Source organism: Carcharodon carcharias, chromosome 4 (genome assembly GCF_017639515.1).
Source record: "Carcharodon carcharias isolate sCarCar2 chromosome 4, sCarCar2.pri, whole genome shotgun sequence".
Taxonomy (NCBI): Eukaryota; Metazoa; Chordata; class Chondrichthyes; order Lamniformes; family Lamnidae; genus Carcharodon; species Carcharodon carcharias.
This window is the reverse complement of record NC_054470.1, coordinates 6,517,236-6,661,414: the sequence shown is the minus strand read 5'-3', so window position 1 is coordinate 6,661,414 and position 144,179 is coordinate 6,517,236. Positions and strand designations below refer to the sequence as shown.

Sequence of the window (144,179 nt, the reverse complement as noted above, 5' to 3'; positions counted from 1 at the left end):
TGGTCAATGGTAACCCCCAAGATGTTGATTTTAGAGAACTCAAAGCTAGCAATGCCATTGAATTTCAAGACAAGGTGGTTAGATTCTCTCTTGTTGGAGATAGTCATGGCCTGGCACTTGTGTGGCATTTATGTTACTTGTCACTTATCAGCCCAACACTAAATGTTGTTCAAGTCTTGCTGTATGCAGGCATGGACTACTTCAGTATCTGAGGGGTTGCAAATGGTCCTGAATACTATTCGTTTATCAGCAAAATAACTTACTTCTGACCTTATTATGAAGGGAATGTCATTGATAAAGCAGCTGAAGATGGTTGGGCCAAGGACACTACCCTAAGGAACTCCTACAGATGCCCAGGAGCTGCGATGATTGTCCTCCAATAACCACAACCATCTTCCTTTGTGTTCGGTATGACTCCAATCAGAGGAGTGTTTTCCTCATAATTCTCATTGACTTCATTTTTGTTAGGGCTCCTTGATGCTACACTCAGTCAAATGCTGCCTTGATGTCAAAGGCAGTCACTCTCACCTCACATCTTGAGTTTAACTCTTGTCCATGGTTGAACCAAAGCTGAAATGAAGTCAGGAATGGAGTGAATGTCAAATTGAGCATCATTTAACAGATTTTTGCTCAGTAACTGCTGCTTGATAGCACTGTCGATGATACCATTCCTCACTGCGCTGATAATTGAGAGCAGGCTGGTGGGGTGGTAACTGGCCGGATTAGATTTGGGTCCTGTTTTTGGTGAATAGGACATACCTGGGCAATTTTCCACATCGCTGAACAGATGCCGTGTTGTAGCTGTACGGAAACAGCTTGGCTAAGAGCATATTCTGGAGTACAAGTCTTCAATGCTACAGCCAAGAGTTTGTTACAGCCCAAAGCCTTTTCTGTATCCAGTGTCTTCACAAGAACATAGGAACATAAGGAATAGGAGCAGGAGCTGGCTATTTTGCCCCTTGAACATGCTCCACCATTTAATAAGATCATGGCTGATCTGATTGTGGCATTTACTCCACTCTCCACTTTTTCCTGCCTGTGCACCCCACCCTCACCCCCAAACCCTGACCCCTTTGCAGATCAAAAATCTGACTCTCTCAGCCTTTAATATATTCAATGAACAAGTCTCCACTCCTCTCTGGAATGGAGAATTCCAAAGATTATCAACCCTCTAAGAAAATAAATTCCCCCCATGTCCATCTAAAATGGAAGGCCCCTTATGTTGAAACTGTGCACCCCACCCCTAGTTCTAGATACCTCCACAAGGGGGAATATTGTCCCAACATCTACCCTATCAAGTCCCCCTCAGAAGCTTATATGTTTTCTTAAAATTAACACCTCTCATTCCTCTAAACTCATGAGTATATATCCAACTTGTTCAACCTTTCCTAATGAGACAACTCTTTCATCCCAGGAATCAAGCCAATGAACTTTCTCTAACAGCCTTCAATGTAAGTACATTTTCTTTAAATAGGAGACCAAAATTGTCTGCAGTACTCTAGAAACAATCTTACCAATGCCCTGTACAATTGTAGCGAAACTTCCCTACTTTTATAGTCCATCTCCATTGCAATGAAGGCAAACATTCCATTTGCCTTCTTAATTACCTGCTGTACCTGCATGCTAACCTTTTGTAATTCATGTATGAGGACCCCCAGGTCTCTCTGTACTGCAGCATTCCGCAGTCTCCCTCCATTGAAATAATATTCTGATTTTCTATTTTTCCCACTAATGTGGACAGCCACACATTTTCTCCAAGTTGAGACGTGGAGTGAATCAGATTGTCACCTACAATCCTTGTCCTGGCTTTGGGCAGACACAGAGTGCTTTCTTCCAGTCTGCTCCCACAGCTGCTTTCCAGCTCCTGATAGACTCCCACTCTTTCTCTGCACAGTGATATACTCTGGCACAGTAGGATACAGTCTGGCACAGTGGTATACAGTAGAGAGGGAGTATCACTCCAGCACAGTGATATACAGTCAGCAGCGAATTGCCCTGGGAGTCCTCAACATTGACTCTGGATCCCATGAAGTCTCATGGCATCAGGTCAAATATGGACAAGGAAACCTCCTGCTTGTTGCCACTTAATGTGCAAGGTTGGAGTGTGATGGAATATTCCCCATTTGACTGGATGTGCAGTTCCAACAACTCAAGAAGCTCGAAACCATCCAAGGCAAAGCATCCCACTTGACTGGCACTACATCCACTACCTTCAACATGCACTGCCTCCACCACCAAAACACAGTGGCAGCAGTGTATATCATGTACAAGATGCATTGCAGCAACTCACCAAGGCTCCTTCGACAGCATCTCCCAAACCTCGAAGCTGTACCACCCATAAGGACAAGTGCAACAGATGCATGGGAACACCACCACCTGCAAATTCCCCTCCAAGTCACACACCATTCTAGCTTGGAACAATATCACTGTTCCTTCACTGTCGGGTCAAAATCCAGAAACTCTCTTCTTAAGAGCACTCTGGGTGTTCCTGCAACACGTGGACTCCAGCAGTTCAAGCAGGCAGCACGCCACCACCTTCTCAAGGGCAATTTTGGATGGACAATAAATGCTGACCTAGCCAACAACGCCCACATCCCATGAACGAATAAAAAGAAAACCTCCCTGTATAGTTTAGCTCCATAGAAATATTGATTGCAGATGGTCTGTCTGGTTTTATTCTTATTTGACTTGGCTGTAGTGGTTTGATAAAACTGAATGGTGTGCTGGGCCATTTTAGAGGACAGTTCTATGTCAACCACCTTATTGTGGGTTTGGAGTCTTGTGTAGGCCATGTCAGGTAAGGATGGCTGATTTCCTCCCCTGAAGGACATTAATGAGCCAGAAGCGTTTTTATGACAATCTGGTAGTTTCATGATCATCATGGCCGAGGCCAGCTTTATTAATTACTTGAATTTAAATTGCCATGGTGGGGTTTGAACTCAAGTCTCCAAAGCACTAATCCTGCCCTATGGATTATGAGTGCAGTAATAAGAATCAGAGGCAACATAAAGAAACTTTTTTTTAAAACAATGAGGGTGATCTGGAATGCATAGGCTGAAAAGCTGATGAAAGCAGAAACAATAATAACTTACAAAAGGGAAAGAGCAATGGAGTGGGATTAATTAGATACCTCTACCAAACCAACCTTCTGCATAGAACGATACAGCATAAAAGAAGGTCAATCGGCCCAACATAATTTTATGATTCTATATCCATTTAAACAAACAACCCCAAAGCTTTCATTTGAAAAGAGGGAAACTTGGCCCTTATTTTATTAACCTCTCAGAAATATTTAATTTAATCAGAAAGTTTAAGGAAGGTCGATTTGATATTGAGTTGAAACATTATTTTTAATGAAAGGAAATGTAATTAATCTTGTATATCTCAGTTGAGGAGTCTTACGTCCAAAGAAAATATAAATACCAACTCCAAGATGTGGTTCAGAGTTGTTTTTGATTAACACAATGACCTCAAAGAAATAGAAGATAGCAGCAGTTTATTTATAGTTCTCAAATACCAGGATTAAAAGCTACTTCAAACATGTGAAAGTTGACCTCTACAACAAAACATGTAAAATAACAGTGCCCAAATTGTGAACATTAGAAACTTGCAAACTAAGTTTGAATGTTGGGCGTTTTTGTTGACAGCTTTTTGTTAGCTTTCTCCAGTCAACAGATTGCAAGTCAGAGCTTCACAATCACTGCTTGTTCTCCGCATTGCTAAGATAAATTGTACAGCCCAAAAATATTTTAATATCACATGTTGTCCTTCTCAGGCACCGAATTACTAACATAACACACTTAGAAACATAAGCCTGAAGTTTCAGCCCAGCGGGCGGGCGCAATTGGCAGGCTCTGGACCTGTCGGGAAACGGACCACTGACTGAGATCGGCCCCCCTAACCGAGATTTCAAGCTGGCTGGCCAATTAACGGCCAGACAGCACAGAGCGCGGACTGAAAGGATCAGAGCTGCCAGAGTTTGGGGGGGTGGGGGGGTGGTGGGGGTAGGAGGAGGGCGGGCAATGTCATTGACTCGGGGGGGGGGGCGCGGGCAAACGCTGACAGAAAGCTCCCTGAAAAGCTGAAACCCAGGAAATTAAATTTTTAAAATCAGGGCCAGGACTTTTACCACGTCGGGCGGGCACGCGCCCCCCAACCCGAAGGAGGGTAAAACGATGTGTGATGATGTCAGGCGAGCGTCCCGACATCATAGCGCACACGCACTATATGTTAGTGGGCTGGCGCAGGCATTGGCAGCGTGCCCGCCAACTTAGATATCAGAGTCACCTGAGGGGACATGTTTTTTTAGCACCTGAAAATTCATTGCTTTTATTTTTTTACATCTTCCTCTCCCTGAGGCAGCTCTGCCTGCTCGTCCTCCACCCACCCCCCCCTCCCACCGACACAGGCACCGCCAAGCGCTGAATTGCATGTTTCACGCTGGGCGGGCCTTAATTGGCCGGCCAGTGTGAAATCGCAGTTGGGTCCCACTCGAGGGCGGGGGTCAGCTTCCCGACCACTCCCACTCACCCCCGCCAAGCCCACCCAATGAGGGCAAAATTCTGCCCCAGGATAAAATGTCCAAGCGTCACAATCAGGCACCTGAACATATAGATTATAAAAATACTGCCCACAGCTTCCTATTTTCACTTTGTTTAATAATGGAAACCTCATCCCGTACTTGGATGAGGTTTGTTGAAAAGTGTAAAGGCCACCTGGCCAATGTGCCCATCAGCCAACGGGCTAGGTAAAATGACAGATAATTGCCCCATTAATGGGCTTAATTGCCCTCTTAATTGTCGGCGGGCAGACTTTTGCACGCACCCACCAGATGAAATATCGCGCGAGCGAGGTATGATGTCGGGACGCTCACCCAATGAAATCTCACGCGATTTCACGCCCAGTCGGTTGGGTGCGCGCCCACTCGATCAGCATAAAATTGAGCTCGTAAACATTTTTATGAACTGACTGATTCAAGTCTTCAATCATATTATTCCATTTCTAAAGCATCATTTGTCCATTATGTAGATATTAGGCTAGTGTATTGATGTTCTTTGGTTAACATTCCTGAAACTGTTCCAAAATGGAATTAACGGGGCATGAGAACTAACTAATCTTGTACCAGAAAAGGGTTACTGTGATTTCTGATTTTCTGTAATACCAATTAAATTTTCCTTAAAGAAGTTCAGCATTGTAAAGGTAGAGCAAAATGCAGTAAAATATGTTTTAATCCGAGGCAGAGCGAAACTCGTGGCGAGATCTGAAAAATTTGGAATTTTGGCTTTTCAAAAAACTTGCAGCGAAATAACTGAGGACACCAGGGCCAGAAATGGAGTTGAGCAGTGTCCATGCTTCAGGTGAGCAGAAGGAGACATGTTGGCTCATTGTGTCTGCACCAACTCCCCGAATGAGCAATTCGCTTGGTGCCATTCTCCTGCCTTCCCCCCATAATCCTGCACATTCTTCCTTTTCAGATCACTGTTTAATTCCGTTTTGAGTGCTTCTGTTGAACCTGCCTCCACCACACTCTCAGGCAGTGCATTCCAGATCCTAACCACTCGCTGCGTGAAAAAGTCTTTTCTCATATCGCTTTTGCTTCTTTTGCCAGTTACTTTAAACCTGCACCCTCTCATTCTTGATCCTTTCACAAGTGGGAACAATTTCTCCGCATCTACTCTGTCCTGACCCCTCATGATTTTGAATACCTCTATTAATTCTTCTCTCCACCTTCTTTTCTCCAGGGAAACAGTCCTAATTTCTCCAATTTATCTTCACAACTGAAGTTCCTCATCCTTGGAACCATCTTCATGAATCTTTTTTGCACTTTCTCCAATACTTTCACATCCTTCCTGAAGTGTGGCACTCGGAACTGGATGCAATGTTCCATTTGAGGTCAAGGCATTGAGGGATTCAGTGTGGTGTACGCTGCTTGCAGTTCACATAGAAGCCTCATGAACACTTTCTCAAGAGCAACTAGAAATGGCAATAAATGTCTGCCTTGCCAGTGACACTTACACCTGAGAATGAATTAACAATTTTGAATGTCGAGACTGAGCCAGTGAATGTAGTCGCTGTACTGGGCATAAGAAGATGGGAACAAGAAAAGGCCATGCAGTCTCTTAAGATTGTTTTTTATTTTTATTCATTCATGGGATATGGGTGCCATGGCAAGGCCAACATTTATTGCTCATCCTTAATTTCCCTTGAGAAGGGAATGGTAAGCTGCAGTCCTTCTGCCATTCGATTAAATCATGGATGATCTGTATAGTAACTCCATCTCCTTTCCTTGGTTCCATAACCTTTAATGTCCTTGCCTAACAAAAAACTTTAAATCTCAGTTTTTGTGATTGGCCCAGCCCCAACAGCTTTTTGTTAGAAGGGAAGTATGATAGGAAATGATATGTTTCGCTGAGCTGAACAAAAACTTGTGATTCCAGAAAACTAGGCATTAACTTTGATGATAATTTTCTGTGGTCTGATAACACCTGCACATTAATGAATTAGAAGACTGATTCATGAAAGCTATTTCCTAACACTTGTCGCAGTCTTTCTCCAGCACTGAGTTGCTACTCTTACTTGTTCAGGTTTCTTGTTCAATTCCGTGGCAACTTCAGAATGTTGCCATACTGTCTTCCAAGTGTCTCATGTACAATTCTCTGCACTCTTGTGAACTTTGTCACCCGATAGACGTTCTGTATCCTATCAAGATGGCATCAGTTGTTCTCTCAGGAAAAGAATGATGGCATTTTGCCTCTTAGAAACATGTCGAGATGCATCTATGGCAGATGTCCTCCACAGTGCTTTGTATGAATTCAAAACTAATTGGAATTGGAAAAGTACAGGCTAATAAATGAAGGTCAGCATGGATTTCTTCAAAGCAAATAATGTTGACTAACTTGATTGAATTCTTTGATAAAGTAATTGAGAGGATTGTCAAGCTTGGTTAGGCTTTCAAAAGGCAGTTGACAAATAATATACTTGTTAGCAAAATTAAAGCCCGCAGGAGTAAAGAGACAATGACAGAATCGATACAAAACTACCATCCTATTACTCTTACATTTGCACTTTCTAAAGTTTGGAAGCTGCTAATAACTCTGAAATTGTCCATCATCTTGAAAACCCTGACCTAATCTATGACCATTGGTGGCGTATCCTGCATCTGTTATTGCCTGTACTGTGCACCTCTGCAACTTTGCTCTTGCACACTTTGGTGAATCATCTGTGAACGTTCTGCCAATTTCAAAACATTTGACACTGCTTTTGAACAAATTATCATCATATGGCTTGCCACCAAAGTTACGTTAATGACTAACTAGTTACTTTTTTAATCTGAATTAGAGCGGAGAATATTCCCTGGCTGGTGGAGCCAAGTGTTTGGACTAGTGCCCTTGTGCAATGTGGCCATAGGCTTACCTTGGCCATGTGAGCCCTAATGTCATTCTTGGTCTATAAAGGCTTGAGAGCAGAAGCTTATTTTACCAACCACTTGAAAGATGGTGTTAGGAGTGTGCAGCTGAAATTGAGTGGCTTTTGATAGCTGTAAGAAACAGCAGAGAGCAATTAAAATTTCAGTCTGCAATTCTCTACAGGACATTGATCACTGGGTAAATCAGTATGGCTTTAAATATTCAGTATTTGCTCCAATGAAGATGAAGGCAGATTTGAAACTAAATTAGAAATACTTCCAGTCTCAATGGCAACATTCTGAAATTGCCACAGAATTGAACAAGAATCCTGAACAAGCAAGAGTAGCAACTCAGTGCTGGAGAAAGACTGTGACAAGTGTTAGGAAATAGAGATAGTTGAAGTAAGTTCTTTTGGTATTCGTGGGTGTTAGGAATAAATTTTAGCTTTAAGGTTTAAGTTTGATTTGTATTTCTGTATCTGTGTGTTAAGGAAGGCCAAATGTTAGTTTTACTTTTAAAAGGTACCTGCCTTTCTAATGAGCTTTTTTATGACTGTTGCAGCTAGGTTAAACAAATAAGAGAAGAAGAATTGCGCTGTTGCCAAGCAACAGGGGTTCAGAGAGGCATGTCCCTCCCACAGACACATACAGAAAAACTAAAGAAAAGCAGTTCTAAGTTTCAGTTTGAAGATAAGACCTCAGAGAGACTGGACACTGGGAGAGGGAGCTGCAGATTTTCCAAAAGAACCAAAAGGGCCCAAGGCTAAAGGAGTAAGACAGAAACAGGGGAAAGTCTCAAGCAGACCTTCTAGTCAAAGGAAGGACCTCGAGAAGTTCCTGTTAATGAAGTTAAGTGTGAGGGGCAGAGAGAGGGGCCAAGCTTCAGATTTAAAGATACAAAAGCTGCAGAAAGCGGATTTAAAGCGAGAAAAGCTTGCAAGAGGCAAGAAGGTCCAAAGAGACAACTGAAGATCTTTTCAATGGGCGTGTGAAGCAGTGGTACTGTTGATGGCTGAGTTGGTGAGAAAGAGTGAGTGGAAAACAGCTTGAATGCATGTGGTGACCTGGGGAGAGGAACATCAGAAGAAGAGTTCGAAACCCTGGAGGTAAACCCTTGCGGAAGGCATCTGAAAGAAGGCATCGGAAGGAGAAGATTCCAAGGTGATGTCTTGGAGAGTTGAGATTGGAAACCTTCATGTGAAAGACGGAGTGCAGTGAGACCAGTCAGCTCACAGCGTGACAAGTGTCTGGTCGGGGGAAAGTTGAGGAGAGATCCATAGCATCTGGTTGAGGTGGCATCTGTCACTTTGGTTTCAGAGTGTGGTGTGTCTGACCACAAGTTGCCTATTGGTTTAGATGGACTGTACTTACTGTGAACATTGAAGTATAAGATATCTTTTGTAGCGTGTGTTTTCCTTACAAATCTGTAAAGGTGTAGTTGTGAGTGAAGGAGTATTGTAATATAGTTCATCTTTTCTTGTTTAATAAATGTTTTATTCTTTTGTTAAAAGTTCATCATCTGACTCCTCTGACTCTGTTCAGTAGCTACTCTCCATCCATTTAAACAAACAAGTAAAAGTTAGGGTTCCACCCTGGGATCAGGCTTGTCTAGGGGGAACCTCAGCTGGGATCGTAACACAAGCTATATTGCAACAGGCCTCAGTGAGGATCAGAAAAGCTAGACTTGTGAAATTTTGGAGGCATTAAGGATCCACTTTGAGCCAGAGTGCTGGATGTAAATATTGCAGAGGTGTCACACAAGAAAAGGAAGCATGCCCGGTGTGAGGAAAAAGTGCTGTAACTGTGAGAAGCCAAATCACTTCACATGCAAGTGCTTTGCTGGAACGAAGAAAAGCAGGCCTCTGGAGGTTGCTGGAGAGATGTCAAATGATGAGCCTAATGAAACATGAAACACTCTAGAACAGGTTGGCACCCTCAAATCTTGAGGAAAATTTGGTTTGTGACTATTGGAATGATGACTGCAGAAGGAGAGCATCAAGTTAATATGAAGTATCAGTTAGACACTGGTGTTACACGCAATATCATTAGCTTCTCAGACCTGTGTCAAGTTGCTCTAGATAGTGACCTGAAAATGAAGCCATCAAAGATAAAGTTGGGGGCATGTGAAGGAACAATGCTCACCCCAAGAGGGAAATCTAAGCTGAGAGCCCAATGTCATGGGAAGGAAGAACGTTTGTAGTTCCAAATAGTAGTCACTAAGCTGAGTTGAGTGAATTTTGCTGAAACAGGTCAAGCAAGTGGACAGGTAACACTCCATGTACCAGAAGAGGTTTGCAGAGTTTTGCATGACACAAAATCATTGACTGCTGAACAAATCCTGTAAAATTACAAAGATGTTTTCTTGGATATCTTCCTTGTGAATATCATGTTGAAGTAGATGAGAGTGTAAGACCAATTCAGCTCCTTCTGAGGAGAGTTACAACTGCCCTCAAATCCAGCCTGAAAGATGAGATAGAGGGTCTTAAAGATGGGAGCAATCAAGAAAGTGACTATTGCTACAGACTGGATTAGCAGCATAGTAGCAGAGAGACAACCTGGAAAGCTGAGAGTATGCATAGATCCTAAGGATCTGAATAAAGCTTCGAAGATATCTCACTACCCCATGCCAACCATTGAAGAAATGTTGCCACAATTTTCCAAGGCAAAGTTCTTTACTACCCTAGACAGGAAGGATGGATACTGGCAAGTGAAGTTGGATGAAAGCAGCAGTTCCCTGATTATGTTCTGGAAACCGTTTGGGAGGTGCTGATGGTTGCACATACTGTTTGGCATTCCTACCGCTCTGGAAGAGTGTCAACACCGACAGTGTGAGCTAGTCAGTGATCTTCCAGGAGTGGAAGAGACCGTGGATGGCCCACTAGTCTATGAATGTGGAGATACAATGGGAGAAGCCATTACAGACCACGATCAGAATCTAGTGAGACTGCTGGAGAGAGCTCGCTAGATGAATTGGAAGCTAAACAAGAAGAAACTGCAAAACAAAAACAGAATTACCTGGAAAAACTCAGCAGGTCTGGCAGCATTGGCGGAGAAGAAAAGAGTTGACGTTTCGAGTCCTCATGACCCTTTGACAGAACTTGAGTTCGAGTCCAAGAAAGAGTTGAAATATAAGCTGGTTTAAGGTGTGTGTGTGGGGGGCAGAGAGATAGAGAGAGAGAGAGGTGGGGGGGCGGGTGTGGTTGTAGGGACAAACAAGCAGTGATAGAAGCAGATCATCAAAAGATGTCAACGACAGTAGTACAATAGAACACATAGGTGTTAAAGTTAAAGTTGGTGATATTATCTAAACGAATGTGCTAATTAAGAATGGATGGTAGGGCACTCAAGGTATAGCTCTAGTGGGGTTTTTTTTTAAATAATGGAAATAGGTGGGAAAAGGAAAATCTTTATAATTTATTGGAAAAAAAAGGAAGGGGGAAACAGAAAGGGGGTGGGAATGGGGGAGGGAGCTCACGACCTAAAGTTGTTGAATTTAATATTCAGTCCGGAAGGCTGTAAAGTGCCTAGTTGGAAGATGAGGTGTTGTTCCTCCAGTTTGCGTTGGGCTTCACTGGAACAATGCAGCAAGCCAAGGACAGACATGTGGGCAAGAGAGCAGGGTGGAGTGTTAAAATGGCAAGCGACAGGGAGGTTTGGGTCATTCTTGCGGACAGACCGCAGGTGTTCTGCAAAGCGGTCGCCCAGTTTACATTTGGTCTCTCCAATGTAGAGGAGACCGCATTGGGAGCAACAAATGCAGTAGACTAAGTTGGGGGAAATGCAAGTGAAATGCTGCTTCACTTGAAAGGAGTGTTTGGGTCCTTGGACGGTGAGGAGAGAGGAAGTGAAGGGGCAGGTGTTGCATCTTTTGCGTGGGCATGGGGTGGTGCCATAGGAGGGGGTTGAGGAGTAGGGGGTGATGGAGAAGAAGAAACTGCAACTGAAGATGACAATGAAAGGAGTTTGCTCTGATCCTGATAAGATAAGAACTGTAGCAGACATTCAGCAACCAACATATAAAGGCAGTGCAATGATTTGTTTGAGTTATTTTTTTATTCATTCACAGGATGTGGGTTCGTTGGCTGGGCCAGCATTTATTGCCCATCCCTAATTGCCTTTGAGAAGGTGGTGGTGAGCTGCCTTCTTGAATCGCTGTAGTCCATGTGGTGTAGGTACACCCACAGTGCTGTTAGGAAGGGAGTTCCAGGATTCTTACCCAGCAACAATGAAGGTACAGTGATATATTTCCAAGTCAGGATGGTGAGTTACCTGGAGGGGAACTTCCAGGTGGTGGTGTTGTCAGCTACTTAGCAAAGTTCTTGCTCAATTTGGCATTGGTGTGTGAACCTCTACACAAGCTCACTGCAAAACTTGTACAATGGTATTGGGACACAGGATAAGAAGTAGCTTTTACTACATCAAACAACTAGTGACTACAATGCCAGTGCTGAAATACTATGATGTCAACAACAAAACCACCCTGCAGTGCGATGCCAGGAAAACAATAACAAGTCTTGGAGCAATCCTCACACAGCAAGGAGAACCAGTTGTGTTTGCATCCAGAACGCTAATGCAAATTAAACAATACTATGCACAGATTGAAAAAGAATACCTGGCTATTGTCTTTCCTTGTGAGCATTTTAATCAGCATCTGTTTGGGAGAGACAGAGTGATGGGAGAGACAGAGTGATGGGAGGGACAGAGTGATGGTAGCGTCTGTCCACAAGTCACTTATAAACACCTTTCTCAAATTTCTATCTGCTCCAAATCATTTCAAAGGATGTTACCTCGTTTGCAGGGATGTCATTTGGATGAAGTACACTGAGGGAAAGCACATGTACATCACTGATATGCTATCAAACATAGAAATATGAAAAATAGAAGCAGGAGTTTGGCCCTTCGAGCCTGTTCCATTCAATATGATCATGGCTGATCCTCTATCTCAACGCCATACTCCTGCTCTCTCCCCATACTCCCTGGTGCCTTTAGAGTCCGGAAATCTATTTCCTTCTCAACTATATTCAGTGACTTGACCTCCACATCCTTCTGTGGTAGAGAATTCCATAGGTTCACCATCCTCTGTGTGAAGAAATTTCTCCTCATCTCAGTCCTAAATGGTCTACCCAGTTTCCTGAGACTGTGACCCTTTGTTCTAGACCTCCCAGCAAGAGGAAATATCATCCCTGCATCCAGTTTGTCCATCCCTGTCAGAATTTTATACGTTTCAATGAGATCCCCTCTCATTCTTCTAAACTCCAGTGAATACAGGCCTAGTCGACCCAATCTCTCCTCAATGCAACAATCCTGCCATCCCAGGAATCAGTCTGGTGAACCTTCGTTGCACTCCCTCTATAGCAAGTATATCCTTTCTTAGATGGGGGGGCCAAAACTGCACACAATACTCCAGATGTGGTTTCACCAAGGCTCTGTACAGCTGCAGTAAGACATCCTTGCTCCTGTTCTCAAGTCATTTCACAATGAAGGCCAACATACCATTTGCCTTCTTAACTGCTTGCTGCACCTGCATGCTTGCTTTCAGTGATTGGTATAAAAGGACACCCAGGTCCCTTTGTACATCGACATTTCCCAATCTATTACCATTTAAACAATACTCTGCCATTCTGTTTTTCCTACCCAAGTGGATAACTTCACACTTATCCATGTTATTCTGCATCTGCCATGTGTTTGCCCACTCACTCAACCTGTCTAAATTGCCTTGAAGCCTCTTAACACCCTCCTCACCGCTCACATTCCCACCAGTGTCATCAGCAAACTTAGAAATATTACATTTGGTTCCCTCATCCAAATCATTGATAGCGATTCACAATTGTTGATTATGAATAGCTGGGGCCCATGCACTGATCCCTGCAGTACTTTGCTAGTCACCGCCTGGCACTCTGAAAAAGACCCATTTATTCCTACTCTGTTTCCTGTCTGATAACCAATTCTTAATCCATGCCAATATAGTACCCCCAATCCCATGTACTTTAATTTTACATACCAAACTCTTCTGTGGGGCTTTATCAAAAGCCTTATGAAAATCCAAACACAGCACATCCAATGGTTCTCCCTTATCTAGTTACCATTACCTGCTTGTTACGTCCTCAAAAAACTCCAGCAGATTTGTCAAAGATGAGTTCCCTTTCATAAATCCATGTTGACTTTGCCTAATCCCATTGATTTTTTCTAAGTGTCCTGTTATCATATCTTTTATAATAGACTCCAGCATTTTCCCTACTACTGATGTTAGGCTAACCAGTCTGTAATTCCCTGTTTTCTCCCTCCATCTTTTTTAAAATAATGGGGTTACATTTGCCACCCTCCAAACTGCTGGGGCTGTTCCAGAATCTACAGAATTTTGGAAGATGACAACCAACACGTCCATTATTCCCATGGCCACCTCCTTTAGTACCCTGAGATGTAGATTATCAGGGCCTGGGGATTTATTGGCTTTCAGTCCTGTTAGTTTCTCCAGCACAATACTGTTTTAGTAATACTACTTTTCTTCAATTCCTCTTCAGTAGACGCTTGGTTCCTTCTGGGAAGTTATTTTTGTCTTCCTCTGTGAAGACAGAACTAAAGTAATTGTTTAATTGCTCTGCCATTTTCTTGTTCTCTATTACAAATTCTCCTGTTTCAGTCTGTAAGGGCCCTACATTTATCTTCACTAATCTTTTTCTTTTTATACTTATAGAAACTTTTACAGTCCGCTTTTATGGTCCTTGGCCTCCCTCTGAAGAAAGTTACTGATGCCAGTACAGTGTGTGAAATCTTCCATATTTAATTAGAAGCAGCAGCACGATATGTCTGGAAGTCACTAACCCAGCAGAGACAATGAATCTAACAGACAAACGGGAAGGGGGTGGTGGAGTTGTATTGTCACTGGACTAGTAATCCAGAGACCCAGGATAATGCTTTGGGGACCTGGGTTAGATACCCGCCACTGCAGCTGGATTCAATAAAAATCTGGAATTAGAAGTCCAATGATGGCAATGAAACCATTGTTGTAAAAATCCATCTGGTTCACTTCAGGAAAGGAAATCTGCCATCCTTACTTGGTCTGGCCTACATGTGATTTCAGACCCATAGCAATGTACTTGACTCTTAAGTGCCCTCTGAAATGGTCTAGCCAGCCACTCAGTTGTATCAAACTGCTTGAAAACCAATAAGGAATGAAACCAGACAGACCACCAGCATCGGCCTAGGTGCTGGAAATGACAATGGCAAACTCAGCCCTGTCAACCTTGCCAAGTCTTCCTTACTAACATCTAGGGGTTTGTGCCAAAATTGGGAGAGCTGTCTCACACACGAGTCAAGCAGCAGTCTGACATAATCACTCATGGAATCATATCTTACAGGTAATGTCCCAGACACCACCATCACCATTCCTGGGTTTGTCCTGTCCCACCAGCAGGACAGACCCAGCAGATGTGTGGCACAGGGGTATATAGTTGGGAGGAAGTTGTTCTCAGAGTCCTCAGCATTGACTCTGGACCCCATGACGTCATGACATCAGGTCAAACATGGCCAAGGAAAGCTCCTGCTGATTACAAGGTGCTGCCTTTAACCACCCCCACCACCCCCCACAACCTCCCCCAGGGCTGCACAAATTCCCCTACACTCAGCTGATGAATCAGTGCTCCTCCATGTTGAACACCACTTGGAGGAAGCACTAAGGGTAGCAAGGGTGCAGAATGTACTCTGGGTGGGGGACTTCAATGTCTATCACCAAGAGCGGCTCGGTATCACAACTACAGACAGGACTGTCCAAGTCCTAAAGGATATAGCTGCTAGACTGGGTCTGCGGCAGGTGGTGAGGGAACCAACAAGAGGGAAAAACATACTTGACCTCATCCTTACCAACCTGCCTGCTGCAGATGCATCTGTCCATGATAGTATCAGTAAGAGTGACCATCGCACAGTTGTTATGGAGATGAAGTCCCGTCATCACATTAAGAATATCCTCTATCATGCTCTGTGGCACTACTACCATGCTAAATGGGATAGATTTCGAACAGATTTAGTAACCCAAGACTGGTTAACCATGAGGTGCTGTAGGCCATCAGCAGCAGCAGAACTGTACTCAACCATAATCTATAACCTCATGGCCCGGCATATCTACTCTACCATTACAATCAAGCAACTAGGCATCCTTACAGCTTGCAGGTAAAGTCTTCTCTCTCTATTTCTGGCTGGAGGTAAGTCAGCAGAGCCACAAACAAAAAGGAAACAGAGCACTCCTTCAGCTAACCTGCAGAACCAAGTGTCTCCAAACCAACTGCTCAACTACCAAAGTCAGCTCTACTGGCACAACCCACATGCTAAATGGGATAGATTTCAAACAGATCCAGAAACTCAAAACTGGGCATCCATGCTGTGGACCATCAGCAGCAGCAAAATTGTATACAACTAAAATCTGTAATCTCATGTCCCAGCAGATTCCTTACTCTACCATTACCATCAAGCCAGGGGATTAACCCTGGTTCAATGAAGAGTGCAGGAGGGCATGCCAGGAGCAGCACCAGGCATACCTAAAAATGAGGTGTCAACCTGGTGAAGCTACAACACAGGACTACTTGCATACCAAACAGTGGAAGCATGTGACAGACGGAGCTAAGCGATCGACAACCAATGGATGAGATATAAGCTTTGCTGCAGTCCTGTCACATTCAGTTCTCAATAGTGGTGGACAATTAAACATCTAACTCGAGGAGGAGGCTCCACAAATATCCCCATCCTCAATGATGAGGAGCCCAGCACATCAGTGCAAAAGACAAGGCTGAAGCATTTGATTCAGCTTAGCCTTCTCCGGAGATTCCCAGCATCACAGATGTCAATTTTCAGCCACTTCTGTTCACTCCATGTGATATCAAGAAACAGCTGGAAGCAATGGATATTGCAGAGGCCATGGGCCCTGACAATATTCCAGCAATAATACTGAAGACTTGTGCTCCAGATCTTTCTGCACTCCTAGGCAAGTTGTTCCAGTACAGCTACAACACTGGCATCTATCCAGCTACGTGGAAAATTGCCCAGGTATGTCCTGTCCACGAAAAACGGGATAAATCCAACCTGGCCAATTACCACCCCATCAGTCTACTCTCGATCATCAGCAAAATGATGATAAGTGTTATCGACAGTGCTATCAAGCAGCACTTTCTTAGCAATAACCTGCTCACTGCCGCTCAGTTTGGATTCTGCCAGGGCCACTCAGCTCCTGGCCTTATTACAGCCTTGATCCAAACATGGACAAAAATGCTGAACTCAAGAGGTGAGGTGAGAGTGACTGCCCTTGACATCGAGGCAGCATTTGCCCTAACATGGCATCAAGGAGCCCTAGCAAAACTGGAGACAATGGGAATCAGGGGGAAAACTCTCCGCCAGTTGGAGTCATACCTAGTAAAAGGAAGCTGGTTGTGGTTGTTGGAGGTCAGTCATCTCAGTTCCAGGACATCACTGCAGGAGTTCCTCAGGGTAGTGTCCTCGACGCAGCCATCTTCAGCTGCTTTATCAATGACCTGTCCTCCATCATAAGGTCAGAAGTGGGGATGTTCCCTAATGATTGCACAATGTTCAGCACCATTCATGACTCCTTAGTTACTGAAGCGGTCCATGTCCAAATGCAACAAGACTGTGACAATATTCAGACTTGGGCTGATAGGTGGCAAATAATATTTGCAAGTGGCAGGCAATGACCATCTGCAACAAGAGAGAAATTGACCATCTCCCCTTAACATTCAATGGCATTACCATCGCTGAATTCCTCACTATCAACATCGGGGTTACCATTGACCAGAAACTGAACTGGACTAGCCATATAAATACTGTGACTACAAGAGCAGGTCAGAGGTTGGGAATTCTGTGGAGAGAATAACTCACCTCCTGACTCCCTAAAGCCTGTCTACCATCTACAAAGCACAACTCAGGAGTGTGATGGAATACTCTGCGCTTGCCTGGATGAGTGCAGCTCCCACAACACTCCAGAAGCTTGACACCATCCAAGATAAAGCAGCCCACTTGATTCGCACCATCTCCATCACAATAAACATTCCCTCCCTCCACTACTGATACACAGTAGCAGTGGTGTATACAAGATGCACTGCAGCAACTCACCAAGGTCCTTTGACAGCACCTCCCAAATCCGCGAACTCTACCACCTAGAAGGACAAGGCAGCAGGTATATGGGAACAGCACCACTTGCAGGTTCCCCTCCAAGCCACAAACCATCCTGACTTGGAAATATATCGTCGTTCCTTCACTGTCGCTGGGTCAAAATCCTGGAAATTCGTCCCTAACAGCACTGTGGGTGTACCTACACCACATGGACTGCAGTGGTTCAAGAAGACAGCTTACCATTACCTGAAGGGCAACTAGGGATCGACAAAATGTTGGCCTTGCCTGCGATGCCCACATCTCATGTATAAATATTTTTTAAAAGATTGGTGTATAATGAATATTATCAAAAGGATGAAGACGTCCATACATTGTACAAATACTTTCAGACATTCTTCCATCACTGTGGCAGTCCTTCCAAAGTAGTACAAATTTAAAGGGACAATCTTCAGGTAGGAAGTTTTTATGGTTTAGCAACATCTGCGGAGAGAGAAACAGTTGATGTTTCGAGTCTGTAAAGCCCTTCTTCAGCTCTGAAGAAGTTGAAGGATCATACGGATTTGAAATGTCAACTCTGTTTCTCTCTCCTCAGATGCTGTTAGACCTTCTGAGTTCTTCCAGCATTTTCTGGTTTTGTTTCAGATTTCCAGCATCCCCAGTATTATGCATTTATATAAGAAGTTTTTATTTCTGTTGTCAAATTGGTTCCACTAAAAATATTTGCATTAGCCAAATTTAAATAATAATGTTCTATAAATGTATGTTCAGTCCCCCACATGAAGACAATATAAAAATTGTAATTTAAAGGATGCTCAGGAATTGACCTTGTAATGAGTGAAATGCTCTAATATTAGTTCCTGGGATCTTTTCGGATGGATGATAGCAGTGTAGAATGAATTCCAGCAGTCAATATGCTATCTGTTGATTGGCCTCAAATTACCTGGGGCCATCTAGTCATAGGGCGGAAACAACTACCTAGATTGTCTCAGCCCCTGAAATCATTAAACATGCAAACAGAGTTCAAAAAGCATTCAACACAATAGAATCTAGAGTCCATGTCTGATCAAGGTAGTAAATAAAATGAGGGAACAATTACCTAATTGAAATATAATTGAAACAAAACAATGGAAGATCCCTCAAAGATTCCTAAGAATTACTCTGCATTCTTGCCAAATTAAATAAATGCAACCAAGTGTTGAAATACATTAACTCTGAGCCAAGTGTTATGCTAACATTATGCTAATTTTCCATATGAGGAGGAAAGCATATTAACTGGTGAACAATTGCATAGAGGCCTTGGATGAATACAAAGGTGTATCTTTATGTAGCCTGCATGAAGGAAGGCAGAAAGAATTTCACGATAATCTCACATTGTGCAGAGGGAAGCAAAGGTCTTTGTAGTCCTCAGTGAGCTGCAAATGAATTTGCCTGTGACACCTGATCTTTCCTGCGGTGTGGATAATAAATCCCTAAGTGCCAGTATTCCATTGGAATAAATGGATTTGTGCCCACAAAACTATCAGGTTCTGGGTGGGATTTAGTCAAAAATTCTCAAAATTGACTATAAAGTGAAACTGCTGGAAGGTGCTAAACATTTGTTCAACCATTTATCTGCAAGGACTCTTCTGACAGCCACGCAAATTAAGCAGTCACACAAATGTTGGTCAGGAAGCACTGAATCTGAAAATACTCATGAATCACTGGAAACAATTTCATAAACACCATGTTCTAAGGCTTGAATATTAAGTGTTCTGTCACGAAAGTCTCTGAAAATGAACTAATTGAAGCATCCCAGGGAGCTGTTATAAAAACAAAAAACTGCGGATGCTGGAAATCCAAAACAAAAACAGAATTACCTGGAAAAACTCAGCAGGTCTGGCAGCATCGGCGAAGAAGAAAAGAGTTGACGTTTCGAGTCCTCATGACCCTTCAGCTCATGACATCAACTTTTTTCTTCTCCACCGATGCTGCCAGAGCTGCTGAGTTTTTCCAGGTAATTCTGCTTTTGTCCAGGGAGCTGTGTGTTCTATCTTCTGAAGCAAGAAGTGTGTCTAAGTCTCTAACACCCATGGAAGAAAAGTGCAAATGTCCAGAAAAGCTGTGCTGGAGGCTCATCTACAATTTATCCCTCAGAGTGAAGTTCCTATTCTACCATGGGGCAGGACACTTGAAACACAGCGGTGTCATGAATGGGTTTTGTTTCAAGAAAACATATGAACACACAAACATAGGAAATAGGAGAAGTAGGCCTTAAGCCTGCTCCACCATTCAATAAATCATGGCTGATCTGTTTGTGTTTAGAATTCCCTATCCTATCCACCCCCAATAACCTATGATTTCCTTGCCTAACAAGAATCAATCTACCCCCACCCTAAAGATATTCAGTGATCCCCACCTTCACTGCCTTCTGAGACAGAGTTCCAAAGGTTGCCCAACAGTCACCTAAAGTCTAGTGACAAGTGCCATTTATATCCTCTACTTATTATTGATTTGTTCAACCGGGCCTCATAAATTCTCTCCCTGGGTTTGTTAAAAAGCCTTTGCTATAAAGGCTCAATGGAGAACTGTTGCTGCAGCTGTCAGAACTGTGAGATATAGCTGAGAATGTCGAGGAGCTTGATCTTAGCCGCCGACTTTAAGGTGTGTATCCCACTCTGGGTGCAATGCTGTAGCCTGTATCAAGGGAAATGTTTTCAGTCAGTCTACAACTACTGTCTGTAATGGGATAGCTCCAAGGTAGACAGACCCTAACCAGCATTCATGGTGACAATGCTCCTGGATTGAAGTCAATAAAACTGAATCTTTTGTGGGATGTAAAACTGATGGCAATGCAAAACCACCTATTTTGCATTACCATCCAAGCTATATTTCTACCCCAACGTGTTTAGCTAGAATCAAAATCGAGTTCAATGCGCTGAGCTTACATGAAAATGATTTTGTTTCATTGCTCTCACATTTTCTGCTGTGTCTACCTGAACTACAGCGTGTTTTGATTCTTCCCATTCCAGCAAAAGTTTAGTGGCTAATTGGCAATGAAACAGAAGTCTGACCACAGTATTTAATTACAGTGAATCTGATACTGGAACAGGTCAATGAGTCTGATGATTTTTTTCTGCTTTAACTTCACTATATCAAACGTGTTGAGGGTGGGGGGGGGGGGGCGCGCACATACAAATTCCGTTCATTATAATGAAGGGTTTGATGAATAACACAAATTCAGCTACGACATAATTCAATCACAAATGAGGCGGTAATGTTTTCCAAAATAACTTTATTATAGCAATCAATCATTGTTAAATAATTATTAAATATTGTCAAATAATGTTGAGCAGTTGTTCCATAAATCATCGTTTACTTTTAAAAAAAAATTAGACCAGGATTTTTAGGATGATGGGGTTTCCCTTCTCAACATCTGAGGAGTCAGCTGTGAACACATCCTTGCCAATACTGCCTGCCATGCTGTCATTTAACACTCCAAGAAATGTTAATTGGCTGGAGATGGGACTTCTGCTCCTCACTTGGAAGGAGGTCCTGTCTTAGAGAACTGCTGGCCAATCTGATTGGTTGGCAGCTCCCTAGTCCCTGCAGTGCCAGAATCCACAGTGGACAGGACTGGGACTGCAAGAGATCCCCAGGGTCTTAAGTCCCAGAGTACAGGGCCAGGTATGTGTGGGATTCTCAGGACAGAGAGGCGAGGTGAGGCCCGGGGATGGGCAGAGGGGGAAGAGGGGTAAGGGGGGGAAGCACCGCAGGGGCCAGACCATTTTGGGTCTGCCCAATGTTGAAAGGAGGATGCTGATGGAAGCACTCACCCCCACCACCACCCACCCTGCCCCCAGCCCCCCCAGCCCCCCCACCCCCGACCAGCCCAAGGCTTGAACAGGCTTACTTTCTAGTTCTGTCGAAGGGTCATGAGGACTCGAAACGTCAACTCTTTTCTTCTCCGCCGATGCTGCCAGACCTGCTGAGTTTTTCCAGGTAATTCTGTTTTTGTTTTACTTTCTGGGATTCAGCCCTGCCCCTGGACTAGTCCCACCAGCCTGAAAATTGAGGCTAGGCAGGAAACTGCCCTTAAGTGGGCAATAATTGGCTACATTAATGGACTTGCCCATCCAACCATAGGGTTGGTGGGCAGGCCGGGAGCTCTGGTGGGCTTCAGAAAAAGCATCAAACCTCATCCACGGGCGGGATGAGTTTTCATGAGGGTTTTTAAAAATTTAATAAATGTTTGATTAAAAGTGATGGACATGTCCCAACACATGTGACAGTGTCACATGTCAGGGAATTTTTATTTTTATCCCTTCACCACCGATCTCCGCTGTGGCAGCATTTAGCCTCAGGGGGGTGAGTGCGCTCTTCCGTGCACGTGCGCAAAATAGCGCACTCCCGGCTGAGGGAAACCGCCCCCCCCCGCCCGCATAGGGAGTGCATAGCGCTTCCTGGCAGACGTCACGCTGGGCGGGCCTTAATTGGCCCGCCCACATAAAATGGCAGCGCGGCCCGATTGGCTGTGCCAATCAGAGGTGCACCCACACACGCCCGCTCCTGCACTTCCCACCCCCACCCCCACCCCCACCGCGCCCCCCCCCGCCACCCAACCTCCGGCAACGAGGGGAGAATTCTTCCTCTGATATCAGAGCATTATCACAGTCTTTAGTTCTAACGTTGATCAGTGAAAATGGTTACCCCTTATCCACCAATTAAACAACTCACCAAGGCTTCATCAGCAGCTCCTCCCAAACCCAGGCTTCAGGCACCTGAAAGAATAAGGACAGCAGCAGCATGTGACCAGCAACACCTCCCAGTTGCACATCATCCTGACTTGGACATATATTGTTGGTCCTTCACCATTGCTGGGTTAAAACCCTGGAACTCTCCACATAGCAGCACCATAGGTTGCAACGGTTCAAAGAAGAGAGCTCACCATCAGTTTCTCAAGGGTAACTCGGGATGCGCAACAGCCACTTCCTAAGAATTATTTTTTTTAAAAGCATACGTACTTCCTCAAAGAATTGTGTTCTTTAATCAAATATTGACAGTAAGATGTTGTTGACAATAAGGTATTGTTGAACAACTTCCACTCCTTTTTTCTCCAACTGACCAGTGTGATTGTGAATCCTGGGCTCAAAACTAATTAGATTCTCAGATACGATGCTATCAATGTGCAACCATGGACTTTGAAGCAACAAATAGCCTCATGAATCCACTGGCATTCTCTGAGAAAATAACGACATTTCAGTGAAACGAGCTAACCTATATTTTCAGAAGATATTTGATGAGATTTTAACAGTTAACATCCTTGGAAATAGTTGACGTTTCGAGTCCTCATGACCCTTCAACAGAACTGGTACCAGTTCCGTTGAAGGGTCATGAGGACTCGAAACGTCAACTCTTTTCTTCTCCGCCGATGCTGCCAGACCTGCTGAGTTTTTCCAGGTAATTCTGTTTTTGTTTTGGATTTCCAGCATCTGCAGTTTATTGCTTTTGTTTTTATCTCCTTGGAAATAGAGTTGGATGGACTGAAGACTGTGGATTTGTATTTGGGGATTAGGGTCAGTGATTAGCGGAATTCTATACTTCCCAGGGACTGGATTTTCCAAACAGCTGCTTCGACTGTGCTGCCGGGACTTCACTATTAGGAAACCTTGTTTTTCTTGCCTACACAGGGGGCAGGAATTTCCCCTCAGCAGGCAGGCGTGGTGGGCGTGCCTGGGATTGGCCGCAAGACGAACCATCACCCGTGATTGGGCTCTGACCACGATTTCACGCTTGCTGGCCAATTAACGGCCAGGCAGTGTGAGACGCGTGCTAAAAGCCTTGGTGCTGCCAGGGTGGAGGGGGGGCAGGAGGAGCGCGAGTGCTGAAGTCACACGGGCACCGGTGGGGGGGGTTGGTGGTGCTGAAGCCACCTCAGGGAGGTGAAGAATTTTAAAATTAAAATTAAACATTTTAGAAATGATATAAACATATCCCCCGCAATGTGACTTAGTCACATGAAGAGGGACATGTCAAAAAGAGGATGTTAAAAAAATTTTATTGATTTTTTTTTTAGTAACCGTTGGAACCCTCATCCTGCCCGTGGATGAGATTTCGTCAAAAAACGCAAAGGCCGTCTGGCCTATTTGCCCGCCGGCCCGGCCTGCCAAACAAACGATTGAGCGGGCAGCGAAAAATACAAATTAATGACTTGTTTAAGGGCCTCAATAGGCCTCTCAGTTGTTGGTGGGTGCGCGGCCAACTCTCACACCTGCCTGCCAACCGAAAGGTCGTGAGAGTGCGCGATGACTTCAGGACACTCGCCCCCGACATCATCGTGCACTAGTTCACTCCTGTTCTGGTCAGGCGCTCGCCCCCGCTGCAGGACAAAAAATTCTGCCCCTGGTTTCGGCCTCTAACAAAGTTAGGTTGACAGAGCAGGAGAAGGTCAGAGGTAATTCCTATCCAAGCCTCACATTTTGACTACATGAGATCACTATTCTTTAAAGTAATTTATTAGTTCAAGTGTATCAACATAATAATAATGTGCTATAGCAATACAGCTAATACTATATTCATGAATAATATGAAGGTACATCATATTACTTTATAAAATTAGTAGATGTCACAAAGCTATGTAACTTGGTTATAAGGAGCGCAGAGTTTGGTAATATCAAAACGTTCTGGAAAAATTAAACAGAAAGGCCAAGGGATAGCAGACGGATTTTGATTTTGATAAGTGTGATGTACAATGAAACATAGAAGTTGCTTCTTGTGGAGAGAAATACCAGCATAGACTTCATGGGCCAAATGGCTTCTTACTATGCAGAGGCGCTAGAGGATTACAAAGATGCAAATATGACACCTTTGTTCAAGGACATTCCTAGTAACGACAGGCCAATCAATTAACCTTCGGTGGTGGCTAGAGATCTTGGCCTCATGGAACAAAGACTCAGGTGTCACAGCACAGCCAGAACTACATTGCCTGTGACAGTCAAGGTCACAGTCCTACTTAACCTTTATGTTAGTGGAATCTTTCAGGCTGCCACAGGTGATAGAAGTCACTTCTTACTGTATATTTCTGCATAAGGGAGGTCTCTGAGGCTCTGGATGCTCTGAGACTATTAATCATTTCTCATTGCCAAAGAAGACTGAATACAGAGAGCACTAGGATCCACCAGGAGTGCAGCAATTCCTATGGTCCATTGTCTGGAGCCATTTGAATCCCTCATTTAAATTGAGAGGTGTCCTGGAACAGGAAAGTGTTTCATTTGCTCAATGTGCAGCTCGTATGTGACTACCAGTGGTGCATCATGCAGCCAAATGCCTGGTATCAGGGTACTGCTACAATGCTTTTATAATGAATCATTCATCTCCCCATAGATCTTTAAGACCCAATGCAGTGTGCATGGCTGATTACTAGGTGACAAGGGATACCTTCTGATGCCATAGCTGATGACTCAGTTAGGAAGCACCATCTGAGCACACACACAATGAGAGCCATTCTGATACCAGGAATATCACTGAGCAGACCAATGGAGTCCTCAGGCAAAGATTTAGACATGTTGTTCGGAGATGCCCTCAAGTACTTGGTAAGAAGGTCTCCAGATTTGAGTTGAATTTCTATTACCACAAACAATTGTACCAGAGGATTAAGGTCAAGACCCACAAAAGGGGGAGGAGGAGGAAGAGGAGGGAGGCAAGGATGTGCTGTAGAGGGTTCCAGGTAGATGGGCCACATCTGGGAGGGACACTCGCCGCCATCTTAATTGTAGGTTGCTTTTAAGGGACGTTCTCAAACAACTCACTTTGATGCTCTGTTGTCACATGCCTTACCTTTCATAACCGAGGATCCATCGGGGAGTCAATCACCTTCACAATCATTTCAACTCTTTCCCTGTGAAGAACACAATAAAAAGACCTCCAATCCATCACTATTCAATTAACATCATTATTCTTTACACACATCAAAAACAATGTAAACATTTCAAGAACCGACAGTACTCTCAAATATTAAACTATTTTCTCTGGTGCTTAACCCTAGTGGCAATCCTATAAAGTGCTCTTGTCTCCTATGGTACTTTTCTGAAGTGCATTCAAGAGCGGCAGCAGCAGGCTGCTGAAGGTCTGAAGTGGGTAGTTCAGATATCCAACTGGGATGTCCTCAAGGATCTCTGGGTTGTGATGGCCACACCTCATTATACACCATTTCAGAATCACCTTGAGCAGTCTGGGCCACCTGACAGACTTGGCCAAAGCCAATGCCGGCAGAGTGGCATTCTGAGAGAGGCAAATAGGTTCCTGCCACTAGCCCAGGGCATCTGCTCAGTCTGCCTGCTGACCCTTAGGAGGACAGATCCCTGGGAAATTGAACCAAGCTGCCAACCCTTTTCAACCAAGAAGTTCAGAGCCACCGTAGCAGCACTTTGCCATTCTACGGTTGTAGTTTCTTCTCTGATTGTTCTATGGTGGAATTAGTGTGGAACCTTACTTCATGGCAAAATGGCACCTGTGTTTTCTTTTCTACCTGTTATGGTTACTACTCTGAGCATCCTTGTTCTACCACAGCTTCCAAGCTTCATGTGATGCCAGTATCTGAGCGGGTGCCTGTAAAAGTGGTAGTGATTAACACAGTGATTTCTTCATCATTCTCTTCCTCCTCTGCCTCTGGGGGAAAGGGTGTGTAGAATAGAGACGTAACTCTTCCTCCTCCAGTTTATCTCTAGGGGAGAGGTGAATCTTGTCTCTGGGAGTTTGCAGTGATGAAGTTAGCAGCATTAGGGTGAAGTGCATCCGGCCTCTATAGGGGGATGTGAGTGATATGACCATACTGAGCTGGTGACTGAGGATAGGTTTGGAAGATGAGGGGTCAGAATTAGTTGTGCATATGTAAGGAAGCTGGAGTGGCCACATACCTCTAGGCACTATTCCCCCGCTCTGCCTATGGTTATGGCATCTGCTGCTCCCATCCCAACAACCACCAGGACTGCCTCATGGGGAATAAATCTCATGGAGTTATGCTTCCCCTCCCCTAGTCAGGTCCTGCTTCTTCCTGTTTTTGTGCTACCTTGTCGCGGAAGAGAGCAAGTGGTGACTGTGAATGAGTGCATTGGTGGTGTGTTTTTGCTTGAAGAGCTGTGAAGTGTGGCTGAAGTGTAAGTAGTGATTGTGGAGGATGCAATAATGGATTCGGTGTGTTAAGGTTGTGGTACCTGTTTTGGTGCACTTCCTGGGAAGTGCGTTCGAGAGATGGGTTCTTACCTTCACCACTGGTGTCAAATCGTTACTTTTTTTGTAGCACTGTAACCATGTCCTGGGGTGATTGCTCCTGGATGTGACCTCCTTGGTGATCTCCTCCTATGCCCACCACATTAGTTGCCTCTGTGATCTTGCTTCGCCTTATGGGTACACGACATTCCTCCCCCCGCTGAACCTTCTGCATCAGGACACTCAGTAGAATCTCTGTGAAGCTGTGAGCCCTCTCCCTCAGTCCCTGGGCCACCCTGAGAAACGCCATTGGACCTGCTCCTTCAGTTTCACTGTCAGCCACTACATTTCAGACCTTCAATGTGTGTGGAGGCCGTAAATGCCATTCCAGGAAAATTGAGTGCTAAACCTGCAGACACCCCATTTAGCAACTCCAGGTATGTTTAAATCATTATAGTAATCAGCAATTAGGCCTAAGATTATGAGCTAAATCCAGACTTTTAAATAGGCTTATTTTATTAGCACAGTACCCAGTTAGCACCTGTTTTCACTCTTTGCCTGAAATAACCCTTTGAAGAAACGATTAACATGTCAGGATAAGGAAAGTGTTCATACGTTAATGGAATATGGAACAAACTCCCAGCAAAAGCCAATAATTCTTTTTTAAAAAGAAATTGAGATGGAAATTAGTATGGGTTGGCACAAAGCATACCAATTTAGTAGGTTAATAGTATGAGCAGCATTAATTGGCATTCTGGAATTTCACTTGGTTACTGGCAGCAGGTTTCACATGGTTTTTGGTTTCTTGGAGGTTTTGCCTGTGATTGGCTCCCCAAGTTAGAAGGTTGGATAGGACAGATTGTACGTGAACTGAACCATGTGATTTGTGACACCGCATAAACAGCGATAAGGCGGAGACAATGAGTATTTCTAAATATTTCACGCACTCTCATTGATATCTCCCAATGAATTTTTGCCAGAGGTTCCTGAGTCTAAGTCATTACAGACCTCTTGAATGTAAGGCTAAAATTTAGGAATGAATGATGCTTGCACTCAGTTTGGCATTGCAATATTGATAGCCTGAATTATATATAGCTACATAAACTGGGAGGCTGGTTAGCTCAACTGGCAAGACGGCTAGCACGTGGATAAGGTTAATGCCAGCAGTATGGGGGTCCTATTCCTGTTCTGGCTGAGGTAGATTTGGGACCTGCCTCCTTACTCCACCTGCAGTAAATATCACAGGACTCTGTGCAATTCAACAAATAATCACCAAGGACCTGCTTTCTTGTGTGGAAGGTCAATAAATTTAGATGTTTTTATCTGTGTCGTTTAATCTGCAGTTACAGAAATTGAATGTTCAGCAATGCGTTTCCTACCACACTCTGCTTTCTGAGTTGCCACCTGCAATAGCTGCGGTTTAAATATATATATACTAAAGTTTTATATGAAAGGGAGGGCTAAGGAATAAAGGGCTGTTCAGTTACAGCTCATTAAACAACAACAACTTATATTTATATAGCACCTTTAACATAATGAAACATCCCTACTCGCTTCGCAGCAGCATTATAAAACAAAGTAAGGCTCCTTCGACAGCGCCTTCCAACCCACGACCACTACCATCTAGAAGGACAAAGGCAGCAAATAGATGGGAACACCACTACCTGGAAGTTCCCCTTCAAGTCACTCACCATCGTGACTCGAAAGTAAATCGCCGTTCCTTCACTATCACTGGGTCAAAATCCTGGAACCTCGTTCCTAACAGCACTGCGGGTTTACCTACACCACTTGGACTGCAGCGGTTCACCACCACCACCACCACCTTCTCAAGGGCAATTAGGGATGGGCAAAAAATGTTGGCCCAGCCAGCGAAGCCCACATCCCATTGAATGAATTTTTTTAAAATGACGCCGAGCCACATAAGGAAATATTAAGTCAAACAGTCAAAAGCTTGGTCAAAGAGGTAGGTTTTAAAGAATCGCTTAAAAGATGAAAGCAAGTAGAGAGGTGGAGAGGTGTAGAGAGAGCATTCCAGAGCTTGGGACCAAGGCACAGTCACCAACAGAGGAGCAAATAAAATTCGGGATGCATAAAATGCCAGGATTAGTGAAGCACAGGTATCTTTGAGGGTTATGGGTTGGAGGAGATTACAAAGGTAGGGAAGGGTAAGGCCATGGAGGGATTTGAAAACAAGGATGAGAATTTTTAAAACAAGGTGTTGCTTGACCAGGAGCCAATGTGGGTCAGCGAGATAGCGGAACGAAGCTTACTGTGAGTTAAGACACAGGTAGCAGAGTTTTTGATGGCCTCAAGTTTATAGAGGGTAGGATGTTGGGTCTAGAGGTAACAAAGGCATGAATGAGGGTTTCAGCAGCAGATGAGCTGAGACAAGGGAGAAGTCGGGTGATATTATGGATGTGGAAATAGGCAGCAATAGTGATGGTATGAATGTGAGGTTGGAAGTTTATCTCTGGATCAAAAGTTGCAAACAGACTGGCTTAATCTCAGACTGTTGCCAGTGTTATGATCAGGTGGGAAAGGGTGAACTGGCTTCACTCTAATCAACCTCCTCTGTTGGTCACGACAAAGGTTTAAATTTCATTTTTTTTACAAGATATGCCTTTTCCAAATGAGAATGTATTTAACTATTTAAACAATGAACAATAAGGAGCCAATCAATCAAGGTTTTCTTGAGTCAAAGAAAGAGCAAATTTATTAACAACTAAACCTGAGAAAAATAATAAAAACACAACATCAAGCATTCGGCCCTCATGCAATCATTCAGGCCAACATGGACACACACACACACACACACACACACACAGACACACATACACACACAGACACACACACAGACACACACACACACACACACACACAGACACACAGACACATACACATACACACACACACACACAGACACACACACAGACACACATACACACACAGACACACACACAGACACACAGACACATACACACACAGACACAGACACACATACACACAAACACACACAGGTATCAGAAGTAAGGGCAGTTAGAGTCCTATAAAAAAAGTGAAAGAATATACAGTTAAGTATCCTTTGATTGTCCTTGAGGCGTTAATTTTAAATGTTGTAGCTGATTTAGTTTAGCTGGTTTCTTGGATGTGGTCAGATGTAAGAGATGCTGCATTTGTTACAAGGTCTCTGTTCACTGGTAGGTGTCTGATAGAGTTCACTTCTCGATCCAGGTTACATTCTTATTTCAAAAGAGAGAGAGAGAGCAGCCCTCAGCTTGCTTCCTCTGTTGAAGACTTTCTTGACACTGCCTGAGTCACTTGAAATCTCTCTCTAGTGGCTGGCAGCTTTGCCTTAAAATCCTTCAACTATTTTGTAAGAGGTTTTGGTTGTGTCGATCTGTGGCAACCATTTTTCAATATCCAGTGAGCAAAAATTTGGCAGAGTATAATGTGGCAAAATGTGAACTTGTTCTCTTTGGCAGGAAGAATAGAAAAGCAGCATATTATTTAAATGGTGAGAGATTGTAGGGCCCTGAGGTACAGAGGGATCAGGGTGAACTGGTTATTGAATCAGGAAAAGTTAGTTTGCAGGTACAGCAAGTGATTAGGAAGGCAAATGGAATGTTGTCATTTATTGCTAGGGGAATGAATATAAAAGCAGCGATTCAAAACAAAAACAGAATTACCTGGAAAAACCCAGCAGGTCTGGCAGCATCGGCGGAGAAGAAAAGAGTTGACGTTTCGAGTCCTCATGACCCTTCGACAGAACTGATTGAATGTTAGAAGAGGGGTGAAATATAAGCTGGTTTAAGATGGGGGGGTGGGGAGGGGGGAAGAGAAGTGGGGGGGTGTGAGTATGGTGTGGTTGTAGGGACAAGCAAGCAGTGATAGGACCAGATAATCAAAAGATGTCACAGACAATGGAACAAAGAAGTGTTGAAGTTGGTGATATTATCTAAACGAATGTGCTAATTAAGAATGGATGGCAGGGCACTCAAGGTATAGCTCTAGTGGGGGTGGGGTGGAAAGACTAGTCCGGCATACAAGATTTAAAAATAATGGAAATAGATGGGAAAAGAAAAATCTATATAAATTATTGGAAAAAACAAAAGGAAAGGGGAAGAAATGGAAAGGGTGTGGGGATGGAGGAGGGAGTTCAAGATCTAAAGTTGTTGAATTCAATATTCAGTCCGGAAGGCTGTAAAGTGCCTAGTCGGAAGATGAGGTGCTGTTCCTCCAATATAAAAGTAGTGATGTTTTGCTGCAGTTGTGATCACATCTGGAGTACTGTGTACAATTTTGGTCTCCTTATTTAAGGAAGCATATAAGTGCATAACAAACAGTTCAGAGAAGGTTCACTCGGCTGATACCTGGGATAGGGCGTTATCTTATGAGGAAAGGTCGGACAGCCTTGGCCTGTATACACTGGAGTTCAGAAGAACTGGGGACTTCACAGGGTGGATGCTGAAAGAATGTTTCCCCATGTAGGAGAGACTAGAACCACAGGAAATAGTTTAAAAATAAGGGGTCTCCCACTTAAGGTGGAGATGAGGAGAATTTTTTTCACTCAGAGGGTTGTGTGTCTATGGACATCTCTTCCCCAGGAGCAGTGAAGGCAGGGTTGTTAGATGTTTTTAAAGCAGAAGTTGATCGATTCTTGACTAACAAGGGAGTCAAAGGTTACTGGGGGTAAGGAGAATGTGAAGTTGAAGCCACAGATCAGCTATGATCTTATTGAAAGGTGGAGCAGTCTCAAGGGGCTGAATGGCCTGCTCCTCCTCCTAATTTGTATGTTCATATGTTCGTGTGAGTTTTGGGAAAGATGAGAACAATTTGGGATCTGGTGTTTTGTGATTGTCCATCCCAAATCCACACAATTTACGATTTGATGAAGAGGAGCAAGGATCTGCATCTGCAGAATCTGGGAGAATGTCATTTGTATTGATGTTTGACTGGTGCAAACATCAGCTCAATACCACATTGAGGAGGGAAACAGATGGTGAAGGAGGAGGATGGGGACAAGGGTGAGTCAGGGCTGGAGGCCATGTGAGTGTGGCTGAGAAGGTCAGCTAAACATGATACACTTTAATTCTAGCATGGAGACAGCAGATGAGGTTAAACTCTGAGGATCTGATTATCAGTGTCCTGGGCTTGGAGCCTGCCACTCAAGAAAAGACAAGAATATATTAGTAATAATATCCTGACCTCATCATATCAAAAAGGCTGGAACATTCGGGGAATGAGCCTTGTTTTCTTTGGCTCCAAAACTGCTTTGGCATCAAGTTGCTCTCACAGTGTTGGAAACGTTCCTCCATCTGCCTGACATCAGTAGCTGTGAGGCTTGTGTTCTATATCCAGTACATGTGCTGCAACTCAATGGCCTCTGAAAAGATGTGACATTGAAGCCCCTCCACCTCAGGTGGGGCCATGATCTTTCCCACTTAAGAACATAAGGACATAAGAAATCAGAACTTGTGACCTCATGGTCCAACACATCCTCCACTCCAGCAAGGAACCAAGCCTGGTTCAATGAAGAGTGCTAGAGGCCTTGCCAGGAGAAGCATGAGGCCTACCTAAAAATGAGGTGTCTACATGATGAAGCTATGACACACAACCAGGGCCCGCCAGGGCCACTAGGCTTCTGACCTTATACAGCCTTGTTCCAAACATGTACAAAGGAGCTGAACTCAAGAGGAGAGGTGTGAGTGACTGCCCTTGACAGCAAGGCATCATTTTTTTTATTCATTCATGGGATGTGGGCTTTGCAGGCTGGCCCGGTATTTATTGCCCATCTCTAGTTGCCCTTGAGAAGGTGGTGGTGAGCTGTCTTCTTGAACCGCTCCAGTCCATGTGGTGTAGGTACACCCAGATTGCTGTTAGGAAGGAGTTCCAGGATTTTGACCCAGCGACAGTGAAGGAACGGCATTTGACTAAATGTGGCATAAAGGAGCCCAAGTAAAATTGAAATCTATGGGAATCAAGGGGAAAACTCTCCACTGGTTGGAGTCATTCCAGCACAAAGGAAGGTGGTTGTGGTCTCAGCATCTGGACATCACTGCAGGAGTTCCTCAGGATAGTGTCTTAGGCCCAGCCATCTTCAATTGCTTCATTGCTGATCTTCCCACCACCACAAGGGTGTTTGATGATGATTTCACAATGTTTAGCACCATTCACAACTCCTTGGATACGGAAGCCATCCATGTCCATATGGAGCAAGACCTGGACAATATTCAGGCTTGGGCTGATAAGTGGCAGTGACATTGCGCAAAGGAAGATGGTTGTTGTGGTTGTTGGTGGTCTATCATCTCAGTCCTAGGTGAGATGACATCACGGCTGCATTTGACCAAGTGTGGCATCAAGGAGCCCTAGCAATACTGGAGTCAATGGGAATCAAGGGGAAAACTTTCCACTTGTTGGAGTCATACCTAGCACAAAGGAGGGTGGTTGTTGGAGGTCAATCATCTCTGTTCCAGGGCATCACTGCAGGAGTTCCTCAGAATAGTGTCCTCAGCCCAACCATCTTCAGCTGCTTCATCAATGACCTTCCTTCCACCATAAGGTCAGAAGTGGGGATGTTTGATGATGATTGCACAATGTTCAGCATCATTCACGACTCCTCAGATACTGAAGCAGTCCATGTCCAAATGCAGCAAAACCTGGACAATATCCAGGCTTGGGCTGACAAGTGGCAAGTAACATTCACACCACAAAAGTGCCGGGTAATGATCATCTCCAACAAGAGAGAATCTAACCATAGCCCCTTGACATTCAATGGCACTACCATCACTGAATCTTCCACAATCAACATCCTGGGGGTCACCATTGAGCAGAAACTGAACTGGACTAGCCATATAAATACTATGGCTACAAGAGCAGGTCAGAGGCTAGGAATCATATGACGAGTAACTCACCTCCTGACTCCCTAAAGCCTGTCCACCATCTACAAGGCACAAGTCAGGAGTGTGATGGAATACTCTTCACTTGCCTGGATGAGTGCAGCTCCCACAACACTCAAGAAGCTCAACACCGTCCAGGACAAAGCAGCCCGCTTGATTGGCACCACATCCACAAACATTCAGTCCCTCCATCACTGACACACAGTAGCAGCAGTGTGTACCATCTACAAGATGCACTGCAGGAACTCACCAAGGTTCTTTAGACAGCACCTTCCAAACCCACAACCATTACCATCTAGAAGGACAAGGACAGCAGATAGATGGGAACACCATCACCTGGAAGTTCCCCTCCAAGTCACTCACCATCCTGACTTGGAAATAAAACGCCATTCCTTCACTGTCGCTGGGTCAAAGTCCTGGAACACCCTCCCTAACTGCACTGTGGGTGTACATACAGCACATGGATTGCAGTGGTTCAAGAAGGCAGAACACCATCACCTTCTCAGGGCAATTAGGGATGGGCAATAAATGCTGGCCTAGCCAGTTATGAGCACATCCCATGAATGAATAAAAGAAAACTTTGCTGCAAGAGTTCTTTAGGGCAGTGTCCTTGGCTCAACCATTTTCAGCTGATTCATCACTTCCCTCTATCGTAAGATCAGAAGTGGGGATGAATGCACAATGTTAGGTCCATTTGTAAGTCCTCAGATATTGAAGCAGTCCGTGCCTGCACGCAGCAAGATCTGGACAACATTCGGGTTCAGCTGATAAGTGGGAAGTAACATTCATGCCACACAAGGGCTGGGTAATGACCATCTCCAACAAGAGAGAATCCAATCATCTCTCTTGCCATTCAATGGCAATATAATCGCTTAATTCTCCACCATCAACATCCTGGGGATTACAATTGACCAGGAACTTAATTGGACATAGAAATGAATAGCGTGGTTACAGGTCAGAGGCTGGGAATCCTGCGGCGAGTAACTCACCTCCTGACTCCCCAAAGCCTGTCCACCATCTAGAAGGCACAAGTCAGGATTGTGATGGAATTCTCCCCAGTTGCCTGGGTGAGTGCAGCTCCCACAACACTCAAGAAGCTCATCACCATCCAGGACAAAGCAACTCACTCAATTGGCACCTTACCTACCACCTTAAACATAACTCTCTCCATCACTACCACATAGTGACGGCAGCATGTACCATCTTTAAGATGCACTGAACCAACTTGCTATGTCTCTTTTGACAGCACCTTCCAAACCAATGATTACCAACACCTAGAAGAATAAGGGTATGAGAAATGATTGCCTCATGACCTTATAAAATCTTAAGAAATTAATTGAATATTATAGGAATAAGTCTCTCTCTCTCTCTCTCTTTCTTCCTTATGAAAAAAAGATTCTATCGCTGGCAGCCAGAGCTGACAAAGACACAGGAGAGCATGGGACTGTTTTCTTTTCCAAGCACATAACTAGGCACAAACCTCAGTGTGGGCATTCCTGGAGCGGATAAGCTGGGAATTCATGTCCACATATCTAAAACAAACTGTCTGGAAGAAGATAGCAAGAGGTCCATACAAGGAATCAACAAAGGGCTGACTTCACTGCCAAGGGGCTGGAATGGGAGCAGTTTACTTGTGTCCCTGTATATTGATAATTGAACAATTGAATGGGAAAATGTAATTGTATGAGAGATTGACATGAGATATCCATCAACCCTCAGAGATAAGGTATATAAACAGGCAGCCGGGAAGGGAAAATCACATATGACAGGGGCAAGGGCCTAATGAGAAGAGATCATTATCATGATCTATAGAAATCAAACCATTTCGCCTCTTCCATTTGTGCCTCCGATCTGGTTTGGTAAACTGTCCTCACCTATTATGGGTCATATGTCTATTTATTCTGATTAGAAGTTGTATTTGAACTTTTGCTGTCGTTTCCCAATAAACTGCTAGAAAGTTCTCTACTCTCTAAAGTAATCTGTGACTCTTAATTACAAGGTGAATTGGAACACCACCACCTGCAAGCTCTTCTCCAAGCCACTCACCATCTTGACTTTGAACTGTATCACCATTCCTTCACTGTCACTGGGTCAAAATTCTGGAACTCCTTCTCTAACAAGACTGTGGGTGTACATACAGCACGTTAACAGCAGCATTTCAAGAAAGCGGCTCACCACCAACTTCTCAAGGGCAATAAGGGATTGGCAAATGACAGCCAATCTTGTGAACAAATTAAAAGATCATCAAAACAGGTTAACACAAAATTGCCATCAGTGACTCGAAGAGAAACTTTGGCCAGAATTTAATGTGGGTGATGGAGGTTTCATCCACCTGCTGGAGTACTAGTGGGAGCCGCGATGCTATTACATTCCAATCAGGCACTTCTCTGGGCATCATTGAGCCTCCTATCTGATTAGACCCTGAGCAAGGTGAAAGTCCCATTCCCGAGAGCTGGTGGACAATCAGAGGCCGGCAGCTCTCCAGTACCGGCAACACCACCGGGAGCAGTGGCCACTGCCAGTATTACAGTGGGACCTTCACCAAGGATCACCAATGGATCCCTGGAGAAAGATAAGGCAGGGACAGAATGGGGGTTGCATGGAGGGGTTTGTTGGTGCTGAGGGAGCGAGGTCAGAAGTAAAGACGTGGAGGTGGCTTCTTGCTGGGCTCCCCCTTCCTGATGCTGGGATCACTTGATCGGGAACAGACTGCCTGTAGTCGAGGGACCCACACTGATAGGCCACAGGAAAGCATGACAGGGTATGCTGAGCAGCCTCCCTGGATGGTGAGACCCCACCCACCACTGGTTAAGTATCAGCTTAAGGGCCTCAGCTGGTCTCCATGTGGGAGGGCCGCAGGCAAGCCTTCACACCCTGGACTTGAAGGGACGTGAGAGGACAGCAGGATCTCCAGGTTGTACCCTCCTGCATGATCACATGCCCCCCCTCCCCAGCTCCAGCTCCAGATTCACCCGGGGTGGGGCTGGGGGACATTCAATTCTGCTCATTGTGTTTGTTTATTTTCATTTCAATGGGGAGAGATTAACCTTAAAATTGGTACTAATTGAAGCTCTTATCTTATTTCTATTTTAACTCCAATTATAGCAAGGTCAATTTTAATTCGCTGAAATTGGTCAGCCATTGAAATTGGCTGTGTGGGAGAAGACAGAGAGTGGTAGTGGATGATTGCTTCTCAGACTGGAGGCCTGTGACTAGTGGTGTGCCTCAGGGATCTGTGCTGGGACCATTGTTGTTTGTTGTCTATATCAATGATTTGGATGATAATGTGGTGACTTGGATCAGCAAGTTTGCTGATGACACTAAGATTGGAGGCGTTGTGGACAGCGAGGAAGGCTTTCAAAGCTTGCAGACAGATCTGGACCAACTGGAAAAATGGACCAGAAAATGGCAGATGGAATTTAATGCGGAAAAGTGTGAGGTGTTACATTTTGGAAGGTCAAACCAAGGTAGGACATACACAGTAAATGGTAGGGCACTGAGGAGTGCGGAGGAACAAAGGGATCTGGGAGTTCAGATACATAGTTCCCTGAAAGTGGCATCACAGGTAGACAAGGTTGTAAAGAAAGCTTTTGGCATACCGGCCTTCATAAATCAAAGTATTGAGTATAGGAGTTGGGATGTTATGGTGAGATTGTATCAGACATTGGTGAGGCCAACTTTGGAGTATTGTGTGTAGTTCTGGTTGCCTAACTACAGGAAAGATATCAGCAAGATTGAGAGAGTGCAGAGAAAATTTACTAGGATGTTGCCGGGTCTTAAGGAGTTGAGGGAAAGATTAAACAGGTTAGGACTTTATTCCTTGGAGCGTAGAAGAATAAGGGGAGATATGATAGAAGTTTACAAAATTATGAGGGGTATAGACAGAGTAAATGCGAGTAGGCTCTTTCCACTTAGATTCGGAGAAATATACACGAGAGGACATGGCTTTAGGGTGAAAGGGGAAAGGTTTAGGGGGAACATTAGGGGAACTTCTTCACTCAGAGAGTGGTGAGAGTGTGGAACGAGCTACCATCTGACGTGGTAAATGCGGGCTCACTCTTAAGTTTTAAGAATAAATTAGATAGATACATGGATGGGAGAGGTCTGGAGGGTTATGGACTAGGTGCAGGTCAATGGGACTAGCAGAAAATATTTTGACACAGACTAGAAGGGCCGAATGGCCTGTTTTCTGTGCTGTAGTGTTCTATGGTTCTATGGTTCTATCTGTATTTTCAAAGGCTTACATCATTGGCTGAAGTGCCTGTTTCAGGCAACAGACTCCTTTGCAAGTATTGCAAAATGAATTCTAATGACGCAGCCATAACAACTCCTACAATTTTATCATAAGACATGCAACTTCAAGGTAAAATTAAGCCCCACCCGTGATCTTGTGAGGGGGCCCTATGTCTCGGGATTTTTTGTAGGCGTTCAAAAATGCGACCTTCTTTGGCGCTGCTCCACCACGGGTGGAACATTGTGGGCTGAATTTTGTGGAAGACAGTGAGCTACCATCATTGGGGCTGAAAGTTGGAACCAGCCCTGCTCTGGCTGGCATTGGGACACAAGGTGGTATATTGCTGGTGATGGCCAATCACAAGGTCAGTGCCTGAGCAACCTCGGCAGCACCACAACTAACAGCAGCCGTTGTAGAGGCTGCAACACGAGAGAGAGGGTACCTCAGTGGCCAAGCATCCTCGAAGAGGGGTAATTATGGTTAAGGGAGACTGAGGCCTGGCAGGCAGTGTCCAGCGATCAGGATAGGTGGTCATTGAACACCAGCGCCACTGTTGCCTGCATGAGCCATGGGGCACCCGTAAAGGAGGGCAATCCCCAGAACGCAAAATGTCAAGCCACCAACTTCCTACTGCCGGCACCATGGCATGGGGGAGCTATTGGGCTCTCCTCCCAATGCCCCGTCTCACCATTTTGTCAACCCTCCCACCTCCCAACCCATCGCCAAATCAACACCAAGAAGAATGTGTGATGGTACTGAGGAAGGATCCTTTTAGGGTGCACTCTGTTAAAATGAGAACATAAAAGGCTCAACTTTTAATCCAAGGTTGTTTTTATGCTGGATGAAACCTATCACTTTATAGTGATACCCACATTGTAAACTGAGATTAATCTTGCTGAGTTTTACTTCATTTTTAAAACAGGTCTTCCAGCACAATCCTTAGTAAACCCAGGAAAGTTTACTTTCAGTCATAGCCAGATATTTGGACCTCAAGATGAGAGTCATGCAAGAAAACTGGCATGTGGGTGTCACCGGCAAGGCCAGCATTTGTTGCCCATCTCTAATTATACTAAGTGACTTGCTAGGCCATTATAGTAGGTAGTTAAGAATCAACCACATTACTGCAGATCTGGAGTCACATGTAGGCCCAACCAGGTAAGGACAACAGATTTTCTTCTCCAGAGGACATTAGTGAAAGAGATGGGTTTATGCAATAATCCATGGTAGTGTCAAGGTCACCATTATTGAGATTACCTTTCGGTTCCAAACTTTATAAATTGAATTTAAATATTCAAACAGGTGACATATGGGGATTTCAATCCATGCCCAGTGCCTCTGAGCTACTTGTCCAATGACATTCCTGCCACCACCTCTCTGAATTTACTTCTGGTGCCTAGTTTTGATCATTTTCATTACCATATTTTTTCTGGTGGTCTGTATTTGGACTAACTAATGTTTAGAAATGTAGTAAGATATAGGGCTACAAAAGTTGGGGAGGTAATGGTGTAGTGGTATTCTCACTGGACTAGTAATCCAGAAACCCAGGGTAATGCTCCAGGAACTGGGGTTCAAATCCCACCACAGCAAATAGTGGAATTTGAATTCAATAAGAATCTGGAATTTAAAGTCTAATGATAATTATTGTTTTAAAGACCCATTTGGTTCACCAATGCCCTTAAGGAAAGGAGTATAATAAATAAGATTGGGGAGTTACAAGTGCAGATTGCCATGTTGAAATATGATGTTGTGGTGATAACAGAGACCTGGCTCAAGGAAGGGCAGAACGGGGTGTTAAATATTCCCGGGTAAAAGGCGTTCTGAAGAGATATGATAGGGAGGAAAGGAGGAGGGTGGCGGTATTGGCTAAGGAGAGCATTGCAGTGCTGGAGAAAGAGGATGTCCCAGAGGATTCAAGGACAGAATCAATTTGGTTACAGCTAAGGAACAAAAAGGGTGGAATTACATTGCTCGGTGTAGTCTATAGATCACCAACTAGTGAGAAGGACGTAGAAGAACAAATCTGCAAGGAAATTACAGAGAGATGCAGGCATTATAGAGTAGTTATAATGGGGTCTTTAATTACCTGAATGGGTAATTAGACTGGGGCAGTGGTAGTGTAAAGGGTGGAGAGGGGCAAAAGTTCCTAGACTGTGTTCAGGAGAATTTTCTACAGCAATATGTGTCCAATCCAGCAAGAAAAGATGCACTGTTGGACCTGGTTCTTAGAAATGAGATGGGCCAAGTAGATCAAGTGTCAGTGGGGGAACATTTAGAAGTCAGTGATCATTATATTGTATGTTTTAGGATGATGATAGAAAAGGACAATAGGCAATCCAGAGTAAGAATAATTAACTGGACAAGAGCCGACTTTGATGGGGCAAGAACAGAGCTGGTCCAGATAGACTGGAATGAAAGACTGACAGAGAAAACTGTAGTTCAACAACAGGCTACCCTCAAAAAAGAATTGGTTCAGGCAGTCAAGGTATATTCCATTGAAAGGGAAAGGTAGGGCATCAAATCCAGAGCTCCCTGAATGAAAAAGGAGATTGAAATTAAGATAAAGAAGAAAAAGTGCACTTATGACGGTGTCAAGTAGAAAATACAATTGAGACCCAAGAGGAATACAGAAGGTTCAGAAGGGAGGTGAAAAAGCATATTAGAGAAGTGAAGAGGAATTATGAGAAAAGACTGGCAGCCAACATAAAGGGGAATCCTAAAGTCTTCTATAGGCATATAAATAGTAAAACGGTGGTAAAAGGAGGAATAGGGCCAATTAGGGATCTAAGAGGGAATTTACACATGGACGAAAGGGCCACGGCTGAGGTGTTAAATTAATACTTCGTACCCATCTTTACCCAGGAGATAGTTGCTACCCAGCCATGGTGACAGACTCAGTCACTAAAAGGGTTCAAAATTGATAAGGAGGAAGTGTTGAATAGTTTGTTGGTACTTGAAGTTGACAAGGCATTGGGACCAAATGAGATGTATCCAAGGATATTGAAGGAAGTGAGAGTAGAAATTGCAGGGGCACTGGCCATAATCTTTCAGTCTTCCCTAGGCTCAGGGGTGGTGCCAGGGGGTTGGAGGATTGCAAACATTACGCCCTTGTTCAAAAAGGGTTGCAAGGTTAAGCCCAGCAATTACAGACTAATCAATTTAATTTCAGTGGTGAGCAAGATTCTAGGAACAATTATTTGGGATAGAATTAGTAGTTACATGGAAAAACATGAGTTGATAAGGAAGACCCAGCATGGATTTCTAAAGGGGAAATCATGTTTAATTAACTTGCTGGAGTTTTCTGAAGAGGTAACAAAAAAGGTTGATGAGGGTAATGCTGTTGATGTGGTTTACATGGACTTTGAAAAGGCATTTGACACAGTACCACACAACCGACTTGTGAGAAAATTTATTGCTCATGGAATAAAAGGGACAGTAGCAACATGGATACAAAACTGGCTGAAAAATAGGAAGCAGAGAGTAATGGTCAATGGATATTTTTCGGGCTGGAGGAAGGTTTGTAGTGGAGTTGGTTTTGGGACCCTTGCTTTTCCTGAAATATATTGATGATCTAGATCTTGGTGTGCAGGGGACAATTTCAAAGTTGTGGAGAATATAAAGCTTGGGAGTGTTGTGAACTGCAAGGAGGACAGTGTGGAACTTCAAGAGGACATAGACAAGTTAGTGGGGTGGACAGATAGGTGGCAGATGAAGTTCAATGCAGAGAAGTGTTAGGTGATGCATTTTGGTAGGAAGAACATGGACAGACAATATAAAATATAGGGTGAAAATTTTGAAAGGGGTGCAGGAGCAGAAAGACTTGGGTGTATCTGTGCATAGATCATCAAAGGTGGCAGGACAGATGGAGAGAGCAGTTAATAAAGCACATAGTATCCTGGGCTTTATTAGTAGGGGCATAGAATACAAGAGCAGGGAGGTTATGCTGAATTTATAAGATCTTTGTTAGACCTCAGCTGGAATATTGTGTACAGTTCTGGGCACCACATTATAGGAAGGATGTGAACACATTGGGAAGAGTGCAGAAGAGGTTTACAAGAATGGCTCCAGGGATGAGAAACTTCAGCTATGATAATAGGTTGGAGAAGTTGGGACTGTTTTCCTTGGAGAGGAGAAGGCTGAGAGGAGACGTGATAGAAGTTTTCAAAATCATGAGGGGTCTGGACAGGGTGGATAGGAAGAAACTGTTCCCATTCGTAAAAGGATCAAGAACGAGATAGCACAGATTTAAAGTGACTTGCAAAAGAATTAAATGTGACGTGAGAAAAAACTTTTTCACACAACGAGTGGTTCGGGTCTGGAATGTGCTGCCTGGAAGTGTGGTGGAGGCAGGTTCAATCAAGACATTCAAGATTATTTGAATAGAAACAATGTGCAGGGGTATGGGGAAAAGGCAGGGTAAAAGCACTAGGTCATAATGCTCATTTGGAGAGCTGGTGCAGACACAATGGGCCGAATGGCCTCCTTCTGTGCCTTTAAGATTCTGTGATTGTGTGAAATCTGCTATCCTTATCTGGTCTGGTCTACATATGACTCCAGACCCACAGCAATGTGGTTGACCCTTAAGTGCCCTCTGAAATGGCCTAGCAAGCCACTCAGTTGTATCAAACTGCTACAAGGACACAAAAAAGGAATGAAACCGGATGGACCACCCGGCATCGACCGAGGCACCCTTTGCACCCTGCAAAGTCCTCCTTACTAACATATGGGGGCTGGTGCCAGAAGTGGGAGAGCCGTCTCATAGACTAATCAAGCAACAGCCTGACATAGTCATCCTCACGGAATCATATCTTACAGATAATGTCCCAGGCACCACCATTGCCATCCCTGGGTATGTCCTGTCCGACTGGCAGGGCAGACCCAGCAGAGCAGTAGCACAGTGCTATACAGTCAGGAAGGAGTTGCTCTGGGAGTCCTCAACATTGAACATGGGCAGAGGCCTCCTGCTGATTACTACATAACCACCCTCCTTCAGCTGATGAATCAGTGCTCCTCCATGCTGAACACAACTTGGAGGAAGCACTGAGGGTGGCAAGGGCGCAGAAGGACCTCAATGTCCATCACCAAGAGTGGCTCAGTAGCATCACTATTGACTGAACTGGCTGAGTCCTAAAGGACATAGCTGATAGACTGGGTCTGCGGCAGGTGCTGAGGGAACCAACAAGAGGGAAAAACATACTTGACCTCAACCTCACCAACCTGCCTGCCGCAGATGCATCTGTCCATGACAGTGTCGGTAGGAATGATCACCGCACAGTTGCTGTGGAGATGAAGTCCCTTCTTCACACTGAGGATACCCTCCATCGTGTTGTGTGACACTACCACCGTACTAAATGGGATAGATTTCGAACAGATCTAGCAGCTCAAGATTGGGCATCCATGAGGTGCTGTGGGCCATCAGCAGCAGCGTTGTACTTTAACACAACCTGTAACCTCATGGCCCAGCATATCGGCCATTCTACCATTGCCATCAAGCCAGGGGATCAACCCTGGTTCAATGAAGAGTGCAGGAGGGCATGCCAGGAGCAGCACCAGGCATACCTAAAAGTGAGGGGTCAACCTGGTGAAGCTACAACACAGGACTACCTGCATGCCAAATAGCATAAGCAGCAAGTGATGGACAGAGCTAAGCAACTCCACAACCAACGGAGCAGATCTAAGCTCTGCAGTCCTGCCATATCCAGTCATGAATGGTGGTGGACAATTAAAGAACTCAATGGAGGAGGAGGCTCCACAAATAACCCCATCCTCAGTGGTGGGGGAGCCCAGCACATCAGTGCAAAAGATAAGGCTGAAGCGTTTGCAACAATCTTCAGCCAGAAGTGCCAAGTGGATGATCCATCTTGGCCTCCTCTGGAAGTCTTCAGCATCACAGATGCCAGTCTCCAGCCAATTGATTCACTCCACGTGATATCGAGAAATGGCTGAAGGCACTGGATGCTGAAAAGGCTGTGGGCCCTGACAATATTCTGGCAATAGTACTGAAGACTTGTGCTCCAGAACTTGCCACACCCCTAGCCAAGATGTTCCAGTACAGCTACAACACTGGCATTTATCAGGCTATGTGGAAAATTGTCCAGGTATGTCCTGTACACAAAAAGCAGGACAATCTATCCCGGCCAATTACTGCCCCATCAGTCTACTCTCAATCATCAGTAAGTTAATGGAAGGGGTCATCGACAGTGCTATCAAGCGGCACTTACTTAGCAGTAACCTACTCACTGACATCCAGTTTGGGTTCTGCCAGGGCCACTCAGCTTCTGACCTCATTACAGCTTTGGTTCAAATATGGACAAAAGAGCTGAACTCCCAAGGTGAGGTGAGAGTGATCAAGGCTACATTTGACCATGTGGGGCATCAAGGAGCCCTAACAAAACTGGAGTTAATGGGAATCAGGGGGAAAACTCTCCACTGGTTGGAGTCATACTAGCACAAAGGAAGCTGATTGTGGTTGTTGAAGGTCAGTCATCTCAGCTCCAGGACATCACTGCAGGTGTTCCTCAGGGTAGTGTCCTCAGCCTATTCATCTTCAGCTGCTTCATCAATGACCTTCCTTCCATCATAAGTTCAGAAGTAGGGATGTTTGCTGATGATTGTACAATGTTCAGCACCGCTCATGACTCCACAGATGCTGAAGCAGTCCATGACCAAATGCAGCAAGACCTGGACAATACCCAGGCTTGGGCTGAAAGCGGCAAGTAACATTCACACCACACAAGTGCCAGGCAATGACCATCTCCAACAAGAGAGAATCTAACCATCGCCCCACAACACTCAAGAAGCTTGACACCGTCCAGGACAAAGCAGCCCACTTGATTGACACCACATCCACAAACATTCACTCCCTCCACCACCGACGCACAGTAGCAGCAGCATGTACCATCTACAAGATGCACTATAGGAATTCACCAAGGTTCCTTAGACAGCACCTTCCAAATCCATAACCAATACCAGCTAGAAGGACAAGCAGATGGATGGAAGTTCCCCTCCAAGTCACTCACCATCCTGACTTGGAAATATATCGCCGTTCCTTCACTGTCACTGGATTAAAATCCTGGAATTGCCTCCCTAACAGCACTGTGGGTGTACCTACACCACATGGACTGCAGCAGTTCAAGAAAGCAGCTCACCAACACCTTCTCAAAAGCAACTAGAGACGGGCAATAAATGCTTGCCCAGCCAGCGACGCCCACATCCCGTGAATACATTTTTAAAAATGACTTTGGTCCATCTGGCTGTTATGCTTCTGTTGCACAAGTTTAAGATATTTTAGTGTGATATTTTGCTGTTAATATCTTGATTTTTGTGTTTTTGAACTGAGAGCAAGAACTGAACAAAGATTTTTCAACTGCCAGAGAGATTCTTTATTTGTAGATTCAGAATATTACAGTATAGAAACATGTAACTTGGCCTCCCCATTGTTACAGACTTTTAAAAAAAGTTTGCCCTCCTGTGTGACATTCAAAGTTAAATATAGAAAGCTTATGTTTTGGAAAATAATTGCTCAAGTGATATTAAGAAGCTATAATTGGAAAGTACAAATTGGATTCCATTGCTCTGAGTTGTAATTCTTACATTACATGACCTTCCTCCCATCTTATTCTATCTAATTCTATCTGCATGTCCTTCTATTCATTTCTCCACCTTGACTTATAATTATGACCTGGAATGTGTTGCCTGAAAGTGTGATAGAAAGCAGAATCAACGGTAACTTTCAAAACACAATTGAATAAATACTTGAAGGGAAAAAAAACTGCAGAGCTCTGGGGAAAGAGAAGCCGAGTGTGACTAAGTGAGTGGCTTTTACTAAGAGCTGGCAGAGGCATGATAGGCAAGTGGCCTCCTCCTGTGCTGTGTGGTGCTGTGGTGATGGGTGGAGAGGGTCTGTGAGCACATGTGGTAATAACAGGTAGATCCTTTTACAAGTTGTTGTAAAGCATTTTACAGATGCAGTAATAAAGTTTTCATAAAGAGTTTCGACCTGTTAGAGATTAAACAAGCCTCTAATGAGGTGTGTACACCAACTGTTAATCTATGTTGGTTGATGTATGAAAAAAAACTTATAATTCTTCTACTAAATCTGATTTCTAAGAATTTGTGTCATGATTTATGAGGCATGTCTGATGTATATAGAACTTAAAACAGGGCAATTCGATAGCAAGTCATCATCTGACAATAAACCCAATTAAACTTGATTAAGTGCATCAAGAGCTAATGGGCAGAGTTTTACATCTGGCGGGTGGGCTGGTGTGCGCAGGTCCCGATGGGGCGTAAAATAGTGTGAGAAGACATCGGGCGAGCGTCCTGATTTCATCCCACCGCGTGCAATCTTCAGGTTGGCGGGGTGCACGCCGGTTTTGGAACCACGCCCTCTATCAAATAAGAGGCCACTTAAGGCCATTAAAAACCCAGATGAACGCAAGTTTGTGCTGCCTGTGCGATTTCGCACTTGACGCACAGACAGGTGGGCTACCCACGTAGGCAGCCTTCTGTTACCCTGGTAATGGGGATTGTGGTCTCTGCTGGAGGCATCTCCTCTGAGGAGGAAGAGAGGGGAAGAAGGGAGAGGAGGCCAGGTGTCCCAATGCAGCTTCCACGGGAGCGACCTGTGGGAGGAGAGACGCAGGCACAAGGGGCACAGGACCAGCAGGTAGTCCAAAGCAGGAGGGGCTGCAGAAGATGCCACTATCCGGCTGCCAGGGTTTACAGGCAGCGACGCAGCTACCTCAATATGTCCAAGTTGCAATGGCGAAGGAGGCTCTGCCTCTCAATGGAGACTGTGACCTCCATTTGTCAGATGCTTAGGCCTGAGATCATCTCCAACTGTGTGGGTGGTCAGCCCATGCCAGTGGCTCTGAAGGTCACAGTGGCCCTCAACTTCTACGCCTCCGCCTCTTTCCAGGTGTCAGTGGAGGATCTTTGTGCAGTGTCCCAATTTGCTGTCCACAGTTGCATCAAACTGGTGGCAGAAGCTCTGTTCATTTCCGTACAGAAGAGGCCAGCCAGGCTGAGCGAGCCAGAGGCTGTGCGGCCATTGCTGGCTTCCCCCGTGTCCAGGGTGCTATAGACTGTACACATGTGGCCATCAAGGCGCCAGCAGGTCAGTCCGGTGCCTTCGTCAACAGGAAGGGCTTCCACTCCATGAACGTGCAGATAGTGTGTGACCACAGAATGTAGATATTGCAAGTCTGTGCATAATACCCTGGCAGCTCCCATGGTGCTTATATCCTCAGACATTCCCAGGTGCTGAGGCTATTCAGTGCTCCAGCCCGACTAGACGGATGGCTGCTGGGTGACAAGGGCTATCCTTGAAAAGGTGGCTTATGACCCCTCTCCACCTCCCAAGAACAGAGGCAAAGCAATGTTACAATAGGAGTCATGTCACCACAAGGGCAGTGATAGAGAGGACCATAGGTCTTCTGAAGATGTGCTTCCGATGCCGGGACCGTTCAGGAGCAGCACTACAACACCCCACCGAGCGGGTGTCGCTGATAGTGGTTGCATGCTGTGCTCTCCACAATCTGGCACTGGTAAGGGGGGACCCACTGGAGGAAGAGGATCTTGATGCAGCTACACAGACCATAGAGGATGAACCCAGTAGTGAGGCAGAAGAGGAGCATGGTGAGGAGAATGATGAGGGCATGGAGGCGGACCTCGGTAACCTCCAGGGAGGCAGGGACACCTTGATCCAACGCTCCTTCAGCTCAGCTGCCAAAGATCTGTTTCCACCTCATGCCAGGGGCGCCATCTCCATCCTGGATGATTGAAATGACCCTTTCATTTGAACACAAAGTCCACTCAGTGCCTATGCAATAAAGCATTGAGCCACTCATGTCCAGCAATACATACTGGCACACCCTGCACCAAAAAATAAAAAAGATGAAGCACACTCAGGCCATTATGGCAAAAACATGGGTTCTCAATGAGTACTTTGTCTCTGTCTTCACTAAGGAGGGGAATGACGCAGACATTCTAGTTAAAGAGGAAGAGTATAAAATATTAGATACAATAAGCATAGTGAGAAAGGAAGCACTGAAGAGACTGGCATCCTTGAATGTGCAGAAATCATCAGAGCCGGATGGATTGTGCCCCAGGTTGTTAAAGGAAGCCAAGGAGGAAATAACGGCTATTCTGAGGATAATTTTTCAATCCTCACTAGATACAGGTGAGGTACCAGAGGATTGGAGGTCTGCAAACATTGTACCAATATTTAAAAATTGTATGAGGGATGGGCCAGGAAATTATAGGCTGGTCAGTCTGACTTTGGTGGTGGGCAAATTATCGGAATCAATTCTGAGAGACAAGATAACCTGTCACTTAGAAATGCACGGATTGATCAGGGATAGTCAGCATGGTTTGGCAAGGGGGAGATCCTGTCTTACTAACTTAACAGAGATTTTGGAGGAAATAACAAGGAGGATTGATGAGGGTAGTGCAGTGGATGTTGTCTACATGGATCTTAGTAAGGCATTTGACAAAGTCCCACCTGGCAGACTGGTCAGAAAAATGAGATTCCAGGGATACCAGATAATGTGGCGAGTTGGATCCAAAATTGGTTCAGGCGACAGGAAGCAAAGGGTAATTGTCAATGAATGTTTTTTGAATGGAAAGCGGTTTCCAGTGGTGTTCCACAGGGCTCAGTGTTGGGGCCCTTGCTGTTTGTTTTATATATGAATGATTTGGACTTAAATGTGGGAGGCATGGTTGGGAAACTTGCAGAAGACACAAAAAATTGATAGTGAAGAGGATAGCTGTTATCAATGCTATCAATAGTTTGGTTGAGCGGGCGAGAAGTGGCAAATGGAAATCCAGAAAAGTGTGAGGTAATGCATTTGGGGAGAGCAAACAAAACAAGGAAATACTCAATAAACAGGAGGATAGTACGAGGGGTTGAGGAAGTGAGAGACCTTGGAGTGCATGTCCACAGGTTCCTGAGTGTGGCAGGACAGGTAGTAAAGCAAGCATATGGAATGTTTTCCTTTATTGGATGAGGTATTGAATACAAAAACAGGGATGTGACGGTGGAACTGTATAAAGTGCTGGTTAGGCTATAGCTGGGATTTTATACACAGTTCTAGTCAGCATATTACAGGAAGGACATATTTGCTCTGGGGAGAGTACAGAGGAGATTTACAAGAATGTTGCCAGGACTAAAAAATTGCAGCTATGAGGAAAGATTGGATTTCCTTAGAACAGAATAGGCTGAAGGGTGATGTAATTGAGGTGCACAAAATTATGAGGGGCCTAGATAGGGTAGACAGGAAAGGCTTATTTCCCTGAGCTGAGGGGTCAATTACCAGGGGGCCCAGATTTAAGGTGATTGGTAGAAGGATTAGAGGGGACACAAGGAAAAACCTTTTCACCTGGAGGGTGGTGGGCAGCTGGAACTCACTGCCTGAATTGGTGGTTGAGGCTGAAGTACTCAACTCATTTAAGAAGGACCTGGATCTGCACCTGAAGTGCTGTAACCTGCGAGGCTATGGACCAGGTGCTGGAAAGTGGGATTAAAAATGAGCAGCTAGTTTCTTTTTCTTCGCAGACAGAATGGGCTGAATGGCCTTTTTCTGTGCTGTAATTTTTCAGTGGTTCTATTCTCACAATCTTACTTGCCCTTCACCCCACACCCCTTTCTGATTTAGGAGCCACAGATGATGTAAGCATGCGCCTGTTACTTTTCCCCTCCCTCCGCTCACCTTACCCTTTTGCCTTTTTCCTTTCAGGTATCAAAGGGATGCAAGCTGGCCAGGCAGTGGAGGAACACCAAGAAAAGAGTGATGATTGAGACATAGTATTCTCACTTGGTTTCACACGTGCAGCCGCCAGTTCAGACACTGAGATTGCATGCATCTTAGAGGGCAGGTTAGAGGTGAGATCTGCATGTGTTGAGACAGCTGAAGCCAGGGTAAGGGACAAGAGTAGCACAGGGACTAGTTCTCCAGAATTCAAAAAACATTAGATAAGATGCCACACAAGAGGCATTTAGACAAAGTTAGAGCTCATGAGCTTGGGGTTAATATATTAGAATGGATTGACAATTAGTTAATGTTAGGAAATCTCAAACTCAATTAAATGATTCTTTGTGATTCAAACTTGAGTGTATTGTCCAAATACAATGTTATTACTCAGACACCAATAGGATAATAACGACAATAGTTACACAATAGACTTAAAGGCCTGAATTTTCAGGATGGCGGGAGTTTGGTCCTGTCGACTCCGGGCCTTAAGGGGAGGGTGCCCCCAGTCAGGAGGGGGCTTCTGATGGAGGCATCTTCCACCCTGACCCCACTGCCCCCCTCCGCCCCCCCCCACCCCCCAACCCCCAACTTCCCACCCAACTCTTGTTCATTTTTGGGTGTGCTCCCCCCCACCGATCAGCAGCCTAAAAGTTAAGGCTGGGTGGGCACAGGCCTTTGTGGCCACTTAAGGGCCTTAACTGGGGCAAGGGAGGGTTTCCCCACCAAGAGCCTGCCTGCCCCACCATAAAATCGCAACCAGGCTGGGGAGAGTTGGGGGGGGATCCCAGAGGGAATCCAGTCCATACAATTTCACACTCTTCCCCCTCCCCTGCCTCAGAACCTGCCCGGGGGTGGGGGGTGCCAGTGAGAGGGGTGGGGGGGGGTGGGGGGTGCCAGTGAGAGGGGTGGGGTGGGGGCAGGGTGGCGGGGAGGGGCACATTTCCATTTTTTTTCTCACTCAAGGGGCCGATGAACAGATTTCAGACAGATGTGTGAATCTGAAACAACAGCTGTGTGAGAAGAAACAACCTGCTGAGCAAAAATAAAGCAGCCAAAGCAATAAATTGATCATTTTAAAAAAGAGTAACCAATAAAAATGACCACTAGAGTGTAAAAGAGTGAACGTGTGTGTGGCTGGCTCACTGCTAGAGATGAATTTTCCATTCGTCGGGCGTGCCCGGAGCCGATCGCCGCCAGCGATCAGGGCCCCGCCGCCATTTTACATGGGAGGGCCAATTAACGCCCGCCCAGCGTGATGTCCGCCGGGAAGCGCTATGTGCTCCCTGTGCGGGCAGGGGGGATTCCCTAAAATCAAGAGTGCCCTCTTTCACGCACGAAAGAGTGTAATTGGCTCCCTGAGGCTAAGTGCAGCCTCAGGGGGATCGCCTTGACTTTTAAAAATATTAAAAATAGAGAAAAGAAAAATCCATTACATGTCCCCTCACGTGACAATGGGTGAGGTTTCATTTTTTTTTTCTAGTTGCCGTCGGGGCTCCTGGCTGAACTACCAGCCTTAAGGTTGGACGAGCAGGGCCTTTAATTGCTTCATTGATCCTGTCAATGGCCTCAAGTGGCCATTGACAGGTCGGCGGACCCACAGCTGATTTTGCTGCACCCCCGCCTTCCTGAAAATTTAAATGGGGTGGGGTGACATCAGGGGTTCCGCCCAATGTCATCCCGCGTCATTATTACGCGTCGGCGAGCGGGCCCCGCCCCCTGCTTGCTGACGGTAAAATTCTGCTTCTAGTCTCAGGGTGCTTACTCACTCACCCTCACCCGCTGTGTGAGTGGGTGAGAATATGTTGGTGAGTGGGGATGAGGGTGACTAAGAACCCTGAGCCTGGGAGTGAGTCACACAGGCACTCTCTCATATACACATGCTCTCTCTATCCCTCCTTTCTCACAGACACATGCACACTCCCTCCTCTCTCTCACACACACACACAATCCCTCTCTCACACAATCACACTCTCTCTCCTCTCTCACAAACACACGTGCACTCTCTCTCCCTCCTCTCTCTCACATACATACACATACACTCACACGCACTCTCTCTCTGTCCTCTCTCACACACACACACTCCCTCTCTCCCTCTCACACGCACACATACACACGTGCACTCGCTCTCTCCCTCCTCTCTCACACACACTCTCTCTCCCTCGCATACTCCCTCTCCCAATTCCTCTCCTTTGCACACATACTCTCCCTCTCCCCCTCTCGTACATGCACAATCCCACTACCCCTCTCTCGCGCATGCACACTCACTCTCCCTCACACGTGCACTCGCTCTCCCCCTCTATTGCACACGCACACTCCCTCTTCCCCTCTATCGCACACGCACACTCCCTCTCCCCCTCTCTTGCACATGCACACTCCCTCTCCCACTCTCGCACATGCACACACCCTCTCCCCCACTCTCGCACACACCCTCTCCCCCTCTCGTACATGCAAACTCCCTCTCCCCCACTCTCGCACACACCCTCTCCCCCACTCGCACACTCCCTCTCCCCTATCGCTCACGCACACTCTCCCTCCTCCTCTCTTGCACACGCACTCATTTTCCCTCTCTCGCACACGCACTCCCTCGTACTCACTCCTTCTCCCTCGCACAGTCCCTCTCCCCCTCCCTTACACACGCACACTCACTCCTGCTCTTTCTCACACACACACACACACTCACTCCCGCTCTTTCTCTCTCACACACACACGCACACTCACTCCCGCTCTTTCTCTCTCTCACACACACACACACACTCACTCCTGCTCTCTCACTCTCTCCCTGTTTCTCCCCTCAGGCCCGCAGCCCCTTTCTCATTTTGGACCCCACAGCTCCTTTCTCTCTTCTTCACCCCCCCCCCCCCTCAAATCCTCTCTCCCACCCCAGGACGCTTACCGCTGCCGGTGATCGCTGCTCGTCCAGAGACTCTTTCTCTCCCACAATTGCTGTCAATGGGCCTATTGAGCCTATCAGCAGGAAGCGCAGCAGAGTAATGGCCTCTGATTGGAGGAGCAGCCCCTTGCAGAATGTTCAACTTCACTTAGCTGTATGACTGGTATTTTGAACAGTGGCTTTGGGGGCCATAATCTAGACCACGGGCCATGTGTTGGACGAAACTGATCCACAAAATTCCAGATAGTTAACTTGATGCTGCTTGGGTGCTTCCATTGTTCTAGCCAATACCAGATAGTTGCACCTGGCATGGGATGTAACCAACATGCCTGCTAGCCATTCATTCCATTTCGTGACTAATCAGAAATCCTTATCTGATAATAACATTGAGATGGGACTCAAGCAATTCTAACAGAGCGATTTACTTTGATTTCTTTCAAGTTAGTACAGGGTGTTGCTGCTCATGATGCCAAAGAGGCCAACGACAGATTGAGAGACTGCTTTGTTCAACAGGTAAGCATGGCCAAGAGTTTCCTGTCATTTTAATTCTCTGCCCCTCTCTTACTCTGCCCTTAGCATTATTATAATGAAGTTCAACATAAGCTCAAGAAACAACTCTTCATAATATTAATGATAGTTTATTCAGAAATTACGTGCGCAGCCCCAAGACTGAAATGCAGCGTGACTTGCATCAAAAGAACTTTGTATCTAGACCAATTAATCAGGTTAAAATCATGCAAACATATAACAGTCAAGTAGTAACAAAAATAGAAAACAAATTCAGCAGGTGGTGGAAGTGGTGGACGGGATAATAAAGGAAGAATAATGTTGATTTAAAATTATATTAAAATTACAAACCAATGCACCATTCCTACATTACAGCCACTGAAGGACATATAAATTTTATCACTTAAGTGTTTCAATGAGGACCCAGACCATCTAAGGAATATGACTACATCAGTAGCTTTCCATCTTGCATCTTACAGGGCTGAATTTAGTTGAAATTCTTTGAGTTGTCTTGTTTGCTCTAGGGTCTGAATCTGGGTAGATTGCATAAGGGATTTTCAAAACTTGGTACAAATGTTAATTTGTCTCGTTTCTAGGGTTTCGAGCTTTGCAACATGAATGGCCTTGTTGTACAACTGGTACTGAGGGCCTAAGATCAATCTCAGCACATACTTCTGCATTCTTTTGATGTGTGAGACCAGGAGGCAGAGCGCTCTCAGCCAAGGGATGGACGTAGCCAGTGTAGATCAACAACAGGCCATAGATAGGGAGCCTGAAAGGGATGAGAGGGGTCTGAGGAAGAATATGTTTCTGTTTTCTTTAAGCATACTGTCCACTTGGCCACCCCATTTCAAGTTGGCATGAACGGATGTACATAGGATTTAAGGCTTTCATCTGTCAAGGTTCATTTTTGATTAGGCACTTCAGTTTTACAGACTCACCACTGGATTTTAACAATTTTAGATCATTATGAGCACTGCTGTCCAAAAAAAAAACGGGCCAATGGTTATAATTCAGCTTTTCTCATTTACTCTTCCCCTAGACCCATTCGTTTTCTTCTTACTTTTCCAATTACTACCCCTTTTGCCTTTTCCTGCCTCACACCCTAATCACAGACTTTCCCTCCTTCCACTGTTTCTGTACTTGCTTAAAACCTGTTACCTCTCTCACTTTTTCCAATTCTGATGATATCTTGTGGTTCCTAGTTGTTCCCAGAAGTTTCAATTAATCACACTTTTAAACTCAAATGCTGGAGCTTCAACTGAATGTTTTTCTCAGATCACAACATGCGCTGCAGATCGATGCACTGTTAATTAGATATCCAGACTGTAATGCAGCAGTGGGTGATACAACACTCTGAATACTTATATATATGTGAACATAATTCCTCAATCATATTGGAATAGTATAACATCCCTTTCTTTAAAAAAATGCTTCTATATTAATATAACTGTTCCAATAAATTAACATTACATTAAAAATTAAAAGATTAGCAACAGACCTTTATAATTAAATTGAACACCTTAAGAGTATTTTATATAGCTTGTTTTCTTTTTTCTCAAAATGTTATTCACAGTATTGCTTAGGTGGTAGAATTTTGTACCAAGGTAGTCATCACTCAGTGATGATTTGGCACGCTATACTGACCATGTTGGATGGTAGTCATGATCTGTTCCATCTACAACATAGATCTGGATATCACCAGCTATGCCGACTGCAGTTTTGCATCTTGTCTTTCTGCCAGAACACATCCTGGGTCACTAAGGCCTAAAGGCGGATGCAAGAATTTGTACTGTCCGAAAGGATGTGACGAACATCATCAATAGTGCAGTTTCCCCATCAAGCTTCAACGTTCCAGTATCTGTTTTTGGCATCACGTTTGCTGAAAACATTTGCCCCTGCCAGAGCTGGTATGATCTTTTCCAGTGTTAGAACAGGATTACTCGATTAAGATCTTTGGGGAGCCAGGCAAATTTATGGCCGTCCATTTGTCTTCCCTCTCACAATGATGGAATGTACCCAATCTGAAGGTTCTATGACTGGCAATCACTTTCTTTTCTTCCATCTCTTGGAGCTCTCAAGCTTTTTCTTTTAGCTCTGCTGGTAATTTTACTTTGGGGATAAATCACTGGTTTCTTCTATGGATCAATAGTCATGTGGTACTCAAAATCTTCAAAGCATCCAACTGTTTCATCAAAACAATCTGGATACATTTGGACCAGATCGTCATTGCCTCCCCCTCTGATTTGCATTGTTCCTAGTTATCAAATCTCAGTTCCCCACGAGCCATTAGCATGACGTTGCTTGGCTTCAGAGCATCTTTCCTTGGGGAACTAGTATCTTTCAAATTTCCAGGAACATCTTCTGGTGTAGTCTGGGTGGGATGATGTTACTGTGTGCCCTGCTATCAAGCTTCAGATTTATGATTGTGGGCTTATTTCTCACCTCCTTCCTTATCCAAATCGTTCTGTGAATTTCATTTCTCTGAGAACTGTTGCACCCAGACATTTCATGCCATTTTATTGTTTCCATGACTATTGTATCCTCACGTTTGCCATCTTCCAAGGTATGCATGTTTTGGTTTATTTTCTCTCTTATTCATTCTGTTGCTTTGCCTCTGTCAACTCTTTTACAATCTCCTTTCTTTGCCCTGCACATTTTTTCCTCAGTATTTGGCATTCCACCAGCTCAGCAGTTTGATCTGTATGAGAGACATTACCTTTGGTCTGTGAACTCATATGGTCGTCCACAGCTTTGGTACATCTTCCTTTGCCTGGTGTGCATTTTTTTTTGTGTGTTGCTATTTCACTGCATCTAATCTGCTGCCTTTCCCTTGACTCAGCTGAAAGCTATCTGTTTGGGTAGTCAGGATCTTCATTTGTCTACTTGTCACTTCATGTACTTTGGCAGTGTCAAAAGCCTGCGATATTGAGCTTGTCCTTTCCAATCAAAACTTTTTGTACATCAGGGTGTGCAGAGCCCCAAGTGAGCGGATCTATCAGTCTTTCAGTGGTTTTTCTTTGAATTTACAGCTGTTTTCTTCATTTCTCAATTTCATTAAGAAATTGTCAACAGGCACACCTGGTTCTTGCCTCAGGCTTCAAAATTCATATCAGTCGATCTGATGGTTTGACTTTGGCTGGAGATGTGTGAATTTTTCAAAAACTTTAGGCTTTTACTGCCACCCTATTAAATAAATCTAAATCTTTCTCTTCTGCCACAAAAAACGTAGCTAACCCTTTCCTCTTCACCAATACCCTTTAGAAAACTACTGAATGTCAATCTTCACATGTTTAGACTTAAAATGCCTCTATGACATCATTAACCTCTCAATTCAATAGGGAGTGGAGCTATGCACTCATTGTTGCAGTGGCAACCATTTTATTTTTGTGTAATTCACTCAGTTTCTCTCTCTCTGGCATTAATTCAGGCTAATTTCTCTCTATTTAGTTCAACACATCAGTTTAAAATAGGAACATAGGACTTAGGAGGAGGAGTAGGCCATTCAGCCCTTCAAGCCTGTTTGGGTTTTATTTACAGACACCTGCTGCCACCATGTTATGACTTTGTAGCGTCCAGAGGTTGAAAAAAAAAAATCTCACTTTGAAATGCTGAAGCTTCATCAAATGCATTTCTTGGATTGCACCATGTATTGCTTTCTGATACATTGTTAGTTTGATATGCAGGCTGTAGCGCAGTAGTGAGTGATGTGACATTCTGAATATTTGTATATAATACACATGAAGACATAGTTCCTAAATCATATTGGAATAATAATATAATAGTCACTAAGCTGAAATGCTAACAGTTCAATATTTCTGTTTCTATTTCAGACTTTCAGCATCAGCAGTTATTTGCTTCTGTAATTCCAGGGATATTGTAATTCCAGAGATGCATGCAAAGGTGGATGCTAGTAACTTCAGACTGCAAACCATCAAGGCAAAAATAACTACAACTTTATTAATCATGTAACAAAAATTGAGATAGTTACAGCTGCTTGTTTTGCTGCACAATATCAATGTATTCACTACTTAGCATATATTCTACTGTGATGAAATTTAAAACTAAATGAATTGTTCTTTCTAGATTGTAAATATGCTGATCTGCAAATCATTTCAAGCTGTGGTATTTAGCCCCATAACTAGACACTGCAAATTACACTTATAGAAATATCCTTCAAATCACCCCATTTCAGCTATGTGTTTAAGTCTTTCTTTCTTTCTCACCTGATAAGTAATTTGTGAATGCTTTGCCATTAACTTCAAGTAATCTTCCAATCATAAATATGTTATACTTCTAAACAGTGAATATATTACAATTGTTCGATGTTTGTACAAGTAATGCATAGGGTTAACATTGTGCTCAATGGACTAGTATTTCCATTATAAAAATTAAACAACTCAGCCTACAGGTCAAACCTACAACATCAAACGTGCATGCATTGGTCGTAAACCAGTGTTTATTAGTACTTAAGATGGTTTTTATCCTTTCCATCCCCGGTATGCCAAAATATTACTTTAAAAAATAGACTTGTTCTGATCACATTGTGATTTAAAATCTAATGCCAAACTTCACAATGGTGTCTGCTTTAACCTTGTTCAAGACTGTTGACATTAACTATAAACACACACAAATGTTATCATGAATACACAGTCAGCAAAATAGTGTAACTGTCTCGCTGAAGCTGGATTCTACAACAAGTCCAGGACTGGAAAGGATGACATAACTTGCACATTTTAAGTTCTGATAAAACTTATTTATTTTTAAGCTGTCATAACACTGCAACTGAAAACTTGTCATCATACAAGCTTCTTTGGCTCCCTATACAACAGACTTCTGAATAAATACAAATATCCCAAAAAAATAGAGTGTTTGCTTTACTCTTTATATGGGACCCATCAGATATATAAAGAACCGTTTAACAGCATAGAATGTACAAAGTCACTATCATCTTAAATAAATTATCTTAAATAGCAGCCAGTACACAATAAAAGTCACTTCATAGAGTGCCGGAATGTAATGTAAATGTGACATTAGAAAGGAAACTGATCAGATTTAAAACAAATCAAGCACAAACGATTTATTTTTTGTTCCATTGGTGCAATTCAGAATAAAATTTCCCAACATACTTTTCAATACTAATTATATACTTTATTTGGTAGACAGTTGCATGGTAAACCTTTTCTGAAACTTTCCCAAACTGGAAGTTGAGTATATTTTTTATTTAAACGAGGGCAGGTTTGGCACTTTTATGCTGATATCTCCGATGTTAATATTTCGAGGCATTTCAGGCAGATTCATATTCTTTACTGCTGACACAGCTCTGGCTGGAGCTCCTGCTAGACCAGCCTATATTAAAGTGTGTAAATTTGAAAAGAAAAGTAATTAGTGGTTGAGTACTCAAACACACAGAATTAAAATTCAAAAATCGATTCTACTGATGAAAAAACTTGAAAGTTTTCCATTGTTCGTTATTTGCAGAATTGCAAATGTGTCCTTTATACATACTTTTAGTATCAAGGGCAAAAAGTGGAAGTGTTTCCTCCCCCAGGTTCTGAAATGATCTTCAATATTTTTAAAGAATTAAATTCATAATTTCTTTTTAGACAGACTGGAAACCATGCCTCAGGCATCTGAACTACCCAAAGTGTGATAAATTAATTCAGTTATTGCAGCAAACACAACATTTAAATATGTCATTCAATCAGTAGCCCAAGAATATTTCCATGACAAGGAAGTTTTGGATTTTGCATCGTTTTAAGTGGAACACAATATTTTTGGCCATTTCCACAAAATAGTAGCTGTTACTTTATTTGTAGCAGTTTCAATATTGACAAAGGTGATTACATAGGATTACTGACTTAAAAGAGCTGCAACATTTTATTATAAACCTCTTTTGATCTGTATGATGAAACTAGTATGATTGTGTCTATTTGCAAATAAAAAAATTCCTTAATGTTTAAATTATAATTTGGAATGCATTGCTTGAAAGGCTGGCAGGAGCAAATTCAATAGTAGCTAACAAAAGGGAGTTGAACCTCTATCTAAAAAAGGAAATGCTGCCGGGCTGTGTGGAAAGAAGAGGGAGTAGGAGTAACTGGTAGTTCTTTTGGAGAGCTGGTTGGTATGATGAGCAAAATGGATTCCTGTGCTGTATTAATCTATAACTTATAAATTAATTCACCATTAATGACTATTCTGGAAACGGAAAAAAACACAGTATTTTAATCATAGTATACTAAAGCAAAAAAAACCTGCATTTATATAGCATCTTTCATGACCTCAAGACATCCCAAAGCACCTTACAGACAACTTTTTAAAAAAAACCTGATGTAATATAGGGAAACAGAGCAGCCAATTTGCACACAGCAAGGTCCTTCAAAGAATAATGAGATAAGTGATCATATAATCTGTTTTAGTGATGTTGGTTGAGAGATAAATATTGACCAGAACTCTGGGGAAAACACCCTGCTCTTCTTCAGAATAGCGTTGTGGGATCTTTTACTTGGATACAGGTTAGATGGGACCTCAGTTTAATATCTCATCTGAAAGACAGCACCTCAGACTGTTGCACTGCTTTGGTGCTACACTGAAGTGTCAGCCTAGATTAAGGGCCAAGTCCTGAAGTGGGCCTTATGCCCCAGGGAGTAAGTTCTACCACTGATCTAAAGCTTACCTATCATTACAAAAATGAATTCTACTTGATCCAAGTTTTCTCCACTAGGAAAGTGTTACTGGTATTAGATGTTTACAGTGTTTTTTGGCAGAGGTCAGTGTCACCTTTAGACATCCTCGGCAGCAATTACCACAAGGGCCCTTCCAATCTTTCACTAACTTTGATTCATGATTTGTAGAAATACTGGAGAAATGGTTTAAATAAGTACTTATATTATTTCTCCAGAGTTTTCATTATCTTTCAGTGGGATATCATGGAACTCCCCCCATAAATATTCCACCTGTCTGTACTGCTCCAACAATAACCAAGTGAGTAGTTTATTTTGTACAAATCAGTCCTACCGTAGGCTTATTGGAAAGAAAAGTAAATTTACTATATCTGAAGCAGCAGTTTAAACTCTACAGGAGACCAACTAGAAATAGTCAAAACTCGCTTAGCTAGTAAATATCTAAGGCATCACCACGTGCAAAAGGAAATATTCTTGGGCTATTCATTATTTTGTGCAAATGAAGGCAGGATTTCACAATGCTGTCGTCAACCACAGCCCAGTGAAGACCATTTTCATTGTGCTTTCTTATAACCATTTCAAGTGAAATTTCCACTTTACTCCTACTTTTATACAATAGAAAAAGACTCTAACCTAACCATCTTTAGACAGGACTTCAAAAGGCAACATTTTGCCCACTGGTGGAATAAATTAAGTTATTCTGATTAAAAATAAGGTAAGGTACTGACTTTAAATCAGCGAGTTCTTTAAGATGTAACCAAACACTTAGGATCAGTTCATGTCTGTCAGAAATCGCTTGGAAAAATATGGCTACCAGGTACAAGCATCACCTTTAGGGATGCATTAACTCATCTGATAAAATTTCATGACAAAAGGCATAATTCAGATGCTGATAAGACTTTTGTATGTTTCCAACACCTTCAGCTTTTCCCACAGGACACTTTTCTAGGTTAGAGTGTTCGAAGTCCACCTTGGAAGAAGTCCTGCCATTTGACCAATAATTCTAAGAAAGTAAAACAAAATAACCTAGGTCCCCAGTTGAAAGCAATTTTTAAAAGACACATTCGAGCAATTTTGCACAATATATAAAAAGAACCATAAAAGGTTTTCCCACAAAATACCCTGCTTCACGTATTCATTCATTCTAACATTTTTTTTTAAAAGTCATGCACTGCAAGTTAAATAGACAAAGAATTACTACTGGGCAAGCTCATGCAGTGTTCAAGCAACGGAGTCACCAACAGCTTTAAGACATTCTAAAACTTCATCTGTAATAAGAGTTCATCCAACAGCATAACAAGTGATGCACAGAGCTAATGCTTTACTCACAGTAAATAAAAATACACAGAAATATCATTTAAAAAAATGTCAGGCTCAAAGTTAAAGACACCAGATATGTGAGTAATATGCAGAGTTGATGGAATTACTTTACTATGATTATCAAATGGTCTATGGAAATTAACAGCATGTCACAAATTAAAACTAGATCAATGCATTAAACTGATTGCACAGAACACATCACAAAAGGGTGACATTATGAAATGCATGAGGGGATTAAACAAAAAATAGAATTAAATAATTGAATATGGTTACTCTAGTAAAAATTCAGATGACATAGTTGAAGAAAAACTGTAAAAATATCATGTATTCAAAGGGAGTTTCATAGTTTGAAAGAAAATAAAATTAAGAGGAAGAAATCTCATTATTCAGAAAAGATGATGAGCAGGCTTTAGACAAACAGCCTTTTATCAGAATTTATGATGCAGCATTTTGCCATCTCAATTACTTTTAGTTAAAATTACAGATGGGTGAGAAAGCATTGTTAATGAGGACTACAAGTTATTCCAATCCCTTCTAATTTTCTTAGGAGACAACTATTAGGTAATGAATGGATGAAACTCATGACAGCTGAGAAAGATTCATGTTGCTAGTTTGATTATGTATGCTACAGGTTATATTGCATGCATGCAATTACTAGAAAGAGAAAACAAAATGAAGTCTGCAAGTAGGAGAACAAAATGAGGAGAAACCTATAGGAAGAATTAAGGTCATCTTGAGAATTTAGCATCTGAACCTCATAACATCCCTACCAAGAGGCATAAGATAAGAAGCTGTCTTCCCATGGTTCCCCCACAAGTGGCCCATTACTCTGATGACATCATTTTGCTTTCTAGCTGTGAACAACAAGAAAAGGAATTATGGTGGGCCATTTAAAGGCTGCTGTACCTGAGAGATTACAGTAACAGTATCTATCTGTCCTGTCTGGGAGACTGAAAGATAAAGGTCTGTAAGAGAGAAGAATGGAAATAGCTAGAAAGGTCATAAGTTTTGGAAAGTGAAGATTTCAAGACGACTGACGGGGATAAAATGCATCTTTTGTTATGAACAAATTGTGGAGAATGAATTGCTCTACCACAACCTGAGACTTGGTTTTCTCGAAGAAGGCATTAACCAATGCTGGGCTATGGCATCAGCTGCCCCAGTACCTCATCCAAGAAGCAAAGCTTTTTTTTTGAATGTGATCCAACAAGTGCCAGTTGACCATTCACTCAGAATAAATTTAACATCCTGCCTGATGTCCGTGTGAACATTTTCCAATCAAGGTCGCTGAATAGCAATCAGGAGTGGTAAACGTAATCATTTTTTTCTCCCCACCCAGCCCAGAAATGCCAAAGACAACTTTAGGATCCATTTAGAGGTCAGCCAACAGCACAAACTAGGAAGGGATTGAACCTGGCACTTTCCTGGGCTGTATATTACATTTACCAACAATCATTAGGGAATGGGCAGGACACCTTTTAACTCCATTCAGCACCTACCTACGGTATTTTACCGAAAAGAGTCTGAAACCTGCTGCAATTTTTATCATGTCTGTATACTGTAAGACATAATACCTTTAGAATACCCACCAGCTACAGTACACTGTAGCAGAACAAGTTACTGGGGAACATATAAGCATATTTATAGAATGCTGGATGAGTGATTAGAGAGCAAAGATAAGTTCATGTAAGTGCTAAAATATCAGCAAGAAAGAGTTCAGATTACCATTTCACATCCCTGTTCCTCTTCAATGGGTAAACCTCAAGAACTTAAAGTTGTCTATTTTCTACCAGAAATCAGTTACCCAGAAATATTTAAGTAAACACTCAGAAGTAAACCACTTCAGTTGCTGCATTTTGTTTCGTTAGTGTAACAAATACCAGAAGCACTTCACAATGGGCAGCAAGTACAGTAATAACTGATTCACTCCAGCCAGAACAAATTTCAGAGCATTCTGGTCAATTTGAACAACTAGCCACACGAGTAAATCACCAAATGGAAGAATTACTGTGCCTGCCCAGTGACTCCCCCAAAACAGCAAGAATGTCATAAAAATATTACCAAGGCGTTTTTAATGTAAATTTCCTACATCTGTCTCAAAATTATGTGCGTCAATAATTACTTTATTGTAATGAACTCTTGAATCACTCGCAAACTGCTTTTACATCATACCCCCAGTCTGAGGAACACAGCCCATATATGTAGCACTCACCTGTATTTACTTGCTGATAAGGCAGTTGATCTTGTTGTAAGCTGGTTGCACCCATGAATCCTGATGCTTCACATCTTAAAACTGACTATGGTAACTTGGCCAGTGTACATTTGTGAAGTACTAAAGTTATTATGTTAGTGGAACTTAACATCATACTACAGCTAAGAATCAATATTTATGGTGACCATTTCCCTGGATTATCCTGGACACTGTTGTATGCAACCTTGGAAAAAACAGTGAAGTAGAATTGATGGTCAGCCCTAGTGTACAAATAAAAAGCAGAACTTTGGCAGATGAGCATGGAGGTCAATACATACAGACCAAGGGTGGCTCTCTGCTGGCAACTTAAGCTATGTTGGAGCCTGTGTGAGCACTCTAGGCAGCAAAGTTTCCAAATAGCCAGTTATATGCAACCATTTTGCGTGTGATAATGTTTAAAATTCCAATTATTTCCTTTTTCCATTTTCCTCCCCACCATGCCCCCACTCCACTTTTGCTGCATCCTTTCTAAGTCTGGAGCCTTTTTGGCAATAAAGTGGACAACAAATGGATCTCTGAACAGATGTCACTCCCCTTTCACCAATGAAAGTGCCCATTAGGGGCAGTTTTCTCTGCCAGAGAGATTAAATAATTTTCAAGAGATTTATATATAGAATTTATGTCAGAACAGTCCATTCAAACATAGTAATTTTTCTATGCACAGTGACATTAACTGGTTCCTGAAGGAGCGAGCAATTTATATGAGCCACTTAACAATCCACCAAGTAACCTCAACTTGACATTCACAGCAGAAGCAAAAGCAACTTATATTTTCTGAAGTATTGAGTGATTGAAGCAGAGATTACATCAACATTCAAGAATAGGTGAAATAGGTAAATGGGAACAGTGCAGGTTCAGTAAATTTGGACTATGGCTTGTGTGAAGGATAAACACCAACACTGTTTCTGCGCTGTACTTTCTATGTATCTCTGTTTAATGGAAGGCAAAGGTATAGCACTTTTTTGCAGAACAGAATAGTTTTTTCCTGATGTCAGGTCAATATGCATCCCATCAACACCACTGAAGACAGAGCAAGTGATAATTCATCTGTTAATGGTACTTGGTTGTGTGCAAATTGGCTATCATGTCGAATAAATGCCTCAAGTGATACCACTGCAATTGCCTATGAAGTGCTTGGCACATCCTGAGGATGTCAACGATGCAATGCAAGCTTCTTGCTCCCTTCTTAGGATGCATTCATGCCCCTGCTTTAGATTCAGCGTGAAGCGTTTGATTTTGCCCAAACACTGCTGTTACAATGTCAATGCAGTCTTAATTTGGCATCAGGCTCCGATCTAGAAGAGGTAGTCTCATTCTGCTTCACTTCAGGGTAGCCTGGGTCCTAGTTGCTGATTTACACTACAAGTTCAGTATTGGTAGAAAGTGGTTTTGACTTTGCACTGGCAATAAATCTGTTGCATGTTAGAAAGAAGCTGCCATGGAAGTAGATGTCAGGAGTTCCTAGATACAGTGAATATCTGATAGAATCTCTGATTTTCTTGTTCTGCTATGACCAGTAAACATGTGACATCAAGTGAGAATGATTCATGGTTGCAACATAATGTTCCAAAGCGTCCCATTAAAATAGGAGCTGGTGTGCAAATGTAACATAGAATAAACTTAAAAAACCTCTGTGGGGCACTAGCTCAGCTTCCTTGCAAGCTAACACTTTTGAACAAAGTTAAACTACAGATTTTAAACAATGTACATTTGCTAAAAGACAAAGTTTTTAAAGCATCTGTTTTGTGAAATTTAGTGTAGGGAAGATGCAGAATGGAGACAAGCCATGCAGTAGTTTCCAAAGATCACATAAATAACAGAGAATGGCTAGGATTCTAACTATCCTCGCCGCTTCTACTTCAATGTGTCACCATATTTCACACAAATTGAAACCATTCTATAAAGCCTTTTTGTAGGCCAAGAATTTCAGCTGTATGCTGATTGGAGCTATTTGCGAGGTAGCATAAGAATACACTAGTGAGTAATTTCCATGTGTAATTTGTCTTTCTCTACAACTATGTAAAGAAAAAAAGCTTCCTGCATGGTCATGGGAAAACTTCTTTTAAAAACAAACATTCTAGAACTTAATTTTAATGGACGCTGAACCAGATTGAATAATTCAATTAATTGTCCATGCTTCAGGACATCCGCTTGCTCCCATGTGAACAGCAGCAGCCAGGATATATCAATAAACAGATGATGTTCACCAATACAATAGCTCATGTGTTCCTGAGCAATACGGGACAGGACAGCGGCTTTGACCTGCCATAAACTGCCATATACGATTCACACTGCAGCAGGGTTCCTATGGTAAACACAACCTGGGGTTGAAAATGTTGAGAATAAGAAAGACTGCTGATCAATACATTTATACATTGTTCCTTTCTACGACCTGTCTAATTATTCAGTTTATACGTAGTCCATTCCTTGTTAGGAACTTTTTCCTATGGGGTTTTGTGTAGCATTTTGGATAAAGGCAAAATTACCTCAAACGTTAACCCCTCTATGCTCTCTACACATGCTGCCTGAACTTGAGTGTTTCACGCTGTTTTGGTTCAGATTTACAGCAACTTCTTTTTTGTATAGTTGCACAGAGTTTAAAACCTGTTACTGCTAACATTATACAAAACAAAAAAAAAATCCATATGTATTATGTTTTCAGTTTCCCATTTTCATCCCTATGTGAGAATATCACAGAATTGTTACAGCACAGAAGGAGACCATTCAGCCTGTTGTGTCTGCACCAGCTCTCCATAGGAGCAATTTACCTAGTGCCATTCTCCTGCCTTCTCCCTGTAGTCCTGCACATGCTTCCTTTGCAGATACAGTCCAATTTTTCAACTAAACCTGCCTCCACCATACACTAAGGCAGTTCATTCCAGATCCTAATCATTCACTGCGTATGAAAAAGTTTCTCCTCATGCCGCCATTGCTTCCTTTGTCAATCACATTAAATCTGTGCCCTCTTGTTCTAGATCCTTCCACCAGTGGGAAGTTTTTACCCTCTCTACACTGCCCAGACTGCTCTCGCTTTTGAATACACCATCCTCACAACCTTCTCTTCTCCAAGAAAACACCCCCAATTTTCCAATCTATCTACGTAACTGGGGTTCTCATCCCTGCAACTATTCTCATGAATCATTTCTGTACTCTCTCTAATGTCTCCACATCTTTCCTAAAGTGTGGTGCCCAGAATTGGAAGCAACACTCCAATTGAGGCTGAACCAGTATTTTGTACAAGTTTAACATAACTTTCTTGCTTTCATACTTATGCCCCTATTAATAAAACCTAGGATGCGGTATGCTTTATTAACTGCGCTCTCAACCTGTCCTGCTACCTTCATTGATTTGCGCACATATACACCCAGTTCCCCCTGCTTCTGCATGCCCTTTAGAATTGTACCTTTATTTTATATTGTTTGTTTGCATTTTTCCAACCAAATGATTTACTTCACACTTCTCTGCAATACATTTCATCAGGCACTTGTCTGCCCATTCCACTTATGCTCTTTTGGGGTTCTACATTATCCTCTTCACAGTTCACAATGCATCCAGGTTTTGCATCATCCGCAAATTGTGAAGTTGCGCCCTGTACACTAAGGTCTATCAGGAAGAGCAAGAGTCCCAACACCGACCCTGGGGAACTCCACTACAAACCTTCCTCCATTTAAAAACATTTATTAACCACTGCTCTGTTTCCTGTCACTCAGCCAATTTCATATCCATGTTGCTACTGTCTCTTATATTCCATGCGTTCTAACTTTGTTCACAAGTCTGTTGTGTGGCACTTCATCAAATGCCTTCTAGGAAGTCCATGTACACCACACCAACATCATTATCCTCATCAACCCTCCCGGTTACGTCAAAAAACTCAAGCAAGTTAGTTAAACACATGCCATGCACCACTACATGAACGCACTCGACCTCTCCCCCAGCAGCATGACCTTATCTCTAAGCTGTCCTTACCCCCAGTGTCATTTTATTCTTCATCTCATCCGACACCTTAACAAGAAACTTTGCCTCCTTCTTTCAGGTGCTAAGGAACAAAAGCTCCAACAACTCATTGATACCAACACCCACCCAGGACCCTCCACCTCTTCCCGTCCCTCTGACCCCATCTCGTCTTCTAATCCCAGCCCCGGCCATGTATTCACTGTACCCCTTGACCTTCCCCTTTCTGATGCTGAACGTTCAGTATTCAGCAAAGGGCTCAGCTTTATACCCTTATCCCCTTACCTTAATAAATTTCGGGCTCGGCACGATGCTGAACTCTTCTTCCGCCGCCGTCGTCTCTGTGCTCACTTCTTTGGGCAGGAGTCCTCTCCACCGTTCAACAGGTCCTTTCACCCACCTCCAGTATTCTCCCTCCACCTGAACCCCTCCCTCTGGCCTCTTACCTGCTCTTGATCTTTTCATTGAGAATGTCAGCGTGACATCGGCCGTCTCAATTTCTCTGCTCCTCTCACCTACTCTAACCTGTCTCCTTCTGAACTTGCCGAATTCCATTCTCTCAGGTCCAACCCTGACTTCATTATCAAACCCTCTGACAATTGTGGTGCTGTTGTTGTCTGGCGTACTGATCTCTACCTCACAAAGGCTGAGCGCCAACTCGCAGACACTTCCTCCTACCTCCCCCTGGGCCAAGACCCCACCACCGAACATCAAGCTGTTGTTTCCCGGACTGTCACTAACCTCATCTCCTCTGGAGATCTTCCTTCCACAGCTTCCAATCTCAGTCTCCCAACCTCGGATGGTCCGCTTCTACCTCCTCCCCAAAATCCACAAACAGGGCTGTCCCGGTGGACCAATCGTGTCGGCCTATTCCTGCCCCACGGAACTCATTTCTTGCTATCTTGACTCCATTCTCCCTCCCCTTGTCTAGTCTCTTCCCATCTACATCCGCGATTCCTCCGATGCCCTACATCATATCAACAATTTCCTGTTCGCTGGCCCCAATCGCCTCTTCACCATGGACATCCAATCCCTCTACACCTCCATCTCCCACCAGGATGGTCTGAGGGCTCTCCACTTCTTCCTTGAACAGAGGCCCGAACATTCCCCTTCCACCACCTCTCCTCCGTCTGGCTGAACTTGTTCTCACACTGAACAATTTCTCCTTAAACTCATCTCACTTCTTCCAAATAAAAGGTGTGGCTATGGGTACCCGCATGGGGCCCCAGTTATGCCTGTCTCTTTATGGGGTATGTGGAACATTCCTAGTTCCAGTCCTATTCAGGCCCCCTCCTGCAACTCTTTCTCCGGTACATCGATGATTGTTTCAGTGCCACTTCTCACTCTCGTCTGGACCTGGAAAAATTTATTAATTTTGCTTCCAATTTCCACCTCTCCATCACTTTCACGTGGTCCATCACTGACACTTTTGTTCCCTTCCTTGACCTCACTTTCTGGTGATAGACTGTCCACCAATATTCATTATAAGCCCACCAACTCCCGCAGCTATCTTGACTACAACTCCTCACGCCCTGCTGCCAGTAAGGACTTCATCCCATTCTCTCAGTTCCTTCGCCTCCACCGCATCAGTTCCGATGATGCCACTTTCCAAAACAGTGTTTCTGACCTGTATTCCTTCTTCCTTAACCGAAGTTTCCCACCCACGGTGGTTGACAGGGCCATCAACCGTATTAGATGCATCTCCCGCGCCTCTGCCCTCACACCTTCCTCTTCCCCCCAGAACCATGATAGGGTCCCCCTTGTCCTAACTTTTCACCCCACTAACCTCTGCATTCAAAAGATCATCCTCCGCCATTTCCACCAACTCCAGCATGATGCCACCACCAAACACATCTTTCCCTTCAACCCCCACTGTTGGCATTCTGTAGGGATCGTTCCCTCCGGGACACCATGGTCCATTCCTCCATCAGCCCCTACACCTCAACCCCCTCCCACAGCACCTTCCCATGCAATCGCAGCAGGTGCAACACCTGCCCCTTTACTTCCCCCCTCCAAGGGTCCAAACACCCCTTTCAGGTGAAGCAGCGCTTCACTTGCGCTTCCCTCAATTTAGTCCACTGCATTCGCTGCTCCCAATGCAGTCTCCCCTACACTGGACAGACCAAACGCAGACTGGGTGACTGCTTTGCGGAACACCTTCGGTCTGTCCGCAAGCATGACCCAGACCTTCCTGTCACTTGTCATTTCAACACTCCACCCTGCTCTCAGGCCCACATGTCCATCCTCGGCCTGCTGCAATGTTCCAGTGAAGCTCAACACAAACTGGAGAGACAGCGCCTCATCATCCGATTAGGCACCCTACAGCCATCCGGACTAAACAGCGGGTTCAACAACTTCAGATCATGAACTCTCTCCTCCATCCTCACCCCTTTTTGATCCCCTTTTTCCAACAGTTATTTTTTAATTGTTCAGTGAGAGAACAAGTTCAGCCAGATGGAGGAGAGGTGGTGGAAGGGGAATGTTCAGGCCTCTGTTCAAGGAAGAAGTGGAGAGCCTTCAGACCATCCTGATGGGGGATGGAGGTGTAGAGGGATTGGATGTCCATTTTTTTCCCACCTATTTCTATTGTTACTTTTAAAATTTATTTCCATTCATTGTTTTATCCCCATCTTTTAGCCTATTTCGATCTTTTTCCCCCCCACACCACCCTCTCCCCCCGCCACCCCCCCCCCACCCCACTAGGGCCGTCTGTCACTTGCTCATCCTGCTTTCTACTCGTAATGTCACCATTAGCACCTCCTTTAGCTAGCATCACCACCATCAACACCCCTTCGACCTTTTGCTTATGACATCTTTTGCAATCTCTCCTTTGCCTCCACCTATCACTGGCCTTCTTATCCAGCTTCACCTGTCCCACCCCCTTAAACAGTATATATTTCACCACATATCTACCTCTCTTTAGTTCTGAAGAAGAGCCATACGGACTCGAAACGTTAACTCTGTCTTTCTCTCCACAGATACTGTCAGACCTGCTGAGTTTTCCAGCAATTTTTGTTTTTGTTTCAGATTTCCAACATCGGCAGTGTTTTGCTTTTATCTTAGTTAAACACAACTTGCCCTTTACAAATCTGTGCTGTCTTTCCTTAATTAACCAGTATTTGCCCAAGTGACTATTAATCATGTCCCGAATTATCGTGTCTAGAAACTTTGCCACCACTGAGATCAAACTGACTGGCCTGCAGTTGCTGGGCTTTTTTTTTACACCTTTCTGATAAAGGCTGCAACATTTGCATTTCTCCAGTCTTCTGGCACCACCACTTATTCTAAGGAAGAGAGGATAATTATGGGCAATTCCTTGAGTTTTCAACACAGAGATAAAAACAAAAAACTGTGGATGCTGGAAATTCAAAACAAAAACAGAATTACCTGGAAAAACTCAGGTCTGACAGCATCGGCGGAGAAGAAAAGAGTTGACGTTTCGAGTCCTCATGACCCTTCAACAGAACTAGGTGAATCCAAGGAGAGGGGTGAAATTTAAGCTGGTTTAAGGTGGGGGGTTGGGTGGGGGTGAAAAGTGGAAGGGTGGGGGGGGGGGTTGTAAGGACAAGCAAACAGTGATAGGAGCAGATAATCAAAAGATGTCACAGACAAAAGAACACAGAGGTGTTGAAGTTGGTGATATTATCTAAACGAATGTGCTAATTAAGAATGGATGGTAGGGCACTCAAGGTACAGCTCTAGTGGAGGTGGGGGGACATAAAAGATTTGAAAATAATGGAAATAGGTGGGAACAGTAAAATCTATGTAAATTATTGGAAAAAACAAAAGGAAGGGGGAAGAAACAGAAAGGGGGTGGGGATGGAGGAGAGAGTTCAAGACCTAAAGTTGTTGAATTCAATATTCAGTCCGGAAGGCTGTAAAGTGCCTAGGAAGTGGAGGAACAGCACCTCATCTTCCGACTAGGCACTTTACAGCCTTCCGGACTGAATATTGAATTCAACAACTTTAGATCTTGAACACCCTCCTCCATCCCCATCCCCATTTAAAGGAGAGCAAGAATTAGATAGGGATACTAAAATTAATATAAAAATATTTGCATAGGATGTTTGGTACAATCTTCGTCGGCTGATAAAAATGAAGCTATTAAACATGAAGCGGGAACAATTAGTATCGTTGATCTATTCCAATGCAGATTGAGACATTAAAGCAGTTCATTAAGCCTCAGCTAAAATGTCAAGTTTTTAAAAGAGCATTTAATCCATATAATACCCATTTTATCATATATGGAGAGTCATCAGTTTACCAACATCTGGCACAATATTCCTCATTCTTTTGAGCATAGTTTATTCTCCATAGGGGTTGGGCAACTAAGCATCAACAGGCAAAATCAGAGTTTTTGGAAAACTCTTTGCTGCTTGTTGAGGTGAATAATTTCAATGTTGGAGAATGCCAGGGTTTTTTTCATTTTTGACATCCAATATCAAGATCAAGAGCTCCCAGCTTAATACAACATGGGTTACTTATGGAGAAGAATTTGAGTATTGCTGAAAAAGAGAGAGGCATGTTGTCAAAGCTTTTGTCTTGCACTCATCAAGACAGATGCGAGAATGTCAAATTTCAAAGGAAGCAAAAATTTATATTGCATGATAAAAGGGTGCTAATTGGTTGAGGCTTCATCATGAAGAATGTACCAGGGTGGGTCTCAATTATCGTTATACAATGATGTGGTACAAATGCCTGGCTTCCTTGAGTGTCACATTGGTGAATAAGCTCGCAATGTCAAACTAGCACATAAATATAGCATTGCTATCGATATGCAGAAGAACTCATTGTACTCTATCCCAATGACAGGCCTCAATTCAATAAAACACTTCAGAAAAGTGTCAATATTTTCAGTTCTGTGGCCTGAGTGTGCTTGTCATTTTTGCATTAAATTGTCTTTCATTTCAAATAGATTAGTACTATGAACAAAAATTTACCAAAAGCTGGTTTGACACTGAACAAACATAGCTCACAAAAGGTCCCTTATAAATTGGGTTTTATAAATTGAATCCAAGAGCAAAGACCTAACACAGTTTATAAAAGGTAATGGAGAGACCAGTTGCAGGGCGACATGTAGAGCTGAGTGATCCATTATGCAAATACCTTAAGGCCAGTGTATATTCACCAGCATATCATCAGGGATGGGAAGCTACAGTTTGAGGCAACTGTAGATACTAGGACTGTTTCCACTGGAGCAGAGAAGGATAACAGATTTAACAGAAACTCTTAAAATTATGAAAAGTTATAACAGGATAAGGTTAAACCATTTCCTCTGGTTGCAGGTGGATTGTTGGCAAAGGGCTTGCGATTTCTGAATGCAAAAAGCATGGAAAGCTTCACATGGAAGTTAGGAAGGGAGCAGGGCAATGAAATTAGATTTACACTGCTTTAGAAGAGAGCTAGCACAGATATGAGAGGCCAATGTACGACAAACCTCTGGCTTTGATGATCAGAGGAGATTTTCCTTATCGATCTGAGTTAATAGTAAAAGGAAATTCACTGCAGAACCCTGAAATCACTTCTCAACCACTCTGACCATTTTGCTTTAAGGCTTTGAAACATAGTAACCGAGTCCCATCATGTGGCATATATTTCCATCACATCATGTGGCATATATTTCCATGCTGTAAGCATTGCGTCTTCAGAGAATTTCTCAGCTCTTTGTTTCAAAGAGCAATTGAGCTTGAAATTATATTTTAGGATCTGAAGTACTGAACAAATGCCCTGTTTTGTAGGAAGATTTAAACTAATTTTAAGGAAGAAAGTGAAAGAGCATGCATGGCAACTTACAAAAATAATCTATAGTAGCAGAATTTGCAGTACAGAAAGAGGCCATTGGCCCAATTGGTCGCTGCTGGTGTTTTATGCCCAAGTCTCTTCCCATACTACTTTATCTAATACCTTACACACTTATTCTATGCTCCTAATTGCACTAGCTTCCTAAAGACATACATGCTATTTGCCTTAACCACCCCTAGTGGCAGCAAGTTCCACATTCCAACCACTTTCTGGGTAAAGAAGCTTCTCTTGAATTATTTATCAGATTTATCCATGGCTTTCAGATATTTTTGGGTTTTGAACTTCCCCAGAAGTGGATGCATATTCTCTTTCTCTATCCTATCAAACACCTCCATAATGTTAAAGACGCTGGACAGAATTTAATGTAACTGACATGGGCTCAGCCCACCAGTTGGAGAACCGGTGGGAAACCCGTATCGCTCCCAAGGGGGAGCCCCGGCTGGTGGGGCTTTCCCTGTGATTGAGGACCCAGGCGTGGAAATCCCGCTTTCCACAAGCTTCCGTCTAACCAGTGGCCAGCAGCTCTCCACTGTCAGCGGCAGTGGCTGCTGCCAGTAATGCATCCGGGGGAGGCCTAGGATCGCCAAGGAAACCAAACCACAGGTGAGTGAGTGTAGGATGGGGGTCGTGGGGAGGGGTTTGTGGGAAAGAGGTGGCGAGGGTTGTTGAAGGCAAGGACTGGGGGATGGCTTTCAGCAGCCACCGCCCTGTCCAATGTTGGGTTCCTTGATCAGACACAGGGATAATTGTTGTTAATTGGTTCAATAATGAGCTTATTTGACAACCTGCCGCGAGCGGGCAAATTTCCCCCAATGAGCCTGTTCCTGCCTCAAACTTAATCGCAGGAGGTCTTCCCGCTGCCGGGAGACTGACATGCAGCCTTTCCCATGGCTGAGTGGGCCTGGCTTTTGAAACTTAACACTTTTGTTAACTGCTAAAAATGATTTTTCTTTACTCTTTTATCATAAGAGCCACCCATATTTCCCACTGCAATGGACTGCATTAAATCCAGCCCCTTGGCCTTCTCTTTTCTAGAGGAAAAGAGCCCTAGTCCACTCAGTCTATTTTGGTAGTTATAACTGTCAACATTGGCTAATGGAGTGACCTCTGTCGAGAAGAATGGGGCTGTAGTTGAGATTTATTTGCTAAATAACTGTTTCACTATGGCTCCACAATATTCTCTCATGCCATCGATAGCTAGGTGACAGGCTGAAATGAATGCCAAGCATATTTCTGAGCTGGACGGAAGCTCAGGCCCAGCAAACATTGAAGACATTGGTAGGTGGCAGCAATAGTAAATCTCATCAGGTCAAACTAATGACAAACTGTTTCCAAGATCTAATTTTAGTTCAAGTCAAGAAAATGTTCACTAATGTGCTGGGAGTCAAAACTAGCTGTCAAGCTAACAAAAGGAGATAAAAGGTTCAAATCAGTATTCTCACCAGCCAAATTGTAATCTTGTGGGGCAAGTTTAATTCTTTATAGAAGCCAGGTGATTTTTATTCTGCTCGGTTTTCAATGGAACGAAGATCAGACAAGTTCTATAGAGTGCATGGAAGATGAAAATCTTTGCTACAATCCATGAGGAAAGTGTGAATGACCTTCAGTCTAAGCAAGGTCATGCATGACCAGTTACCACAAAAACTGTTATAGTTGTCAGCTGGGAAGAAGGTAGCAGAGTCTGTAATTTAATCCATACCACTTACAATCACCAGGTCAAGGAAACTGACAACGGTTGATTAGTGCAAGTTGTCTGCAGAAGTGCAGAAAGTTTGAGAGGCCATTATAACAGGTTCTTGGGGAGTCTGGAGTTGCAACATTTATTCCTGCTGCCATTCCTGCATTCTACTGCTAGGGTGCAGCGTTTGTGCTGAAGGGTCCTCAACTGATTCAATGACAATGAGACTAAACAGATATTTGACACTGATCATCTAGGGAGGAAACACCCTGCATTATCTTAGCTAGCATTGCTCCAATTGGAGTAGCCCCAACCTCCACAGTATAGTAACAACGTGCACTCTAGAGTATTGAGGGGAAGTTTAAATTAAATAGTTCATAAAAGTTACAGAAAGCCACATATGAAATATAAGGAAACTTAAGAATATACTCCACACTACCACCACCTCACCATCTCAACCTAGGGTAAAAGAAGTCCAGTATACTGTATGTGAGAATGCATCACTATGTTAATCAGCATACAAAAATTTAAATGCCCAAAGGCCTAAGAAAATCAATGATTTTTACATGACTCGGGAACAGCGGTACAACCTAAAGCACATATTAAGTAACCATCTTGGAACAATTATTTTCTTTTTAAAAGAGGTATTTAAATGGTATTTATCTTCTAATCTTTCCCATGAACCACACGTTTCCAATGGCTACATGGGAAAACTGTTGATTGGCTTTCCTCTCATTTTTATCAACGCCAATCTGAAATGATCGTCAGGAGTACATAAAAGCAGTTCAAGAAAAATGTAAGATGTCCAAACAAAGTTTCAGTAGAGCAGATTTCGATAAAAATAAACTTGTGGTGGTCACTGGAGTTTATTTATTTTGTTGCTCACTGGCCAACGAATTGATCTAACAATCTTAACTAATTATGCCAAAGTAACGAAGTAATAAAATGTTCCCACCTCTCTGGGGGAGATGGCTGGACTTTGGTCATTCCAGGGCAATATGCATGAGATTACAGACTTGGCTAGCTGGAAGGAAGAAATCAAGCATGTAGTCCCACAACCATGCTCCTACTCTAACATGCTGCTTCCAAGCTACTAAATATGTGAGGGGCTTTATTACTTTAATATAATTAGTTGGATTGTTAGGTCAATCCATTGGCCTTTGGAACAATAAAATAAACAAATAACCCCGTTTCCAATGCATGGTTTTTTTTTATTGAAACCTGCTCTACTGAAACCTTATTTTTACATCTTACACCAAACGTTTTTAATAAACTGCGTATTAACCATATTTCTTTAAAAAAATTGTTAATGGAAGGATCATATTTGAAAACTAAAATGTTAAAGTTGTGCTACTTGTCTTTTTCTCACTTAGTCCCTATTTTTCCCCCATTTAGGCAACAAATATGAAAATTGCAATTTGATGGGAATGTGAAATGAAGACTGAAAATGTGGAGGACACACAGATCAATCAGTTTAAGAGAGAAATATCTTTCTCAGTCAGATGCTGAGGCAGCCTGTTACGCAATTTAAGAGACCAGGCTACATGCAGAGAAAGGCAGAGCTATGGGTAGAAGAGAGTGCAGTGGGATTAGTGTTGGATTGTTCTAGCAAAGAGTTAACATAAACACAATGAGCTAAATGGCCTCCCACGCTGTAAACATTTGTATTGAAGTGAGAGTGTACATTTCAGTCTTTTGCTTTGCAAATATAGTTACAATTGTTTGCAATTGACAGCAGTACCTGTACTAATAAAAAGATAAACAGACAAGCTATTTTTATGCACATTGAAAAAAACTTCACTTTAAAAAACCAAAATGGGAAAATGTATATTTTTTAAAAATTCTGTCCTTAAGTAGTAAAACTCTTTGAAGAGGAATTTCATTCAAAAAAACTGTTCCACAAGCAGTAGACACCCGACAGCATCTTGCCCAAGTGAACATTATTCATGCCTGAGTCTCAACAGTGAATGTCAACAGGTTTTCTGATCATGGTGAGCATCATGTTTTAGCTCACACACACACACTCACCATTTTTTTGATCTTTATTCTTTCATGGGATGTGGTTGTCGCTGACGAGGCCAGGATTTGTTGCCTATTTGTTGCCAATTGACTTTGAATTGAATGGCTTGCTAGGCCAGTTCAGAGAGCAGTTATGAGTCAAACACATTTCTGCAGATCTGGAGTCACATGTAGACCAGACCAGGTAAGGATAGCAGACTTGCTTCCCTAAAGGGCATTAGTGAACCAAGTGGATTTTTACAACAACTGATGATAGTTTTGTGGTCACCATTACCAAGACTAGCTTTATGTTCCAGATTTATTAACTGAATTCAAATTCTAACAGCTGCTGTGGTGGGATTTGAATCCATGTCCCCAGAACATTAGGCTGGGTCTCTGGATTTCTAGTCCAGCAAAATTGCCACTATGCCACCTTCTCATCCTGTATGGGTTACTGAAAGCAATCTGGAGCGCTAGCCTTGGCCGATTTTTTTCCTCCTTAAGCCAGAGCACTGAAGTAAACTACAAATGTTGTCAAGGTTAAGACCAACTAACTTGGCAAACATTAAGTATCAAATGGAAAGCTATTTTAAAGCGGGATCATCCTAGAAAAGTTGATAAAAGTTGATCATGGCATTTCTCTTTCAACAATCATTTATGCTCAATACACTTCTACTTTGCCCTTAAACTTACAGCCTTTATAAGATTAATTTGTCAAGGCCTTCAAGTTTCTAGGTTAATGTACATGCAAATTCATTCATGCAGCTTTTGACTTCAATATCGCCAAAACTTGCACACCTAAAGCTTTATCATCAAATTGTGCATATTGCACTGTAATGTTCCCACTGATAAGTAGGCATCTTACAATGCATCATCACTGCTGTTGATCTGTTTACACAGCAAAACTACCCAAATTGTCATTCAATAGCTTTGCTTAGCACATGAAGCAAGCTGGCTGTTGGCACTAAAGAATAAGCTACAACAGAAGGCACAAGAAACATGCAGGATCCACAACCATGCAAGATAAAGGTATTTCCGACAAGATGCAAGACTCTTACCTCAGATTTTTCCATTTTGTTCTGAGCATCAATCTGAGTTACTATTTCATTCATATTGGTCTCTAAAACCATTCCTCCCATTACCATTTCTGCCAAAATATTGTGAACCTTTAAAAAATCAAAATCACATTAAGTACAGGAATATACAAAAAAGTTTACGATATCTTTGACAAGTGTCAAAACTATATTTGTCATATAGACTTGGGAACAATCTGCATCATAATACCTCTGGTAAACAAAATAATGGCAGGCAGGCAGCATAAACTTTCTGCAAGAGTAAAAGATACCTTTAGCAGACTTTCATAAAGTACATTTTATTTTAAAAAAAGACCAACTATGTAAGGCCTGATTTTTGGACTTGACTAAGAAAGGGCAATTCCCCTTTCAGTACAAAGGCCTGGGTAAGGCAGATATTAACCAGTATTAAAGATAAAAAAATATCCTTTGGCACAACTCGTATTGACTTCTGAAACAAAAACAAAAATTGCTGGAGAAATTCAGCAGGTCTGACAGCATCTGTGGAGAGAAAGATAGAGTTAACATTGAGTCCGTATGACTCTTCTTCAGAACTTCTAATGACTTCTGTTTGGTGAACTCCACCTTTCCAAACAGCTAGGATATTGAGGATGTTTGGAAGAAATAATGGAAGAGACTGGATACAAAGACCTTTAAGTTTTCGACAGTTGTAATTTCTTGGAATTTTTGAAGAAGTTTGAATTTTTTGCACTTGCAGCATTCCCAACTTGCACAGACACTCTCCTATGCCATGCACCAAATGAAGGTCATGGAGATTGATGGGTCACACTTCCTAAATAAAAGGAAGAATGCCAAGATCATTTTATGATACCACAAGAGAAAAAAAAACACAGGAACACTTAAGTGTCAGTTCTGGCAAAAGGTCATTGACTCAAAATGTTATAACCCCATCTATGTTTCTCTTCCCGTAGATAATTGTGCAGTTTTCAAGCATTTTCAGTATTTACCAAGCCAAAAAGGAGCTCATCTAATAAAGTACCACACAGTTGGGCAAGTGTGGGAAATTTTATTTTGTCCAGGAACTCAGGCTTGGATATATGACAGAAACCAGATTGAGTTTACTGTATACATAATTGGCTTTGAAAATACCTTTTTTTGGCATTTACCAAAATACTTCATAATGCTGAAAAACATAGGGCAACATTTTGATTTAGCCAAAACCTATCATCTAGGCAAATTTTAAGCTTAGGTTTTTTTTTAAATGAACTTCTAAAGTCAGAGATCAGAATGACCAAAGACAAAAAAGATCTGAAAATCATGTGTGACCAGGAACCATGTAATTATAGTACTTTTTATTATCTGCAGTGAATACACATGCTTCTAGGCAACTTCAAATAGGTGAAATTATTAGACTTCAACTGGGTAGAACCATTAGTTTTCCCTTCGTTTACTATCTATCACCATAAAGACCGTGGACCAATGCACTTGTATCACATTATCAAAGTGACCTCAGCATTCAATGCAGTTGGCGCATGTAATACAGGATGAAGTTCATACTAACAACAAAACATGATCATGCTGGATTATGTTTATGCGAAGCAAAGCAAAGGGCTATGGCAGTGCTAACGTACATGCGAAGCGAACCAAAGGACTAGCAGTGCTAATGTACATGTTAAGCAAATCAAAGACTAGGGCAGTGCTTCACAAACTATTTTCAAATGTGACCCCATTTTAATTCACTACCACCTTCTCAGGGGCAATTAGCATTTGAGCAACAAATGCTGGCCTTGCCAGCGATGGCCACGCCAAATGGACAAATATATAAGTGTGTAACACTTTTGACAATTAACATGACCCCAGACGCCACCAAAACAATAACAAAGCAATTACGGGAAGGTGGTGGTGTATTGGCATTCTCACTGAACCAGTATTCCAGAGGGCAAGGTTAATGCTCTGGGGACCTGGGTTCAAATCCCACCACAGCAGCTGATGGAATTTAAATTCAATTAATTAATAAATCTGGATTAAAAAAATAATCCCAGTAATAGTGACCATGACAACTATAATTGATTGTTGTAAGGATCCATCTGGATCACTAAAGCCGTTTAGAGAAGGAAATCTGCCGTCCTCACTAGGTCTGGTCTACATGTGACTCCAGACCCACAGCAATGTGGTTGGCTCTTAATTGCCCTCTGAAGTAGCCTAGCAAGCCATTTGGCTGAAGGGCAATTAGGGATGGGCAACAAATGCAGGCTTTGCCAGTGATGCACATATCCCATGAAAGAATAAAGAAAACCAATAACATTCAGTATATAATTATTAAAATTCACATTATAAATCAATGTATTGTCATGCCTAATGGAGAAATTAGGACATTTTAAAGCTATATTTTAAAAAAGTGAACATAAAAGGTGTTAAGATGGCTGCAGCATACCATGTGGCTTTTAGCATTTGTACTGTGAACAGTAGAGTCCATGACCAATACCTGATTAAATATGGACCTAAGTAAAGGGATTTCACAACCACTTATGAGATTCACACATCTCACTGCTTAAAGGATGGACCAAAACCTACAAACAATGGGGTTTACAGACAACTCATCTTCCATGTTCCACCAGGGATATTGAAACTTAATGGGTATTAGGCGAATGTGAAACGGATCCCATCGACCTTTAATTGAATTGTGATAGCCCCTCTTCCAGACACAAAGACCTTGGCAGTGTTAAACTCTCAAAGTAAGAAAAGGCACAACCCAGAACGTCTATCGGCCCAACACATCACCCTATTTGAAAAAGGACTTTGGACTTGTACTAGGTCACGTGGATAAGACAAGTTTTGTTGCCTGCTTTCAAACTCTGCAGACAGATTAGCAGAAAGTCATCGAACCAGTTGCAGTCAACCAAGCAGCCAAGGTAATAAACAGCCATACCTTGAAAGTGGGAAAAGGACTCCCTCCAACCTGTTCCAACTTCAAGTTCATCTAAGAACCAACCTCCTGGCAATTCAACTACAAGAAGCTTCACAGCTTAATGAGAATCCTCTGCTTTTTAAGACCTTCGCTCCAGCCAAAGCCTGAACTCATCTGAGAATCTATATGCCTGCTATGAAAGAGACTGAAATAATCCCAACTTTTGTAGCTGCAATTTTTTTCATCCGTATCTAACCTGTGCGCGAGTGGTAGTGTGCGAAGGGTGTTGCGTTTTTAAATCTCTGGGGCAAGTGTGGGATAATAAATAACCTTCTTTATTTCAAAACTCAATATAGCTTACTGCTGGAATTATTCAAAATGGGACAACCACTCAGAGGGTAAAAGCACGCACAGCTCATATACAAAATGATTTAAGCGCAGACAATACAAAAACACAAATTCTGCCTGTGAGAGTACAATATTGTCTTAAAATGAAAATACGTTGTTGAAGTACTGTGTAGAAGTCTTACTATTTTACATACTCATGTAGCTCTTCATATTCCCTAGTGACAGAAGAGTCAGTGAAGCCACTCGCCCCTGCACCCCCCCTACACACATTTAATCAGCCCTTCTCCACACTCTCACACCCCTCTTCCTAACCCTGCCTCCCTCCAACACAGTCACCAGCCTGACCTTTCCAATAGCCTTACAGTAACACTGAGGCAATCTTAGGGTCCCACAATCCCCTTCATGGCTAGGTCACTATGACCAAAACCTGGCAGTGATTCACTATAATCAGCTGTGACTCGGGCTTCACTGCATCTTCCCGGGTAGCTAGTTGTATCATGTCAAAGCGTGTCAATTAATTTTTCTCATATTTTGCAAGAACTCTCCTTCAGACTTGAGCCAATGAAAAACTCATTATAAAAAATGTACTAGTTTGAATTAACAGCAGGTTCAAGTTGTCAAATTAATTTTAGAACACTAATTCATCTATATAAGGTTCCTCTGAGTCTATTTCCTAAAAGTAATTTGGTGAATGAATAACACTTTTTATAATAACTGCATGTTTGATTCTCAATATGCTCATGTTGCATTGTTTAAAAAAGATTCTTACATCTTTAGAGTTTTTTTTGCAATAAAGTGTTGCAACATCTTGCATTTTAAAGCTAATTACAGTACAACATCTCACCAAATAAAGAAAAATGTATGTCTCTTTTGGACTTTCTTATGCAAAGAATTCAGTAATTTCCTTGTTTTGCTGGAGATCATAAGTCATCAACCTTCACACCTTCTCTTCCTGTGCACAAGTTTAAACATCTCACTCTCTTTTAAATTGACAAATCATCGTAATACATAGTGCAGAAGCTACCTCACTAACTTGGGGATTTCCAGTTTTGACATCTTCATTTACATCCCCTGCAGCCACTGTTCCAAAGTCTTTGGAGAAAAAAAGAACACACCTATGCATCAGGCACAGACTCCGCTGCTCCCTCTTCCCTCTTACCCAACCCAGGCCTGCTGAAACCCCGCTCCGCTGCTTTCCTCCTACAGCAGACCTTCCAAACCCCAGCCCCCATTCTACCCCTACAGTCACTTGCAAGGATTTCCTTACACATCTTAATGCCCTCCATCCTGTGCTCAAATTCACTCTCGAGAAGCAGTAACGAACTCCCTTTCTTTGGTGTGCTAATTGAGAAATGTGCCAATGGATTCTCCACTACCGTCTATCTCAAGCCTACTTCACCGGACAAAATACACATTATGGCTACACTGGAGGGGTATTTTCCACTAACAGAATGCTGCCATCAGTCCATCAGTCCAAAAAGACATCCTGCATACCACACAATTGAGCAAAATCATGTATGAATTTCAGTGCTTGTGTGATGCCAGGTACAAAAGTCATATGCTCCAGTGATTGGCTAATAGCCCTGCACAAATTGTCTCTTCCATTGACCCTGACCTGTGCATTCCCCTCTCTTTGCCTACCATTAGCAAACTTTAGTTCCCTGGATTCCACATTCAGGTATAATATCTTCAAGTCCCTCCACCTTCGTTTCTCCTTTAAGGCCTTATTTAAAACCCACCTTAATCACTTAAGCTTTTGGTCGCCCTCCTTGTCTATCTCTCTAAAATGGTATCTCGCTAAAATTTAGACATCTCTATTAAATATCTCAGTAACCTTGTCTGCTCTAAGGAGAACAATTCTAGCTTCTCTAGTTTCTGCACACAACTAAAGTCTCTCATCCAAGGTGCAATTTTAGTCAAAGCGAGGCTAATCATACTGGAAAACTATCATATAAAATGTGTATCAATTAATTCTAAAATCGGAAGCAAAAATTAGAACAAAAATGCAAAGTAGGTAGAACAAAAATAAAAAAAGATGCATGCATATTCTTGTGAATTGATTTTAGGGTCTAACTGGTGCAGGCCAAGTCTATCACCACAATCACCAGGGACCCAATCAGCGGCAATTTTGGAGGCACTCTCCAGTCCTACAAACTTAGTCTCTTCTAATCGTGCACAAACTTTTAACTGCCCAAACCCAGCAAACATTACAACAAGTGCTTGCATAACAAACATTCCTTCTATGGAGTGGCAATTACAGTCGGATTGCCAATCCGCTCCTAGTTATTTACCCTGAAATGCAGCCGCACCTTTCTCACCCGATCTACTGATTTGGGCCAGGTGAGAAAGGTGCAGTGCAGTGCGTTGCCAAGGCCTTGTGCCAAGAGAAACTGAATCAGAAGTAAAGAACCCACTCCCCCTTTTTTACAACACAACTGTCATAAAACAAGTAGGTTTAAAGGTCCAGTCACTTTGAGAAGCCAGGTAGAATGTAAATGTTTAAGGTTTGGCGAAAGGGTGGGCCGGGGTGGTCAATGGGGGAGGGAGCAATTGTCACGGGGTGTGCCGTGGGGGGTGGGTGGGGTGGTGGGTTCATGGGGAGTGCCATTTTGGGGGGCGGGGGGGGGGGGGGTAGGGTCACCGGGAGTGCCATGGGAGGGTGGGGGGGTCACGAGGCAGTTTGGGTTTGTGGGGGGGGGAATCAGGCGTGTTATGGAGAGTCCCATGGCGGGGTTAGGGTGTGTCAGTACTATAGTTACCCAGAAGTTAGAACTGGTTTTAATTCACCTTTTTCGGAGTAACTATAGATGTAAGACAGTCAAAACCATCTGAATTCTGCAATTTAAATCAAAGTTTCGGATGATTCCCATTGCAGGACAATTGTCCAACCCAAATTCGAACTTCCCAGACAATTGCTATGCAATCCATATGGAGGGACTTCAGGGGGCAAGGGTTCCCCAACACACCACCTTTGGGGTACAACTCTCCAGAGCTGAGAAGTTATGGGCCAAAATTGTGACTTCCCTGTAACTAAGGGCAGAAAACAAAATAGAAATACTTCACTCACTGCAATCACACATGATAAAGGTGAACTGCATTCATTTGAACTACTGCACAATCCTGAATATTATGCTTGGATGCAATCTGAGAGTCACCACTCACTTTGAGCAATTCCTGAATTTCATGTTTTGGAGGAAACTTGAAACTTGACATTTGCATAGTCCTTGTGAATGAACACCATGAACTGCGAATACTGTCCACAGCTACCATTCAGCATTCTAAATGTCACTAAAAAATGCATTGTTTCCATGCTGCCACCAAACATCTGTTTCAAAATCAAGAGATCAGTGTGTGCTTAAAGCATCTAAGATGTGACTATTTAATGAATAAATTCCTTCAATTGGAAGTTGGTGTCAGGAAACAAGTCAAATATCAGGATACTTCCATAAATGGGAAGGGGACAAATACATTTTTGTAACTACATCTAAATTGAGAAGGTGAACTGTTCAAGGTTCATTGGTATTTTTATATAATTAAAATTAATTTTTCCCTCGAATTAGATTCTCTTGCGAGAGTCTCTGCAGAAAACAGAACTAGCAGAGAATCTGGAAGAATACTCAGATTTTGTCTGTCTCGGCTGTTTTTATTGGTTGGTGTAATGTGTGTATTTGTTGGTAGGCATATTTAGTGGGTGGTGCCTGCCACACATGGAGGCATGTGGGGTTGTGAGAACAGGAGCTTGTGACACACATGCAGTTTCCAAATATTGGTGGAGAACAAAAATAGTGGAAGATGTTTTCCACGAGGGATGGGATGGGGGAGGGAGGGTTTGGCACTGAAGGCTGGTTAAATGTGGCAAAATAGCATGAACAATTATTTGATGTGAATTTTTTTAAAAGATTCTCTGTGCTAAAAATGAAAATTCACTAGAATTGAAAGGAATAGTTATAGAAAAGTTGTCAGGCGTATTAGAAGAATACATAAGCCTTGATTCTATAGAAAAAAAAATAACAATCTAGACCAGCAATCTTCGCTATTTTTTAAGCAAGGGCCACTTTACAAAAAACCTACAATGTGAGAGCCACATTGACTACTATAACAGAGGCCATTGCCTGATTCACTCCTGCTTGCAGTAACACAAAGAAAGAAAAGGCATTAACCAAAAAGCAAAGTACACTGTTCTTTCTGGGGCAATGCAGTGGGCTAATTTCTCTCTCCTGAGGAGCTGGTGATGCACTCCTGTACACCACATCCTATTGCGATGGTGGGTGCCCTTTGTAGCCAGCTACATCAAAATGCTAGGTGGCGCCTTCCCAGGTGGAGGCCGCTGTCAGGATTGGCTCACTCCTGAAGGAGCAGACCCGTTTCCTGGCTACAAAGGGATCTCCCATACACACATGCCCTCACTCTCTCTGTCCCACACTCCTGCATCCTCAGGTCTTTATAGCATCAGTACTTTAAATATAGAATTTCTAGTTATTCTTTCATCAAAGACTTTAACAGGATCGAAACAGGAAAAAAAATGCATAAAGCTATCCACGTGTGAAAACAGGCCTAGGAATACAAATACAAATTGTGCTAAAAGTCTGGCCTTGTGACTTGTTTATGGTCTTAGAATATGAAAGCCTAATATGGAACTGGATATGCCTTAGCTAAAAAGGTCGATTTACATCTGACGGGCTCAATATTATTTGAGGAATAAACCCTCTATTTCCTTGAAATCTGCCTGTTATAATTTTAGCATCTAACTCCCATTCTTCTTCCATGACACAGTCCTTGGTTTAGAATTCAAGTTTGCAGCAACATTATAACAGCTCCTCCCATGAGTCTAAGTTTATGCGACGGGTGTGGCATGCTCATTGGAGTCAGATTGTATAGAAACTCTGGAGGGTACAGACCAGGGCTCTTCATTGCATGGCCTGTGAGCCAGTGGTGGCTCCCATTGATATTAAGTGCGGCTCCCACCTCCACTCCGGCACTTCCAAGCAGAGCCCGGCGGAGCGAAGTGCTGGGGTCCTGGGGATGAGAGCCTGGCTGCGAGGAACGGGGTCCCAGGAAGGAGAGACTGGCTGCGAGGTCCGGCAGAGAGCCACTGTGAAGCCGAGCCCCAGGTCATGGGGCGAGGGAGTGGGAGCCAGAGCACAGGTGCAGGGGGCACAGAGCGTGGGTGTGGGGGGGGGGGCGTGGAGAGTGCTAGTGCGGGCAGCACTGAACAGGGCAAAGCGCAGGTGCAGGACCAGAGCGCAAGGGCGCGGGTGGGGGTGTGGGGGCGGGAGTGTGGGACCGAGAAAGAGTGAGTTGGTTTTGCAGTTCTCTGCGAAGTTTCCAATAATCTAAAAATATTCTCAAAGCTACAGCAATAATATTACAATTATAAATCCTATTATACAAGTGCCATTAAGAGTATAATTAAAAAGCCCAAGTCAAGGTAGTGTCATAACAAAGCACAAAAGCTGAAGAAAAATAGTTTAAAAATCACATTAAAATTAAATATATATTTATACGCAGACGTACAATAAGTATAAAAGAATCAAATTTCAAGATTAATTTAATTTGGAAATTCAGATATATATGAATGGTAGCTTTACTTTCAAACTGATTAAGCTGTTTTGTAATCAACCGCCAAAGTAAATTCAGTACATGGAGCATGCATTGCATCAAAGGGTCATAAACTGGCACAGAAACGATGGGCCAAGTGGCCTCTTCCTGTGCCATAAACTTTCTATGATTCTAAATACCCACAGTGTCCACTACTCCTGTACGTATTGTTATGGATATGATGGGTATTTACACAATAACTACTATTTTATACTAAGAGTACATTATCCTGTGTCCATGCAGCTTGGCCACTGGTTCCCACAACAATCACTAAAATACTTACTGAAAAGTCTCATCTGCTATTTTTTCCTCAAAATTCTTAATGTCCAAACTAAGGATTGAAAAATTTTTTTAAAAAGTTTCAAAATGTGATTGTGTTTATCGATTGAATTTTTTTATTGAAGCGTTTTTCTTGAAGGCGTCCACTTCTTCCAAAAGCCTGGGTTTGGACTTGACGAATGCATTTCTTCAGTTAAAAGTTAGTTTCAGGAAATTAGAGTCAATCATCAGAAAATTTACATAAATGGGAAGGGAAAAACACATTTCGAAATAACTCTTTTGGCTAATGCCACTTTAAGCCGATTTTGGATTGTACGGTCTGAGCATGTGAACTGTAGGCAATGTCATCAGTACCAACTGTATTGATAGGATAATTTTCCTTTAACTTCTAAAAAAAATTCTATTCTAGGTTTTCATAACTATTTGAAAAAAAGCTAGGGGCCACATTTCAGAAGCTTAATTCGTACAAAATTTTCTTTAATGTTTTTTATAACACTGGGCGAATAAGGGTTGTGCGTGTTTGAGCGTGTGCAACCACACGTGCATGTGCTGAGTCAGGAAAAAAGCTAATGTTTTGATTAAATGTCTGTTTCCAGCTTATGTTTTGTGTTCTATAAACTTCAGGAAGTTTATTCAATTAAGCAAGGGAGGAGAAGAGAGAAACAGACACTCAAAACAGATTTCTCACATATCACACTGTGTTCATATAGTGGTGACCACTGCAAGTAAACATTTCTTTGTGTTTGTTCAATGCATTTTTTACACAGAAGGTTTTCCCAATCCGAATTCTTTGTCCCTTTGAAGGAGAAGTACTCTTAGCTGTCAGTTGCAAATTTTGAAAACCTTGGAGGTGCATATGAACCAGCAGTGTTTAACTTCAGTGGTCAACTTTTCACTGATTGACAATAGCAAGTATACCGATTAACGTGAATTGTCAACAAATACTACCTTGTCTACGTGGAAAATTAAATCCAGCTCACAGACGTTCTCAAAACATTTGTCTAATGTTTCCACAAAAACCTGTCAAAAGAAATAAGAATTTTTTTTAAAAGTTTTGAAGTTAGTAGCTGAAAAGTAATTTCCTTTTATTTGCAAAGCTAGCAGATAAAGCACAAAACTGGATTTCAATTTAGGTAAATAATCTAATGGTGTTTTATTTTTTATAAAGTATTTATGAACAGCAGCTGACTGGGGAGTGGGAGAACTTGAGAAACTATCCAGGAGCCATGGTCAAAATAATTCATATGGTGAATATGCAAGTGGGATTTAAAATAAATATTTAGGAGTCTCCTGTTTAAAATTTATGAATGAAATTTCAAAAAAATTCTTACCAGTTAAAGTACTAGGGAAAGGGTTATATTACACACTGTTCTCAGCTGTGTCTCTAGCACATGGAGATTTGATGCTGATTTTGTTTTATCTGTTCTTGGGGCCTGAGCATTGCTGCCTAGGCCAGCATTTGTTGCCCATCCATAACTGCCCTTGAGAAGGTGGTGGTGTAGCCGTCACCTTCTTCAACCGCTGCAGCCCATGCAGCGTAGGTACACTCACAGTGCTGTTAGGAAGATGGTTCTGAATTTTTCACCCAGTGACAGTGAAGGAACGGTGATGTGGCTGAGTCAGGGTGCTGTGCAGCTCGGAGTGGAACTGGCAGGTGCTCACTTTTCCAAGCATCTGCCACCCTTGTCTTTCTAGCTGGTGGGAGTCATGGGTTTGGAAGATGCTGTTGAAGGAGACCTGGTGAGTTGTTGCAGTGCTTCTGGTGGATGATGCACACTGCTGCCACTTTGATGGAGGGAGTGAATGTTTATGGTGGTGGATGTGGTGCCAATTCAGCAAGCTGCTTTATCCTGGATGGTGTTGAGCTTCATAAGTGTTGCTGGAGTTGCATTCATCCAGACAAGTGGCGATTTATTCCATCGCACTCCTGACTTTTGCCTTGCAAATGGTGGACAGGCTTTAGGGAGTCAGGAGATAAGTTACTTGCTGCAGAATTCCCAGCCTCGCCCCTGCTCTTGTTGCCACAGTATTTATATGACTGGTCCAGTCCAGTTTCTGTCAATATTCAGGATGTTGATAGTGAGGGATCCAGCGATGGCAATGCCATTGAATGTCAAGGGGAGATGGTCATTGCCTGGTGCAAATGTTACTTACCAGCTCAAGCTTGATTGTTGCCTGAGTCATGCTGGAGGCAAGCACAGAATGCTTCAATATCCGAGTTACTGCAAGTGGCATTGTACGCTGTGCCATTATCAGCAAACAAGTCCACTTCTAACCTTATGATGGAGGGTAGGACATTGATGAAGCAACTGAGATGGTTATGCCCGAGGAACTCTTGCAGCAATGTCCTGGGACCAAGATGATTGGCCTCCACCATCTTTCTTTGTGCTAGGTATGACTAAAACCTATGAAGTGTTTGTTCCCCCGATTCAGGCTTCAATTTTGATTTCCATCTTGTGAGTTGGATGACAAAGAAAAATAAATTTCATTTTCCTAGTTTTCACATTAAGCTATGTTGGGTTGAGTGCTCAAGATATATTCACCTTTAAAAATACTATGTCATCTTTTTCACAGCCCAACACATCCTGAAAAATATAGTTTTCTGCAACGTTGCATGTGAAAAGTAAAATGAGAGAACTTTGTACAATGATTTTATTTTCAATAATCCGTAAAAACAAAATCTAACTTTAGTGCAAAATAAAAAAAGGCTGGGTGGGCACGAATGGTGGTGGTAAGGAACTGAAACAATCAAGGCTTTGTGTAACCATTGTCCTACGGGCTGATGATCTCAGCAAACCCTACCAGAAAATGTTATCATCTGCGTTCAATAGGCATAATTGTGCTCAGTTGTGATCATCTGTACTCAACAGTGATCATTTAGCCAACATTTGACAACCCAAGTAGCAATCAACTGACATCATTAGTCATCAATTGACATCAAATGGAATCACACAGAACACAAGCAACATTTACAAACATTTATCATTTAATTACCTTCAAAGTGGTCAGAAGCAATCTGAGCTTGTTTATCAGGAAAAAGCCTCAATTCTAGAGATCATGACAGTCAATTTCACTAAGTTGCAGACATAAGCTGAAATCAATATCGTGTCATGGATTTTCCTAAATCCCAACTGATGTAATACATTATGCATGCATTGTGTAGATTGCACTATTCAGAGTCCATTGAGGCACACTGCAATTTCCAGATTTGGCACAAGCAAGATCGCTGTGCCACTGTGAAACTAATGGCAGAAAATGTCCCAGCGCTCACTTCTTTTGGGAAAGGAAAATCTGGGCCATTAAGATATAGTCTTCTACATCAGATCTGGACACATGGTCAACCAATCAGACTGCTTTAACTGAAGCAATAAAAGTGAGGATTGCATTGAATTTTACATTTCTGGATCCTTATTATGACACAGCTGACGGTAAAAGACTGAGCTGCTCAAATCCTGGAGGGGAAATTTGAAACAACTATCAAAATCCATTTTTGCAATTTGTATGTTTCAAGATGGAGGACCACCGAGTCTTGAGGTTTTTTTATAAAACTAAATTAAACATTTATTAATACAAGAAAAATTGTAAGCACATACATATGCCTACAAAATTACTACTATAACTACAAGATACCCCTAATGAATCTGACTGTCAGTTATACCCCCATTAAGGCAACGGTAAAATTCAGATTTTAAAAGACGCCAGGCAAAGCATATTTGATCTTACATATTCAAAATGAGGTTCCTTGCAGACACAGTTGAGGGCGTGCAGGCTGGTTAGATCTTAAATGCCTCTCCCTTACACATACAAACTCCTTTCTCTTTATACCTGGCTTTTCCTTTGAATGTAAATTTCCCATTGTATTACTAGGTTTCCAAAGTCACATCTTCTAACAATAATATTTTCATCCCACTAATTTTATTAGTAATATAAACATATTGCTTAGTGTCTCCCCGCTGGGGGAAATATTTTACTTCCACTCTGGAATGCTTTATTCAACATATGTAAATGTACACTTTACCTTATAACTTCCTTGTTGTTTATTTAATTCACATCTCAAACTATGCAAACCCAGGTAGCTGGCTTTAATCCAATTAAGGCACACACACATACAAACATAGACACAGACACCACTAAACTCTACTTTAAAAATTAATTTCCAATAATACTATAGACATTAATCTCTTCATGACAATCCTGCAATACACTATAGCAGCTGTGACCCAGAGAACTTGTGAGTGCTTTATTTTCTGACACAGAAGCCTCTTGTCCAATTCACCAAGGATTGTCAGCAACAATCTGGGACACATACTTGAATGGAAGAAGTTTCAACTTCTCCAGAGCATAGTCACAATAGACACCAAGAATGTATTTATTTTGGTCCCCAATGCACTTCTTCACTGTCAAAGCTCAATAGAGAAGATTTCTGGCATATGACATCTCAGAAACATGTGCATCAATGCACGCATTGCTACATATACATACAAACATATGAATTAGGAGTAGGCCACTCAGCCCCTCAAGCCTACTCCATCATTCAATAAGACCATGGCTGATCTGAATGTAACCTCAACCCCACATTCCTGCCTACCTCTGATAACCTTTCACCCCCTTGTTAATCAAAACTCTATCTAGCTCTGTCTTAAAAATATTCAAAGACTCTACTTCCATCACATTTCAATAAAGAGAATTCCAAAGATTCTCAACCCTCCGAAAAAAGAATTCTCATCTGTCTTAAATGTGCGACCCCTTATTTTTAAACAGTGACCGCTGGTTCTAGATTCTACCATAAGAGGAAACATCCCCTCCACATCCACCCTGTCAAGACCCCTAAGGATCTTAAAGGTTTCAATTAAGTCGCCTCTTACTCTTCTAAATTCCAATGGATACAAACCTAACCTGTCCAGCCTTTCCTAATAATTCAACCCAACCATTCCTGGCATTAGTCTAGAAACCTTCTCTGAACTGCTTCTAATGCATTTACATCTTTCTTTAAATAAGGAAACCAGTGCTGAACACAATACTCCAGATGAGATCTCACCAATGCCCTATATAACTGAAGCACAACCTCCCTACGTTTGTAATCAATTCCCCTCACAATAAATGATAACATTCTATTAGCTTTCTTAATTACTTGCTGTATCTGCATACTAACCTACTGTGATTCATGCACTAGGACACCCAGATCCCCCTGAATCTCAGAGCTTTGCAATCTCTCACTATTTAGATAAGAAGCTTTTTTTATTCTTCCTGCCAAAATAAACAATTTCACATTTGCCCACCTTATACTCCATTTGCCAGATCTTTGTCCACTCACTTAACCTATGTCACTTGGTAGCCTCCTTATGTCCTTTTCACAATTTACTTTCCTACCTGTCTTTTGTGCCATCAGAAAATTTAGTTACCATTCCTCGGGTCCCTTCATCCAAGTCATTTATATAAATTGTAAAAAGTTGAGGCCCCAGCACTGATCCCTGTGGCACACCACTTGTCATATCCTGCCAAACTGAAAATGACCCATTTATGCCAAATTTCTGATTCCTGTTAACTAGCTAATTTTCTATCATGCCAATGTGTTATCCCCTTATACCATGAGCTTTTATTTTCTGCAATAACCTTTGATGTGGCACTTTTTCAAATGCCTTCTGGATATCTAAGTACAGTACATCCACCAGTTCCCATTTACCAACAGCACATAGCTCCTTCAAGAACTCCAATAAATTGGTTAAACATGATTTCCCTTTTACCAAACCATGTTGACTCTGCCTGATAGCCTTGAATTTTTCTAAGTGCCCTGCTATAACATCTTTAATAATAGCTTCTAACATTTTCCCTATGACAGATGTTACACTAATTGGCCTATAGTTTCCTGCTTTCTGTCTTCCTCCTTTTTGGAATAAAGGAGTTATATTTGCTATTTTCCAATCCAATGGAACCTTCCCTAAATTTAGGGAGTTTCAGAAAATTAAAATCAGTGCATCAACTATCTCACTAGCCACTTCTTTCAAGACTTAGGGTGAGGTCTATCTGGACCTGGGGATTTGTCAGCCCACAGCCCCAACAATTTGCTCAATACCACTTCCCTGGTGATTATAATTTTCCCAGAGTTCCTCTTTCCCATTTCCTGATTTACAGCTATGCAAAGTTTAAGCCAAAGCCACCTGCTTTTAACTAACTTTGAGATCGAAATATGCAGAGACCATATCACCAGTAGCTCATGTGCAGCCTGCAGTGTGCCTTCCTGTGCTGCGTCTTTGTGGTGCTGCCTCCCGTGTGCGTCACTGCCACTGACTGGTCCGTGGCCTGGGGCTGAAGGCAGGTCCATGGCCTGCGGCTGAGATCGAGGCAATGGGGCTGCAATTTGGGGCCTGGGATGGAGTGGTGCTGGAGGCTGTCCCACATCTAGGCAAAGTGGAGAAATCCTGGTGTGGAGAGGCTATGTGGGGTTGGATGGTGAGAGTGAGTGGTGGCTGAGGGGAGAGGGAATTGGTGAGTGTCGCTGGAGGGGTGGGGGAGGCCTAATGAGCGTTTTTGATGCCAATGATCGTTTCTGATCACATTTGATGTCAAAAGATGGCAATGAGCACTGATAGCTAATGAAAGTCTCATTCCAAATTACATCTTTTGATGGATAATGATTTCTGATCATTTTTGAATGCATCTAAATGCAAAATGTCATCAAACCTTTCTGTTATGGATGCTACCAAGGTGATGGAATGGAGTGATGGCACTATCCAATAATAAACCAATACAGGAATGAGACTTGTGACTAACGACTCATGGTCATTTATGCTAGGCAAATGCTTGTGCAGAAAACTCATATATCCAACTCCTGCTTATATCAAATTATTAAAAACACATTTGGAAGGCTGCTAATCAATGCCACATGTAAACTGGCCTTTACTTCTCTTCACTCCAATTCAAGTAGCCTCAAACAGATTACCTTTAAAATTAGTTTGCCCTTAAATCATATCTCAATTTCTGTACACATGTCCCAGCAAGTGGTGTAAGAGTACAAAATGCACCTTTCACCTTTCTGAATTTAGTGTTGCAAGTTCATACTTTTTATTGCATTTTCACCTAAAATTTAGTAAAACTGAAATATAGTAAAATTAGCGAGGGCTTCTAGTGCTAACAGGCACAGCAATGGCAACCCATACCAACACCCATTATGAATCTATATCAAAGCTGGAGAAATCAACTGGAAAGGCTGTTCCAGAGCATTGTATTTTATACTCTGAGCTATTTTCAAATAGCTCATTATCAGTTATTGACTTCACTACTAGAAACTGACACAGAAATATATATATGAGGCGTCAGTTGGCTGTGATGGATTGGGAAACTTGACTTAAAGGGATGATGGTGGATAGGCAATGGCAAACACTCAAAGAGCGCATAGGTGAACTGCAACAATTTTTTATTCCTGTCTGGCGCAAAAGCAAAACGCGAAACGTGACCAAAACATTGCTTACAAGGGAAATTAGAGATAGTATTAGATGCAAGGAAGAGGCATACAAATTGGTCAGAAAAAACAAGAGACCTGAGGATTGGGAGCAGTTTAGAATTCAGCAAAGGAGGACCAAGGGATTGATTAAGAAGGAGAAAATAGAGAACAAGAGTAAGCTTGCAAGGAACATAAAAACTGACTGTAAACGTTTCTATAGGTATGTAAAGAGAAAAAGATTAGTGAAGACAAATGTAGGTCCCTTACGGTCAGAAACAGGGGAATTTATAATGGGGAACAAAGAAATAGCTGACCAGCTAAATACATACTTTGGTTCTGTCTTCATAAAGGAGGACACAAATAACATACCAGAAATGTTGGGGAACACAGGGTTTAGTGAGAGGGAGGAACTGAAAGAAATTGGTATTAGTAGGGAAATGGTGTTGGGGAAATTGATGGAATTGAAGGCCGATAAGTTCTCGGAGCCTGGAAATCTACATCCCAGAGTACTTAAGGAAGTGGCCTGAGAAATAGTGGATGCATTGGTGGTCATCTTCCCAGATTCTATAGACTCTGGAACAATTCCTACAGATTGGAGGGTAGCTAACGTAACCCCACTATTTAAAAAGGGAGGCAGAGAGAAAACAGGGAATTATAGACCAGTCAGCCTGACATCGGTAGTGGAGAAAATTCTAGAGTCCATTATAAAAGATTTAATAGTTGAGCACATGGAAAACAGTGGCAGAGTCAGACAGAGTCAGCATGGATTTATGAAAGGGAAATCATGCTTGACAAATCTACTGGAATTTTGAGAGGATGTAACTAGTAGAGTTGATGAGGGGGAGCCAGTGGATGTGGATTATTTGGGTTTTCAGAAGGCTTTCGATAAAGTCCCACATAAGAGACTGGCATGTAAAATTAAAGCGAATGGGACGGGGTTGGGGGTAGTTTATTGAGATGGATAGAAAACTGGTTGGCAGACAGGAAACAGAGTAGGAATAAACGGGTCTTTTTCCGAATGGCAGGCAATGACTAGTGGGGTACCGCAGGGATCAGTGCTGGGACCCCAGTTATTCACAATATAAATTAATGATTTAGATGAGGAAACTAAATGTAATACCTCTAAATTTGCAGATGACACAAAGCTGGGTGGGAAGGTGAGCTGTGAGGAGGATGCAGAGATGCTTCAGTGTGATTTGGACAAGCTGAGTGAGTGGGCAAATGCATGGCAGATGCAGCATGATGTGGATAAATGAGAGGTTATCCACTTTGGTAGCAAAAACAGGAAGGCAGATTACTATCTGAATGGCTATAAATTGAGAGAGGGGAATGTGCAACGAGACCTGGGTGTCCTTGTCCACCAGTCGCTGAAGGCAAGCATGCAGGTGCAGCAGGCGGTAAAGGCAAATGGTATGTTGGCCTTCATAGCCAGAAGATTCGAGTACAGGACCAGGGATGTCTTGCTGCAATTGTACAGGGCCTTGGTGAGACCACACCTGGAATATTATGTGCAGTTTTGGTCTCCTTATCTGAGGAAGGATGTACTTGCTATAGAGGGAGTGCAGCGAAGGTTTACCCGACTGATTCCTGGGATGGCGGGACTGACATATGAGGAGAGATTGAGTCAATTAGGGTTATATTCGCTGGAGTTCAGAAGAATGAGGGGGGATCGTATAGAAACCTATAAAATGCTAACAGGACTAGAGAAGGTAGATGCAGGAAAGATGTTTTGGGGCTCATGCGGGTACCTATAGCCACATCTTTTAATTGGAGATAGTGGGACAGGTTTAAGGAGAAATTATTCAGTGAGAACACAATTTCAGCCAAAGGTGGATGGAGATTGTTTGGGCCTCTGTTCAAGGAAGAAGCGGAGAGCCCTCAGATCATTCTGGTGGGGGTGGTGTAGAGGGATTGGACATCCATGGTGAAGAGGAAGCAGTTAGGGCCAGGGAACTGAAAATTGTTAATATGATGTGGGGCATCAGAGGAACCATGGATGTAAGTGGGAAGAGCCTGGACAAGAGGAGAGAGAATGGATTCAAGGTAGGAAGAAATGAGTTCCGTGGAGCAGGCTGACACGATGGGTCTACCTGGACAGTACTGCTTGTGGATTTTGGGAAGGAGATAGAAGTGGGCTGCCTGGGGTTGGCAGACTATGAGACTGGAGGCTATGGAGGGAAGATCTCCAGAGAGATGAGGTCAGTGACAGTCCTGGAAACAATGGCTTGATGTTTGGTGATGGGGGTCATGGTCCAGGGGGAGGTAGGAAGAAGTGTCTGGGAGCTGGCGCTCAGGCTCTGCAAAGTAAATGCTGCATTGCAAATTAACTGAAGTAACCTACCCAGTAATTATTACATTATATCAAAATAAGGCTTGCAGGCAGCATTTCACAGACAAATGGGTAAGTGACTGAGGTGGCAAAATACAAAGTACTAGAAACTCATGCAAATTCTGACCATTTGAAGTTCAATTTGAGATGGGATTACTCTTTTTTAATTCACCAAATATGATTTGGAACACATAGAATACTGTGTATTATTTTAAAGTTGTTGTGGTTTCTTTTTGATGGAATTATTTTCTCGGTGATCTGGAGAGATCTGGGTCACAGATGCATGAACTTTGTAACTTGGGATCTGAACAGCATGGGATTTTGTGACAGGATCCATGGTATTAGGAGGTTATATTTGGCAGCAGGTTACAGCTGTGACATGAAGCAGTGCACATCACCCCAAGCAGGCTGTCAATCCCAACTGCACGCAAAGGAATTCACCAGATAAGGAACTGGGTCACTGCAAAGGGAAGAAAATGAAAGTACAAAAACTTAAAACACCATGCACACAAGTTTTCTTTTGAGTCCATTATGCAAAGTTCAATAAATTAAAAAAAAACTTCAAATACGTATTTAGAAAAGCATAAACTTTTATGAATGACAGATGCTGTGGGAAAAAGTGTTCAGTGAAAATTCACACAAAAAAAAACAATTAATGTGGAATGAAACCAAAAGCCGCCCATCTTCCTTTTAGGCTGGATCCTGCCCCATGACCCAGGATGTCACCTGGTATATTCCTCGGAGGGCCTGCTCTGACAATTACATTCTATAATAGGGTCATCGAGTGTTCATGGATTTTGTCCCCTCTTTTGGATGAGAAGCTACCTGGCTTCCATTCCATCACTCCAAAGATTTAACCAAACTGCCACAAAGCACATTGTGAAGAACGCTGATTCACATTTCACTGCCCCGGCACAATTTTAATAACATTTTACAGAATCACAGAATGGTTACAGCACAGAAGGAGCCCATTCGGTCCACTGTGTCTGTGCTGCTCTCTGAAGGAGCAATTCATCTAGTGCCACACCGACCCCCCTCCTCTCCCTGTAGCCTTGCACATTCTGTCTTTTCAGATAATAATACAATTTTATTTTTAAAATCTCAAAAATATTTTTTAAACAGGTGCCTATCAACATTAGTGAAATTATTGAGATTGCGTACTTCAGCTGTTCTTTGCTTATAGCACCCCTTGTTGGAGTTACCGTGAAACTACATTACTGCAAATCATAAAGCAAAGTCAACTGGAACGATAATGCATACAAATTGAGATTATTACAGAGGGTGTATAGAGATTCCAACCTTTATAGTATAACTGTGTGGACAGCAGAGAAGTTTGAAAACCACTAAACAACAAACTTTGTACTGTTATTATCTGAACTCCAAGATCATATTTTCTTAAAAGCACATTCAATAGCTAATTAATAACATATACTAATTTAATTTCATGGAGAACTGGGAACAGTCACTGGGTGACACTAACATTCAGCTAAGAGCTGTAGGCGAGGTCCATGTCATTGTGCCATCTACAACAAATTTAATCATCAAAATGTCACTGCTACAAGTTTATCAAGAAATATTTTACTTTTGATTACTAAATTTCCAGATTAGTACATTAGCATTTTGTTCCTTGTGAAGTTATCTGGCTGTAGCGGTGGGGGGAGATAATTGTGGATTGAAGCCGATGTTATCATCAGTTTCACAACATAGGATTGAAAAGTGTAATACATTTATGTTCAACAGATTTCATCTCAAATGGTATAATTTGTCTCAGACTAAGTTAGAGTTGCAAGGAATTATTCAATGTTAGAAACCAGTCCTGAGCAACTGGAAGCTTGCCATTCCACAACAAAATTCCAGGCATATCACAACACCAGGCCCCAAGTGGCCATGTACAGATGGTTTCCCCACCCCCACAATACAATAGTTAACAGTGCTCATACTTTTAAATAGTTTTAAACAAATCATTCCAACAGTGGATTGAGTGACACCAAATATTCAGCTTGTGTTATTACTCTCACCTTTTAGAGCTCATGGGTTATGCAGTCACAGCAGTCACTGGGTGACACTAACATTCTGCTACATTTCTGCCTTCCTTTTCCGCATTTATTTATTCCATATACACACATACCCCCTTTGAAGATCTTATTTATGACTGCGTCTGTGCGGCATCTTTTACAACCTCTACAAATATGTCAGACCAAACCAATGCATTTCATGACAATTACTGCCCTATCATCAGATGGTGCATATACTGGAAATTAGTTGGGACTAATTTAATTTCATGGAGAACTAGGAACAATCACTGGGTGACACTAACATTCAGCTAAGAGCTGTAGGCGAGGTCCATGTCATTGTGCCATCTACAACAAATTTAATCATCAAAATGTCACTGCTACAAGTTTATCAAGAAATATCAGCTTGCTTGATTTCCATTAAGCCTACATTTTTTAAGTACAGCAGCAGTGATCTGCCATGCCTTTTCTCAGAGCTATTTATGCACAGAATTCTTGGTTTTGGCTCAGCTCACGACAAAATATCAAGTAGAGACTGTTTACTTACTCTCGAAGTGCCACAAAACACAAAAAGATAAAAAGGGGAAAGAAATGAAGACTTAAATTTAAGGCATCAAACATAAACTAAAATATGGTCCTAAAAGAAAAGATTCTGCAAAAATTATGCCAATTAAAATCGGGAAAACGGTTTGATTTTTTTTTGTTAGGTGGTAAAAATTACTTACCACAATCAATTATTGCGGTACTTCTAATGTTTTATGAACTACTGCAAAATGTGCTGTTCATTTAGTGACAGTAATGTTAACTTTATGCAAGTTAATTTGTACTTGTTTCTGGTAAAGCATTAGTTCAAGGCATTCTATTTCAAAATATTTCAGTTTTCAGGTAAACAACCTCTTGTTGGGGGGGAGTGGGATGGGGTGTTACTGACAGCCTAAGAAAGGTGAATTCATTATTAATCCTTAGAATGCTGGCACTTACATGAAATTCACATCCCTAGGCCAACCATTTTTGCTTACCTTTTCAAGACGCACATGGTTATGCTGTAACAAACTCAATTGGAAAGAAAAGGCAGCATTTATATAACACTTAATTATATCTTAAAGCATCCAAAGCACCTCACATATAGTTGCTATAGTTGTGTAAATAAATTTGGTCGTTGTTCTGTGCACAGCAGCAATTGTGGTGGTAGTTGAGAGAAAATGTTGGCCAAGACTCTAGAATTACCTGGCCTTTGAAAACTGGCTTGGATGCAAGTTATGCAACCCCCAATATACAAAATCCTCTTATAGTTTTATATTACTGTGCTAAATATGACATTATTGGTTAGCTTTGAACTAAAAATGCTTTCATAAATGCACAGAAACTTTCTTTGTAGAACAATGGGCAATCTGTTCATTTCAGATTGAAATATCTGGGAGCAGAGTTTGAGAGTGGGCATAACTTGGGAAACATGGAATAGCTGAATATTCTATGGTAAGAGTCAAGATTTGAGAAAGTGGCAGTTTTGCCTATAACTCAGGCTCAAAACAAGAACAGTAGCCTAGTGGTTACTGGATTAGTAATCCAGAGGCCTGGACTACTGATCCAGAGACATGAGTTCAAACCCCACAATAGCTGGGGAACTTAAATTCAGTGAATCTCACCTCCCCTTGTGTAGAACACCAGCTGCTGCTCATCCCTGACTATAACCCAATTACCCAAGGACAGCAACTTAGCATTGCGCTGTAGAAAGAATGAGTATTTCTTTCCCACTTTGATTTTAACTTTATTTCTATTCCATACCTTACATTTACCTCACCATCGCAGCCTCCGTGGTTTCACTGCTCATTTTTGAAGTGCAATCTATTTCATAGAATTGGTCTCTTATTAAATAAAATCCACCTTCAAAAGGCCAGTTTCCAAGCCAATCAATTTTAAATTGTTAAAATCACCTCTTGAGAGCTACAAACTTACCTTCTGATGCCTAACCATGAAAGAGATGATGCTAGTGATGGATGAGTTTTTCTTTTGGTGACCCTGACAACCTGACAACAAAGCAGTCTCAGGAGCACTCCCAGCAAAAATAGAAACCCGAAAATAAAAGGGGCTGGAAAACCATTTAGCTCACAGCAAGTTAAAAGCTAGAACTATGTTTCTGTACTGTTTTAAGCTCGCACCATGCAGGAACTGGTGTTGTACGTGGGTTCCCAAGACAGAGGGAGCTCTAAACAAGGGCTACAATTAGAGTCATCTGGTATATCATGACGCAGTGAGATAGCTTACTAAAAGTGAATATCAAACCAAACGCTTTCACTGAGTAAGGAGGATTTGCATTTACAAGGTGCCAATGTCATCAGTCCAGATCTGCCATAAAACATTGATCAAGACAAATTCTTAAAGCAATTATTGGTTCTTCTGTGCAACTTATCGAATTGCAGTATTTCAGATTTCCTCCTATTTTAATATTTTACTTTTTTTTTAATTACTACTATAGAATACTTGCTAATCTTCATCATAAAAGGTTTTAAAAATTTAGCCAAGGTTTTTTTTCCCCCACCTCTCAATTGTGATGGCCCAAGTGCTTTGGGGAAAAAGCTATAATTTATGTTGGGGTGACAGTCTCTCTAAGAACTAGGTTTCTCTCAAATAGAAAAGCAACTTGCTTCCATCATGTGGTAAAGCTACCTGGCAGATAAACAATAGTATAAGATGGTGAAACAAGAAGTTAATTATAGTGGGGAATAGATTTCAAGCAGTTAGAACAAGCTGGCTGCAGGGAACATCTCTTTCAAGCAGAATTCAGTTGATATTCTGTGGGATGGGTAAAAGGGTTTATCGCTTGATAGCTGAAGGTCTTAATAACTTGGACATAGCTAAGGTTTTTGATATTCGTGCTCTTTGATTTTTAGTAAAATTCTTTTGTTTAAAAAAAGTGAACCTCGTTGTGGTTTCAATCTTTTGGATCTCCAAAACAAAAAATTAAAATGTTACTGGTCTCTGCTGAAATTGTAACCACAATTAAATCAATTTACTTCAGATGTGTTGCTTCCAGGATATTCTAAAGGAAAGGCCTTTTCCTGTTTCTGAAACAAGTCAAAGATGTTTTATACCGAGCAATATATTCAACCATTCACTCAGCACAGTGATAGGGCTTGCACAAGATAATGATGATAATTGACAAAAGTATTAAAGGAGACATTAGAAATAAATTATTGACTGTGGTTGGAGAATGTGGAATTCTCTATCGCAAATTGTCATTGAGGTGCAGAATTTTTTTAAAAAAGGAATTACATAGGCCCTTCAAAACAGGGATAATAGATACAGGAATTAACTAGAGAAATTAAATTGGACTAAGTAGCCACGTGGAAAATGCCAGCAAAAACTTGTAGTCAAATTACCCATTTCTGTGCTGTAGCATTCCATGACTCATGATCATTAAGTCCAACACTGATGGGATGATCCCTGCACATGTCCAACATACATCAATAATTTGGATGAGGGAACCAAATGTAATGTTTCCGAGTTTGCTGATGACACAAAACAAGGTGGGAATGCGAATGGTGGAGGATGTTGAGAGACTTCAAGGTGGTTTAGGCAAGTTGAGTGAGTGGGTAAATACATGGCAGATGCAGTATAATGTGGATAAGTGTGAAGTTATCCGCTTTGGTAAGAGTAGTATTTAAATGGTGATTGGGAAATGTTAATTTACAAAGGGATCTGGGTGTCCTTGTACCAATCACTGAAAGCAAGCATGCAGGGTCAGCAAGCAGTTAAGACAACAAATGGTATGTTTGCCTTCATTGCAAGAGGACTTGAGTACAGCAGCAAGGATGGCTTACTGCAGCTATACAGGGCCCTTGTGAGACCACACTTGGGTATTATATGCAGTTTTGGTCTCTTTACCTTTGAAAGGATATACTTGCCATAGAGAGAGTGCGGCAAAGGTTCATCAAACTGATTCCTGGGGTGACAGGATTGTCGTATGAGGAGAGAGGATACGATACAATCTCAGGATATGGGTTAGGCCATTTAGGGCTGAGATGAGGAGAAACTTCTTCACTCAGATAGTGGTGAACCTGTGGAATTCTCTACCACAGAGGGCTGTGGAGGCCAAGTCACATAATATATTTAAGAAGAAATAGATAGATTTCTAGACTTTAAAGGCATTAAGGGTTTTAGGGAGAGAGCAGGCATATGGCATTGAGGTAGAGGATCAGCCACGATCATGTTGAATGGTGGAGCAGGCTATAAAGGCCAAATGACCTACTCCTGCTTCTATTTTTTCTATGTTTCTAACATGAAATGGTTTGGATAGGTTTGACCTAGATCCCAGTGGGAGCACATGTACTGTAGAACAAAATAAACGAGTTGCCTACAATTGCAGTTAAAAGGTGTTAAGGATCATTGATGTGAAAAAGAAATTCAGTGAAGCAGAACAGGGTGCCTTTGTAAGATTAAGGCATGTTGCTGAAGCAAAACTTTACTCTCACTCTGGCAGCCTTATGTTGAATGTTTTTGGAGTATTCAATGCTGACGTTAGCTGGCTAAAATTATTTTCAATTTTCATTAATGGCATCTTTCACCGTCATTTTGGGCCAGAGTTTCATGTGAGGGGGTGGGCAGCCAGAAAGATGCAGTGGGAGGCGTCACGATGTCTCACTTCCGTTCCCAACTCTGCCCATTCTCGCAAGGCTGAGAAGAGAGCAGGGGTGAGGGTGGAAAATTTGTCATCCTCACCATTAATTGGGTGCATTTAGATAATTAAGCAGCTCCTGAAGAGTTCGCCTTCTCAGGTATCAACTCTTTCCTGGGACGGGCAGCCATTGAGAACTACGTAAAGCTTGTTAGGAACAGGGCTGACAGTGAGGCTGAACATTGCTTGTTTCTCTGGTGTCCTACCCCCAACCCTGGCCTCCAATTGGCCATCACTCCAGGCCCATTCCCAATTAAACTTGTGCCTCCACCAAAATCAGAAGCTTTTGGGTTCCAGTTGGAAACAGAATTAACTCGAAAATGAACTAGTCTTCCAAATACTGTCTCCTCAACCAAAATCTGGCCCTTTGTGGTTCTTTCATCTTGAACGACAGTAAACTTGAAACAGGTCAAAAATTTTTTTTTGGAAATTTCATTCATGGGATTTGAGTGTCACCGGCAAAGCCAGTATTTATTGCCCAACACTAATTGCCCTTGGGAAGGTGTGGTTAGTTGCCTTCTTGGACTGCAGCAGTGTAGTGTATGCACTCCCACAGTGTTGTAGGCAAGGAAATACAGGAATTTGACCAACAACAATGAAGGAATGGCGATAATTTCTGAAGTCAGAATGGTGAGAGAGACCTGGATGGGTACTTGTAGGTGGTGATATTCCCATGTCCTTTGTCCTTCTGTAAGGACCTTTGGATGAATACCTAATTGGAATCAATCCAATTCACCAGTAATTTGGTTTTAACTCTCAGGTTCAAACAATAATTTAGGCCCACAGGGTAAGACAAGACTGTTCAGAAAGTGAATTCAAATAAATTTTATTTAAAGAGAAATACAAACTAGTACAGAGTTGTAATATAGGATTGTCAAGTTATAATGCAGAACTAGTTATGTACAAATGTATAAGAATCACACATCCATATAATTAAACATCAGTTTCAATACACAGTGCATGTGTCTGTAATTAAAATCATTCACCATCCTTTTCCTACACAGGACTAATTTTTAACAAATAACCCAAAAAGGAACACAAGCATACTTATCACATCCAACAGACCTTCACGGCTTCCAATGAGTTCATCAGTTCCACGAAAGCGTATATTTGCTTCCTTCTCTGGGTGTCAGAATGGGGTTAATCCCTAGGGAGGGTCTAAGATCCTCCCACTTCACATGCTAATAGTGCCTTATCATCCTTTGATTGGCTGACATATTTTAATTTAGCTTAATTAATCTTGATAACAGAACAATGAACACTGCTTCCTTAATATGATTTCAAACACACACCTTATGTAATTTGTACAAACTTTTAGTTTCTAAATTTTGTTCTAATCAGAATTTATGATATTCCTTGCAATCATTTTGTGCCTGCTTCTTAACAAAAGAAATGCACATAAAATTCCTTTAGAAATATGCTTGGTCTTAATTTGTGTAATTTAAAAATCAAATCCTGCAATAAAACTACTAATTAATTAACAGTTCCTTCATTATAATTGTAACTGTGGCTTATCTTACCTAATTGTTGTTGCTGGGCTGAAAGTTCTCCTTATCTGTTGTTGTCATGGCTACACACGTCAGAACGCAAGGTCATTTGTCTTAACATCCGAACTCTATTTTATGGTCAGGCCATTAAGCTTAAAAGAAAATAGTTATACATACCTAAATAAGTTTTAAGAAATTATTAAAACTTTAAAAAGGTGAAATAATACTTATAAACACAAATGTGTGAATGTTTAGTGCTAGCTCTGCTGATTAGGTTAATTAATTGCCACCAAGGGACATTTCTTTCAATTAATCTGATGTCTCTTACAATAACGCTATGTATAGAAACACAAAAGTAATTGTGTTGAATTTAACCGAAGTTTGTAGGTTTTCAAAATTGCAGCATCATGCATTTTAAAAAGATGACTTTTAAAGTACTTTTAATTTTAGCCAAGCATTTTAAAATAACTATTGATTCATTTAAAGTCAATTAAAATTAATTGAGGTTCACTACCTTAAAATTATTTATTGCCAGCTTGCCCAATTCACTGTCAATATAACAATGTATACATTTGGTTGCTGTCAGGAAACCATATGTTACTTCTAAGATGGCTTCCTTTGGCCCTGATAACTTATTCAGTAAGTTTAGCGTGAGAATGATTGGTTTTTACTAAAACTTACTTCTAAGTAAGCTTAGACGGTGAGTGATAGAGATCATGGATTTTGGAAGTGTCAAAGAAACTTTGCTACTGTGCATCATGCAAAATACATACATTGCAGCTACACTGCACTGATGGTGCAGAAAGCAAATGTTTAACAATGTGAATGGGGTTCCAGTCAAGTGAGTTACTTTAAGCTGATGTTACTCTGTCAGCCATAGCTCAATTGGTAGCACATTTGTTTCTGAGTCACAAGGTACCGGGTTCAAGTCTAGGACTTGAGCACAAAAAGAAAAAAAGGCCAACACTACAGTACAGTGCTGAGAGAGCACTGCACCAGAAACCCCACGTCAGATGTGACATTAAATCAAGTTCCTATCTGCCTGTTCGAGTAGATGCAAGGGATTTCCTGATACTATTCAAAAATGAAAAAGGGAGTTATCCTTGCCAATATTTACCCCTCAAATCAACATCACAGAAACTGATAATCTGGTCATTACCACATTGTTGTTTATGTGGGAGTTTGCTATGTGCAATTTGGTTGCTATGTTTCCTACATTACAACAGTGATTACACTTCCAAAGTACTTCATTGGCAGTAAAGCACTGAGATATCCGGTGTCATGATAAGCACTACAAATGTCTTTTTTTTTTCAAAATAGTGTCAAGCATCTTGACTATTTTTAGAGCTGCACTCATTCTGGCAAGTGGAGAATATTTCATCACACTGTCTTGTAGATAGTCAAAAGGTTTGTGGAGTCAGCAGTTGAGTTACTTGCCACAGAAAATCTAGCCTCTGGTTTGCTCATGTAAGCACAGTTGTGTGGCTGGTCAGGTCCAGTTAAGTTTCTGGTGAACCACAGGATATTGATGGTGAGTTTCTGGCAATGGTCATACCATTAAATATCATGGGGAGACGGTTAGACACTCGTGTTGGAGATGGTCATTGTCTGGCACTTGTGGCATGAATGTTGCTAGGCATTCACCTGCCCAAGGCCAGAGGTTGTCAAGTCCCACTGCCTGCCGGGAAGGACTGGTTTATTACCTGAGAAGTTGCAAGTAGAAATTAACACCGTACAATCATATCATCCCCAATGTTGACCTTATGGGGCGAAGGTAATTGATGAAGCAGCTGAAGATGGTTCTCCTGCAGCGATGTCCAGAGGATGAGATGATTGGCCTTCAACAACTACAACCATTTACCTTTGTTCTAGGTATCCCTCCCTCCAACCCCCTCGATTCTCATTGACTTCAATTTCATTACAGTTCCTTGATGTCACACTCTGTCAAATGCTGCCTTGATGTCAAGGGCAGTGCCTGTCCCCTTCATCTCTAGCATTAGGTTCTTTGTTCAAGGCTGCAAATGAGATCTGGAGTCAAGTGTTCCTGGCAGAACCCAAACTGAACACATGGTGAGTAAGCGCGTTTGATGGTGCAGTCAATGACACATTCCATCACTTTGCTGATGATAAGTGTAGACTTATATGGCAGTAAGTGGCCAGATTGGATTTTTCCCTATTTTTTATGGAATGGACATATCCAGGCATTTTTAAAACTTGACAGTGTTACAGCTGTATTGGTACAGTTTAGTTAGAGGAGTGGCTGGTTCTGCAGCACAAGTTTTCAGCATTACACCCCAAATATTGTTGGGGCCCCACAGCCTTTGCTGCATACAGTGCACTTAGCCATTTCTTGATATCACATAGAATAAATTGAATTGGCAAGACGCGCTTCTGTATGATGGGCACCTTTGCAGAAGGCCAAGATGGATCACCCACTCAGTAATTCTGGCTGAAGATGGTGACAAGATACTCAGTCTGGTCTTTTGCATTCACATATTGGGCTCTGCCTCATTAAGGCTGGAAATGTTCATGGAGCCATCCACCCATTAGTTGTTTAATTGTCCACCACCATTCACGACTGGATGTGGCAGGGCTGCAAAGTTTTCATCTGATCCACCTGTTGTAGAATAGCTTAGTTCCATCCATGTCATGATGCTTCCACTGTTGAGTATACAAGTGGTCCTCAGTTGTTACTTCATTAGGTTGGCACTTCATTTCTAAGTGTGCCTGATACTGCTTTTGGCATGCTTATGCTCTTTATTGAACCTGGCTTGATGGTAATGGCACAGTCAGGGATATGGGGCAAACAGTACCTCACGGATGCCTAGTTTTTAAGTCATTATATTTGTTCTGAGTCTATCCCATTCAGCATGGTGGTAAAGCCAGACAACATTATGGAGGGGGTGTTCATTTGAAAACAGGATTTTGTCGCCACAGGGTATGCAATGGTCTCTCCGTAAAATACTGTCAAGGTAGACTGAAGGAGCGGTCAATTAGATTTCTTCCCTTTTGCGGGTTCTGTCAGCACTTGCCACAGGCCCAGTCTGGCAGTTGTTACAACCAGGTGAGGAGGGGTCAAATGACTCCCATTTCCCCACTCCTCTCTTGATCACAATAGACACACGCACACAAAACTAGATTACAGAGTGGGAGGATAGATTAAGCAATTTAAAGTCCAGTAAAGTTAAAGTGTATATGACTCTTGAAAGTTGGTGACTTGGCTGGCTCACTCTGTCTTGATTCTTCTGCGACTCATTTGCTTGTGGCAGGTCAGCAGAGAAAACAGGTGCTTAAACAAATGTTAGCTGGCTTGTCACATGACCCTCTTTTGCCAATGCCCAGTGACCCAAATATGGTCATGGTTAGTGGATTCCAGTTGCCTGCCTTACATGATTAGATTATGCCTGGGCACATTCCTTTCATAGCCAGAGTCCCATTGTCCAAGTGATTACATCTAACAGTTTGCCTCCACCCAGTTGAGTACTCAGGTGATTGTCTGGACGATTTATTAATGGGGTAGAAGATGGCCCCCATTCATTCTCCAAGGCAACTGTTCCTGGTGAAGCTTTACAAACAGATTGTCTCCATTTTAATGGACTTGGAATTTAGAAAGTATAGTGATCATTAACCGCGATTTCAACTCATTGGAAGATGGCTTTAGTCTTTTTGAAAATCCAATTAGTGGTTTCCACCCAATAAATTCAGTCATTTTTTTTTATAAAGCATGACGTCATAGCTGTGGTATGCCCTTTAGGACTCTACTAGCTCAGAGTAGTGGTACTATTGAGCCACCCTCGGTAGTGTACATTGAAGTCACCCATCCAGAGTACATTCTGTGCCTTACCCAAGTGTTTCTTCTGTGTGTGTTTAACATGGGAAAGTACCGACTCATCAGCTAAGAGAGGGCAGTAGTGGTATTCAGCAGGAAGTTTCACCTACCATAAGCCCAGGTACTGGCTGGAATGGCTCAGTAATTACTATAGTCTTTGACCTTAAGAATGAATGGTAGAAACCACTATTTATTGATGAGTCATTGCTGTCAGAAAGACAACAAAAATTGGTTAGTCTAATGAAATATACGCTTCATTACATTCTTCTGAATACTAGTGTACAAGTATTAACAGGTTATTCTAATGTGCTGTCATCTATCGTATTCTGTAGAACGAAAACATTTCAGACAGTCGGATCGGTTTACTTTGTGCTGGGAAAAGTATCAGCTGCTTAGAGATCCTCTAATATGAAGCATGAGAAGATTTTACATTCATACAATGTTGGGTTGGTTCATATCTGAACAATTCAACCTCAGACTGCCTTCTAATTCAAATCATTATAAGTAACTGGTTCTGACCCAACTGCTCTTTGTTTTAGGATAACTAGTGATTCTTCTCTACTCATATTTGTTGTAAACATGAGTCTGAAACATGGGTTAGTTGCTAATATGACCTCTGTTTTAAGACAATTGCTCTGAATAGCTAATTCCTGGTCAGCGTACCTACATTTACCATTTGAGGTCTGCTTGTAAATTTCAGGTTACCGGTCAATTACTTGCCTTTCTCTCTCTTACACATTCAAAGTACCAAAATAATGTGTGATATTTGTTGTGTAACAGATGCAATGGCCTGGAATGGAATATCTTTGATGCTGAACTGCCAGCCCTCTGAAACGGATCACAACTTCAGGGTTCAGTGTAAGCATCAATGAACATGGTAATCCTGAAGTTACAATGTCATTGACTGTTCCACCACAAGGCTACGCCATGAATGCCCCCACCCCAGATTAGTGAAATCACTTGATGTGGCATCAACTTCCCTATTCTACACTCAAATCACTGTTAGGAACACAATAAAAAGTTATACTTGTTTAATCAGGCATAACTGGGTTTAAACACAGATGAGAGTAATAACCATTGCTGAATAGTAGATTTGGCCCTAAAATAAAAATGCTATATTTATGGAGTGCTTTTCACAATAACTAGGTAGCTACCTAAATAGCTTCTACCTTCAATCCATGTGTACGTTACAATTTTTATTTTGCTCAATGTAAATTTTTTAAAACAAGTTATCTTATTTTAATGTCTTTCATTTCCTGATTGGCTGCCTGTCAGAAGTCTCTAATGTGATTGGCTGTTTGGACAGCTTGATGATATCACTGTAGCTCAACTTTGGGAATCTTCACTAAAGAACACTACAATCCACTGCAATATGAGATGAGCTAAAGTGCTCATCACACAAATCACTAGATCTTTCAACGAGCCTGAGACAAGCAGCAAGCATCCATACTTCACCACTAATCGCAAAATCCAGGCCAACATTTTAACGTATGCACTAATTGACCCAAGGAGAATACAATTATGGCACATAATGTAAACCATTAATCTCCAACTGTCATTAGTATTTGTTGACCAGAAAATAGTGCAGTGAGTGCAACATTTGCTCATTCCCCATAAAGGATGTTCCAGTTTGTTCTGTTCGTCAAAGGTACAAGGAGAATGATGATCAGAATTTGCTTTGCACTTGTCGAAGCTCTCTCATGAGAAGCTTTTGCTAAATTCTGGATATTTTAGGAATGCACCCTTTTAGTTGTGGAATAGTGCATGGCACATGAAGATGTGAGTGAAATATGAAGTACCTTTCAGAAAAGAAAACACACATGCACTTGGGCTGTTTGTGAGTAGTAGCTATAATCCAAAATTCCTGAAGCAAGATTTCTTCCAGGATATTGCTTCAAATCTACCAAGAAAACTTAGGAAATTCAATTTAATCTCATAATACATGGTCTCACACGAGGCAAAAAATGATCAAAAGTTACTGCATTGTTATGGAAACTGCTCGCCTGACATATTATGGCCTACTCCAATCCAATGGTATATGTGCTCTTGCAAGTCAATCATTACAAAGTTTAAAAAAAGGAAAACATCAGATGGACTTTCAGCAATACCCAAGCAGAATATCAAAATGAGACATTGGCACCAAGTCAAGGTACAGCAGCCCCCTCACTAACATTTGAGGTTTAGTGTCCAAAGTGGGAGACCAGTTCTATAGAACAATGAAACAACAATCATACTCACAGATCCATCAGCCAACATCCTACACTCCTCCATCATTATCCCTGGGTATGTCCTGCTCCACCAGCATATAAAGCCGCCAGAAGTGTAGGTGTCCCTGGGAGCATTCCAGATTGACTTTGAACCCATGAAATCACGAGGCCTCAATCAAATAGTGCTTAAGAAAGCCTTTTTCTGCTGATTTCCTAATGTCTGTCAACTGATGAATCAGTACACCTCCATATTTAACATAATTTTGAGGAAACTCTTGACGGAAGCAAGGCAGAGAATGTGCTCTAACTGGAGGACTTCAATGTCCACTTTTAATAGTTATGAGGTAGTATCACTATTAACTGAGAGGTATATCTGTCAGGTTAGATTTATGCAAGATGGAGAGTGAACCTACTTTATCCTTACAATCTCCTGGTTGCAGACATCTCTGTACACAGTAGCAAAGGTAGAAGTGACCATCTCACAATTCTCATGATGCCAAAGTCTCAGCTTTACAGTAAGGACATCCTTATTGTGTAGTGTGATACAACTACAATGCTAAGTGAGACAGATTAAGCACTGATCTCATGCCCTAAAACTGGGGAGATGGAGGCACTGTAGGCCATGAACAGTATAACAGAATTATATAAAATCATAAAGATATTCAATTTCCTAGCCAACATCTCCTCTCCAAGTTAGAAATGTGGTTGAAAACTCACCATTTGTCTGAAAGAGTACAACTGCAACACTAAGTGGACACCAATCAGGATAGAGCACTTCACTTGATTCTTCTCTCCTGTTCTTTTGAATTCAACATACAACCCCTCTATTACACTCCCCTGTATCCTTGGTGCACTGGTGCTGCAGTATATATAATTTACAGGCTGCACTACCTCCCCTAGGTTACTTTACATTACTGATATAATCATGGGGGTTTTAATGTTCATGTAGACTAAGCAGACCAATTTGCAGGAAGCATGGGAGAAGAGTACATGGAATGTACAAACGATAGTTTTCTAGATCAGTATCTCGAGGAACCAACTAGAGGACAGGCTATTTTGATCAAATGTTGTGCAATGAGAAAAAATTTGTAATTAAAAAAATGCCAACTGTCAACAGACAACACTGGTCCACAAGCTGCAACACTAGCCAACCATTGTGTGCTTTTCAATAACCCGCAAAAGGCAGCGATTAGCCAATCAATCTTTGCCAACCAAGGTCATCGGGATGAGAGAGACCTCAAGGTCAGTAACTGCAATAAGGTATTCTTTCAGTCACCTAATCATTAAACAGGACAGAAGCACTGGGAATCATTTTATTTCAAAATTCACTATGATCTAATTGACCTTGTGGAAATGCTTTATTACTGCCAAACTAATGCATTCATGGGCCATGTAATGCTTTAACACAAAGCAAACACTGAACTGATCACATTTACTTGCTTGTACCTGTAATTAGGATAAAAAATATGATTTCTTGCTGTAACTAAAACCAGAACAACAATTTAAAGTGTTTGGTACAGGCTGTTCTCTGTAAAATAAGAGGAAGAATTCATTGAAAGTAGTTACACAGTGGGGCAGCAGAGACATTTTTCGTCTGGATGGATAAGTTAAAGTGGGAAAATGGTTCCCTTTTTTTATATTTAGGTTCTGATGTTGTTATTCATGGTACAAGTTAATAATAGTCAGACACTGTGCCCAACATCCAAACGCAGACTCCTCTATCTATTAGGTCAACATTAAGACTCCTTAGGCAGCACCCCCCAAACACACGACCACTATCATCTAGAAGGACAAGGGCAGCAGATGCATGGGAACACCACCTGGAAGTTCCCCTCCAAGGCACTCCCCATCCTGACTTGGAAATGTATAGCTATTCCTTCACAGTCACTAGGTCAAAATCTTGGGACTTCCTCCCTAACAGCACTCTGGGTGTACTACACCACATGGACTGCAGCAGTTCAAGAAGACAGTTCACCACCACCTTCTCAAGGGCAATTAGGGATGGGCAATAAATGCTGGTCCAGCCAGCAACACCCACATCCCATAAATGAATTTTTAACAAGTCATGTTGCCTCTCCAGAATTTTAGTCTGGAGTCCTTACTAACTGAAATTACAGTTCTAATACAGAAACTTGTCTAATTATGTTCAGCAGGCAACTGCTGCAGGTTCTATTCACTTGTAACAGAAACAGGGGACTATCATTTATAGCTGAAGTAGTTCGAAGTCAACTCCACCATCTTTACCAGATACTTCATCAAAACTGAAAGAAATGGATGCGCAGATACCTGAATTAGATCCAGGATGCCCAGTTCACTCTCTGAAGAATCCACACAGAAGACAAAATACAAAGTTGCATAATGTCTGTAAATAAGTTTGTTATCTGCTCCTCCAATTAACCTAAAACAAAAGAAAATTACAGAAAACAAAAAAAGTTACATATTACTTTGGGGCACAGCTTTTATCAACCCAGAAAAAATGATTTTCTATAAACGGCTTCCCCTATGTGTTCTTCAAATGACTCCTCAGTGAATGCCAGTTGGTACAATTTGTTACTCACTTTGAAGTCAAGCGATGTAAAACAGGCATTATGTTTGCAACTCCCAAAGTCCCAGGAAGTGGTCCAAATCCTAAGCATGTACACTGTATACAAGATTTGAAATGCAATCTTTAAACATCCTCAATTCTATAAATGTGTATTCTGGTACAGGCATACCACCTCTTGCTGCATTCAATACGTTTCAAACAAAAAATGCATAGCACTTGCCCTTTGGAAACATCTGCGCTACGGTCACAAAAAAGAAAAAGAGGTGGTGGTTTGTTATCAAAACACAACCCATTTGAGGTAAGTAGATCTGAAAGTCAACACTGATTTGATAAGCTGCTTGTTTAACACAGTAACCATGCAACACTTGAACACCTACACTTACATAGGAAAATGTAAGCGTAATGCTGCTACAACTTGTGACTTGGGGTAAAAATGTTACCCCTGAACTCTGATGGCTTTTAACAAAATGTAGCATCAGGTTACCTTAAGCAGTTACAGCAAGCTTAAGTCAGCTTAATATAATGTAACACAATATGCAGTTTGGTTGTAAATTTCTTTGAGCAGTTTTACAGTATCCATTTTCAATGATCTCCTTGGTTCAAGTGAAGTGCTCATCTCAAACAGTGTTTTTGTTCTGACTCTTTTTAAAAATTATTTATATTACTTACATGCCACCTTCCAGGAAATTACAGACATTTTCATCTCTCCTTGACACCAAGTGGAATGTCTCCCTTATAATTTGTTGTTGTGTGTCTTCACTCTGTAAATGAATACAGGTTGATTTATAATTTAAAAGCATCTGCCATAACATAAAAAGATAATGCGTCTCTTGAAATAAAATATTATGCAGACACTTGTAGCTGCAAGACTCAAAGTTGTCAGTACTGAACAAAGGAAAGAAAAAGTAGCAAATACCAAACACAAAAAAGTGCCTTTTCCCCAATTCCTTCACACTGCATAAATGCCAAAGTTTTAGTTGGATATTATTTAGGGAAATGGACAAGGCTAAGAGAATGATACTTGAATCCATGACAAAATGTAGGATGCATGAGATGACTGGTAACTAAAGTATTTTCCTGTGTTTATAAGAGATTAATTGTGCCAGCCCAGCCTATTATCTTTGTCGAAGAATAGTGATACATGCTGAGGCAGCAGTAACAAACCTAAACACACAGAACTCAAATAATACGTTCCAAAAAAAAATATTGGTTCATTAAAAGGGTGCTGACATTGCTGACAAGGTTCATCTCCAATTTTCTTCAAGGTGGTGGTGGTAAGGCACTGCAGTTTGTGTGGTAATGGTGTGCCCACAGTGCTGTTAGCTAGCGAATTCTAGGATTTTGACTCAACAACATTGAAGGAAAAGCAATAAAACTCCAAATCAAGATGGTGTGATGTGAAGGGAAATTTGGAGGTGGTTCTGCTCCCTCGAGTCTGCTACCCTTGTCCTGGGTGGCGGAGGTTGCATGTTTGAGAGGTGCCGAAGAAGCCTTGACGAATTGTTGCAGTGCATCTTTTGGATGGTACACGCTGTAGATATGATGTGCCACTGGTACAGGAAGTAAATGTTTACGGTGCTGGAGGGGACATCAATGAAGCAGGCTTTTTGTCTAGGATGATGTCAAGCTTAGAGTGTTGTTAGAGTTGCACTCATCCAGGCAAGTGAGGAATATTTCATCACACTACTGACTTGCGCCATGTGGTAAGGCTTTGGGGAGTCAGAATGAGAGTTACTCACAACAGAAGACCCAGGATCCATCGTGCTCTTGTAGCTACAGTATTTACAAGGCTGGCCCAGTTAGGGAGATGGTTAGATTTTCACTTATTGGGGATGGTCATTGCCTGGCATTTGTGCAGCACAAGTATTATTTGCCATTTATCAGTCCAAGCCTAGATGTTGTCCAGGCCTTGCTGCATTTGGGCATGAACTGCTTCATTGCATAAGGAACTGAACAATGTGCAATCATCGGCAACATCCCCACTTCTGATCTTATGATGGAGGGAAGGTCATTGACGAAACAATCTTAGAGAACCATTGCAGCGGTGTCCTGGAGCTGAGGTGATGGACCTCCAGCAACCACAGCTATCTCTCTTAATGCTAGGTATGACTCCAGCCACTGCAGTGTTCTCCCCATTTCCAATTACTTCAATTTTACAAGAGCCCCTTGGTGCTTCCTTAATGTCAAGTGCAGTAATTTGCAATTTTCCACTGAGTCAGAGAGTTGCCAGTATAGTAGCTGTACTGGTACACTTGTCTAGAGGCATAGCTAGTTCTGGAACACAAGTCTTCAGCACTACAGCCAGGATGTTGTCAGGGCCCACGCACTTTGATGGGACAGTCATTTTTTAATATCACAGAGTGAATTGCACTAGTTGAATACCAGCTTCCGTAACAGTGGAGACCTCAGGAGGAAGCCAAGGTCAAACATCTACTCTGCATTTCTGGATGAGATAGATATGAACGATTCAGCCCTGTCTTTTGTACTCATGGACTAGGCTCTGCCCTCAGTGAGGATGAAAACATTCATGGAACCTGTCCCACCCATAAGTTGTTAACTGATTACCATTATTTATGACTGCTTGTGGCAACACAGCAAAGCTTTGATCAGATAGTTGGTTTTGGAATTGCTTAGTTCTGTCTATAGTATGCTGCTTCCACAAAAAAAAAGCACTTATATAGCATCTGAAACAGAACAAGATACCCCAGGACACTTCACAGGAGCATTAAAAAACAAAATTTGACACCAGGCCACATTAGGCAATATTAGAGCACATAACCTCTTGGTTAATGGGGCAGGTTTTAAGGAGTGCTTTAAAAGGAGGAAGAAGAGGTAGAGACACAGAGATTTAGAGGAGGAATTTCAGAGCTTAGGGCATTGGTGATCATGTCTTCATCTGCCAATGGTGGAATAATAAAATCAGGGATGCTCAAGAAGCCAGAATTGGACAAGTGCAGATATCTGTAGGGCTGGAGGAAGATTACAGAGATCAGTCACTCCCAACATCCCCCCTCCCTACAGTACTTTCCTGTGCAAGGACAGAAGATGCAACCTCTGTCCTTTCACCCCCTTCCTTCTCACTGTCCAAGGCCCGAACACTCCTCCTAAGTGAAACAACAATTAACTTGTACTTCTTTCAGTTTAGTTTACTGTATTTCCTGAGCACAGTGGTATTCTCTACATTGGGGAGACCAAACACAGATTGGCGACTCTGTGCAACACCTCCATTCAGTCTACAAACACAACCCAGAACTTCTGGTTGCCTGTCATTTTAATTCTCCACCTTGCTCCCATGCTCACCTTACTGTCCTTGGCCTGCCACAGTGTTCCAATGAAGCTCAACGCAAGCTCGAGGAACAGCATCTCATCTTTTGATCTGGCACTCTGCAGCATTCTGGACTCAACATCAAGTTCGGCAACTTTAACCATAACCTTTGCCTCATCTCATCCTATTTTTTTTTTTCATTTGGCTGGGTCAGTCTTCATCTTGTTTCTTTTTTTATCCTTTCATGTTGCATTCAGATAGTTTTCATGTAGCAATTCACGCTTTTAAACACAACCTGTGTTTCTTCACTATATCTGTCACCACTCTCTTTGGCTGTTGCATCATGAAATCTTTTATCATTTAATCTCCCCTGCCCTCCACCCTATCTTAGGCCTTCTCTTTTGTTCTCCCTCCCCAAATGCTCCACTGACTTAAAAACTCTTGCATTTCTATCTTCAGTTCTGAAGAAAGGTCACCAGCCTGAAACATCAACTTTTTCTCTCTATGGATGCTGCCTGACCTGCTTTTTTTGTTATTATTAAAGATAGGGAGGGGCCAGGCCATGCTCAGACTTCAAAACAAGACTGGAGAGCTTTAATATGGAGGCGTCATTTGAACTGGGAGCCAATGTAGGTCAGTAAGCACAGGGTTGATAGGCAAACAGGACTTGGCACAAGGGCATGGGCAGCAATTTTACATGACCTCAAATTTGCAGAGAGTGGAATACGGAAGGTCAGCCAGGTGTACATTGGAGTGGTTAAGTCTGGGGATAACAAAGATATAAATGAGGGTTTCAGCAGCAGATGAGCTAAGGCAAGGACAGGGTTGAGGGACGTTACAGAGGCGGAAATAGACATCTAGCGATAAGGTAGGGTTGTGTTTGGAAAATCATCCGGAGTCAATATATGCTCATATTGCAAACAGTCAAGATTGTTGCCAGGAAGAGGAATGGATTCGATGGCTAGGGAACAGAGATTGGAGCGGAGACCAAAAACAATGGCTTCAGTCTTCTCAATACTTAACTGGAGGAAATTTCTGCTCATTCAGCACTAGATGTCGGATGAGCAGTCTGATAATTTAGCAACGCTAGAAGAGTTAAGAGAAGTGGTTGTGAAGTAGAGCTGGGTGTCATCAGCGTACATGTGAAAACTAACACTGTTTTCCACTAATATTGCATTAAGCGTTGATTTCCAGAGAGACTTGGGTGTGCTCATAGAAGGAACACAGAAAATCAGTACGTAGGTGCAGCAAGCAATTAGGAAGGCAAATAGCATGTTGACCTTTATTGCAAGGGATTGGAGTACAAGAATTAAGAAGTCTTGTTACAGTTGTACAGTGTTTTGGTGAGACCATATGTGGAATCCTATATGCAGTTTTGGTCTCCACATTTAAGAATATAGTCGCATTGGAAGCAGTCCAGCAACTGTTCACTAAATTGGTCCTATGATGAGAGGCTGAGTGAATTGGGGAATTGGGTTTATATTCTCTGGAGTTTAGATGAATGAGGCGCGATCTTATTGAAACCTACAAAATTCTGAAGGGCCTTTATAGGGTAGACACAGAGATTGTAATCGCTGGTTGGAGAATCTAAAACACGGGGGCACAGTCTCAGGATAAGGGACCTATCATTTAGGACTGAGGTGAAGAGAAATTACTTCATTCAAAGGGTTGTGAATTCTCTATCCCAGAGGGTTGTGCATGCTCCATCATTAAACAGATTTAAGGCTGGGATAGATAGATTCTTGGTCTCTCAGGGAATTAAGGGATACAGGGAGCAGGCGGGAAAACGGAGTGGAAGTCCAAGATTAGCCATGAACGGTGGTATTGAATGGTGAAGCGGGCTCGATAGGCCATATGGTCTACTCCTGCTCCTTGCGTTCTTGTGGCAGTATGTAGATGAGGAAATAGGAGGGTGCCATGGACACATTCTTGTGTGATATCAGAATTAATGATGGCAGGAAGAGAAGCAAGCCATCGCAAGGGTTTCTCTGGCCACAATTAGATAGCTAAGAATGGATTGAATTCCAGGTTTATTGAGTTAGCTGAATTTAAAATCGATAGTGGGGGAATTTAGACTCATGCCTCTGGATCACTCACCCAAGCCTCTGGGTTACCGGCCCAGTAGCACGACCATTATGCTACCATATTCCTCAATCATCCGATGACCTCCTATCTTGCACTGGTTAAGGACACTCTCATTTAGCCATTTTTCTTGTCCAACTATTCTTCAGCAAATGTATGCAGCTCCATAACACAAATGCCTTCGGCCTTTGTACTGGAGCTATGAAACTAGAGCAGTTTTCACATCTGCAGATGCTGCTAAGCATAAATAACACCAAGTATATTACATATCACCAGCTTAATTTTATAGTTGCGTAAGGAAACTCCTGTGTTAATTATTACTTGGCCACTTATATTTATTAGGCTGCTCAAATAAACAACTTAATTTGTTTAGTGTGGTTTCCTTGATATTAAGGTATGCTTTGCTCTGTTTTCCCACAAAACCCTTACTGGCTTGTTTTTTGCCTACCACCAGTACTGTAGATTACACAGTGCAGTATTGTGGAGCAAGTTTGATGGACCAGTTGGTCTTTTCATGCCAATCATTTTTGTGTGGCTGCGCCAGATCCATACCTGAAATGTCAATTCCAAAATTCTTTCCAGAGGTGTTCACTGGCCTGCTGCATTTCCAGCATCTTTACTTGCTTTGTTTCCATCTCAATGCGGTTATGGTATGTATGTTGAAGACTGAGTGGCAAACACACTTTCTTGACTCTCACTCCTCAAGAATGATAACTCAAAGCACTAAATCTTCCTGATAAGTACGTGTTACCGCCACATTGTTATTAAACTGTGAGTCAGCCAGCACATTTGGGGGATAAAAAGATATGCCTCAAGTTGTGGGTTTCCAAAGCTTCATAGTCAATTTACACTGTATTGCCACTTGCTTCACAAAAAAGATATCTTGTCTTTAGGCTCCCTATTATTTTTCAGAAGCTCCTGGATTTGCACATTAATTTCCATTAAACTGGTTTCAAATCAGGGCTCAATTAATAGCACAAGTACCCTTGAATGGTATTGTATTAATGAGTGGAATGTAACTAATCTCTCCAGCCCAGAAAGGGAACAGCTTAAACAGCTGAGTCCTATTTTTGCATGTAGCAAATAGTTAAAAGATTTTATAAATGCCAAAGGTTACATTTTTTCTTACTTCACCTTCGTCTTTTTCTCTCTCTCATTCCAATCTTGCTTTTCCTTTATTTCTTACTCTGTAGAGAATTTGATTTTAAACACAGTTTCTTTCGCAATCCTTAAATTTGATTGTTTGAGCTATCCTATTGGCTCCGTCATTCACCAAGGAGAGAGATGCCTCACTGCCTCCAGCTTACACTTCCAGCAAATTACATGGAGGGACGGACCATTCCAAAGAACCATACAAACAGGACTATTTGGAAAGCAAATCAGCCAAAAAAAAATTCCTTAACATATCTGAGACTTATATCTAAAGCTTCATTCCACTTCCAGATGCCTGCACACACATCACATACCTAATCTCAGCCACTTGAATGGGAGGAGGGGAAAAAAAATAAAGAGGGAAAGCAACTCTCAAGGATCACACATGGGGTGCCTGGAGAACATCACTAACAAACACTTCCAAATACGTACTTGGAAACCTGCATTACCTTCTTGGCCAAGGAATGAGTTACCACATTCTCTCTTCCATAAACACGACCACAGCATACTCTGTCCACGCTGCAATATGTTGTAACCAACACAATCCCTCTCCTGATTCCCTTTATTTAAGAAAGATTCTCTACACAGCATAGAATGCTTTGGCACAGAGTTAAAGATGTAATCACCATTCCATCAAAAGGAAATATGTAAACACTTAAAACAACTTGCATTTATATAGTATTTCTAATGTTCCTAAGTTCTTTACAGAAGCATTATCAAACAAAATTTGACACTGAAGAACAGGAACTATTATGACAGATGACCAAAACACTGGTCAAAGAGGTAGGTTTTAAGGAGCATCCTAAAGGAGAAAAGAGTGCAAGAGGGACAGAGATAGGGAGGGAACTCCAGAGTTCAAGACCTAGACAACCATGTCAAAAAATGCAGATAGGTCAAGAAGAGTGAGGAGGGATAGTTAACCATGGACACAGTATATCACTTGACTGTAAGGACCATTGCAGTGCTGAGATAGGAACTGAAACACAATTGGAGGGATTCAATCATTGAGAGAAAGATGGGCACAGATTTGGGAGCTAACAATACAAGCAAGGATTTGAGAGAATAAAGGGAGCAAAGCAAAGATGATAGAGGGCTATTGGGGAAGGATTGTGACAGGATTAATTTTAAACTGCTCTAGTTAAAAAATACAGCAGAGGTCAAATGGTCTCCTTTGCTGTAAACATCTACAGTTCTATTCCACTGCCAAACCAACAGGTCAGGTAGACATTAGTGGTCATGTAGACATCCTAAGATTTAAGGCCAGAGCTTGTGATCAGTGGCACTCACTATGGACTTCGAAAAAATTGCCCACATCTGTGGCGTGAAATTCCCAGGGTCAGTTTGAATTTGGCACCAAGGGATAACCAGGCTTCCAGTGATGTCACCAAGCAGAGAAAGTACTGAAGAATTTTGAGGCACAGCAATCCGGGAAGTAAAATGCACTCAATTTTCATTTAATTTTTTTTAAAAACAGAGACCAAAATAAATGATTGGAACATAAACATGAGATTAAGGTTGAAGCTGAAACAGCATAAGCTTTTAAAAAATTAAAAATGTTAACTTTATCATGGAAAAATTTGACATTCCATAAATTTTTCAGTTCGAGTGTGTAGAACAGTAATTATGATCTCAAATTGCTAAAAAGCCTAGTTAGATCTCATTAAAAAAAGGTGTTAAAATTTTTTCCATTTACGCAGCAAAACTAAGTGTAAAAGGGCACATTTTCATCCATTTAATGACTTCTACACGACTGCAGTTTACGGAGACTTCAACAGCATACCCTACAATGAGCCAACGGTGGCTTCTGGATTCCCATGTTTAACTCCACATGTGTCAGTTGCTGTCAGTTTCAGAAAATAATGACAGCGAATGCTGACAATTTCACCATTACTACTGCAAAATTTGAGCCAAGATCTCCATACACAGAAATTTGCATGTGCCACATGGAGCATAAACATGGCCTGAAGGTAATCCTATAATAATAGTATCAAGGCAAGGACACTTTTGGCAAGATGTACTGTATAATCTACCAAGCAGCAAGGTATGGCCTAGTAATCCAAACAATTGGTTCTGATATTAAAATTGAATTGCCAGTTATGTTTAGCAAGAGGAATATAAATTCAAAACTGCGAAAGATTATTTTTCTGTTCTACAAATGTTTCCAGTGGGCTTATTTATTAGATTCATAGCAAAACTACAGAAGAGACACAAGCCAATATGCTTTAATGTTATTATTATGCTTCTTGCATTATGCCAAATAGTGGATGCATTGGTTGTCATCTTCCAAAATTCTGTAGATTCTGGAATAATCCTGGCAGGTTGGAGGGTGGCAAATGTAACCACACTATTTAAAAAAAAAAGGGAGGGAGAGTAAAGCAAATTACAAATTAGTTAGCCTAATATTAGTAGGGAAAATGCGAGAGTCTATTTATAAAGGATGTGATAACAGGACTCTTAGAAAATCTCAATGGGATTAGACAAAGTCAACATGGATTTATGAAAGGGAAATCATGTTTGACAAACCTACTACAGTTTTTTGAAGATGTAACTAGCGGAATAGATAAGGGAGAACCAGTGGATTTGATGTATTTGGATTTTCAGAAAGCTTTTGATAAAGTCCCACGTAAGAGGTTATGTGAAAAATTAAAGCGCATGGGATTAGGGGTAATATACTGGCACAGATTGAGAATTGGTTCTCAGATGGGAAACAGAGGGTAGGAATAAATGGGTCTTTTTCAGAATGGCAGGTGGTGACTAATGGGGTACCACAGGGATCAGTGCTTGGGCCCCAGCTATTCACAATATATATCAATGATTTGGATGAGGGAGCCAAATGTAATATTTCCAAGTTTGCGGACGACAAAACTTGGTGGCAATGTGAGTGGTGAGGAGGATGCTAAGAGGCTTCAAGATGATTTTGACCGATTGAGAGAGTGGGCAAGTACATGGCAGATGCAGTATGACATGGATAAGTGTGAAGTTATCCACTTTGGTAGGAAAAACAGAACGGCAGAGTATTATTTAAATGATGATTGATCGGGAAATGCTGATGAACAAAGGGACCTGGGTGTCCTTGTACACCAATCACTGAAAGCAAGCATGCAGGTGGAGCAAGCAGCTAAGAAGGAAAATGGTATGTTGGCCTTCATTGAGAGAGGACTTGAGTACAGCAGCAAGGATGTCTTACTGCAGCTGTACAGGGCCTTTGAGAGACCACATCTGGAGCGTTGTGTACAGTTTTGGTCTCCTTACCATAGAAAGGATATACTTACCATAGAGGGATTGCAGCAAGGTTCACCAGACTGATTCCTGGGATGGCAGGCTTGTTGTATGAGGAAAGGTTGGGCCGATTAGGCCTGTAATCACTGGAGTTAAGAAGAATGTTAGGGGATCTCATTGAAAAGTATAAAATTCTGACAGAGCTGCACAGACTGATGCAAGGGTGAGGTTTCATCTGGCTGGGGAGTCAAGAACAAGGGGTCACAGTCTCAGGATATGGGGTAGACCATTTAGGACTGAGATGGGGAGAAACTTCTTCACTCAGGATGGTGAACCTGTGGAATTCTCTACCACAGAAGGCTGTGGAGGTCAAGTCACTGAATATATTTAAGAAGGAAATAGATAGATCCCTAGACTCTGAAGGTGCCAAGGGGTATAGAAAGAGAGCAGGAGTATGGCGTTGAGAAAGAGGATCAGCCATGATCATAATGAATGGCAGAGCAAGCTCAAAGGGCCAAATGGCCTACTCCAGCTCTTAGTTTTTACGTTTCTATGACATCACCATCACACATTCTTCCCACCACTATTATCAGTGGCTCCGTCTGTAACTAAGCACAGTGAATGTCACATTTCATTCCCTTTAGAGGGCTCAGGCTGAATTACTCAGGTACAGCATGCTTAAATATTCCATAACTAAATGCAATTGTATTAGTATACTTGCATGCAAGTGTGTCTTAAGATGTGTTAGAATGTCTCAAAAGTGTTTCACACAATTACTTTTTGCATTTTATGTAGTCAAGTGCAGCAATAACTCTTTACCAGCTAGGGTACAGCAGCATAATTATGTTGTTGGATGAGTACTCCAGAGACTTGAACTAATGATCTGGAGACACAAGTCCAAATCACAACACCATAGCTGGGGAACCTAAATTCAGTTAATTAAATAAATCTGGAATAAAGAAAGTCTCTGTAATAATGTCTGGCTTATCATAAACACCACTGTGGTTCATGGATGCCCTTTAGAGAAGAGAATCTGTTGTCCTTATCCAGTTTACCTTTTATATGACTCCAGACCCACAATGTAGTTGATTCTTAACTGCCCTCTGAAATGGCTAGCAAGCCATTCAGACAATCAAACTACTATGGAAAAGTCAATAAGAATAAAGCCAAACAGAGCACCAGGCACCAGCTAAGAGGAAGGTGCATCCAGCCAGACGACCTGCAAAGTTCTCTGTACTGACATCCAGGTACTTGTACCAAAATTGGATAAGCTGCCCCTACAGTCTAGTTAATCAGTACCCATGTTAAACACCACTTGGAAGATGAAGAGGGTAACAAAGGCACAAAATATATTCTGGGTGGGGGACTTCAATGTTTATCACCAAGACTGGCTCAATGATAGTGCCACTACTGACCGTGTCTTGAAGGACATAACTGCCAGACTTGATGGTGAGGGAACCAATACAAGGGGAAAGTTTACATGACCTCATTTTCGCCACCCTACCTGTCAAAGATGTATCAATCCATGATAAGCATGATTAGCGGTAACCACTGCACAATCTTGATGGAGTCAAAGTTGATGGGGGAGCCAAGCACGTCAGCGTAACAGACAAAACAGAAACGTTTGCAACCATCTTCAGCCCAGGTATGTGAAGTGGATGATTAATTGCAGCTACCTCCTAAGATTCCTATAGATGACAGACTTCTGCCAATTTGATTGATTCCAAGTGATAAAGAAAGGCTGATGGATATCCCCAACATCATCTCGGTTGTCGTGCTGAACCCTTGTGCTCTAGAACTAACCATGCCTCTAGCCAAACTGAGCTGGTACAACTACATCTACCTGACAAAAGTGGAAAACAAGGAGACCAGTACTGAACCAGAATACTCCAGATGTGGTCTCACCAATGCCCTGCACAAATAAAGCATAACCTCCCTACTATTGTAATCAATTTCCCTCACAATAAATTGCCTCATTCTATTAGATTTCCTAATTACCTGATTTACCTGCATACTAACCTTTTGTGATTCATGCATTGGACACTCAGGTCTCTCAATTTCAGAGCTCTACAATCTCTCGCCATTCAGATAATAAGCTTATTTTCTGTTCTTCCTGCTAAAATGAACAATTTCATATTTGCCCACATTAAACTCCATTTTCCAGATCTTTGCCCACTCACTTAACCTATGTAACTTTGTAGCCTCCTTACATCCTCTTCACAATTTACTTTCTTACCTATCTTTGTCTCATCAGCAAATTTAGCAACCATTCCTTTGGTCCCTTCATCCAAGTTATTTATATAAATTGTAAAAAGTTGAGGCTGCAGCACTGATCCCTGTTACAACCTCGCTCATTACATCTTGCCAACCTGAAAAAGACCCATTTATGCCAACTCCCTGCTTCCTGTTAGCTAGCCAATCTTTTACCCATGCCAAATAGAATCACAAAATTGTTACGGTGTAGAAAGAGGCATCATGTCTGCACCAGCTCTCGGAGCATTTTAACTTAGTGCCAATCTCCTGCTTTACCCCATAACCCTGCACATTGTTTCTATTTAAAGAGTCATCCAATGCTCTCTTGAATGTCTCAATTGAACCTGCCTCCACCACACTTCCAGGCAGTGCATTTCAAACCCTAACTACTTGCTGTGTTAAAAAGTATTTTCTCACATTTGTTTCTTTTGCAAAACACTTTAAAACTGTGCCCTCTGGTTCTCGATCTATTTACGAGCGGGAACAGTTTCTCCCTATCTACTCTGTCCAGACCCCTCATGATTTTGAAAATTTCTATCAAATCTCCTTTTAGCCTTCTCCTTTCCAAGGAAAACAGTCCCAATTTCTCCAATCTTTCCTCATAACTGAAGTGTCTCATCCCTGGAGTGATTTGCGTAAGCTCTTCTGTACTCTCTCCAATGCATTCACATCCTTCCTAGTGTGGCACCCAGAACTGTACACAATACACCAGCTGAGGTCGAACAAGTGTCTCATATAAGTCCATCACATTGTACTCTTTGCCCCTATTACTGAAGCCTAGAATACTGTATACTTTAGTAACAGCTCTCTCTACCTATCCTGTCACGTTTAATGACTTATGTACATATACACCTAGGTCTCTCTGCTCCTGCACATCCTTTAGAATAGTATCCTTTATTTTGCACTGTCTCTCCATGTTCTTTGTACCGAAACGTATCACCTTACACTTCTCTGGATTGAACTTCATCTGACACCTACCTGTCCATTCCACCAATGTGTCAATGTCCTTTTGAAGTTCTGCACTGTCCTCCTCAGTTTACAATTTTCCCAAGTTTTGTGTCATCCGCAAACTTTGAAATTGTCCCTGCACACCAAGATCTAGATCATTTATAAATATCAGAAAAAGCAAGGGTCCCAATACCGACCCCTGGGGAACTCCACTACAAACTTTCTTCCAGCCTGAAAAATATCCATTATTCTCTGTTTCCTATCCCTCAGCCACTTTTGCATCCATGTTGCTACTGTCCCTTTTATTCCATGACCTATTAGAGACCAAAAGGGAGTTTGGTCCCTCACAAGTCTGTTGTGTGGCACTGCATTGAATGCCTTTTGGATGTCCATTTAGACCGCATTGGCCTTGCCCTCATTAACAATCTGTGTTACTTCTTCAAAAAATACTCCGGCAAGTTAGTTAGACATGATTTTCCTTTAACAAATCCATGCTGATCTTCCGAATCAATCCACATTTTTCCATGTGACTATTAATTCTATCCTGAATAATTGTTTCTACAAGTTTCCCCACCACTGAAGTTAAACTGACTGGTCTGTAATTGCAGGGCAGATCTTTCCAACCTTTTTTGAACAAGGGTGTAATGTTTGCAATTATCCATTCCTCTGGCACCTCCCCCAAATCCAGGGAACACTGAAAGATTATTGCCAGTCCCAGTCCCTCTGCAATTCCCACTCTCATTTCCTTCAATATTCTTGGATGCAACTCATCCAGTCTCGGTGCCTTATCAACTCTAAGTATTGACATCTTATCCAAAACTTTCTCCTTATCAATTTTAACCCTTCTAAGTGACTGAGCTTCCTCCTCTGTCAACATGGCATGGGCAACATCTGCCTCGTAGGTAAAGACAGATGCAAAGTATTCATTTAACACCTCAGCCATGCCTCTTGACTCAATGTCTAAACTCCCTTTTGGTCTCTAATAGGCCCTACTCTTTTTACTACCCAATATGTTACCCCTTACACCATGAGCTTTTATTTTCTGCAATAACCTTTGATGTGGCACTTTATCAAATGCCTTCTGGAAATACAAGTACAGTACATCCACTGGTTCCCTTTCATCCACAGAACATGTGACTCCTTCAAAGAACTCCAATAAATTGGTTAAACAATTTACTTATTACAAAACCATGTTGATTCTGCCTGATTGCCTTGAATTTTTCTAAGAGCCCTTCCATAACATTTTTAACAATAGCTTCCAACATTTTCCCTATGACAGATGTTAGGTTAACTGGCCTATAGTTTTCTGCTTTCTGTCTCCCTCCCTTTTTGAATAAAGAAGTCATATTTGCTATTTTCCAATCTAAATGGAACCTTCCCCAAATCCAGAAATTTTTTGGAAAATTAAAACCAGTGCATCAACTATCTCACTAGTCACTTCTTTTAGGACCTTAGGATGAAGTCCATCAGATCTGGAGATTTGTCAGCTGCAACCCCAACAATTTGCTTAATACCATTTGCCTGATGATTATAATTTTCCAAAGATCCTCCCTCCCTTCCATTTCCTGATTTACAGCTATTTCCAAGATGTTACTTGTGTCCTCTACAGTGAAGACTGAAGCAAAATACCTGTTTAATTCATCCACCATCTCCCTACTTTCCATTATCAATTCCCCAGACACACTCTATAGGGCCACTGTGCTCACTTTGTTAACTCTCTTCTTATTTAAATATCTATAGGAACTCTTACTGTCCGTCTTTATGTTACCAGCTAACTTTCTCTCATACTCCAATTTTTCCTTCCTAATCTTTCGGTCATTCTTTGCTGTTCTTTATATTCTTTCCAATCTTCTGACCTGTCACCCTTCTTTGCATAATTATATGCTTTTGCTTTAAGTTTGATATTGTCTTTAACTTTTTTTCCATTAACCACAGATGACGGGCCCTCCACTTGGGGTTTTTCTTTCTCATTGGAACAGCTACAGCCCCTCATTACAGCCCTTGGTCCAAACAAAGCTGAAATGCTGAATTCCATAGGTCAGTGTGATTGCCCTTAATATCAAGCCTTTGAAAGAATGTGACAAAGAGCCTTAGTAAAATTGAATTCACACAAACATACACATTAGGAGTAGGCCCTTCAGCCCCTCAAACCTGCTCCACCATTTGCTAAGATCATGGCTGATCTAATTGTGGCTTCAATTCTACTTTCTTGTCTATGGCCAAAACCTTTGACTCCCTTGACAAATCAAGAATTTATCTAGCTCAGCCTTAAAAAATATTCAATGACCCTACCTCCAACGGTCTCTGGGAAAGTGTTCAACAGGCTAACTACCCTCAAAAAAATTCTCCTCATCTCTATTTTAAATGAGAGATCCCTTATTTTTAAACTGCCTCCTAGTTGTAGTCTCTCCCACAAGGGAAAAACATCCCTCTCAGCATTTAACCTGTTGAGTCCCCTCAGGGCCTTATATGTTTCAATATAATCGCCTCTCAGTCTTCCAAACTGCATTGGATACAGGCTCAATCTTTCTTCATAAGATAACTCTCTTTATCCCAGGAATCAGTTGAGTGACTCTTCTCAGAGCCGCTCCTAATGCAGTTATATCCTTCTATTAAGGAGACAAAACTGAACACAGTACTCCAGATGTGGTCTCACCAACAAACTGTACAACTGTAGCAAAACATCTCTACTTCTATGTTCCATTTTCCTTACAACAACAACATTCCATTTGCCTTCCTAATCACTTGCTGTACCTAGATACTAACTTCCTGGTGATTCATTTACCAGAACACTCAGATCCCTCTGCACCCTAGAGTTTTGCATTCTCACTCCATTTAAATTATATACTGCTTTTCTATTCTTCCTGCCAAAGTGGACAAGTTCACATTTTCCCACATTATGCTCTGTCAAATCTTTGCCCACTCACTTAGCCTATCTATATAAGTCAATGGGAATCAAGGGGTAAAAAACCTTCCTCTAGCTGGAGTCATAGCTAGCACAAAAGGAAGATAGCTGCAGTTGTTAGAGGCCAATCACTTCAGCCCCAAGCCATATCTAATGGTGTTTCACAGCATAGTGTTCTGAGCCCAATCATCTTCAGCTCCTTCATGAACAATCTGCCCTCTATCACAAGGTCAAAAGTACTGGTGCTTGCTGATGATTGCAGTGTTAAGCATCAGTGCTCAGATATTGAAGCAGTCTGTGCCCGCATGCCGCAGGTCCTGGACAATATAGAGGATTGGGCTGATAGGTGAAGTGAGAAGAAACATTTGCACCATGCAATGGTCTGGCAATGACCATCTCCAATAAGAGAGACTAACCTTGACATTCAACGAGATTACTATAGCTGAATCCCCCACTATCAACATCCTGAGAGTCACCTTTAACCTGAAACTGAACTGGACTAGCAATAAATACTGTGGCTACAAAAGCAGATCAGAGGCTGGGAATTCTGCAGTGAGTAACTCACCTCCTGACTCCCCAAAGCCTGTCTACCATCTACAAAGTAAAAGTCAGGGGTGTAATGGAATACTCTCCACTCGCCTGGTTGAATGCAGCTCCAATAACGCTCAAGAATCTTATCATCTGGGACAAAGCAGCCCACTTGACTGACACTCCAACCACCTCAAACTTTCTCTTCCAACACCAAAGTGGCAGCAGTGTGTGCCCTCTACAAGATGCAGCAACTTGCTAAGATTGTTTTGATAACATCCACCAAACCCAGGCTCTCCATTGCCAAAGTACAGAGCAGCAGATGCAAGAGAATATGATCACGTTTATATTCCCCCTCCAAGTCACACACCACCCTGACTTAGAAATAGATTGCAGTTATTTTGTCACTGATCAAAATCCTGAAACTTCCTATCTAACAGTCCTGTGGGTGTAGCAACACCACACAAACTGCAGCAGTTTCACCACCACCACCTCCAGTGTAATTAGGGGTTAGGAACAATAAATGCTCACCTTGCCAGCAATGCCTGCATCCCATTAGTGCATTAAAAAACTTACAAGCAATGACATAAAGGGATCTTTGACATCCACTGAACAGGACCGTGGCTTTAAAATCTTATCCATTGGCAATTCAGGATTACATTGAAGCATCGGTATAGATATGACACTAATGTTGAGTTCTAAATTTCCCAGACATCTGTATTTTGAGCAACAGTAATTTTTGTAATGATTACTTTTTATACCATCCCTATTATAATTCTCATAATGCAATCCAAGAGATCCTGGTAGTTCTGAAATGTCTTTTAACAAGCAGTTTCTGCATATACTGCTGAACAAATTACATTGATTTTTTGAAAGAAAATTGAAATAAACCAAAGTAATATGTTGCCATCAATTGATGCTGTGAAAAGTGCAGATATTGTAACAGAGAACTCAACAACTCATTACGTGTGAACTAACTCTTGCATAATTAATGGCTGCTTCAGGCACAGTTAGAATTAACCGGTTTTCTTAACAGAGAAGGGGCAAGCCACAACTGAATTGAACAGATCCAAAACGAACTGATCTAAAGGAGAAAACACATTTATTCACTTTAACTGCGATACCTTTTAAAATAGATTTTAATTTGCGCAGTAACCCACCTCAAGGTGCAAATCCAAAGTTGGAAAATACACCAACACTGATCATGGAAACCAAATAAGCACCGTTAGGATGATTAAAGATGGACAAAACGGCATATCAAAAGGTTTTGCTGGTTAGCCTAAAGCTAAAGATGCAAGGTTTTTAAGTACGGGTAAAGACACAATAAGTGATACTATATAGTTTGCATCAATGCAAAGCAGCTCCCTCTTCAAATCGATGCAAGATGCGCAGCACAATTTGGAAATACCGGCCAAAGTTTCCTCCTTCTGCATTTGTCAGCCCACAGTTTCAGGCTTAAAGTGAATAGGTGAAAAATGATGGGCTGATAAGCACAGAAGCAGGAAGCTCTAGCAGAACTCACCTAGACTGAACTTAGATAAGAGATGCAAGTACATTGGATCTGAAACTTCAAATGTTCTTAATGTTAGGCAAGAGAAAACAGCACAGCCAACTCTCCCAACATTATGCTAGAGAGCAATACTGTGCACCAGCAGTTCAAATTGTTCTATTAACTACTCTTGGTTAACTACTCTTAGCAAGTACAAAGGTCAAAGTGATAATTTGAAATTTAATGAGCTCAATATTCTAAAATCAATCCATACAACTGTTCACAATCAACTGAGTATTTGTATCCAGAAATGTTTTAACATATTCAGAAGTATCAGTTAAAAGTCATGTGCTTAACAGAAATGGCTTGGCTACAAACAGAATCGTGATCGTGTCCACATGATTATTTACACCTCACGTTTAATAATACTCAATCGACTGCAAATATCCAAATGCATTTGATTTTCACAGCAAGCACAGGGAACTAAATTGCAATTTTGAGCAGATGGATGCAGTTATACAATTTAATGATTAACAAGAACGAATAAGATAATAACTTATAAATTGAGTAGCGGCATCATGTTAATAAAGTAGCTGATATCACTGACCTTAATTACAACACAACGTTTATAATGTCTCAGACCTAAATGACATTGATGTTGTTGTAGACTGATTAATTCCAAAAATAGCAGTCGCACAGAATCACTCAACTACTCAGTACCCTTACTGCATGGTGTCAGCTGTGACTCAATTGGTAGCACTCTCCCTCCGTGTCACAAGGTTTTGAGTTCAAGTCCCACTGCAGAGATTTGAGCACAAAAGCCTGGGCTTTCATGCATTATGAAAAGAATGCTGTACTGTCAGAGATGCTGGCCAGATGTTAAACTAAGGCCCTATCTGCTCTCTAAGTTAGGACATAAAAGGTCCTGTGACATTATTTCAAAGAAGGGGGTTATCTGTGGTGTCCTGGTCAATATTTAACCCAGTCAACAAGTTGAAGAACAGATTATCTAATATTTATCACATCGCTATTTGTGGGAATTTATGCTCGAATTGGCTGCCACATTTCAGTGCAAAAGAAATAATCTCCCATTGGCTAAAGCACTTGGGGCGGGGGGGGAGGCGGCATTTGAAATTTGTGAATGGCATGTCTTTTATTTGCAATAATAACTAGGGTCTCGGGAAACATACACTTCGTTATTAGTTGGAGAGGAATAATGGAATCGAATACAGCTGGGCATGTGGTGTCCCCTTCCAATTCGCTGACCAACACCAAGCAACATCAATTATTAAATGCACCGTTTATGTCACACCATGCTGCCCCTCAGTCGCTTTTCTCGCCCTAAATTTTCTAAAAAAAAAAGCAAACTAGCACAGGATAGCCACTGGGATAAAAAAATAAAAACGAAAAACTGCGGATGCTGGAAATCCAAAACAAAAACAGAGATACCTGGAGAAAAAAAAACTCAAGCAGGTACTGAGGCAACTCCTGCTGAGTGTTTCCCACCCGCCAGGTGACAGGATAGCCACTGTTGTCTTTAAATGTTGTCTGTAAGTGGGCATTGCCTTTCCAGAACATTGAAGTTCGGAAACTTTCTTGCCTTAGACACCCCCCCCCACCCCCCACCCCCCACCAAACAACAGCACAAGCTAATCCGACATTAGTTTCATTGGGCTCCTTCCTATAGGGTTCCCCCACCCCCTCCCCCCCTCCACCCCCTCCCCTCCCCCCCTCCACCCCCTCCCCTCACCCCCTCCCCCCCCTCCCCTCACCCCCTCCCCCCCCTCCCCTCCCCCCACCCCCTCCCCTTCTCCACCCCTCCCCTCCCTCCCCCTCTCCACCCCCTCCCCTCACCCCCTCCACCCACCTCTCCCTCACCCCCTCCACCCACCTCCCCCTCACCCCCTCCCCCCCCCTCCCCTCCCCTCACCCCCTCCCCCCCCTCCCCTCCCCCCACCCCCTCCCCTTCTCCACCCCTCCCCTCCCTCCCCCTCCCCACCCCCTCCCCTCCCCTCCCCCCCTCCCTCCCCCCCTCCCCTCACCCCCTCCCCTCCCTCCCTCCCTCCCCCTCCCCCTCCCCACCCCCTCCCCCTGAGCTGGTTTGTCAGACAACTCTTGTGGTGCAGCCGATGTCGTTCACCTGTAGGCGATAGTTGGGCAGCTATTATATAATCATGGCAACCGCTGACCCGAAGGACAACATTTCCATTTCGAGATAAGGAACCGCGGGTCCCGCGTTCTGTGCGACTGTACTTTGGAATGTGAATGTTTCGTACACACACACAGAGAGAGAGAGAGAGAGAGAGAGAGAGGGTTATAATTCTAGCAATTTTGGAAGAGAGAGAAAAAAAAAAGTCTTTGCATTAAAAAAAGTGAGGTTCGGTACATGCTCTTTTAATGCTTAGAATAACTTCACGTGCACACAAACAATGCTGGCATTCCAAAACAAGCTCTCTCCCTCCCGGCACCGGGTTAATGGAGCAGAGAGAGAGAGAGAGAGAGAGCGCGCACGCGCGCGGAGGGGGGAGGGGGGAGGGGCGCGGGGAGCGGGCTCCGTTTATGCCCAATGTTGACGCTGACCCTTCCCCTCAGTCAGGGCACGAGCCCTGGCTTGGTCCTTCTCCTCGGTCAAGGCTATTCCTAGCACGAGCCTTGGTTTGGAACGTGGCCTGGAGCGCGTGTCCTAGGGGTCGTCGTGGTGGTGGTGGTGGAGGAGGAGAAAGGGGGGGGGGGCGACAGTTACTCTCGCGCGCGCGACGGAAGTTGACAGTTTAACGTCCCCCTCTCCGCCCCCCCCCCCCCCCCCCCCCCATTCCCATCCCTTTACTCACATAGCGCTCGTAGAACTTGGAGAGGCGCGGCTTGCCGTGGTTGTTAAATATCAGAATGGCTTTAATCATGATGACGGCCGAACTGCTCTTCTTCCCGAAACACCGGCTGACAAGCGGGAATCGAAGCGGAATTTCTCCGCAACATGAACGAACGAACGGGCAGGGAGTGGGTGGAACTGAATCTACAGGAAACATCCCCCACCCTCCCCCCCCCCCCCCCCAAGCCACAAGGCCCATAGTGGAGACGGCGGCCGCGAAGGTTCAAGACAGGCGACGGAAGGTAATTGTGCTATTTCGAATGCCTGCCAGTGACATGCGAGTGTTTACTTGCCAGACCTGCTGAGTTTTTCCCCCCGCCCCCCAGGTATTTCTGTTTCTGTTTCTGTTTCTGGATTTCCAGCATCCGCAGTTTTTTGGGCTTTTTTTTTATTTTTTGGAATACCTGATTTCGTTTCCAAATAGGAATTCCCCCCCCCCCCCCCCCCCAAAAAATGATCAAAGATTGACCTAAATTAAACAGCTTTTATTCTTGGTTTTAGTTAAGCAAAGAACCTGCTTGAAGCGTATCAGACGAACTAAATTACTTTTGCAATAGTGGGTGGCACCCTCCTCTTTATGTGAGTCTGCCCACGCTGTAAGTGACTCCAGGATCACCGGTCTTGACCAACTTATCTTACGCCTCACCAACAGAGTGGGCAATATAGTAAGATGCTCAGATCTTGCAACATGCTAACTCCCTCCCCACTTAGCACAACTATATTCATTACAATATAAAATCACAGATGTACATACGTTCCCAGAGTACAATATGACTAAACAGTCATAAAAACAAAAAAACTGCGCATGCTGGAAATCCAAAACAAAAACAGAATTACCTGGAAAAACTCAGCAGGTCTGGCAGCATCGGCGGAGAAGAAAAGAGTTGACGTTTCGAGTCCTCATGACCCTTCGACAGAACTGGACTAAAACTGGACAGAAATTGACTAAACAGTCACTTGGTAGTACAAAACTTGAATATCGTTGAAAAGTGAGAAATGTTGCCGAAACTATTTGTCTTGCGCTCTCATCAAGACAAACAGAAGAATGCCAAATTTCAAACAGTCACAACCATTTATACTACAGGAGAAAAGGGATGCTGGTTAGTTGGCAAGTCAACTCTGTGGTACCAATCAGCACCCCTTTTGCCCATAGTATAAATGGTTGTGATTGATTAAAATTTGGTATTCTTGCATTTGTCCTGATGAGTGCAAGATGAAAAGCTTCAGCAACATGTCTCTCGTTTCAACAATATTCAAATATGACTAAATCAACATCAACAATACCTGAAAATTTAACAGATAAAAGCAAAATACTGCAGGTGCTGGAAATCTGAAACAAAAACAAAAATTGCTGGAAAAACTCAGCAGGTCTGACAGTATATGTGGAGAGAAAAACAGAGTTAATGTTTCGAGTCTGTATGACTCTTCTTCTGGTGCCACGCATGAGTGAGTACAGAAATAGGAGGTTAGTCCAGATGAATGCATGGCTGGAGCGATGGTGCAGAAGGGAGGGCTTTAGATTTTTGGAACATTGGGACCATTTCTGGGGGCAGTGGGACCTGTACAAGGCGGACTGGTTGCACCTGAACAGGAATGAGACCAACATCCTCGCGGGAAGGTTTGCTGGTGCTGTTGGGAGGGTTTAAACTAATTTGGCAGGGGGTTGGGATCCTGAGAGGAGGTTCAGCAGGGGGAGATGCATAGCCAAAATTAGAAGAGGGAGCAAGTGAGTCTGAAAGGCATAGAAATGATAGGCCGGTTAAGGCACAAGGGAGTTTGGCAAGGTAGGATGGCATTTATTTTAATGCAAGGAGTCTGACAAATGTGGCAGATGACTTGAGGGCACAAATTAACACATGGAAGTATGATGTCGTTGCTGTCACAGAGACATGGTTGAGAAAGGGGGAGGATTGGCAGCTCAATATTCCAGGATTATAAGGTCTTCAGGCGAGTCAGGGAAGGAGCTAAAAGAGGAGAGGTATCACAATCTTGATCAAGGAATCAATTACAGCAGTAAGGGATGACACCTTAGAAGGCTCCTCAAATGAAGTCATATGGGTAGAACTGAAACACAAAAAAGGAGCAATCACAAAAGGAGTATACTAGGTCCCCAAACAGTCAGAGAGAAATAGAAGAGCAGATATGTAGACAAATTTCAGAGAAGTGTAAAAATAACATGGTAGTAATAGTGGGGGATTTCAACTTCCCCAACATTAACTGGGTTAGTCATTGTGTGATAGGTCTAGAGGGAGTGGAATTCTTAAAATGCTTCCAGGAGAGCTTTTTAAGCCAGTACGTAGACGTTCCCATAAGAGAGGGTCCTGGACTTAATTTTAGGGAATGAAGCCGGGCAAGTGGTAGAGGTATCAATGGGGGAGCATTTTGCAGATAGTGATCAGAACTCGGTTAGATTCAAGGTTGTTGTGGAAAAGGACAAGGATGGGCCAGAAATCAGAGTTCTACATTGAGGGAAGGCTGATTTTAATAAGATCAGATATGATTTGGCCAGAGTGGACTGGGAGCAGCTACTTTTAGGTAAATCTACATCAGAACAGTGGGACTCATACAAGAAGGAAATAGGGAGAGTACGAGGCCAACATATTCCAGTAAAGACAAAGGGTGGGAACAACAAATCCAGGGAACCCTGGATATCGCGAGATATACAGGATAGGATAAAGTGAAAAAGAGATGCTTGTGGCAGATACCGAGGACTCAAAACAGCAGAAGCCCTGGAGGAGTATAGAATGTGTAGGGGAGAACCTAAGGAGGAAATTAGGAGAGCAAAAAGGAGGCATGAAAAAACATTGGCAGATAAAATAAAGGAAAATCCAAAGTTATTTTACAAGTACATTAAGAGTAAGAGGATAAGTAGGGAAAGAGTAGGGCCCTTTAAGGACCATAGTGATAATTTCTGTGTGGAGCCAGAAGTTGTAGATAGGGTTCTAAATGAATACTTTGTGTCGGTGTTCACAAATGAAAGGGACAATGTGAGTATAGAAATCAGGCAGAAAGATTGCGATATAATTAAAGAAATTAGCACAGAAAAGGAGGAGGTTCTAAGGGGTCTGGCAAGCTTAAAAGTAGATAAATCTCCAGGCCTGGATGGAATGTATCCCAATGTTGAGTGAGGCAAGGGAGGAAATAGCAGGGGCGCTGGCAATAATTTTCAATACTTCTTTGGCCAAAGGAGAGGTGCCAGAGGACTGGAGGACAGCCAATGTGGTACCGTTATTGAAGAAGGGAGGAAGAGATAAACCAGGAAACTGCAGGCCAGTCAGTCTAACCTCAGTGGTGGGGAAACTATTGGAAGCAATTCTGAGGGACAGAATTAATCCACACTTGGTGAGGCAGGGATTAATCAAGGAGAGTCAGCATGGTTTTGTTAAGGGGAGGTCATGTCTGACCAATTGATTGAATTTTTCAAAGATGTGACCAGGTGTGTAGATGAGGGCAATGCATTTGACGTAGTCTACTTGAACTTCAGCAAGGCTTTTGATAAGGTCCCACATGGGAGACTGATAACGAAGGTAAGAGCCCATGGGATCCAAGGCAATTTGGCAAATTGGATCCAGAATTTGCTGAGTGACAGGAAGCAGAGGGTGATTGTTGAGGGGTGTTTTTGTGACTGGGTTCCTGTGTCCAGTGGGGTTCCACAGAAATCAGTGTTTGGTCCCTTGTTGTTTGTGGTATATATAAATGATTTAGACTTGAATGTAGGAAGGTTGATCAGTAAGTTCGCAGATGACATGAAAATTGATGGGGTGGTAAATAGTGAGGAGAGTAGTCTTAGATTACAGAAGGATATAGATGGGCTGGTCAGATGGGCTAATCAGTGGCAAATGGAATTTCATCTGGATAAGTGTGAGGTGATGCACTGGGGCAGGACAAACAAGGCACGGGAATACACAATGAATGGTAGGACCCTGGGAAGTACTGAGGATCAGAGGGACCTTGGTGTGCATGTCCACTGGTCCCTTAAGATAGCGGGACAGGTAGATAAGGTGGTTAAGAAGGCATATGGGATGCTTGTCTTTATTAGCCGAGGCATAGAATATAAGAGCAGGGAATTTATAAAACACTGGTTAGGCCACAGCTAGAGCATTGTGCGCAGTTCTGGAATCCGCATTATAGGAAGGATGTGATTGCACTAGAGAGAGTGCAGAAGAGATTTATCAGGATGTTTCCTGAGCTGGAGAGTTTTAGTTATGAGGAGAGATTGGACAGACTGGGGTTATTTTCCCTGGAGCAGAGGAGATTGAGGGGGGATATGATTGAGGTGTATAGACAGGGTAAACAGGAAGGAACTTTTCACTTTAGTGGAGGGATCAATAACCAGCGGGCATAGATTTAAGGTAAGGGGCAGGAGGTTTAGAGGGGATGTGAGGAAGAATTTTTTCACCCAGAGGATGATGGAAATCTGGAACTCATTGCCTGAAAGGGTGGTAGAGGCAGAACCCCTCTTAACATTTAAGAAGTATTTGGATGTGCACTTGCGATGTCATGGCATACAAGGCTATGGGCCTAGTGCTGGAAAATGGGGTTAGAATAGTTAGGTACGTGTTTGACTGGCGTAGACTCGATGGGCCGAAGGGCCTTTTTCTTTGCTGTAGACCCCAATGAGTCTATGACTTGTGATATTGGGCATAGACTCAACATTTATGCACTTGCTATAGCTATCAATCAAAACAAGGTCCTCTTTCCCTTACATTTCAAAGAAATTGATATGAACTCATTCCCACAGTTTTCCTATGTTTGACCATGGAATGAAAGGAGCCATGGTTAGATCAATTGTCATTCTGAGACACAACACAACTTTTTACCAACTTTCTACAGTTTCTACCTTTGGACATGAAAAGTAGTTTCTTCACTGATACAGCTGCAGCAGTTTCGGTTATGAGAGTCTGTGTTAAGGAGAGTACAAGAAATCCTCAAGTCACTTTTCCTTACACAAAACTGGTGTGAAAGATACTAGTTATTCCAGTAACAGTATTCCAGTGTTAGGTGAAATTAACATTAGGATGGAATACAATGATGCATCTTATTACTTGCCATTGGCAGTAACAGGAGGAAACAAAGTCACCCTGATGAGAAGGAGTTGGCTTAGGAAAATATGGTTAAACTGGGCAGAGTTATTTATGGTAGGGATCAATAACCAGGGGACATAGATTTAAGGTAAGGGGCAGGAGCTTTAGAGGGGATGCGAGGAAGAATTCTTGTACTCTCCTTAACATAGACTCTCATAACAGAGACTGCTGCAGCTGTATCAACGGTGAAACTAGGGGCCTTAACTTCCTCATTACTTACCGGCGCTCCAGCGGTGTAGCCTGGAAGTTGCGCATCAGGACCGCGCGAAAGCCCCGACTCATGCACATGCACATGCATGCTAAAAGCGGCTGCATTGGAATTTCCAACTCAGGATTTTTAACTGCACAGCTTGAATATGCTGCACTGGAGGGCTTCTATTTAAATTGATGTGACAGCACTAACTTCGCCTAGATGCCCCAAAGATAGGCAAGTATTTATGTGGATGTTTTTTATACTTTCATTCTTGGTTGAACTGCAATGAAGAGAGGAAGCAGACATTTCAGAGAGATTCTTTAGGTGGGTGTTTTTTTTATATATGTTTAAAAGATGTTGAAAGTATGTGTAATGTGCAGAAAGTGTAAGAAGGGTAGCATTTTAATCTTTTTACAACCTGGTCATGCAATTCTGCTGTTTATTCCATTAAAAAGCGCTTTCATATTTAACAAGGTAGGTATGACTCATAAAAGTGTCTGTAATAAGCTTCAGCTAAAATTATTTTATAAAAAATGTGCTTACGATGCATTTTAATGCAGTGTGTTGTATTCCAGTTTTAATTCCAGTCCCTTTAATGCAATGTTGATCCAAAGAAGCCTGTTAAATAGTAAATCTAATATATTTGAAAGTGAGTACTGCATTTACTTTTACAAGTATGTAATTTGCTATTTCAATTGCTTTAGAAAAGTGTAATGCTTAAAAAGTGTAATGGCACAGCAGGTGGTAAATGCCAAGCTAATCAAATCCCAGAGGGAAACCTGAAAAACTGCCAAGGCGGTTTTTGCAATTTGTATATTATGAGGGGCTTTGAAATCAAGAAATGATTTCCCCAACTACTTGTGATGATTTTATATTAAAGTAAACATTTCTTAAAATAATAAAGGAAAAAAAACACAATTGTATTTAAACACAAGAATGGCTTCACACAGTAAACAGTACTTTAAAACAGTTCCATAAATCTTAACTTAACTATCCCCAGAGCTAACCTTTCCTTTTTTTGTTCAGCAATTATCCTTATAGATTTTAAAATCTATAGACGTCCAGTAATTTTACCACACAGTGCTTTTTCCTTGGACTGACAGCAACCAGGTCTCCAGGTCTGGCCTTGTTCACACTACCTTCTGGGAGTTCTGACTCGGCTACCCTGCAGTCTTCTGGGAGATCTAAGCAGCTAGCCCCTCATATAGGCTTCAGTATTTCCTTAAATGCATTCCTTTCCTTTGATCTCCCTATTATTTCAACCAGTCTCTTCAGAAATTCTTTCTTCCCAAAATTGATTGGACTATTTACTTTATCTCTTAGACTTGTAATAACAAACTTACCCTATCTTTACCTCACTTCCTTGCATCTTTTTACAACCTGCATATATCCCCCTTTAAACTAAAACAACTCAATTCAAACTATTTCTGTTATTGCTTTATGCAAAACTCGAATTGAAGTCCCTCTTGGTTCATTGATATATCAAAACCACTTCTTACTGTTGAACTTAGACCTTTGCCATCATTCTAGCTCTTAATCAATTTGCAGCCTGACTTCCAGTACTTAAGATAATATGCCAGGGTTCTTACCAGAAGGAAAATATTACAATTCTTGACACAAGCCTTCTGTAAGCTGATGTGATCTATCTCCGACAGGTGTTCCAGAATCCAGTGCAGATTGCAAACTTGACCTGGAGTCATGTTCAATCCCTGGCACATCACAATTTCTGCTCTGTTTATTGGAACCACTCTTCTTATGTTGAGGACTTGACGTAGGCACAGGCACCACGAGAGGAGATTCAGGCAAAATGTCCGCTAGTTGAGCAAGAGGATCAATTACCCACCCCAGAGAGTGTACAGGCAAAGGACGTCATATGAAATGATGTCATAGGAGCTGCATGTCAGGAGACTATGCTTCAGTAAGGAAGCGATGGGATGCCTCTGTGAAATGTTGAAGGAAGATATGAAACCAAACTCAAAATGCCGCACTGCCTTAACAGTAGAGATTAAACTCACAACCTCAATTTCGTTGCATCTGGGTCTTTTCAACACGACCTTAATGACATGTATAACATTTCACCTGGTCGCTACTGCTTTTGGACATTGTGTTACGACCAGTCTCGGGTGAGGCCCCCCAATTTATAATGATCCCGGACGAGATATCCCAAATTGTTATGCTCCTGGGTGAGGAGGAATGAATGGGCTCCCCTTCTTTATTCAACCCCTTAGTTGGTCACAACAATGTTAATTTAAAAGGGATTCCTTCCCTTGTGGATACCTTTTCCCAGTCCAAAAGTATTTATGTTTCAAAAAGAGCCAATTTATCCAGGCTGTCTTGAATCAAAGAAAGACTGAGTTTATTAGTTATTAAATGTGAGAAAAAATAAAAGTGCAAAACACATACGCACAAGTTAGAAATGAGAAAATTGAGTCCAAAAATAAAAGTTAGAAAGATATACAAATCAGTCCTTGGGCTTGTCTGTGAGGAGTAAGTGGTGAAACATTGTGCCATTACATTGGGATAATTCCGGTAGCGCTGACTTTGCCAGTTGAGCAGTTAGTTTTAAAAATTCTTGTTTCTGCAGGTTAGCTGAAATGAGTTGCCCTGTTTCCTTTTCAACTGTGGCTTTGCTGACTTGTGACTTGCTTCCAGCAATCAGAGAGAGTTTTTATTACCTGCAAGTGCAGGGATACCCAGTTGGTGTTCTTCAGCTGTGACCTTCACAGCACACACACGCCAGAACAGAACACCCGACTAGCACACAAAACTAGGGTTGCAGTTGGCTTTTTTAAACTACTTTCCTTGTGTATCCCTGGAAGGGAGAAAACAAACATGTCTTTCGCCCAGAACCGTTTTCTTTTCAACTCAATTCATGTTCACAGTCTGGGATGTAACTCAACAGGAGGTGATTTCAGCTGAGATGGTAATCATTTTCCATTATCTCTGCGACCACAGGAGATTACAGTTCAGCTGGCATTGTATCTTTTTCTTTGAAGTCCCTCTGTCTGAAGTAGGCCATGTCACGCATTTTAGGTATGACATTCCATTCTCTCTGAACTAGTTGGTCAAGTAATCCATAGGAATTTTATGGCAAGTGGTTGCCTTACAGCCTCAGCCAGCTTTTGCTTGTGGGTCCTTTTTTTAAAAAACACATCTCACTTAAAAGCTCAATGTGCCCATAAGTAATTCAGGAATAGAATCCATGGTCATGACAATTGAGCTTTGAAAATTCACAATGTAAATTCCCTCCCTCCTTTCTCCCTTCTTCCTTCTCTCTTTCCCTTCCTTCCAAAATAAAACAAGAGAACTGTTGTGGTAAAGTTGAAAAAATGCTTCATTTTGTTTCTAAAAATGTGAAAAAAGATGAGGTAGTTATTGTTCAAAATTTATTAGTGCCGCTGCTTAAGTTAAAGGTTACTGTTGTCAAAAATTTAAGATTTTGTATCTCTTACATTATTTTTGTGAATAAATGTTTTTCATAAAATCTTACAGACTGCTACAAATGTGTTATTACATCATTAAGGGCAGAATTTTCAGGGTGACATGCTGGGGGGGCGGGCTCTGCATGTCAGCGCGTAAAATGACATGTGGTGACTTCGGGTGAGCGTTCCAATGTCACCGCGCGCCATCACGACATTTCGTTGGGCGGGCATGCGAATTAACGGGCTAGTTAAGGCCCTTAACTCGGCAATTGATGCTGATTTTGAGGCGCCCGTGCGATCTTCGGCTCGGCGCATGGGCGCAACGGGCAGGCGAGTAAGCGACTTATTAATAAAACTCATCCACAGGCGGGATAAGAAGGCTCAGTGGGGTTGTCAATCTGGTCTGTGAAACATTTATTGCAGAAACTTTTTCAAACTTGCCTGTGTGATCTGTAGCAGTTCAGAACGAATTCCAGCAGCTTTCTGTGTACTTTGAACCTTCAGGTCAGTAATCTGCAGTCAGTAATCTTTATCGGGACTGCAGCTTTCCAGAGGCCTCCCTTTAGCCTGGGTATGCGTTCTGACATCTCCACTGGAGGCAGCTCCTCTGAGGAGGAAGGGAAGGCTAGAATAAGGAGGAGGCCAGGAGTGCACAATCAGCCTCCAGGGGAGCCACCTTTGCGAGTACAGGCACAGGCATAAGGGGCGCAGGGCCAAGAGGTAGTCCAAGGTGGAAGGGGCCACAGGAGACGCCACTATCCTGCTGCCAGGGTATACAGGTGGAGAAGCAGCTACCTCAATATAACTGGGGTGCAGTGCCGAAGGAGGCTCTGACTGTCAAGGGAGACAGTACACTACATCTGTCAGATGATTGGCCTTGGGATCTCTCCTAACTGTATGGGCAGACATCCCATGCTAGCAGCTCTGAAGGTCACAGTTGCCCTCAACTTCTATGCCTCTAGCTCCTTCCAGGGGTCGGTGAGTGATCTTTGCAGTGTCTCCCAATCAGCTGTTCACACTTGTGTCAAGCAGGTTACAGATGCTCTGTTCAGACCTTCATCCATTTCTGTTGGGACCAGACAAGCCAGATACAGCGAGTCAAAGGCTTCACGGCCATTGCAGGCTTCCCCCGAGTCCAGGGTGCAATAGACTGTGGATGATGAAGACGTTGACGCAGTGGATGTGGCTGCACACGATGAGTCCAGCAGTGATTCGGAGGATGAGGAAGCACAGGGCAATGATGAGGGACTACACCAAGGAGGCAGGGGCACCCAGGAGACTTTAATCCAATGAACCTTCAGCTAGCTGCATGCAAATGGATCTGGAGGACCAGCATTGCCTGGCGCTTCTATACGCTGCGCTTAAGTGCTACATCTGCCACTTCATCAGCTGCAACTAAGGGCTTTGGACATAAACC

The 144,179-nt window shown here is 42.3% G+C and overlaps 1 protein-coding gene and 2 long non-coding RNA genes across 7 annotated transcripts; 2 read left to right on the top strand and 1 right to left on the bottom strand.

The window, feature by feature from the left end:
• The first annotated feature begins 49,572 nt into the window (after positions 1-49,572).
• Positions 49,573-57,032, top strand: LOC121277067. Its single transcript, XR_005942797.1, has 3 exons — positions 49,573-49,712; positions 52,913-52,984; positions 56,812-57,032. It is a non-coding gene; the product is annotated as an uncharacterized LOC121277067 (long non-coding RNA).
• On the bottom strand, positions 56,913-134,255 carry LOC121277066 (AP-3 complex subunit sigma-1). Of its 4 annotated transcripts, XM_041186002.1 has the most exons (7): positions 134,026-134,238; positions 114,023-114,114; positions 113,095-113,206; positions 87,777-87,848; positions 77,720-77,827; positions 61,888-61,946; positions 58,203-58,327 (listed from the first exon to the last, which is right to left on the bottom strand). In XM_041186002.1, exons 1-6 carry the CDS (start codon positions 134,218-134,220, stop codon positions 61,911-61,913), a joined length of 615 nt encoding a protein of 204 aa, XP_041041936.1. In that variant the 5' UTR covers positions 134,221-134,238; the 3' UTR covers positions 58,203-58,327; positions 61,888-61,910. The 4 variants fall into 4 exon arrangements, with proteins under 4 accessions (XP_041041934.1, XP_041041938.1, XP_041041935.1 ...); XM_041186000.1 differs by lacking the exon at positions 61,888-61,946 and having other exon boundaries at positions 56,913-58,327; positions 134,026-134,255; XM_041186004.1 differs by lacking the exons at positions 61,888-61,946; positions 77,720-77,827 and having other exon boundaries at positions 56,913-58,327.
• Positions 134,243-142,829, top strand: LOC121277068. Of its 2 annotated transcripts, none has more exons than XR_005942799.1 (2): positions 134,243-134,305; positions 140,996-142,829. It is a non-coding gene; the product is annotated as an uncharacterized LOC121277068 (long non-coding RNA). The 2 variants fall into 2 exon arrangements; XR_005942798.1 differs by lacking the exon at positions 134,243-134,305 and adding an exon at positions 139,627-139,664.
• The last annotated feature ends 1,350 nt before the right edge of the window (positions 142,830-144,179 follow it).

Excerpts from the sequence above, each read along its gene's own strand:
- LOC121277066 (XM_041186000.1), bottom strand. The coding sequence starts at position 134,220 with ATGTTTCCTGTAGATTCAGTTCCACCCACTCCCTGCCCGTTCGTTCGT. Across the intron at positions 113,207-114,022 it reads AATTTCCTGGAAGGTGGCAT|GTTAATTGGAGGAGCAGATA; the intron begins GTAAGTAATATA and ends CTTTTGTTTTAG. Across the intron at positions 77,828-87,776 it reads TAATTTTCCACGTAGACAAG|GTTCACAATATTTTGGCAGA; the intron begins GTAGTATTTGTT and ends GATTTTTTAAAG.